General features: G+C 44.2%; 1 protein-coding gene across 1 annotated transcript; it reads left to right on the top strand.

Moving 5' to 3' along the window:
- The first annotated feature begins 15,466 nt into the window (after positions 1–15,466).
- Positions 15,467–86,047, top strand: arl5a (ADP-ribosylation factor-like 5A). The gene is made up of 6 exons (XM_070875300.1): positions 15,467–15,781; positions 37,224–37,284; positions 52,150–52,297; positions 54,899–54,982; positions 80,175–80,326; positions 82,258–86,047. The coding sequence occupies exons 1-6, from the start codon at positions 15,736–15,738 to the stop codon at positions 82,304–82,306; spliced, it is 540 nt and encodes a 179-aa protein (XP_070731401.1). The 5' UTR covers positions 15,467–15,735; the 3' UTR covers positions 82,307–86,047.
- Positions 86,048–128,283: the final 42,236 nt, after the last annotated feature.

A 128,283-nucleotide genomic window follows, 5' to 3' on the forward strand; every position in this document is an offset into this window, starting at 1 on the left:
AAAAACATAAAATCAAATTCAAATTTGGTTGCCGGGCGTGATGATGCACGCCAGTCCCTCCGGTGCCCACCTCTCGCGGAAGGCCGCGAGCATACCGGTGGACACCGCGTGCTCCATCTCCAAGGACACCCTGGACCGGATGTATGCGTGGAAGAGAGGCAGGCAGTCTGGCTGAACAACCCCCTCGACCGCCCGCTGCCTGGACCGGCTGATGGCACCCTTGGCCGTGCCCAGGAGCAGTCCTACGAGGAGGCCCTCGGACCTACCCGCTCCCCTCCGCAGAGGGTGCCCGAAGATCAGGAGCGTGGGACTGAAGTGCAGCCAGAATTTCAGGAGCAGCCCCTTTAAATAACAAAACAGGGGCTGCAACCTCGTGCACTCAATAAAAACATGGAACACGGACTCTTCCAGACCGCAGAAATTGCAGGCGGCCTGGGAGTCCGTGAACCGGCTTAAAAATTTATTGCACAGGACTGCTCCATGCACCGCCCTCCAGGCCAAGTCCCCGATAAATACTGGGAGGACTCCCGCGTAGAGTGCCCTCCATCGGGGACCCTCGCCTCCTCCGGACGGCAAGATGGTACGCCATGGCGTGTCCGGACGGCAGGCGAGGATGGCAAAGTTGAGAGTGTGCAGGAGCAGCCCGTACAGGAAACCACTCCGCGCAGAACTGAAAGGCACGGAGGGGATTTCCTCGAGGCGGCTCAAGTTGTGAGGCGCCGGCCCCCGAGGGAGGTTCCGGGGTTTGACGCCGATGAGGAATTCCGTCCGGACGGGGGTCAGTTCGGACGGGATCTCCCCACATGCCTGAGCCTCCTTGATGCACCTAACGGAGTCGGGGCCCAGAGCTCTTTTTAGCGACTCGATGGCATCGGCCGCGTGGCGGACGTTGGCAGAATTTAGGCGCCGCGCCAGCGTGTCTGGTGCCATCCAGCCCGCTCCTCCGCCATCGAGCAGGTCCCCGACCCTGTTCACCTCACCAGCCACAGCCCTCTCGTCCGACTGCCACCTAAAACCTTGGTCGTGGAGGTACGGATTCCCGAGCAGCGGCTCCTGCAGGACAGCCGCCACTCCAGCCGGTGGAGAGCTGCGCTTGGTGGAGACTTTGTTCCAGACCCTGATGAGTTCCTTGTAAAAGACAGGCAGCTCCCGGAGGGCGGTCCTGGCTCCCCCCACACTCACAAACAGGAGCTGCGTGTCGTAGTTGAGGCCGTGCTGCTGGCGGAAGAAATACGTCGCCAGAGCACGCCACCAAGGAGGGGGCTCAACGTAAAGGTATCTCTGCAGGGTTTGAAGACGGAAAGTCGCGAGCTGGGCGCTGACGCACACCAACGACTGACCGCCCTCCCCAAGCGGGAGCCTCAAGACCGCCGCAGAGACCCAGTGCTTCCTGTTGTTCCAGAAGAAGTCCACCAGCTTCTTCTGTATCTTGGCGACAAACGCAGGGGGAGGGGTCAAAGTGACCAGCCGGTACCACAACATGGCGGCCACCAGCTGGTTTATGACTAGCGCTCGACCCCTGTAGGACAGCACTCGGAGCAGTCCTGTCCAGCGCCCTAGGCGAGCAGCGACCTTGGCCTCCAGCTCCTGCCAGTTCGCCGGCCAGGCTTCCTCGTCGGGGCTAAGGTAGACTCCCAGATAGAGGAGATGGGTCGTGCTCCAGGCAAAAGGCCTGAGCTCCTCCGGCAGGGAGTCCAGCCGCCACTGACCCACCAGGAGTCCGGAACATTTTTCCCAGTTGATTCTGGCGGAGGATGCGGCCGAGTAAATCTCCTGGCACTCACGCATCCTCCGCAGGTCAGCAGGATCCTCTACCGCGAGGAGCACGTCATCGGCGTAAGCCAAGAGGACGACCTCCACGCCCGGCCCTTGCAGAGCCAGTCCCGTTAACCTCGTCCGCAGGAGGCGCAGGAAAGGCTCCACGCAGACGGCGTATAACTGGCCGGACATGGGGCATCCCTGGCGCACCCCTCTCCCAAAGCGAAGGGGCGCCGTCAAGGACCTGTTAACCTTAATCAGACACTCCGTAGCGGCGTACAAAAGTCGGATCCGGGCGACGAAATGCGTCCCGAACCCGAAAGCGCGCAGAGTTCCGAGCAGATAGTCGTGATCCACCCTGTCGAACGCCTTCTCTTGGTCGAGGGATAGGAAGGCGACCGACAGACCAGCCTCCTGGAAATAATGGATGAGGTCCCGGACCAGATGGATGTTATCGTGGATTGTCCGGCCCGGGACCGTGTAGGACTGATCGGGGTGGATCATGTGGTCCAGCACGGCACCAAGGCGAGCAGACATCGCCCTGGCGAAGATTTTGTAATCCGTGCTGAGGAGGGAGACCTGGCGCTAGTTCTTAAGGAGGCGGAGATCGCCCTTCTTAGGCAGCAGGACGATGACTGCCCTGCGCCAAGAGAGGGGCATCTCCTCGGTCGCCAGACTTTCCCCCAGGACCCGCGAGTAGTCGCCCCCCAGGACGTCCCAGAACGCCCTGTGAAACTCCACGGTCAGCCCGTCCAGCCCCAGGGATTTTCCCCTCGAGAGCCGGTCGAGGGCACCGGTCAGCTCTGCCAGGCTTAGCGGAGCTTCTAGATTTTCGGCGCCCTCCGGGCTGACCTTCGGCAGGTCCTCCCACAAAACTCTACGTGCTTCCTCGCTGGACGGCTCCGGAGAGAACAGGGCCCCGTAATATTCACGGGCCCTGTTGTTGACGCCCTCCAGATCCGAGACGAGAGAGCCGTCGTCGGCCAGCAGCGTCAAGAGCTGCTTACGGACACTCTGCCTTTTTTCCAGCGAGTAGAAGAAGGGGGAGCCGCGGTCCAGATCCCGCAGGAACCGGATCCGCGACCTCACGAACGCGCCTCGGGACCCGACGAGCTGCAGGTCCTTCAGCGCGGCCTTCTTCGCTTCGTACACCGTCCGCAGGGCCGGGTCCCCAACGACTTGACCGAGACGGGACTCTAGGTCGAGCACCTCTTTTTCTAGGCGCCCGACCCTGGCCGCCCGCCTCTTGGTCGACCCCCTCGCGTACTCTTGACAGAAGACGCGGACGTGAGCCTTGTCCACGTCCCACCATAGCCTCAAGGAGGGGAAGCCCCCCTGCTTCCTTCTCCAGTCGGACCAGAATCGACGGAACGAGTCCTGGAACCGCACGTCCTCCATCAGCCGGTTGTTAAAGTGCCAGTACGCGGACCCCGTCCTCGCGCGGAGCGAAGCGAGCGCCGCCCACACCAGGTGGTGGTCCGAACATGGCACCGGCCGCATGGAGGCCGCCGGGACGCAGGAAACGTACGCCCGAGACACGTAAAGGCGGTCGACTCTGGACCATCCTACTCCAGGCCTCACCCAAGTAAAGGCGCTGGAGTCGGGATGGAGATTTCGCCAGACGTCCACCAAGTCGAAGGACCCGACCAGGTCCCTCAACTTCTCCATCGCCGTCATGCACTGCGGGGCACCGGAGCGGTCCCTCGCCTCGAGGGTGCAGTTAAAATCCCCCCGGAGGACAATGCAGTCGCCGACGTCGACGGAGCCAAGTAGAGCGGACACCTCTTCAAAGAAGCGCGTTTGCTGCGGGCCGGGCTGAGGGGCGAACACGTTCACGAGATGGAGTGGCACGTCCCCCAGGCGAACCGTTACGTGCAGCAAGCGGCCTGGCATGGGCTCCTCGACCCCCAAGATCTCCGGCTGAAAATGCGGGGCCAGCAAGATGGCCACCCCACTACAAGTGGCGGTGAGGTGGCTCATGCGGACCTCTCCTTGCCATTCCAGGAGCCACGTGGCTTCGTCTCCCGAAACGGTGTGGGTTTCTTGCAGGAAGCACACCGCATATTTCCCCTCCCGCAGGAGCGAAAAATTGTTAAATCTACGGCGTGCCTCTCTGCTGCCGTTGATGTTGAGGCTGGCTCTGGTTATCTTCATGACTAGAGCATAGTGCAACCTCTACCTAACCTATTGTGGAGGGGGGAGTGGAGTCGTTTGTTGACCTCCACTCCTTCAGCAGCCCAGCGAGGAACTTTTTGAGCCGGCGCAGCTCAAGGCCCTGCGTCCTTGATAAGGGCCCGCCCGCGGCCATAGTTTTAGCGGCGGCGCGGACGGAAGCGACGAGCAACACCGGACCATCTTTCCAGGGCCAGACGGGCTTGGTCGCGGCGACCCCGGCACTGGACCAAAAAGTCCCGGAGTTCCTTTGCAGGAATGAGGAGGGTCTCAGCGGCGGACGTGAGCAGATCCACCGCCTCACTGGCGATGGACTCGAGATCTTCACCCGCGTCCTCCACTGAGTCCCCGTCCCCCTCCGGGAGGTCGCCGCTAGCAGCCGGCCCGTCGACCGCACGAGGTACGGCAAACGGCCCGGCCGCTCCATCTGGCCCTGGCTCTGCCCCGATCCCACCCCCAGGATCGTCGGCAGAGGAGTCCCCACTGGGCTCTTTTAAAATTGGTGCTGGGTCGGGAAGCAACAGCGGAAGGGGTTCCTCCTCCGCCCCAGGAGCCGGGGAACACGGAGAGACCTGGTTTAGGAAGTTCTCCAGGTCCACCAAGTCCCTCAGCTCCAAAGTAGGGGCCGAGGGTTGTTGTTCTTCCCCCTCCCCGCCGCCACCCCCCGGCCCAGCGTGTGGATGTATGTTAAAATTGTTTGCAGTGTCAGTTTCTGCCGAGTCGAGCAAATCTCGGGGGAAGTTGGGTATTGGCTGGGCGGGCTCAGGTTCGGCCTTTTCGGTCCCGCCCGCCTCAGTCCCCGGGACGCTCGACCCGGCGGCTACGCATTCTTCCGCTGGCCCCACGCCCCCCACGACAGGCAGATCTTTCACGCCATCCTCGGGAGGCAGCGGCTGGGCAGCCTCGACTGTCTCACCCTCCCCGGGGATAGATTCCTCCTGCCTACGGCGCAGTTTGGGGGCGCCGGTGGGGGACGCGGGACACGCGGCGGGCACCGACTCCTTCGCGGAGGGATGTTGTTCCCACTCAACCTCATTGGAGCGGCGCCTCCTTTTTTTCCTGGGGGTGCGCGCAGGCAGGGAGACCCCCATGTCTGCCGAGGCCTCCCGCTCCACCCCCCCCCTTTTCCTTTTCTTGCCCGCGCCCGAGCCCCTCTGTGGTGTTGTTCAAGGGCTCGGGCACGGGCTCGGGGCACCCCGCGCTCGCCGATGACTGGGTTGGGCCGAGCGCGGTAAACAAGTTGTTTCGCCTTGTTCCGCGCCTTCTTTCCGGTCGGACGCTCTCCCTCCCCCCTGCCGGAGGCCGTGAAAACAAAGGCCTCCGACGATGCCCGCACACCTACGGCTCCCGGCACGTGGACGCAACTAGGGGGAGGGGTGGCGGCGGCGCCGGCCTTGGCCGCCCTCGGTGGTTTGGCGGCCTTGGAGGCGGGGCAGTTCTTACGAACATGCCCCACCTCCCTACAGGCATGGCACCGCACGCCGTCCGACGTCCAGAAGACGCGGTAGGCAGTCCCCTCGTGCACCACATTAAAATGACCTTCCGTCGTCTCCTCCCGCGCCAGCCGGACAAAGAGCTGGCGGCGGAAGGAGAACACGTGGCGCAGGCTGTCCTCTCTGAGGCCGAGCGGTATGGGGTTAATCCCCGACCTTACCTCCCCCAGTTGGTGTAGGTGAGGGAGGAGGAGCTCAGCGGGAACAAAGGGCGGGACGTTCGATATGATGACCCTCTGCGCGGTGGCCTCGAGAGGGTCCACCGGCAGGAACGTCCTGCCCACCGTGAGCCCCCTTTCAAGGGCCAGGGACATCGCCCGCTCCGACCCCATGAAGAACACAGCCTTCCCAGACATCTTAGAGGCTGCGACAATGGCCGAGGGGCCGACTACCCCAGCCATCGCCCGCACGCACTCCTCGATGCTCATTGTGGGGTGAGTGTAGCTCTTGACCCCGTGTTTTTTTGTAATCAATCTGAAAGGTGGCAGGGCAGCAGGAGGCGCAGGACGTGCCGTGGATGTCGACGCCGCCTGCGCATATGTCTTTGCTGACCCCGCCACCGGCGTGGATGGAGTCGCCATCACGGGGTCCCTTTAAGGGCTACACCCACCCCAAAGTCATAGGCCTTAATGGTCTTTAAATGGCCTCGTTCAAAAGACTGAGCAGAGGAGCTCTTAACGAGGCACACCTCTCCGCTAGTTGACAATTGGGGAGGGGCCTTGCTCCCTCTGCTCAGTTGTCTTGATTGTTTTTGTAAATTAAGAAAAAAGGGGCTCTCAGAGAGAGAGGGGAGAAACAGAGAGTAACAGAGAAAGAGAGAGGGGGGTGGGAAGGCGGGGAAACTGCGAGGGCAGGTCTCCCCTCGCAGCTGTGGGTGGGTGCAATCCCCAGATGGCAAAACAAAAATAGTCTTTGGGGTGGTCTTTGGGTGAGGGGAGAAGATGTCTTTACCTGGGGCAGCTGGAGCCACACAGGCACACACTCCCAACGATGTTAATTAGGGTGATTAATGAATGTTCAGCCAGGTCGCTCCAGCTATCCCAGGCTAGGCAATGGGGGAGGGGTGCTTCAATTGTGTGTGGGGCCTAGTTGTAAGCAAGGCCCCCATACACACACACCCCCCGCGATGTTCCGGCCCTCGAGTGGTCTTCTTTCCTCCCCCCGCCAATACAACAAAGTCTTTTAGGGGAAATGCACCAACACCCACCTGTCGAATGTTGTAGAATCTCCCTCCTTCCACACAGGTTGTTGTTTTTTCCCCCTCTCTCCAACTCTCTGTAGTTGTAGTAAAGTTGGTAAATTTTTTCTGCGCTCCTCCTCTCCCTCCGGATGTTGAATGGGTAGCAAGCTAGCCCTTTCCTCCTATTCCTGGGCTGGTCTCAGGGCTCTCCAGGCCTTCCTAGGCAGTAGCAAAGTTGGTAGTTCCTTCCCTCACAGCAGCATGGCTCCAATTGAATAGGCCGCGCCTCCACTGCTCCACAATTGGCCCTTGTGCATGAAACTCTTTTGGAGTTTACCTGAAAAAACATAAACATTAATCCGTGCCACCCGCCCTGGATGACACACCAGACATTTACAAGGCGCCCTTGTGCATGAAACTCTTTTAGGGAGTTAACGGAAAAAACATTAAACCGTGCCCCCCGATCTGGGGGAAACACCAACATTTACAATGCTATTTTTTTTTGGCACAGAATTGAATTTTTCTCCAAGTGCCCCCTATAAAAGGGGAGGGGGACACTAAAAGCACCGGCAATTAAAACAAATTAAACTTTAAAACGTAAAATCAAATAAAAATTTGGTTGCCGGGCGTGACGATGCACTCCAGTCCCTCCGGTGCCCACCTCTCGCGGAAGGCCGCGAGCGTACCGGTGGACACCGCGTGCTCCATCTCCAAGGACACCCTGGACCGGATGTAAGAGCGGAAGAGAGGCAGGCAGTCAGGTTGAACGACCTCCTCGACCGCCCGCTGCCTGGACCGGCTGATGGCACCCTTGGCCGTGCCCAGGAGCAGTCCTACGAGGAGGCCCTCGGACCTACCCGCTCCCCTCCGCACAGGGTGCCCAAAGATCAGGAGAGTGGGACTGAAGTGCAGCCAGAATTTCAGGAGCAGCCCCTTTAGATAATGAAACAGGGGTGCAACCTCGTGCACTCAATAAAAACATGGAACACGGACTCCTCCAGACCGCAGAAATTGCAGGCGGCCTGGGAGTCCGTGAACCGGCTTAAAAATTTGTTGCACGGCACTGCTCCGTGCATCACCCTCCAGGCCAAGTCCCCCATAAATACTGGGAGGACTCCCGCGTAGAGTGCCCTCCATCGGGGACCCTCGCCTCCTCCGTACGGCAAGATGGTACGCCATGGCGTGTCCGGACGGCAGGCGAGGATGGCAAAGTTGAGAGTGTGCAGGAGCAGCCCGTACAGGAAACCCCTCCGCGCAGAACTGAAAGGCACGGAGGGGATTTCCTCGAGGCGGCTCAAGTTGTGAGGCGCCGGCCCCCGAGGGAGGTTCCGGGGTTTGGCGCCGATGAGGAATTCCGTCCGGACGGGGGTCAGTTCGGACGGGATCTCCCCACGTGCTTGAGCCTCCTCGATGCACCTAACGGAGTCGGGGACCAGAGCTCTTTTTAGCGACTCGATGGCATCGGCCGCGTGGCCGACGTTGGCAGAATTTAGGCGCCGCGCCAGCGTGTCTGGCGCCATCCAGCCCGCTCCTCCGCCATCGAGCAAGTCCCTGACCCTGGTCACCTCACCAGCCACAGCCCTCTCGTCCGACCGCCACAAAAAACCTCGGTCGTGGAGGTACGGATTCCCGAGCAGCGGCTCCTGCAGGACAGCCGCCACTCCAGCCGGTGGAGAGCTGCGCTTGGTGGAGACTTTGTTCCAGACCCTGATGAGTTCCTTGTAAAAGACAGGCAGCTCCCGGAGGGCGGTCCTGACTTCCCCCACACTCACAAACAGGAGCTGCGTGTCGTAGTTGAGGCCGTGCTGCTGGCGGAAGAAATACGTCGCCAGAGCACGCCACCAAGGAGGGGGCTCAACGTAAAGGTATCTCTGCAGGGTTTGAAGACGGAAAGTCGCGAGCTGGGCGCTGACGCACAATAACGACTGACCGCCCTCCCCAAGCGGGAGCCTCAAGACCGCCGCAGAGACCCAGTGCTTCCTGTTGTTCCAGAAGAAGTCCACCAGCTTCTTCTGTATCTTGGCGACAAACGCAGGGGGAGGGGTCAAAGTGACCAGCCGGTACCACAACATGGCGGCCACCAGCTGATTTATGACTAGCGCTCGACCCCTGTAGGACAGCACTCGGAGCAGTCCTGTCCAGCGCCCTAGGCGAGCGGCGACCTTGGCCTCCAGCTCCTGCCAGTTCGCCGGCCAGGCTTCCTCGTCGGGGCTAAGGTAGACTCCCAGATAGAGAAGATGGGTCGTGCTCCAGGCAAAAGGCCTGAGCTCCTCCGGCAGGGAGTCCACCCGCCACTGACCCACCAGGAGTCCGGAACATTTTTCCCAGTTGATTCTGGCGGAGGATGCGGCCGAGTAAATCTCCTGGCACTCACGCATTCTCCGCAGGTCAGCGGGATCCTCTACCGCGAGGAGCACGTCATCGGCGTAAGCCGAGAGGACGACCTCCACGCCCGGCCATTGCAGAGCCAGTCCCGTCAACCTCGTCCGCAGGAGGCGCAGGAAAGGCTCCACGCAGACGGCGTATAACTGGCCGGACATGGGGCATCCCTGGCGCACCCCTCTCCCAAAGCGAAGGGGCGCCGTCAAGGACCCGTTAACCTTAATCAGACGCTCCGCGGCGGCGTACAAAAGTCGGATCCGGGCGACGAAATGCGTCCCGAACCCGAAAGCGCGCAGAGTTCCGAGCAGATAGTCGTGATCCACCCTGTCGAACGTCTTCTCTTGGTCGAGGGATAGGAAGGCGACCGACAGACCAGCCTCCTGGGAACAATGGATGAAGTCCCGGACCAGATGGATGTTATCGTGGATTGTCCGGCCCGGGACCGTGTAGGACTGGTCGGGGTGGATCATGTGGTCCAGCACGGCACCAAGGCGAGCAGACATCGCCCTGGCGAAGTTTTTGTAGTCCGTGCTGAGGAGGGAGACCGGGCGCCAGTTCTTAAGGAGGCGGAGATCGCCCTTCTTAGGCAGCAGGATGATGACTGCCCTGCGCCAAGAGAGGGGCATCTCTCCGGTCGCCAGACTTTCCCCCAGGACCCGCGAGTAGTCGCCCCCCAGGACGTCCCAGAACGCCCTGTGGAACTCCACGGTCAGCCCGTCCAGCCCCGGGGATTTTCCCCTCGAGAGCCGGTCGAGGGCACCGGTCAGCTCCGCCAGGCTTAGCGGAGCTTCTAGATTTTCGGCGCCCTCCGGGCTGACCTTCGGCAGGTCCTCCCACAAAACTCTACGCGCTTCCTCGCTGGACGGCTCCGGAGAGAACAGGGCCCCGTAATATTCACGGGCCCTGTTGTTGACGCCCTCCGGATCCGAGACGAGAGAGCCGTCGTCGGCCAGCAGCGTCAAGAGCTGCTTACGGACACTCTGCCTTTTTTCCAGCGAGTAGAAGAAGGGGGAGCCGCGGTCCAGATCCCGCAGGAACCGGATCCGCGACCTCACGAACGCGCCTCGGGACCCGACGAGCTGCAGGTCCTTCAGCGCGGCCTTCTTCGCTTCGTACACCGTCCGCAGGGCCGGGTTCCCAACGACTTGACCGAGACGGGACTCTAGGTCGAGCACCTCTTTTTCTAGGCGCCCGACCCTGGCCGCCCACCTCTTGGTCGACCCACTCGCGTACTCTTGACAGAAGACGCGGACGTGAGCCTTGCCCACGTCCTACCATAGCCTCAAGGAGGGGAAGCCCCCCTGCTTCCTTCTCCAGTCGGACCAGAATCGACGGAACGAGTCCTGGAACCGCACGTCCTCCAGCAGCCGGTTGTTAAAATGTCGGTACGCGGACCCCGTCCTCGTGCGAAGCGAAGCGAGCTCCGCCCACACCAGGTGGTGGTCCGAACACGGCACCGGCCGCATGGAGGCCGCCGGGACGCAGGAAACGTACGCCCGAGACACGTAAAGGCGGTCGACTCTGGACCATCCTAATCCAGGCCTCACCCAAGTAAAGGCGCTGGAGTCGGGATGGAGATTTTGCCAGACGTCCATCAAGTCGAAGGACCCGACCAAGTCCCTCAACTTCTCCATCGCCGTCATGCACTGCGGGGCACCGGAGCGGTCCCTCGCCTCGAGGGTGCAGTTAAAATCCCCCCCGAGGACAATGCAGTAGCCGACGTCGACGGAGCCAAGAAGAGCGGACACCTCTTCAAAGAAGCGCGTTTGCTGCGGGCCGGGCTGAGGGGCGAACACGTTCACGAGATGGAGCGGCACGTCCCCCAGGCGAACCGTTACGTGCAGCAAGCGGCCTGGCACGGGCTCCTCGACCCCCAAGATCTCCGGCTGAAAATGCGGGGCCAGCAAGATGGCCACCCCACTACAAGTGGCGGTGAGGTGGCTTATGCGGACCTCTCCTTGCCATTCCAGGAGCCACGTGGCTTCATCTCCCGGAATGGTGTGGGTTTCTTGCAGGAAGCACACCGCATATTTCCCCTCCCGCAGGAGCGAAAAATTGTTAAATCTACGGCGTGCCTCTCTGCTGCCGTTGATGTTGAGGCTGGCTATGGTTATCTTCATGACTAGAGCATAGTGCAACCTCTACCTAACCTATTGTGGAGGGGGGAGTGGAGTCGTTAGTTGACCTCCACTCCTTCAGCAGCCCAGCGAGGAACTTTTTGAGCCGGCGCAGCTCAAGGCCCTGCGTCCTTGATAAGGGCCCGCCCGCGGCCATAGTTTTAGCGGCGGCGCGGACGGAAGCGACGAGCAACACCGGCTCAGACCATCTTTCCAGGGCCAGACGGGCTTGGTCGCGGCGACCCCGGCACTGGACCAAAAAAATAGCATTGTAAATGTTGGTGTTTCCCCCAGATCGGCCGAGTAAATCTCCTGGCACTCACGCATCCTCCGCAGGTCAGCGGGATCCTCTACCGCGAGGAGCACGTCATCGGCGTAAGCCGAGAGGACGACCTCCACGCCCGGCCCTTGCAGAGCCAGTCCCGTCAACCTCGTCCGCAGGAAAGGCTCCACGCAGATGGCGTATAACTGGCCGGACATGGGGCATCCCTGGCGCACCCCTCTCCCAAAGCGAAGGGGCGCCGTCAAGGACCCGTTAACCTTAATCAGACACACCGCGGCGGCGTACAAAAGTCGGATCCGGGCGACGAAATGCGTCCCGAACCCGAAAGCGCGCAGAGTTCCGAGCAGATAGTCGTGATCCACCCTGTCGAAAGCCTTCTCTTGGTCGAGGGATAGGAAGGCGACCGACAGACCAGCCTCCTGGGAATAATGGATGAGGTCCCGGACCAGATGAATGTTATCGTGGATTGTCCGGCCCGGGACCATGTAGGACTGGTCGGGGTGGATCATGTGGTCCAGCACGGCACCAAGGCGAGCAGACATCGCCCTGGCGAAGATTTTGTAGTCCGTGCTGAGGAGGGAGACCGGGCGCCAGTTCTTAAGGAGGCGGAGATCGCCCTTCTTAGGCAGCAGGACGATGACTGCCCTGCGCCAAGAGAGGGGCATCTCCCCGGTCGCCAGACTTTCCCCCAGGACCCGCGCGTAGTCACTCCCCAGGACGTCCCAGAACGCCCTGTGGAACTCCACGGTCAGCCCGTCCAGCCCCGGGGATTTTCCCCTCGAGAGCCGGTCGAGGGCACCGGTCAGCTCCGCCAGGCTTAGCGGAGCTTCCAGATTTTCGGCGCCCTCCGGGCTGACCTTCGGCAGGTCCTCCCACAAAACTCCACGTGCTTCCTCGCTGGACGGCTCCGGAGAGAACAGGGCCCCGTAATATTCATGGGCCCTGTTGTTTCCACTGGTCGAGGAGACTAGAACTAGGGGGCACAGCCTCAAAATACGGGGGAGCGAATTTAAAACTGAGTTGAGAAGGAATTTCTTCTCCCATAGGGTTGTGAATCTGTGGAATTCTCTGCCCAATGAAGCAGTTGAGGCTAGCTCATTGAATGTATTCAAGTCACGGATTGATAGATTTTTAACCAATAAGGGAATTAAGGGTTACGGGGAGCAGGCGGTTAAGTGGAGCTGAGTCCATGGCTAGATCAGCCATGATCTTGTTGAATGGCGGAGCAGGCTCGAGGGGCTAGATGGCCTACTCCTGTTCCTAATTCTTATGTTCTTATTATGTTCTTAGAACATAAGAACATAAGAAGTAGGAGTTGGCCATTTGGCCCCTCGAGCCTGCTCCGCCATTTAATATGATTATGGCTGATCCGATCATGGACTCAGGTCCACTTCCCTGCCCGCTCCCCATAATCCTATTCCCTCATTAGTTAAGAAATTGTCTATCTGTGTCTTAAATTTATTCAATGACCTAGCTTCCAGAGCTCTCTGAGGCAGCAAATACCACAGATTTACAACCCTCTGAAAGAAGAAATTCCTCCTCATCTCAGTTTTGGTATTTCTTCTCTTAAGAGAAACAATGCTAATTATGAAATTGATGAAAATTCAGCACAGTAATAAACTGAACAAAATAAGTTCAGATGCCATCGTCCTTACTAGCTTTAAGATAGTCTTTACATTAGTAGTTCTTTTAAAAGTCATGTTATTAAATAAATGTAAATACTTTAAATTCCTTTTTTTTTCTTTTGATTCCCCAACAAATATTGCCGATGACTTCATTGAGGAACTGGCAGGGAGCAATTACTGAGCATGACAGTCTGATTGTTCTCCTGACAGATGTATGAGCTAGCCTGAAATTCAATGTCCCTACTCATTAAAACCACTGATAATTAAATCGCTGGTTTGAATGTTTGGAATTTCAGGTATGATTATTTTCTTTTCGTCATTTATGGGATGTGGGCATCATTGGCGAGGCCAGCATTATTGCCAATCTCTTTAATTACCCTTGAAACTCTTTTGAGTCACGCGGCGCGATAGCTGATCGCTGCAGGACTCGAACCTGCAATCTTCTGATAAGATCACAGTTACAATTGAAGTCAGACACCTTATCCTTTAGGCCACGCGGCCGCTTGCTCGGCCATCTAAGAGCACAGTAATAAACTAAACAAAATAAGTTCAAATGCCATCGTCCTTACTAGCTTTAAGATAGTCTTTACATTCGTAGTTCTTTTAAAAGTCATGTTATTAAATAAATGTAAATACTTTAAATTCCTGTGTTTGGAGTCACATGTAGACCAGGTAAGAACAGCAAATTTCTTTCCCTAAAGGATATTAGTGGACCAGATGGGTTTTTACAACAATCCAGTAGTTTCATGGTCACCATTGCTGATACTAGCCTTTTATTCCAGGTTCATTTAATTAACTGAATTTAAAATCCCCAGCTGCCATGGTGGGATTTAAACTCGTGTCTCTAGATCATCGGTCTAGACCTTAGGATTACTAGTCCAGTAACATTACCACTATGCTGCAGTTCACTTGATGGTGAAGTTGTTTGGAGATATAGCTACTCATGTGCTAATCACTTCCCTCAGTGAGAATTGCTCACTGGTGATAAGTTAAGCCAACGATTCAGTTGGATATATGGAGGCAACTTGTTGGATTGCAAGTTGTCAGCTGTGGCTCAGTGTGTAGCACACTTGCCTCTGTGTCAGAAAGTTGTGGGGTCAAGTCCCACTCTCGAGTACCAGAACACAAAAATCTAATCTGATGCTACAGTGCAGTACTGAGGGCTGCCACGTTGGGGGTGCAGTGTTTTGGATGAGATATTAAACCGATGCCCCGTCTGCTCTTTCAGGTGGCTGTAAAAAGTCCCATGACACTATTTCAAAGAAGAGCTGGGGAGCTCTCTGTGGTGTCCAGGCCAACATTTATCCCTCAACCAGCATCCCTAAAAAAAAAATGATCTGGTCATTATCACATTGTTGTCTGTGTGACCTTGCTGTGTGCAAATTGGCTGCCATGGTTCTTACATTACAAGTGACAACACTTCAAAAATCCTTCATTGGCAGTAAACATAAGAAATAGGGGCAGGAATAGGCTATTTGGCCCCTCGAGCCTGCTCGGCCATTCAATAAGATCATGGCTGATCTGATCTTGGCCTCAACTCCACTTCTCTGCCTGTTCCCCATAACCCTTGACTCCCTTATCATTCAAAAATCTGTCCATCTCCATCTTAGTTATATTCAATGACCCAGCCTCCACCGCTCTCTGTGGTAGAGAATTCCATAGATTTACCACCCTCTGTAAAGTGTTTTGGAATGTCCAGAGGTTGTGAGAGGCATTATATAAATGCAAGTATTTCTTTTACATTGCCGTCTCTCTTGCTCTCTTCAATGTTGGCTGTGTCCTGCACCAACAGCCATGGTTCATCTGGGCTAGTCAATAAAGTTAAATAGCATTGGGTGATAAATTTCACTATGTCTTGTCTCGGTTGAATCGGCAGTCTTGCTGTATTCCGCCAACTTTGTAAGTGGGGGGCGCGGTCACTGGGCCAGCACAACAGTGGCAGTACTCATTCAAATTATCCAGGTTATGCCTCAAGGTGTTTGGTGAGTTTGCTGTTCCAAGTCAGTTATCTAACTGCTTCCAGTCGACAATTGTCCGTGGGGGGAAAGAAACCGACCTTGTGCACGTCTTTCCTGACCAGACGTCTCGTTAGTTTCTGGCTATTCCCTCACAAATATGTACAATGAACAGACTTCACCTCAGCAAGAACATCTCTTGCACACACTCTATCATTCCCGCTTCATCCCAACTGGCCTCAAAAGCACCAACACAACATACTAGTGCGTTTCTGAGTGCGAGTGCGCATGTGTGTAAAGGCGGCTCAGTGCGCAGGCGTGGTTTGAGTGTGTGTGTCTGTGTGTGCGCGCGCGCCAGGCTGCGCTTTCATGCGCATGCGCAGTGCCAGTTTAGGGCGCAGTATAGGCTAGCCGCGATCGTTAGTGCGCCGCAGCGCAGGCGCGGTGTGTGTGTCTGTCGTTTAACGCCGGGTTTAATGCGCAGGCGCAGTTCCCCCCCGCCCCGCGCTCGGCGCTGCTGGAGGAGACGGAGCGACAGGGATTGTCGGTCCTCGCCGTACCTGCGATGGCTCTCCCCGCCGGCCGTACGTCGTCGAGCAGCGGCTGCTGTTAGGACAGGAAGCGTCGCTGCCACTACACCGGAGAGGGGCTGGACCTGACGCCGCTGTTGCTGCTCCCCCCCGCCCCCAGGTCGCTGACGGCAGGCCCCGGGCTTCACCGGACTGGTCCGGCTGGCGCGACGGTTGCTACAGGCCCCGCCTGCCTGGAGAATGGGCATCATCTTCACCAAACTCTGGAGACTCTTCAACCACCAAGGTGGGCTCAGACCAGCGGGTAAACCAGGGCGGGGAGGAGAGGTGGGGGGGAGGAGCGAGTCGTCTGTCTCACTGTTCATTATCACTCAACCCATTCACATCCCACCCGCCCAGTCTCTCATAAAATCACAAAGTGCTGGAAATATTCAGCAGTGTCAGGCAGTTACTCTCTGCACAGATGCTGACCTGAACTGCTGAATGTTTCTAGTATTTTCTTTCCTCATTTCAGATTCCAGCATCCGCAGTATTTTGCTTATTGTATCAGTTTCTCTTTCACACTTGGTTTTAGACAATCTCACTCTATTCATTTACTTGTAATCAATGCCTCAATAACTTAGTCTCAAACAGAGTATCTCCCCCACACACAGCCCCACTCACTCAGTCATTATGACATCCGATTCATTCAGTGTCACAGTTTCAGACCTATTCTCTCTCTCTAATCTCATTCCTATCAGATTAATTCAGTTTTACACTTTTTTATTTCTAAAATCAGCCTCAGTCTTGTTTATAGTATTAGGCATGTCCAGACTATTCAATCAATCTCATTTATATCAAGATCCATCTAATTTAATTCATTCACTTTTAAAATTTCAGAACCACTTATATCTGACAAAACCAATCTTACTCAATATTTATTTGAAAAATGTATTTGCTGCACTCTGTCTTGGTTACGTAATGGGGTAGAACTTGTACAAAAACAAGATACTCTGGATGCTGGAAATCTGAAATAAAAGCAGAAAATGTGGTAAATACTCATCAGGCCAGGCAGCATCAGTGGAGCGAGAGAAAGAGGTAACGTTTCAGGTTGGTGACCTTTTGTCAGAACTAGGGAAGCTTGGAGATATACCTGTTGTAAGTACAGAGGCAGGGAAAAGGTGGAGGGGAGGAAAGAACACAAGGAAAGGTCTTTGATATGGTGGAAGGTGTAATGCCCTTACACACTACTATAAATTCACACGAGGCACATTCTGCAGACAAGGTCACTCTGTGACCTGAACCTTTATTCACAGGACCAAGAAGTGATGACCCTGCGTGGGACCTCCCTTTATATACCTGGATGACCAGGTGAGGAGTGTCTCCCACAAGTTCACCCCCTGTGGTCAAGGTGTGCATTTCTTCGGTGTATACAGTATGCAGTGTTGTCATGAAGGTTACATACATGACAGAAGGCAAGAGAGATTAAATCACCAAAGGGATGATGGTGCAAGGTGAAAGGAGATGGTAATGCAACAGGTTAAGAAACAAAGGATGATTCTAGAGGAGGTGTAAATTCCCTTTTGTTCTTTCTGCCTCTACTTGCTTAAATCCTGTTCATCTCTAACCATTTCCAGTTCTGACAAAAGGTAATCGATCTGATATGTCAACTGTTTCTCTGTCCACAGATGCTGCCTGACCTGGCCCCTCGAGCCTGCTCCGCCATTTAATAAGATCATGGCTGATCTGAACTTGGACTCAGCTCCACCTCCCTGCCTGCTCCCCATAACCCTTTATTCCCTTATCGCTCAAAAATCTGTCAGTCTCTGCCTTAAATATATTCAATGACCCAGCCTCCACAGCTCTCTGCGGCAGAGAATTCCACAGATTTACAACCCTCAGAGAATACATTTCTCCTCATCTCAGTTTTAAATGGGCGTCTCCTTGTTCTGGGACTATTTCCCCTAGTTTTAGTTTCACCTACGAGTGGAAATATACTCTGCATCCACCTTGTCCAGCCCCCTCATTATCTTGTATGTTTCAATAAGATCACCTCTCATTCTTCTGAACTCCAGTGAGTTTTGGCTCAACCTACTCAACCTATCCTCATAAGTCAACCCCTTCATCTCCGGAATTAACCTAGTGAACCTTCTCTGAACAGCCTCCAATGCAAGTATGTCCTTCCTGAAATGCGGAGACCAAAACTGTACGCAGTACTCTAGGTATGGCCGCACCAATACCATGTACAGTTGTAGCAGGACTTATCTGCTTTTATACTCTATCCCCCTTGCAATAAAGGCCAACATTCCATTTGCCTTCCTGATTACTTGCTTTATTTGCATACTAACTATTGTGTTCCTAACAGATGCGGTTGCACACAGGGAGGTTAAAGTAACAGTGACCTCAGTCTTTAATAAGACACTCCAGAGTGAGGAACAGGCCTTGGGGGCCGGCTTATATACAGTGCTCCCAAGGGATGCTCGGATCCTTTGGGACTTCAGGGGATGAGCTCCCTGGTGACGGAACATGGGAGTGCATGCTTTACAGATACACAACACTAACTTTTTGAGTTTCATGTACAAGGACCACGAGGTTTCTCTCTACAGCAGTACACTGCAATTTTTCTCCATTTAAATTATAATTTGCTTTTCTATTTTTTCTGCCAATGTGGATAACGTTCCCACATTATACTCCATCTGCCAAATGTTTGTCCACTCACTTAGCCTGTCTATATCCCTTTGCAGATTTTTTGTGACCTCACAATTTGCTTTCCCATGCATCTTTGTATCATCAGGAAACTTGGCTACATTACACTCAGTCCCTTCATCGAAGTCTAATATAAGATTGTAAATAGTTGAGGCCCTAGCACAGATCCCTGCGGCATCCCACTAGTTACTGTTTGCCAACCGGAAAATTACCCATTTATCCCGACTCCCTATTTTCTGTTAGTTAGCCAATCCTCTGTCCATGCTAATATATTAACCTCAACCCCGTGAATTTTTATCTTGTGCAGTAACATTTTACGTGGCACCTTATCGATTTCCTTCTGGAAATCTAAATACAGCACATCCACTGGTTCCCCCTTATCCATCCTGCTCGTTACGTCCTCAAAAAACTCCAGCAAATTTGTCAAACATGATTTCCCTTTCATAAAACCATGCTAACTTTGCTTGATTAAATTACGCTTTTCCAAATGTCCCGCATTTTCCCAACGACAGAAGTTAGGCTAACTGGTCTATAGTTTCCTGCTTTTTGGTGTTACATTTGCGGTTTTCCAATCCGCTGGGACTGCCCCAGAATCCAAGGAATTTTGGTAGATTACAACCAAAGCATCCACTATCTCTGCAGCCACTTCTTTTAAGACCCTAGGATGTCGGCTATCAGGTCCAGGGGACTTGTCTGCCTTTAGTCCCATTTATTTTATCGAGTACTACTTCATTAGTGATTGTGATTGTATTAAGTACCTCCCTCCCTATAGCCCTGTGATTATCCACTATTGCAATGTTTTTAATGTCTTCTACCATGAATACCGATACAAAATATTTGTTCAATGTCTCTGTCATTTCCCTGTCATCCATTATTAATTCTCCAGTCTCATTCTCTATGGGACCAACATTTACTTTAGCCATTCTCTTCCTTTTTATGTACCTGTAGAAACTCTTACTATCTGTTTTTACATTTCGTGCTAGTTTACTTTCATAATCTATCTTCCCTTTATCATTTTTTTTTAGTTCTTTGCTGGCTTTTAAAATTTCCCAATCCTCTGGCCTCCCACTAGTCTTGGCCACAATGTATGCCCTTGTTTTCAATTTGATACCATCCCTTATTTCCTTAGTAAACCACTGATGGTTATCTCTTCTCACAGTCTTTCCTTCTCATTGGGATATATTTTGTTGGGAGTTATGAAATATCTCCTTAAATGTCTGCCACTGTTCATCAACCATTCCATACTTTATTTTCCCCGTCCACTTTAGCCAACTCTGCCCTCATACCTTTGTAGTCTCCTTTAAGCTTAGGACACTGGTCTCACCCTCCAACTGAACTTGCTCTGTCTTGCTGCTTTTCATACTTTCCATTCTATCTACTTTAGCTATTCATACACTTAGTTTTGTATTTATCTTTTACTTCTCTCATTATGCCTCCTTTTGTGTCTTACCATCTCATTTACAATATCTGATCCATCCACTCATTTGTAACAGTGCACATGGTCAGTTTAAAAATGTGTCCTGTTTTGATGGATCTCCTTTTGGAAAATTTTTTTGTATTTTATAATTTTTTAAAAACTTTTATTTTTGGATCAAGAATCTTGCTCCAAACATTTTCCTGATTTCTGTTTTAAATGTGTATCATCGTAGTATTGTGGGTTGAAGTGCAATTCAGCATCTAAATGACAAGTAGTCCATACTGCACCTAATTTGAGTGTGTGCTTTGCCTGGTACGTTCCATGAGTCAATAATTATAATGGGACATATATTCTACTTGTGCAATGGTGAGTTAATGTTAAATCTTAGTGAAAGTTGGCAAAAGGGAAAACAGAAGAATGTGTCTTCTATCTGTGCGGGCATCATATGGGATTATTATAGGTGTGTGTAGTAATTTGTTGTGTGTATATAATGCCGGCTGTGGTTCTGGTTCTTGTGTCTGTGGAGCATTGTATACTTATTTCTATATATTTGTTTCATGAAGTGTTTGCGTATTAGTTTCTATTTTGCAGATGTAATAAACAATCTGTGGGAACAGTATGTGAGAGCAATGGTCTGCAACATGGTTTCATTGGTCAAAAAGTAGTTTGTGAAAAAAGCGCTGTTTGCTCAAGATGACAGCTAATGTATAAATATATGTGAAGTATATTTTAGTTAAACAATCAGTCATTATATTTTTTCCTGATGTGATGACTTGGCTGTGCAATAAATCCTCTGTGTATTCAATGGCTACATTTGGTCCTGTGCAGCATTAAAGGTAATTTTGTTGTATGTACTCTGGCATTCCCTAAAGTAGGTATTTTTTCTTCCAAAAACAACTTGTATTTATATAGCACCTTTTTAACTTAGTAAAATGTTCAAGGTGCTTAATAAAGGTAGGTTTTAAGGAACGTCTTAAAGGAGGCTAGTGAGACCGACGGGTTTAGGGAGGAAATTCCAGAGCTTGGAGCATTAACAGTGCAGAACTTAACTGCAACAACAACAACGTGTATTTATATATGTAATCAATTGTCCCAAGGCACTTCACAGGAGTATTATGCGATAAAAATTTGACACTGAGCCACATAAGTAGAAATTAGCGCTGGTGACCAAAAACTTAGTTGAAGATTTATGTTTTAAGGCGTGACTTGAAGGAGGAAAGAGAGGCGGAGAGGTTTAGGTAGGGAGTTCCAGAGCTTGGGGCCTAGGCAACAGAAGGCACGGCCACCAATGGTTGAGCGATTACAATCAGGGTTGCTCAGGGGGCAGAATTAGAGGAACACAGACATCTCGTGGGGTTGGGTTGTGGGGCTGGAGGGGATTACAGAGATATGGAGGGATTTGAAAATAAGGATGAGAATTTTGAAATTGAGGCGTTGCTTAACCGGGCAGCCGAGTTTTGGATCACCTTTAGGGTAGAATATAGGAGGCCAGCCAGGTGTGTGTTGAAGTAGTCAAGTTATATGTGGCCGAAAGCTCATTTCAGGGTCAAATATGACACCAAGGAGAACAATCTGCTTTAGCCTCAGACAGGAGTTGGGGAGAAGGATGGAGCAGTGTCCATCCAGGGAAGGAACGGAGTTTGTGGCGGGGACCGAAAACAATGGCTTCAGTCTTCCCAATATTTAATTAGAGAAAATTTTTGCTCGTCCAGAACTGGCTGTCGGATAAGCAGTCTGACAATTTAGAGATTGTGGAGGAGTTGAGAGAAGTGGTATTGAGGTAGAGCTGGGTGTTATCAACGTTCATGTGGAAACTGACAGTGTTTCTGGATGATTTCGCCAAGGGGCAACATGTAGATGAGAGTACTACTGAAGCAGAAAATAAAAGTCTGCAGTACTGTGCTGTTTTCTATATTAGTAATGTTCATAAGTACTACAGAAAACCAAAAGGACTGCGCTAGGTTTTTGCCTATGTGGCAAAATAGATAAGATGTTTTGCAATACAGTGCCAGTAATTGCATTTTTAAAGTTCTGTGCTGCTGGATTTTTATGGGCAGTTATATTATACTTTTTTGAAGGGGTGGATGGGGGAAGATTGGAGAATGCAATTTTTAACTGTTTATATTATAATTTTTGGTAACTAATCTTGTGTAGCTTTTAGTTTTCAAGAAATGGAGTAAACCTGCTGGTTTATTACACACAGCTGGTCACAATCTGATAGCTGTAGACTACAAAGTACAGCTGGTAATACCTGAGTTATATTGCAGGCTGCAAATTGCTTTTAGCCCAAATGAGAGAGCTCTGTTTCCCCCGACAACTGTCTTCGGCGGGCAGGTCTGTTGAATTACTTGAGCACTTCTCAAACCCATCTTCATTCATCACCTCTCACAATGGAGTTCTACTCCACATGTCAGACTCAAGTGACGTGAAAACTCCTGCCGGAGGTCGCTTTACATTTTTGGCTTTAGGTCAGCCATGCTCTTTTTGAGAGTTAGAGGACCGTATAAAAGGCCAGGGTACGATTCCTTCAACCTCTCGAAACCTATACTGCTGTAAGTGAACTTTCAATTGTAATAAAGGAGCTGTACTTGTTGATGGAATTAATCATGTTGTGATTCTGCAAAATAAAACTTAGAAGATGACAGTACATGCTGGAAGTAAACCGGTCGGTTAGTATTTGTAAAAAGGCCCGTTATTATTTTGGTATTGTTCTTTCAGAACTGATAGATAAGAAACCTTTAATAATGTTGCACACACACAAAGGGGGGGGGGGGGGAAACAAGTTGTAATTACAACATGGGTTGTATGTTGTGAAAATTGCTTATCAGAAAAGCAAAACACTGGTGGATATAAAACATCATAGTGAGAGAAAATAAAGGCATTAAAAGAACCAAAAGTCTGTGCACTGTTACTTATAGTAACTTATTGATTATCACATTTTAATCATTTAATTTTGACTGGCATACATCAACTATGTTAAGTGCTATTAATGTTCGACCAAAGGGAGCATGACTTGTGTATAGAATAATGAGTGAACCATCGTGGCATATTTTGCATAGACCACTGGTTGAGATGGGGGTAACATATTAAATATTTTTGCTCAAGTCAAGAATTTTTTAAAAATGAGATTATTACTTTTAGCATCCAATATCAACATCCGCATTCTTGGCTCGCTTGATCTGCAACCTCCTACTGAGCTCCCTATTGATTGTGATATCAGTTTCTAACACCAGCCATTTGTGTTGTGAGATTGTTAAGCTGTAGACAGTTTTTATGTTGTGGACTGAGGCGATGTTTACACCTGTCGGATGTTATGCCATCATTTTGGATTAAATTTAAACCCGAGATAAAAAGACAGCTTACACACCTTGTTTTTTCCAAGTGATGCAGCGATGGGAGTGATAATTAAGTCTGTTAGTTCACCTAATCTGGGGAAAAGGAGAAAGGAATGTTTGGTTTAATTATTATTTTTAATGTTTTATAGGAGATGTGAGCAATGTTTCCTCTAATTTTATTTTGCCCCGCGCCGCCCCTTTTAACGGGCTGTGCGGGCAATTCAAAACTCTGAACGTACACGGCTTTTCTATTTAAAAGCAGGCTCGTTGGCTGTGCGGTACTTGTGGAGCGCTGCATGACCGCACAACTTAAAGAGAACATTGGATGGGAGTATGTTTAATCACCTTTTAGAACTGAATTTATTTTTTCAGGTACTAAGTCTGTTACCCCTAGAAAGAAAGGAGGATACAATTAGAAAAATAAACTTATTTTTATTGGCAAAAATGGATTAATAATACTTCGGGCTAAACTTTAAAATTCAAATTAAAAGGACTTACAAGTGATTAACGGTAGTCTGCCAGAATGTCCACTTGTTTAATTTATCTCTTGTAGCATTATTAAGGTGTGCTTGAAATGAAACACGGCATGAAGTCTGCATCACCTAAATTACAACCCTAAAAATAGCTATTGGGTGATATGCTAGTGTCTTGTAGTCACTGTTGATGTCTACTATGGGAGAACAATTTGGACCAGGCAGTCTTGATGGTAGCATCTCCTGTGGACTTCAGAAAAATAGGAACTCTGCAACTTGCAAAATTTCGCATTACCATTCAAGCCTGTTGTTTTTGAACTTTAGAATATTCCACTAACTCACATATAGAAACATAGAAAATAGGTGCAGGAGTAGGCCATTCGGCCCTTCGAACCTGCACCACCATTCAATAAGATCATGGCTGATCATTCACTTCAGTACCCCTTTCCTCCTTTCTCTCCATACCCCTTGATCTCTTTAGCCGTAAGGGCCATATTTTTTGAGGATGTAACTAGTAGAGTGGACAAGGGAGAACCAGTGGATGTGGTGTATTTGGACTTTAAAAAGGCTTTTGACAAGGTCCCACACGAGATTGTTGTGCAAAATTAAAGCACATGGTATTGGGGGTAATGTATTGATGTGGATAGAGAACTGGTTGGCAGACAGGAAGCAGAGAGTCGGGATAAACGGGTCCTTTTCAGAATGGCAGGCAGTGACTAGTGGGGTGCTGCAGGGCTCAGTGCTGGGACCCCAGCTATTTACAATATACATCAATGATTTAGATGAAGGAATTGAGTGTAATATATCCAAGTTTGCAGATGACACTAAGCTGGGTGGCGGTGTGATCTGTGAGAAGGAGACTGCAGGGTGACTTGGACAGGTTAGGTGAGTGGGCAAATGCATGGCAGATGCAGTATAATGTGGATAAATGTGAGGTTATCCACTTTGGTGGCAAAAACGTGAAGGCAGAATATTATCTGAATGGCGGCAGATTAGGAAAAGGGGAGGTACAATGAGACCTAGGTGTCATGGTACATCAGTCATTGAAAGTTGGCATGCAGGTACAACAGGTGGTGAAGAAGGCAAATGGCATGTTGGCCTTCATAGTTAGGGGAGTTTGAGTATAGGAATTCTTACTGCAGTTGTACAAGGCCTTGGTGAGGCCTCACCTGGAATACTGTGTTCAGTTTTGGTCTCCTAATCTGAGGAAGGATGTTCTTGCTATTGAGGGAGTGCAGCGAAGGTTCGCCAGACTGATTCCCGGGATGGTAGACTGACATATGAGGAGAAACTGGATCGACTGGGCCTGTATTCACTGGAGTTTAGAAGAATGAGAGGGGATCTCATAGAAACATATAAAATTCTGACGGGACTGGACAGATTAGATGCAGGAAGAATGTTCCTGATGTTGGGGAAGTCCAGAACCAGGGGTCACAGTCTAAGGATAAGAGGTAAGCCATTAGGACCGAGATGAGGAGAAACTTCTTCATTCTGAGAGAGTTGTTAACCTGTGGAATTCTCTACCGCAAAGAGTTGTTTATGACAGTTCGTTGAATATATTCAAGAGGGGGTTAGATATGGCCCTAACTGCTAAAGGGATCAAGGGGTATGGAGAGAAAACAGGGAAGGGTTACTGAGGTGAATGATCAGCCATGATCTTATTGAATGGTGGTGCAGGCTCGAAGGCCTACTCCTGCACCTATTTTCTATGTTTCTATGTAACAGCAGCAAAGAAAGGCTGCACCCATCTCTCCTCCCCCTTATTCTAAGACCGCCCGCTGTGCTTGGTCTTGTTGGCTCCAGCCCTGCCCGCAGGCGGTGGCGCAGCATTTCTCGGGTTGGTACCAAGCTTATTCTTTCGCACATCTCAGGTAATGCGCACTTCTTGATTTGGAGGGGGGGGCGTGCGGGTGCGGGGGCAGGCGGTAATGTGGAGGGCCCAGCTTGGGCCTCTTCAGCGGCTGGATTGGGGTGGGAGTGGCAGTTGATTTTGTCAATGAGCGCGAGGATCAGGCGTGTTCCCTTATTGCAGCAGCTAACTCCGACATTCCCTCCCTCATATTCCCGGACAGTGATCCAATTTCTCGTGAGAGTGTTGTTACTTCTCCCGACAGTCCCGATACCGCATCACCCACCGCACTGATGGTGTCCAGGAATGATCTAGTAAGGTCAGTGCTCTCCGCAATCATTGCCATCATCTGAACCACATCTGTTAGACCCTGCACCTCAGGAGAGCACGGTCGAGCTCTCCTTCCCCACCTCACCCTGGGTGTGGCTTGCTGCATCCCACTGGGACCCGCAGCCTCTGACGGTGGGGCTTTGGGTGTGCCTCACTGCACCCCACTGAGACCCACAGCCTCAGACAGTGGGAAACCATGGAATGTCCCAGCAATACTCATACCACTCAGGGAAGGGGCTGGCTCCTCAATGGACGGCACCTGCATCTCCTTTAGAAAGAGTACAACAGTGTGGGATTCATCCACCCTTCCCCCTCACCTCCTCGCTCTTGGTCTGGAAGATGGGATTGGAAGATGTTCTTCTTGTGTCAGGCTTCGCGTCTGAATCTTCTGCATCGCCAGGGTTGGCCTCAAGTTCTGCAAAATATAACAACAGACAAATGCTTAGCAGCAGAGGAGGGGGCAGGGTGGGTGGCATGAGTGAGCTCGCACAGCACAGGCAGCAGGCTTATTTGAAGGACCACGATGAATGATAAGACATTGCATCAACCGAAGCGTAGCTGACGGAGACATCCCCATGAACTGAAGCATGGCTAGCCCGCGCAGTACTTAACATTTAGCAAAGCCAGACTGTGGAATTTGCAGGACTTACCCTCTCCCTCGAGTGTGGGCCCAGCTTGTGCAGTGGTGATTGCTTTTCTCCAGGCAGGACCCATCAAAGCAGCGATCCTCTCTTCCAAGTGGCTGCAGATTTGCCAGGCCTCCTCTTGTTCAAGTTCTTTCTCGTTTGTTGTGTGCCACTTTCCTCTGCAAAGACGAAAATATAACTTTTTAGAGAGGGCGTCTTTCTGATGGGTGGGACATATACAGCTGGTCACATTTACAATTGCAATTCCATTGAATAAATGAAAATATTACTTACACGAACTGCTTGACCAAGGCACTGCCATTTCTTTATGCACTGGCCTCCAGACCTCGGAGTGGTCACCAATGCATAGTAATCTTCTGCAAGTTGGTTCCAGCGTTTCTTCATTTCTTTTGGTGAAACTTTTGTGTGACCTCTGCTGGTGTCCAGTCCAGCTCGTGCCCTCTAGCCTCAATTTCAGTAACTAATGCCTCCACTTCATCCTGTAAGAGATTCTTGGTCCTGTCGTCGCATTGCATCTTGTATTGCAGCTCCGATTTTTTCCAATGAGAATTACAGTTCTCACACACAATTGGCTCTTTAAAAATGGCCGAATGTAGACCGGGAGCTGTACTGGGCATGTGCGCCCATAGGAATCACATCAAAAACGTCCCTTTTTTTTCACGCATGCACGGAAAGGGCGGTATTGTTTTTTCATCGCAGGCATTCGGCTCCACCCCCCCCCCCCCCGGAGGCTACAGGACAGGTTGCATGGCACCAATTTCAAAAAATAGAACAAGGAAACTGTCTACTTTTTTTTGGAGTAGTTGGGGCCAAGAAAAACTGGCATAACTCTGGCCGTGTGCCAAAAAATGGCATTGGCGAAAATTGAGCCCCATATCTTATGTAGGAAAATGTTACTTAATAAGGAGATGCTATCTAGTTTGTACACAGTACTATGGTTTCCTTAAACACTTCCTGGAGCTCTGTAGTCTACTTGCTCTGCTGGCTGTAAAAGTTTGAATTAAAATTGAGTCGGCATTGTAGATCCAGTTACTGGGCACATAGCACAGATCTGCCCCTAATTTGACATTTAATGTGCCTTTGTTACCTCTATACTCCACTATTCCAAAGCTTTATCAAAGGGACATTGTGTTTGACAAATCTAATTTGGGGGTTCGGATTTTGTACCAGTGATTATGAAGGAACAGTGGTATATTTCCCAGCCCGGATGGTGTGTGACTTGGAGGTAGTGGGGTATTCCCATGCACCTGCTGCCTTTGTCCTTTTAGGTGGTACAGATTGTGGGTTTGGGAGATGCTGTGTACAGTTTTGGTCTCCTTACCTAAAGAAGGCTATACTTTCCTTAGTGGGGTGCAACAGAAGTTAACTAGATTGATTCCTGGAATGAGAAGGTTGTCCTAATGAGGAGAGATTGAGTAGAATGGGCCTATATTCTCTGGAGTTTAGAAGAATAATAGGTGATCTCATTGAAACGTATAAAATTCTTAGCGGGCTTGACGGGGTAGATGCTGAGAGGCTGTTTCCCCTGGCTGGAGATTCTAGAATTAGAGGCCACAGTCTCAGGATAAGGGGTTGGCCATTTGAGATTGAGATGAGAAATTTCTTAACTCGTGAGTGGTGAATCTTCGGAATGCTCTACCCCAGAATGCTGTGGATGCTCAGTCGTTGAGTGCTTGCTGACGTACATTGGCTCCCAGTCCTGCAATGCCTCGATTTCAACATTCACATAATTTGTTTTCAAATCCACGCCCCTCCCTATCTTTGTAACCTCTTGCAGCCCTGCAACCCTCCGAGATCTTATAAGGGGCAGGGAAGTGGACCTGAGTCCATGATGGGATCAGCCATGATATTAAATGGTGGAGCAGGCTCAAGGGGGCTTATGGCCTACTCCTGCTCCTATTTCTTGCGTTCTTTTAAGATTTTGGCGCTCCTCCAACTCTGGCCTCTTGTGCACCCTGCTTTTAATCGCACCACCATTGGTGGCTGTGCCTTCAGCTGCCTAGGCCCTAAGCTCTGGAATTCCCTGCCTATACCTCTCCACCTCTCTACCCTTCTCTCCTCCTTTAAGGTGCTCCTTAAAACCTACCTCTTTGATCAAGCTTTTTCTCACCTGTCCCAATATCTCCTTGTGGCTTGGGTGTTAAATTTTCTTTGATAACTTTCCTGTGAAGTATGTTAAAGGCACTATATAAATGCAAGTTGTTGTTGCCGCCGCAAGGGTGAACGCTGTGGGAGTTGGAACTGATACAATTGGGTGGAATTTGTTCTCGAGTCGGGCCAGAGTAGAGAGAGCATTGCTCTGTTGCTGACTTTAAAAAAAAAAATATTCCGCTACCTTAATATGCACAGAAGATTCACCACAATAGGGGGCTTAGTTGCATGCTGTTGGACAGTAGTGGTTAGGGTTACATGTTGCTTTTTGGGGTTAATTGGGCAAGACTCATGCATTTTCTTTCCAACGAGCTACTGACTCTGGCCTTTACTACCCATGTTGTAAACCCAATACTTTAAAACAAATATTTTAGGCTATCGATGTTGCTCCTAAACATATTTGAATTGTAATTTTCAGGAGTCTTTGTTTTTTCACTTTCTTTAGATCAATACTTGTTGAATTCAGCCACATTACAAAAAACTGTGCTTGCTGTTTGGACTTTTGAGGCATTTATTCTGTCAGTCTGTTTGTAAAAAGTTATGTGGATAGCTGACTGCAATAAGATGCTTCAATCAGCTCTGTTCAAATGCTTTATAAGGCATAATGTACTAAACCGTTTTCACATTGAAGTAGCAGGTAGATTTTAACGGTGTTACAGGTATATGTGTGTTCACCTTTGAATTTCAGTAATGCCAGACGAAAGAATGAGGAGCCAAAAAATTGCAGTCGGTGGCTTCTGACCGAATTTATTTTTGCGAAAGTACCTGGTGGTCTCGGAGGAACGGACACTTGTGCTCCGAGGCCTAGATGCGCTGCCCAGCGCAGAGGCCCACGCATCCCAGGGACCGTGAGCACTTCCTGGGATCAGGTGGGCCTTGACCATCAATCACAATGTAGTATTCTCATTCATAGAAAAGTCTTCAACGTGTATGTCCTTGACTCCATACCTGCCACCACCTCGGCACAACTCCAGCCCGCATGAAGTTGAAAAAGCCTCTGACAAGTGAAGAACAACAAGGCCTCAGGAGCAGATGGAATCCCCGCCGAAGTACTAAAGCATGGCAGGGAAGTACTCTTGGCGCAAATTCATGACCTCATCTGGAAGGAGGAAAGCATGCCAGGTGATCTCAGAGTTGCCGTAATCGTGACCATCTTCAGGAAAGGTGACCAGTCCGATTGTGGTAATACAGAGGAGTTTCTCTGCTGTCTGCCACAGCGAAAGTCATCGCAAGAATCCTCCTCAGTCGCCTTCTCCCAGTGGCTGAAGAGGTCCTCCCAGAGTCGAAATGCGGATTCCGCCCACTAAGGGGCACAATGGACATGATCTTCACCGCGTGCCAAATCTAAGAAAAATGTAGGAAACAGCATCAACCTCTGTACATGGCTGCCTTTGACCTCACAAAGGCCTTCGACTCTTGTCAACTGTGAAGGATTATGGAGTGTCTTTCCCAAATTCGGCTGCCCACAAAAATTTGTCACCATCCTTCGCCTGCTTCACAATGACATGCAAGCTGCGATCCTTACCAACTGATCCACCACCGACCCAATACATATGCAGACTGGTGTCAAGCAAGGCTGTGTCATCGTACCAACGCTCTTCCCAATCGCTGCAATGCTCCATCTCGCCTTCAACAAGCTCCCTGCTGGAGTGGAGCTAATCTACAAGATAAATGGGAAATTGTTCAACCTCCTATCGCCTCCAGTCCAGATCCAAGATCGTTCCAACTTCTGTCATTGCATTACAGTACACGGATGACGCTTGCGTTTGTACACGCTTGGAGGTCGAACTCCAAACCATCGTCGCCACCTTCACCGAAGCGTATGAGTGTCTGGGCCTAACATTAAACATCCGTAAGAGAAAGGTTCCCTACCAACCTGCCCCCTCCACACACTATTGCCTCCCCCCGATTATCAAGATCCATGACAAGACCTTGGACGACGCGGACCACTTTTCATACTTTGGGAGCCTACTGTCAACAAGGACAGACATCAGTGACGAAGTCCAACACCACCTTCAGTGTGCCAGTGCACCCTTTGGTCACCTGAGGAAGTGTGTGTTCGAAGACCAAGATCTGAAACCCGGCACCAAGCTCATGGTCTACAGAGCAGTAGTGATACTCACCCTTCTAAATGCTTTGGAGACATGGACTATGTACAGTGGGCACCTTAAAGCACTGGCGAACTACCACCAACACTGCCTCCGCAAAATCCTGCAAATCCATTGGCAGGATAGGTGCACCAACATCTGTGTTCTCGCTCAGACCAATATCCCCAGCATTGACTACACTCGACCAGCGCCGATGGATGGGCTACATTGGCCACATGCCTGATACGGGACTCCTGAAACAAGCTCTCGACTCTGAGCTCCGACATGGCAAGCGAGTTGCAGGAGAGCAGAGAAAACGCTTCAATGACACCCTCAAATCCTTCTTGAAAAAGTGCAACAGCTCCACCGACACTTGCGAATCCCTGGTCCACGACCACTCAAAGTGGAGGAGAAACATCAGGGAAGGGGCGCGAAACACTAAGTCTCTTTGTCGCGAGTATAATATCAGTGATTTACACCATAGCAAGTTTGGACAATTTCAATGAACAAAAATGGCATTGGGGTCATTTGAGTAAACATTTCTAAAATTGATTGTCCCAAACTTAATAAGAAAGACTTGAATTTATATAGTAGGACGTTCTAAAGCACTTTACAGCCAATGAAGTACTTTTGAAGTGAATTACTGTTGTAATGTAGGAATTATTTTTTATTATTTGTTCCTAGGATGTGGGCATCGCTGTCAAGGCCAGCATTTATTGCCCATTCCTAATTCCCCTTGAGAAGGGGCTGGTGAGTCATCTTAATGAACCGTTGCAGTCCTTGTGGGACTCCCACAGTACTGTTGGGTATTATACGATTATTAGAACTACAGTACGTATTGCTAATAATTAGGACTATTGCTAATCTTCCCCAATTACTGGTAGAGGGACTGGTGTAAGTGCTATGCTTTCCTTCCTCATGGAGCTTTAAATTTACGGAGTGATTATGTGCACAAACATTTTTGTGCAACGGGGACTCTGTCCCTTTTTGCGCATGCACACTTGATACGGTCGCGCATGCATAGTACGATATATGAGGAAGCCGGAAATTAAGCCGAACCACATTGCCGAATTTGGAGCTCGAGTCTGAGCCTACTACTGAGGTTTTTGGGCTATCTATTGAAAATCATTGACTATACTAAAGGAGCCTCCAGGACATTTGCCCAGAATATCGCTGTGATTACTAACTGACTAGTGGGGTGCCGCAGGGATCAGTGCTGGGTTCTCAACTATTTACAATCTATATTAATTACTTGGATGAAGGGACTGAGTGTAATGTAGCCAAGTTTGCTGATGATACAAAGATGGGTGGGAAAGCAAATTGTGAGGAGGACACACAAAATTTGAAAAGGGATATAGACAGGCTAAGTGAATAGGCAAAAATTTGGCAGATGGAGTATGTTGTGGGAAAATGTGAGGTTATCCACTTTGGCAGAAATAATAGAAAAGCAAATTATAATTTAAATTGAGAAAAATTGCAAAGTGCTGCAGTACAGAGAGACCTGGGGGTCCTTGTGCATGAAACACAAAAAGTTAGTATGCAGGTACAGCAAATGATCAGGAAGGCAAATGGAATGTTGGCCTTTATTGCAAGGGGGATAGAGTATAAAAGCAGAGAAGTCCTGCTACAACTGTACAGGGTATTGGTGAGGCCATATCTAGAGTACTGCGTACTGTTTTGGTCTCCGCATTTCAGGAGGGATATACTTGCATTGGAGGCTGTTTAAGAGAAGATTCACTAGGTTGATTCTGGCGATAAGACTTATGAGGATGGGTTGAGTAGGTTGGGCCTATACACATTGGAGTTCAGAAGAATGAAAGGTGATCTTATTGAAACTTACAAGATAATGAGGGGGCTCGACAAGGCGGATGCAGAAAGGATATTTCCACTCATAGGGGAACCTAAAACTAAAGGGACATAGTTTCAGAATAAGGGGCTGCCCATTTAAAACTGAGGTGAGGAGGAATTTCTTAGGGTTGTAAATCTATGGAATTCTCTGCCCCAGAGAGCTGTGGAGGCTGGGGCATTGAATATATTTAAGGCGGAGATAGACAGATTTTTGAGAGATAAGGGAATAAAGGGTTATGGGGAGCAGGCAGGGAAGTGGAGCTGAGTCCATGAGCAGATCAGCCACGATCTTCTTGAATGGCGGAGCAGGCTCTTGCTGCTATTTCTTATGTTCTTATGTTATGTTCTTATTATCTACACAAACATTTTCACAGCCTTTTGAGAGAGAGAGAGAGAGAGAGAAAGTGAGAGAGAGAGGAAATCGGAGGTGAGAGAGTGAAGGTCAAGAACTCAGGATGGAGGGTAGTAAAGAGCACAGTGGGGATGGGGGAAGAACGTCTTCCAGACCTAAGGGGGGGTGGGGGGTGCGGCGGTTGAGAGGGAGAATATGATCCAGGTGGTAAGACAGATCTCGCTCTTCCAACTCCACCCTCTTTATACCCACACCACGTTCCCTCTCGCCTCCCCCTACACCTGGTTGATTTCTCGGAAAGCTGTGTGGCAAGTGACATCATTGGACTGGACGAAATCCAGAAGTCACGACACTGCATTATTTACTGCATGCCCAATCTGTTAACAATCTGTGACCCACACACAATTCCCCATCCACGGCGGCGGCAGGAGGAGGGAAAGTAAGGTCAGGAACTTGTTGGGGGGAGAAGGTCATGAATCCGGGGGCGGGGAGGACAGGAACTTGGGCGGGGGCGTGGGGGAGAGAATGTCAGGAACTTGGAGGGGTGTGGGCAGAGAAAGCCTGAAAATTGGGCTGGGGGGACAGGGGTGCAAGGTCAGGCACTTGGACGGTGAGGGATGGGGGCAGGAACTTGTCCGGGGGGGTGTGAGAGAAGGTCTTAACTCGCGAGAGTGAGTCCTGTCTGTTCCAAGTGAGCTCTGTTCTGTCAGCAGTCAAAATGGCTCAAATTACACTTTGCAAAGTCACTGATTACGTAGGCAGGTCGGCTCTTATTACATGTTCCAGAGAAACTGCTGGGTGTGTCTTATCCTCTAAGAGGACCAATCAGCAATCAGCTCTTGTGATCAAGGGGACCCAATCGGATCTTTAGGAGTTGCAAACTAGCGTGTCCTTAAATTTACCATTTGCTTACAAGGCAACTAATGGTGCTTTGTACCTGATTTTCAGGACTGTTGTGAAAGGGGGATTCACACACATAAAGAACCTACTCATGGAACTACCTCAGGTAGAAATAAATCTGCGCACAAAACAACAAATGCATTTATCTGCCGGGGAGGGGGGTGGGTGGTGTTGGAGGGTACAGATTGTGATGGGCAGATGAAGGAGCAATGCTAGTAGAAGCAAAAGTTTGCTAGTTACTGAAAAATGCTCATTTGCCTCCAACAGTGCAGGAATTTTTTTTGTCAGTTTTTGATAAAAAGGCTTTGTTAAAGCTGTACACAGTACTTTTTGTTGTACAGTTATAGTGGGGTGAAGTTTCGTCGGCGCAGCTCCGACCTGGTCGCCCGTTTTTCGTGTCTAAAAGTGCGCCAGAAAAATACCTCCAGATTCTCCGGCTCCCTGCAGGTCCCTGGGAGCTTGGCGCGGCGCGCACACAGCAGCGGGGGACGGAGCCACAGAGTCGCGCCGATTCTACAAGTGGTGGGGGGCGGGGCTAATTTAAATGAGACAACGTCGTGCCGGCAGTCTTGCACTTGTGGGTTGGAGCGCGCGCACGCGCAGTAGCCCATAAACATTGGCACTCGGCCATTTTTAAAGGGACTTAAAGAAAAGTGTTCATTTGTCTGTTGAACCCATGGAAAGGCTTGGGATTGAATTTTGGTTTTTTTTGGTGTCTGAAGGAGTGCTTTTAGCAGCACTGTTGAAGAAATCACCTGCTGAAATCAGTGAGTGCAGCTTTTTGCCCCTATCCTGTGGCCGAATGGCCTCAGCATCCCTCGCAGCTCAAAGGCTGCTTGCTTGCTGTGTCTTCGACTGCCGTCGAGCCACTGACGCGTCCGTATCCCGTTGTCGAATGGCCTCAGCTTCCCTCGCAACTCGAAGGCTGCTTGCTTGCTGTGTCTTCAGCTGCCGTCGAGCCACTGACGCCGCCCCCTATCCCATGGCCAAAACTGCACGTAGTACTCCAGGTGCGGCCTCACCAATACCTTATACAGTTGCAGCAAGACCTCCCTGCTTTTGTACTCCATCCCTTTCGCAATGAAGGCCAACATTCCATTTGCCTTCCTGATTACCTGCTGCACCTGCAAACTAACCTTTTGGGATTCATGCACAAGGACCCCCAGGTCTCTCTGCACCACAGCATGTTGTAATTTCTCCCCATTTAAATAATATTCCCTTTTACTGTTTTTTTTTCCAAGGTGGATGACCTCACACTTTCCGACATTGTATTCCATCTGGCAAACCTTAGCCCATTCGCTTAACCTATCTAAATCTCCATGCAGCCTCTCTGAGTCCTCTACACAACCCGCTTTCCCACTAATCTTAGTGTCATCTGCAAATTTTGTTGCACTACACTCTGTCCCCTCTTCCAGGTCATCTATGTATATTGTAAACAGTTGTGGTCCCAGCACTGATCCCTGTGGCACACCACTAACCACTGATTTCCCACCGGAAAAGGACCCATTTATCCAGACTCTGCTTTCTGTTCGCCAGCCAATTCTCTATCCATGCTAATACATTTCCTCTGACTCCGCGTACCTTTATCTTCTGCAGTAACCTTTTGTGTGGCACCTTATCGAATGCCTTTTGGAAATCTAAATACACCACATCCATCGGTACACCTCTATCCACCATGCTCGTTATATCCTCAAAGAATTCCAGTAAGTTAGTTAAACATGATTTCCCTTTCATGAATCCATGCTGCATCTGCTTGACTGCACTATTCCTATCCAGATGTCCCGCTATTTCTTCCTTAATAGTTTCAAGCATTTTCCCCACTACAGATGTTGAACTAACCGGCCTATAGTTACCTGCCTTTTGTCTGCCCCCTTTTTTAAACAGAGGCGTTACATTAACTGCTTTCCAATCCGATGTACCTCCCCAGAGTCCAGAGAATTTTGGTAGATTATAACGAATGCATCTGCTATAACTTCCGCCATCTCTTTTAATATCCTGGGATGCATTTCATCAGGACCAGGGAACTTGTCTACCTTCAGTCCCATTAGCCTGTCCAGCACTACCCCCCTAGTGATAATGATTGTCTCAACGTCCTCCCTTCCCACATTCCTGTGGCCTGCAATTTTGGCATGGTTTTTGTGTCTTCCACTGTGAAGACGGAAGCAAAATAATTGTTTACGGTCTCAGCCATTTCCACATTTCCCATTATTAAATCCCCCTTTTCATCTTCTAAGGGACCAACATTTACTTTAGTCACTCTTTTCCGTTTTACATATCTGTAAAAGCTTTTACTATCTGTTTTTATGTTTTGCGCAAGTTTACCTTCGTAATCTATCTTCCCTTTCTTTACTGCTTTTTTAGTCATTCTTTGCTGTTGCTTAAAATTTTCCCAATCCTCTAGTTTCCCACTAACCTTGGCCACCTTATACGCATTGGTCTTTGATTTGATACTTTCCTTTATTTCCTTGGTTATCCACGGCTGGTTATCCCTTCTCTTGCCGCCCTTCTTTTTCACTGGAATATATTTTTGTTGCGCACTATGAAAGAGCTCCTTAAAAGTCCTCCGCTGTTCCTCAATTGTGCCACCGTTTAGTCCTTGTTTCCAGTCTACTTTAGCCAACTCTGCCCTCATCCCACTGTAGTCCCCTTTGTTTAAGCATAGTACGCTCGTTTCTGACACAACTTCCGCATCCTCAATCTGTATTACAAATTCAACCATATTGTGATCACTCATTCCGAGAGGATCTTTTACGAGGAGATCGTTTATTTTTCCTGTCTCGTTACACAGGACCAGATCCAAGATGGCTTGCTCCCTTGTAGGCTCTGTTACATACTGTTCTAAGAAACAATCCCGTATGCATTCTATGAATTCCTCCTCTAGGCTACCCCCTGCGATTTGATTTGACCAATCGATATGTAGGTTAAAATCCCCCATGATTACTGCCGTTCCTTTTTCACATGCCTCCATTATTCCCTTGATTATTGCCCGCCCCACCGTGAAGTTATTATTTGGGAGCCTATAAACTACGCCGACCAGTGACTTTTTCCCCTTACTATCTTTAATCTCCACCCACAATGATTCAACATTTTGTTAATTGGAGCCAATATCATCCCTCACAACTGCCCTGATATCATCCTTTATTAACAGAGCTACCCCACCTCCTTACCCTTCTTGCCTATCTTTCTGAATCGTCAGATACCCCTGTATGTTTAATTCCCAGTCTTGGCCACCTTGCAACCATGTTTCTGTAATGGCCACCAAATCATACCCATTTGTAATGATTTGTGCCGTCAACTCATTTATTTTATTTCGAATGCTGCGTGCATTTAGGTAGAGTGTTTTCATCCTAGTTTTTAAACCATGATTTTTAGTTTTTACCCCTCCTGCAGCCCTTTTATATTCAGTGGCCATAAGTACGTGAGCATTTTATTTGCAGGTCGGAAGTATTTCTCCACGGGAAGCCTCCAACCGCAAATTCAAGGCCAATGTCTTTCTCCAAAGCATTTCAGATGATTATTCCCAAAATATGATATAATTTCCAGCAGCCAATTATATAATCTTTGATCTTTTATTCTGGTTTATAAAATAAAACCATAATCTTTATATTTTTGATGAGATTCATTAATCTCGCTGCTGATTTGTTTCTCTTTCAGAACATAAAGTGATTATCGTTGGGTTGGACAATGCTGGGAAGACGACGATTCTTTACCAGTTGTAAGTATCATGTGTGCCAGAAAGCTTTCTTCCCTTGAAATTGACGAGTTGTCTTTTCGAGTAAAGCAACTCTTATTTAATTTTCAAAATGGATGTATGATATTGGTTATATCAATTTTTTTTTATACATTGGTATGGTGGATAATGATGTTCAGTACCAAATTTCCTTTCCTGTTTTAATGTTCTGAAATCATAATTTTCATAATTAGTTTTTATATCAAAGGGTTCAGTACACAAGTTTGGAATAAAATATTTTTCATACCTATTTGGGGTTATAAGTTTAGGTTAAATAAACTGCAAATCTGACTCCTACACTACGACTTGTTCAAGGAAAAGTAATTCTCCTCTGGGCTGGCCAGTTTTGTAAGCTTTCAGAAAATTAAATATTTTTAAATGTTGCAGTCTTGTCCACCTTTTGTCTCATTACCACGAACCTGTTTTCCCCATTCTGATTTATTTTTTTTACTTTTTTAATTGTGCTTTCCCTTAATTGAATGCATCTTTTCTAAACCTTACTTTAATGACCCAGAATTTCCTGGAGACATGCACCATTGTAGTGATGCATCTACGTTTTGGGGCTCGTTTAATGGGGCAAAAGTCTCGGAATTATGGCATATGTGCCACATCATAAGTTCCTGGGACTTTAGAGCCGCTCCACTGTTTCCTTCACCGAAAGCAGTGGAACAGTTAATTATGGCTCCACCATCCCACCCCATCCTATAAAGTCAATGGTGATCGTGAATTTACTAAATTAACACTACTGTGATTGCTGCCGCCATTTGCACCATTGCAGAATAGCGCTGATGGCTCAGCATGTTTGGTGTAGTCACAGGAATCTTGTATTTGTGAAAAATGTGCAGCTATTTAAAGAGCAAAACTCCTCCCTCCTCCCAGTAAAAATTGCGGTTGGTGGCATAGCTATGGAGTACGCCGCCAACCTGTGAAAAGAATGTAAACTTACCTGATGGGAGACCTCCTTTGCGAACTTGCTCTCTGATGCTGCATACACGAGGGCAGCGTAATGGCCCAGTGTGCCTGGTGCCTGATGCTCCAATCAGTACATCAAAGTGTAAATGTCTACCTCCAATACTAGTAACTTTCTTTATTTTGCATTTCACCCGAAGTATTTTCAGAATAATTATAAGGACTTTGACCATAAATAGTCCCAAAATCACAAACACCATGCGTACACGTAAATTACGTCATTAACATTTGCAAATACTATTCTGGATGATTTCTGAATGTTTGTACAATCTTGGATACCAAAGGTTCTTTGGCCATTACCATTTAAAAATTAAACCTCCATGCTGGAGTACATTAATTTTGAACCAATGCATGTGACCGTTTTTGTTCCAGTGCTAAAAATGCTGAGCGGTTATGAGCAGCTAGGGGCCAAATTAAAAGCAGAACCGCAAAAGTAATAATCTCTGGATTACTACATGAGCCACAAGCAAATTTGCATAGGGTAAATAAGATCAGAGAGTTACACATGTGGTGGGACACTGGCACCAGTACTGGAGTAAGAGGGAGCTGTTCCGTTGGGACGGGCTCCACTTAGACCATGCTGGGACGAGGGTCCTGATGAATCAAATAACTAGGGCTGTAGAGAGGGCTTTAAGCTAATTAGTGTGGGGGAGGGGGGGCGGGGGGGAGGATTCAGCTGAGCGAAAGTTTAAAAAGTCAAAGAATAAGGAGAAGGCAATAGAACAGGATAGCACTGGGGGAAATGAGAACCAGAGCATGCCAGGAAGGGACAGAATGTATAAACATAAAGATAAATCAGAAAGTGGGGTTAAAGCAGGAAAAAATAGTTAAATAAAATAAATTTAAAAGCTCTTTATCTGAATGCGGGTAGCATTCGTAACAAAATAGATGAGTTGATGGCACAAATAGATACAAATGGGTATGATCTAATAGCCATTACAGAGACGTGATTGCAAGGTGACCAGGACTGGGAACAAAATATTCAGGGGTATTTCGGAAGGACAGACAGAAAGGAAAAGGAGGTGGGGTAGCACTGTTAATAAAGGATGAGAGTGCGTTAGTGAGAAACTATATTGGCTCAGAAGATCAAGATGTTGAATCAGTTTGGGTAGAAATAAGGAATAATAAAGGGGGAAAGTCGCTGGTGGGTGTAGTTTATAGGCCCCCTAACAGTAGCTACACAGTTGGATTGAGTATAAATCAAGAAATAATGGAGGCTTGTAAAAAAAAGGAATGGCAATAATCATGGGCGATTTTAACCTTCATATTGATTGGACAAAGCAAATTGGCCAGGGTAGCCTTGAGGAAGTATTCATAGAGTGTATCCAGGATAGTTTACTTGAACAGTATGTTGTGGAACCAATCAAGGAGCAGTCTATCTTAGACCTGGTACTGTGTAATGAGACAGGATTAATAAATGATGATCTAGTAAAGGATCCTCTAGGAATGAGTGACCATAACATGGTTGAATTTCACATTCAGTTGGAGGGTGAGAAAGTTGGATCTCAAACCAGTGTCCTAAGCTTAAATAAAGGAGACTACGAAGGTATGAAGGCAGAGTTGGCTAAAGTGCACTGGGAAAATAGATTAAAGTGTGGGACGGTAGATGAGCAGTGGCAGACATTTATGGAGATATTTCATAACTCGCAACAAAAATATATCCCAATGAGAAGAAACGACTAAGAGAAAGGATAACCATCCGTGGCTAACTAAGGAAATAAGGGATGGTATCAAATTGAAAACGGGCACACAATGTGGCCAAGACAAGTAGGAGACCAGAGGATTGGGAAACTTTTAAAAGCCAGCAAAGAACGACTAAAAAAATGATAGAGGGAAGATAGATTATGAAAGTAAACTAGCAGGAAATATAAAAACAGATAGTAAGAGTTTCTACAGGTACATGAAAAGGAAAAGAGTGGCTAAAGTAAATGTTGGTCCTGTGAGGATGGGACTGGGGAATTAATAATGGAGGAACAGGGAAATGGCAAAGACGTTGAACAAATATTTTTTATCGGTCTTCATGATAGAAGACACTAAAAACATCCCAATAGTGGATAATCAAGGGGCTTTCGGGAGGGATTAATACAATCACTATCACTAAAGAAGTAGTACTCGGTAAAATAATGGGACTAAAGGCGGACAAGTCCCCAGGACCTGATGGCTTACATCCTAGGGTCTTAAAAGATGTGGCTGCAGAGATAGTGGATGCATTGGTTGTAATCTACCAAAATTCCCTGGAGGCCCCAGCAGATTGGAAAACCACAAATGTAATGCACCTATTTTTTTTTTTAAAAAGGAGCAGACAAAAAGCAGGAAACTATAGTCCAGTTAGCCTAACATCTGTCGTTGGGAAAATGCTGGAGTCCATTATTAAAGAATCAGTAGCGGGACATTTGGAAAAGAAATGGCAGACCAATTGAACAAGTACTTTGGTTCGGTATTCACTAAGGAGCTCACAAACAACCTTCCGGATATAAAAGGGGTCAGAGGGTCTAGTAAGAAGGAGGAACTGAAGGAAATCTTTTAGTTGGGAAATTGTGTTGGGGAAATTGATGGGATTGAAGGCTGATAAATCCCCAGGGCTTGATGGACTGCATCCCAGAGTACTTAAGGAGGTGGCCTTGGAAATAGCGGCTGCATTGACAGTCATTTTCCAACATTCCATAGACTCTGGATCAGATCCTATGGAGTGGAGGGTAGCCAATGTAACCCCACTTGTTTAAAAAAAGGAGGGAGAGAAAACAGGGAATTATAGACCGGTCAGCCTGACATCAGTAGTGGGTAAAATGATGGAAATAATTATTAAGGAATATCATAGCAGCGCATTTGGAAAGAGGTGACATGATAGGTCCAAGTCGACATGGATTTGTGAAGGGGAAATCATGCTTGACAAATCTTCTGGAATTTTTGGAGGATGATTCCAGTAGAGTGGACAAGGGAGAACCAGTTGATGTGGTGTATTTGAACTTTCAGAAGGCTTTCGACAAGGTCTCACACAAGAGATTAATATGCAAAGTTAAAGCACATGGGATTGGGGGTAGTGTGCTGATGTGGATTGAGAACTGGTTGGCAGACAGGAAGCAGAGTAGGAGTAAATGGGTACTTTTCAGAATGGCAGGCAGTGACTAGTGGGGTACCGCAAGGTTCTGTGCTGGGGCCCCAGCTGTTTACATTGTACCTTAATGATTTAGACGAGGGGATTAAATGTAGTATTTCCAAATTTACGGATGACACTAAGTTGGGTGGCAGTGTGAGCTGCGAGGAGGATGCTATGATGCTGCAGAGTGACTTGGATAGGTTAGGTGAGTGGGCAAATGCATGGCAGATGAAGTATAATGTGGATAAATGTGAGGTTGTCCACTTTGGTTGTAAAAACAGAGAGACAGACTATTATCTGAATGGTAACAGATTAGGAAAAGGGGATGTGCAACGAGACCTAGGTGTCATGGTACATCAGTCATTGAAGATTGGCATGCAGGTTCAGCAGGCGGTTAAAAAGGCAAATGGCATGTTGGCCTTCATAGCGAGGGGATTTGAGTACAGGGACAGGGATGTGTTACGACAACTGTACAGGGCCTTGGTGAGGCTACACCTGGAGCATTGTGTTCAGTTTTGGTCTCCTAACTTTAGGAAGGATATTCTTGCTATTGAGGGAGTGCAGCGAAGGTTCACCAGACTGATTCCTGGGATGGCGGGACTGACATATCAAGAAAGACTGGATCAACTGGGCTTGTATTCACTGGAGTTCAGAAGAATGAGAGGGGATCTCATAGAAACGTTTTAAGTTCTGACGGGTTTAGACAGGTTAGATGCCGGAAGAATGTTCCCAGTGTTGGGGAAATCCAGAACCAGAGGTCACAGTCTAAGGATAAGGGGTAAGCCATTTAGGACCGAGATGAGGAGAAACTTCTTCACCCAGAGAGTGGTGAACCTGTGGAATTCTCTACCACAGAAAGTTGTTGAGGCCAATTCACTAAATATATTCAAAAAGGAATTAGATGTAGTCGTTACTACTAGGGGGATCAAGGGGTATGGTGAGAAAGCAGGAATGGGGTACTGAAGTTGCATGTTCAGCCATGAACTCATTGAATGGCGGTGCAGGCTCGAAGAGTCGAATGGCCTACTCCTGCACCTATTTTCTATGTTTCTATAATTCAATCAAACCGAGTTAGCTTGGTTTTATGAAAGGGAAATCATGTTCATTCTCTGGTTGGCAACCTGTAACTAGAGGGGTGCCGCAGGGATCAGTGTTGGGACGCCAACTATTTGCAATCTATATTAACGACTTGGAAGAAGGGACTGAGTGCAACGTAGCCAAGTTTGCTGACGATACAAAGATGGGAGGAAAAGTAATGTGTGAGGAGGACACACAAATTCTGCAAAAGGACATAGACAGGCTAAGTGAGTGGGCAAATATTTGGCAGATGGAGTATAACGTTGGAAAGTGTGAGGTCATGCATTTTGGAAAAAAAAAATCAAAGAGCAAGTTATTATTTAAATGGAGAAAGATTGCAAAGTGCTGCAGTACAGTGGGAACTGGGGGTACTTGTGCATGAAACACAAAAGGATAGTATGCAGGTACAGCAAGTGATCAGGAAGGCCAATGGAATCTTGGCCTTTATTGCAAAGGGGATGGAATATAAAAGCAGGGAAGTCTTGCTACAGCTATACAGGGTATTGGTGAGGCCACACCTGGAATACTGTGTGCAGTTTTGGTTTCCATATTTACGAAAGGATATATTTGCTTTGGAGGCAGTTCAGAGAAGGTTCACTAGGTTAATTCTGGAGATGAGGAGGTTGACTTATGAGGAAAGGTGGAATAGGTTGGGCCTCTATTCATTGGAATTCAGAAGAATGAGAGGTGATCTTATCGAAACGTATAAGATTATGAGGGGGCTTGACATGGTGGATGCAGAGAGGATGTTTCCAATGATGGGGGAGACTAGAACTAGAGGGCATGATCTTAGAATAAGGGGTCGCCCATTTAAAACTGAGATGAGGAGTTATTTCTTCTCTGAGGGATGTAAATCTGTGGAATTTGCTGCCTTAGAGCTGTGGAAGCTGGGGCATTGAATAAATTTAAGACAGAAATACATAGTTTCTTAAACGATAAGAGGTTATGGGAAGCAGGTGGGAAGTGGAGCTGAGTCCATAATGAGATCAGCCATGATCTAATTGAATGGTGGAACAGGCTCACGGGGCCGTATGGCCTACTCCTGTTCCTATTTCTTATGTTCTTATGTTCTTATGTTTGACACATTTGCTGGAGTTCTTTGAGGATGTAACGAGCAGGGTGCCTAAGGGGGAACCAGTGGATGTGGTGTATTTAGATTTCTAGAAGGCATTTGATAAAGTGCCACATATCCCGACTTCCTGTTTTCTGTTACTTAGCCTATCCTCTATCCATTCTAATATATTAACCCCAACCCCGTGAACTTTTATCTTGTCCTCTACTCATTGGAATTCAGAAGAATGAGAGGTGATCTTATCGAAACCTATAAGATTATGAGGGGGCTTGACAAGGTGGATGCAGAGAGGATGTTTCCAATGATGGGGGAGACTAGAATTAGAGGGCATGATAAATGGGTCATTTTCTGATTGGCAAACAGTAACTAATGGAGTGCCGCACGAATCGGTGTTGTGGCCTCTACTATTTACAATCTATATTAATGACTTGGATAAAGGGACCGAGTGTAATGTAGCCAAGTTTGCTGATGATACAAAGATGGGTGGGAAAACAAATTGTGAGGAGGACACAAAAAATCTGCAAAGGGATATAGACAGGCTAAGTGAGTGGGCAAAAATTTGGCAGATGGTGTATTATGCGGGAAAATGTGAGGTTATCCACTTTGGCAGAAAAAATAGAAAAGCAAATTATAATTTAAATGGAGAAAAATTGCAAAGTGCTGCAGTACAGAGGGACCTGGGGGTCCTTGTGCATGAAACACAAAAAGTGAGTATGCCGGTACAGCAAGTGATCAGGAAGGCAAATGGAATGTTGGCCTTTATTGCAAGGGGGATAGAGTATAAAAGCAGGGAAGTCCTGCTACAACTGTACAGGGTATTGGTGAGGCCACAACTAGAGTACTGCGTACAGTTTTGGTCTCCGTATTTAAGGAAAGATATACTTGCATTGGAGGCTATTGAGAGAAGATTCACTAGGTTGATTCTGGAGCTGAAGGGGTTGACTTACGAAGATAGGCTGAGTAGGTTCCGCTTATACTCATTGGAGTCCAGAAGAATGAGAGATGATCATATCGAACCATATAAGATAATGAGGGGGCTCAACATGGTGGATGCAGAGAGGATATTTCCACTGATAGGGGAAGCTAAAACTAGGGGACATAGTCTCAGAATAAGGGGCCACCCATTTAAAACTGAGATGAGGAATTTCTTCTCAGAGGGTTGTAAATCTATGTAATTCTCTGCCCCAGAGAGCTGTGGAGGCTGGATCATTGAATATATTTAAGGCGGAGATAGACAGATTTTTGAGCGATAAGGGAGTAAAGGGTTATGCGGAGCGGGTAGGGAAGTGGAGCTGAGTCCATGATCAGATCAGCCATGATCTTATTAAATGGCGGAGCAGGCTCGAGGGGCCAAATGGCCTACTCCTGCTCCTATTCCTTATGTTCTTATTGTCTTGTATTCCAATACGTCCATTCATGGGGAAAACACCATGCGAGCATTAACAGTTGCTTATGTTTACTTTACCATTTATTCCTATCTTCCTGGACCAGTTCAATTAACGGAAATTCATGTTCCCCATTCACAGATTTATTATTTCCTTTAGGCCACAACTGATGACAATGCATTGAGTAATGTGGGCGCATTGTAGCAATCTGTTGTGTGTGTTTCCTATGTCGGAAAGCACAGATTACAGCTCCAGACATTTTTCATAAATATTTTGTGAAATGCACTGCATCACATGAAGTATAAAACTTGGCTTGAAGTCGTAGTGCAAACAAAAAAATGAGCTATCCGGAACCTGCATATATATATATAAATATGTATTTGTCTGCTATTGTTTATGCTTATATGGACTATAAGTGGAATAAGTTCAATGCAATGTCTCTTTAATCGCATTTGTATTGTAAAAGCTGAAAACCAAATGTGCATTACACATTTAGCTTGCACAATGCTCAGGCTGCTGTGTAGTACCCTGCAGATGCACTGTAGATTTTGGTTCTCCATTTTGAATAAAGACACGTTGAATGCAAACTAATCAAGCAGTTGTATTTTTTTAGCTCCCATGGTGCCAGCTTCATTTATTAATAACAAGGAGACCCTCTTTTCTCTAAAATAGACACGAATCCCTGACACCAAAGTGCAGCTGTTGGGGAATGCTGGTCTCCCTATCACTGCACATACAAACCAATAGCTGTGCCACTATGCCTGCTGCAGCATATTCTAATCCATTCTCCAGCAAATTTGGGTGCAAATTCTCCACGAGAGGATCCGGGTGCACAATCGTCCAACTAATGCACTTTGTTGCCGATATCACCATTACATGAAATTCTGGGCCATTATCTTCTAAACTCGTGTCTTATTTCCTCTTCTCCCTTGCTTGTCTTGAATCAACATAAAGACCTAGGGTTTGCGTTGATTTTATCAGCAAAATCCGTCTGAAATCGTCCAAACCATTATAAAAGATTGCGGAATTTTAAACACAAGTTACATCAAGTGTAAATTGAATTTCCACGATCCTTAACGCTGGTTGAATAAACATTGAGCTGGACTCTGGCCCCGCCCACAAAACTGACTACATCCCCAGATGGAAATAATGAGCATGGCAAGTTTCCGCCGATTGCGGCCGTTCGAGGAGGCTCTTCAAATTGAGCTTGTTTTTTTAGGCACGCAGGCACTAGTGGGCACATTTATAAAGTTTTTACATATTTTAAAAATGTTTTAATTTACCAAGGAACTGACTAGTATACACCAATAGAACTAGTAAATGGCTCAGTTTAGTTTAAAATCGGGTTGCTCACCGGTGGACTTGACTCATTAAAAATGCTTATTTTTTCTGATAAACCCATTTTCAGCTGTATTAATAAAACTGTAGCAAAAAGGAAAATAATGCCTGATTGCATTGGTTTATGAAAGAGTCCTGGTTTGTGATTATGCAAATTAGTTTGAGCGGAAACTTGACCACGATTTCACTTTGTAAAAGCAGCGCAATTTGCGCCCAAAGCAGAAAATCTACCCCAAAGGGTTTCAAATGACTAAAAACTGATTACAAAGTGAAGATACGAATGTTTGTCATAAATGTTCCCAGATCAATCTGGAATGTGTGAATATCAAAAACAAATGAACATACTCAATATAGAAGAAAGGCTAATGATGTAATTATAGCAGCAATACACAGCTTCCCTGGTGGTGGATTACAAGTTTAATTTCTCTTATTTTGCTGGGTTCCTGCTAAACATTTTGGGAGGTGCTTCTGATTTCCTTTTGGAATAGGGTAGGGGGAGAGGAAGGAAGGCAAGAAAGCAAGAAAATTAGGTGGTGTTTTTACCTCGACTACTCACTTAATTCTTTACCCAGAGGGCTGTGGAAGCTCAGTGATTGAGCCTATTCAAGACAGAGATCGATATATTTTTGGATATTAAGGGAATCAAGGGATAGGGGGACAGTGCAGGCAAGTGGAGTTTAAGTAGAAGATCAGCCATGATCTCAATGGGGGAGCAGGCTCGAGGGGCCAAATGGCCTACTCCTGCTCCTATTTCTTATGTTCTTCGAGAGCAGACTGGCCAGTCTGCCCTCCAAGCAGCAAGCGATGTATGCCCCAGGAGGAAAAGATTGTTAAAAAGAGGTTGCAGGAGTGGGGTGGGGGAGGCGGCGAGAAAGAGAAACAGGGTCACGGATCCTTTATTTATTTAAAACAAAAATCCTATTGCATTTATAGAATCAATGTGTTGCACCAATATTGTTTACTTAGCTGAATAGAATCCACTGTGCTTGCAGTGTAGGTGGAGTAGTTAGATTGTATTACATGATCTTTGGCAGCCTCTCCATCGTTCCATGACGTTTGAATACTATTGCCAGCATTCTCAGTGACATGGATATCGTATTCTTTGCTCGAATGGGATACTTAACCTGGTACTCGCCTTGCCTGATATTATTTCACAAGCTTGAGAGTGCTTTGTAGTAGTAGTAGTAGTCGTCTTTCTGTAGAGTTGGTGCTTAAAGAATTTTGTATGATTTAGGATTGTGGGAAATATTTTTCTATCCGTAAGAAAAACAGAAAATGCTGGAAGCTCTCAGCGGGTCAGACAGCATCTGTGGAGAGAGAAACAGAGATAATGTCTCCGGTCGATGAGCTTTTGTCAGAACTGCTTGGTTTACTTCCATTCGCCAGTTTCTTTCGTCCTTACTTTCCCATCACACTTTAGGTTCCACCCCACTCATAATGCACAACACCAAACCAATTGGAAATGTAAACGGACTGTTGCTTAGGCTGTTCCTTACCTGTGTATGAACAGTCATTGTTTTAACTGCATTCACTGCAATGCTTCTCCACATGCTATGTTGGCCCTGTTCCCGCCCCCTCCCCCAACCCCAGCAGACTGAGATTCACAGTTATGATGTAATGTCGTACCTGACCATCTGCATGATGGTGTGTTGGTGCAACAAGTGACTAAAATAGTTCCTTTGAACTCTTGGAGTTGTGTTAAACCATTTTAGTTCTGAAGCTATGCCCATTTTTCATCTCTGAAACAGTGTCATATAATGGAATTTGAAAACTCCGCCTGCACAATATTTTCATGCCTTTACCTTCACTATATAGGTTAGTATAAAATAAAGCAAACCGTACAGTAGGGTAAACAATGATAGTTCTCCCTGAAATACTTTGCATAACCAATAAACCCAAAAGTTCATATTCAGATTGCTCGTTGAGAGGGTATGGGCGATGTGGACTGGTTGGGACGAATAGCCTACTTCTGCATCCCAGCTTCTAAATTTATTCAGATTTTCTTGATTTATGCACAAAATGTGCTGTGAGTTGATGCTTCTCTTTGAGTTGGAAGCTTTCTGAAACTTAGCAGTACAATAAAATTGGGAGTGTAATCTACTGACATGATGGGCTGGAATTTGCGGTGGGTAATAACTGCAAACTAACAACGTTTGCCACTATTACCCCTTTTTAAACAGTCCACAAATGTTGCGCATGCGCATCTGAATAATGTGATTGGTAGCTTAGATGGTTTGTTGACGTCACAGCAGATCGCGTTAGGGATTCCCCACTACACTGCACTGAAATCACTTGCGGGCGAAAACGGCAAACTTCTCGCCACGGATCGCGTGCTATAAAGGGAGATTTGTGTACATCTAACTCTCTATTTTCTTTGTTTTTATGCCTTAAAACCACTGGAAGCAATCTTGGAGTTGGCATTTTTATGTAAATATCAAGTGCCACCCACAGCCCATCATTTCCATTTCTAATATTAGTTGAGTGGGGCTTAAGATGTTGCATCAGGAGTCAGTTCTGCGCATCGTCCCTTTTCCTTGGCTGTCTTTAGTAATTTTGAAGTATATAAAAGTCACAAGGAATGACACACCAGTAAGTGTACGGGCATCTCTTGACAGCATTTCGTCTTATGATTCAGTTGAACATTCTTCTCCTTTAAGTTTTGTTGTTCTTAGAATATTCCATCAAGTTTTATTTTCATTCTGTTGGGGGAATGTAACATGAGGACATAAGAAATAGGAGCAGCCCACACAAATACTCTTGGGGAAACTCTCAAAAGATAATTGAGTCTTTTCCTGAGATTAAAAATGCAGTTTTAAGTTATCAGTATTTTTTTTTCTTAAAGCACAATTGTACATCAGTATGATTTTATCCTCCGAAGTTGCTGAAAGTAAAAAGTTATTGAAGTGCTTAATTTCTAAACCAATATGTTTTCCCTGTAGATGTAACTTGTACTGAGTTGAAGAATTTCAGTTGCATTACTGCTAAATATCAAAAGTTTTTTTTTCTTGTATTCTGCACTAGCATTCTAGAAAGATAAAAGGTACCAACTGCATTAATTATAAAACCAGTCTGGTTGCACACAGCAAATTGGTAACAAATGTGTGGGATTCAAAAAAAAAAATCTGAATTCTGATAGATGCTAAATTGAGTGAGGGTTGGCATACACTTTTTTCTGGATGTCACTCCTGCTATTGAAATCCGTATCAGTGACGCTGAAATGCAATTTTCCTTTTCACAGTCCCAGTCCAGACTGACTGAAAGTTATAGCTCTCTGGTCTAAGTGTTGTAAATTAATTAATGTGGATGCAAAAACTCCAAACAAAATGGATCATTATTTGGCCACTAGGTGCAGCAGCCATAATAACTAACATTTATATTGTGCATCATCATCATCATGGGCAGTCGCTCGAATCGAGGATGACTTGCTTCAACGTCAAGAAGTTCACGGGTGTTTCAATGAAGGACCTAAAAATCCAGGTCCCGAACTAAATCTTGAAGGGTGGAAGATGCCTGTGCGTGGAATTTTTTAACTGTGATGGCCGTTGCACACCAGCCACCACACTGGCTTGACTGGCTTGGTCCAGTAGCAAGGATTAACCAAGACGACTGGAGACTAGCTCTGCTGCACAGACCTAGTGCACACACACACATGTTGTTCATTAACATGATGAAATGTTCCTAGATGCTTCACGGTGAATGGAGTGAGCAGTAGTTAGAATAATTGGAAGAGGTGACTGAATTCATGACTAAAAGCAGCTTTGAGGAAATGTTTAAAGGTGGGAAGGGAAGTTGATGTGAAGGGAGAGGTTTAGGGAGAGAGTTCCAGAGGGTATAACCTGGCTTGCTGAAAGCTCTGCAATGAAGATAGAAACAGACTGTGATTGAGTAGTCTAGAACAAGGAGGCATAGATATAAGATTAAATGTATGTGATTTAGGACGGAGAACACGGAAAACTTAAAAAAAATATATAGTAGATTATGCGACTGTGGAATACACTACTGGAGTTAGTGATTGAAACAGAGACCATGTGAACATTGAAGAATAAGTTCAAAAGGTGGTTGAAGGAAGAAGGATCAAGGAATACGGGGACACTGTAGGCAATGCGATTAAGGACTATTACTCGTGTTGAGGATGAACAGCAACACTGACTGGTTGGATGAGCGGCCTACTGCCGGGTTGTAATTTCTGTGTAATTCTACGTAACTCAACTGGTCACTTTTTCCAGACACGTTTTTCTATTTCATCCCATCTGTTTCTTATGGCCAAGCCAGTTGTCCGTCCAGGTTGCTCATTTGGAATGAATTCCAAGAAGTTTAATCTTTACAGGTTGGCATATTGAACCTTATCAGATGCCTTCTTAAAATCCAACTAAATTATATCCACTGAATAGCCCTCAATTGCTAGTTAAGTTACATCAAGTTCATCAGACTGTGAACCATAACTTATTGTTCAACATGGATGAAAATTTAGTATAAAAGTGAGGTGCTGGTATGAGTCGTCATCATCATAGGCAGTCCCTTGAAATCGAGGAAGACTTGCTTCCACTCTAAAAGTGAGTTCTCGGGTGACTCGACAGTCCAAACGGGAATTACAGTCTCTGTCACAAGTGGGACAGACAGTCGTTGAAAGAAAGGGTGGATGGGGAGTCTGGTTTGCCGCACGCTCCTTCCGCTGTCTGCGCTTGGTTTCTGCATGCTCTCGGCGACGAGACTCGAAGTGCTCAGCGCCCTCCTGGATGCTCTTCCTCCACTTTAGGGTAGCCTTGGGCCAGGGATTCCCAGGTGCCGGTGGGGGTGTTGCACTTTATCAAGGAAGCTTTGAGGGTGTCCTTGAAACATTTCCTCTGCCCACCTGGAGCTCGCTTGCCATGTTGGAGTTCTAAGTAGAGCGCTTGCTTTGGGAGTCTCATGTCGGGCAATGTGGTCCGCCCAACGGAGCTGGTCGAGTGTGGTCAGTGCTTCGATGCTGAGAATGTTGGCCTGATCGAGAACACTGATGTTGGTGCGTCTATCCTCCCAGTGAATTTGCAGGATCTTGTGGAGGCATCGCTGGTGGTATTTCTCCAGCACTTTGAGGTGTCTACTGTATATGGTCCATGTCTCTGAGCCATATAGGTATGACTATGGTATGCGTAACCAATAACTAGCTGCAAGCTATTTTACCAATATAACAAATAGTTGATTTCTTAACCTTGCAAATCATTTTAAACAGAAAAACTCAATGTAGACTATCTTTGCCCACACACTCTCTGGCTTCAGTATTCTGGCTGCTTTCCCCAAATCCTCCAAAGATCTAGAGCCTTGCATCATAGATGGTTAGAGACAAAAACTGTTTATTTACAGAAGTATTCTGAGAAAGTGGGGATCACTGATATGCTTGGGTTCAAACCCAAACTACGGTAGCAGTTACTTCTTGTTTTGTAACAGCTTAAAAATGTGAAGAATGGAATTGTCCCAATAGACAGTTGCAAATTGACCTATAAAAATGTCATGTGAAAGTGGAAGCCTTGGAAACTGAATACAGTAATAATGTTGAACAGTAAACTCTGCAGAAGAACATAGCTAATATAAATGAGAACTTGCCCAGAATCAACAAACTCATTCTCATTAATAAGGCTGTGGTATAATCTGCTTAAATATGTACCAGCTCTATTGGTAGTGGCAAGCACAGCCGATCCACAAGAAGGTATTGCTGCTAGAGACCGTACTCTTGGTCCTCAGAGTAAATGCTGAGCTGTGTTCTTAAAAGGTTGTTGGTGTCATGAGAACATTTATACAGTTGTCAACTTTATGCAGTGTTACAGGTTAAAAGTGGTGATCTCACTTAATTCTTTTCAACATTCTCTTATTAGATAGTCTGGGACTCTGAGAAATATTTTCAAATGTTTGTGGTTGTATTTCTACCATTCCAGCTCCATGAATGAAGTTGTACACACATCACCTACAATTGGCAGTAATGTCGAAGAGATCGTGGTGAATAACACACATTTCCTAATGTGGGATATTGGAGGTCAGGAGTCATTGCGTTCATCATGGAACACCTACTATACCAACACGGAGGTAAAAATTTAACTTGAAGCTCTACATAAAATATCAATGGGGAACAGGCATGATGGTCTGGATGTCCTCCTTCTGTTATAAGTTCTATGAGCTAGAATTTCCATTGGCTTACCGCCTGGTTTCTGGGCGATATTGGCCATTGTGGGCGATAACCAGGTGAGCGAAAAATTTCCCACCTGAGTTACGCCGGCGGTTTCGAGGTACTGCCGGGGAGAGGTCCGCCGGCGTGCACTGTCCTCAGATCGCCCTGCTGCGATATTTGGCTCAGCGGTGACCCATAGGTAAGTATGAAAAAAAAAACACTCCCGAGAATCAGCGGAGCTGAGCGGTAGGTGAGTAGCTCTGCAAGAAAAAGGTTAGTAATTGTTTTTTTACTCTTTATTTTAAAATTCTGTTGTGGTGATTTAGGTTAAGAGTCTGGAGAATATTTTAATTTTTTTTATGTTCTGTTTTTTGAAAAAATATTTTGTTTTTCTATTCCTAGACCCAACCCACAACTTTGGGGTACATTTTTAGTGATTTTTAAAATTTATCGCCCATTTTCTTTAGGAACCGCCCAATTGACCCTAAATTCCACTTTTCCGCTGAGAATCTGGGTGCAACAACCATTGTGTTACTCATAACGGGCTGAATTTTGAGGCCTTACAGCACCAGGGACTGATGTTCAGTGGGCAGCTGAATAGAAAACAGCAGGTGTATTGTCTCTGTTAATGTCAAGAGATGGAAAAGCACAGGCAAAGCACGCGTAATTTTCCCATATTCTGCCCGTTGTGTGGGAGGCTCAGTGTTTCTAAAGATAATCCAATTTTCTTTCGTACTTTTCAATTCTAACAATGTACTCCAGGCCAGTTTCCTTAACTTATCCCCCTCAAAATGTGCCTTTCTAAAATTAAATATTTTATATTGTAATCATCTCTTTTTCTGTAATGACTCTAACCTTAAACTCCACTGTATTGTTACTATTGCCAAAGTGTTTCAATTTTGACCTGCTCTACCATTTTCTGTCATCATTGAATATTGCTTACCTGTTTGTGGATTCGTCGATTATTATTCAGTGCAATAATCCAAAATTGGGTTTGGAATCCTGTTTCTATTTTGTTATAGATTTCCAAATCTATTCCTGGTTAATTTATTTAACCCATAACAACTGAGTCTGATCCGATACATGCTTCCTGTGTTTGGCTATAAAGTTCTCTGTCTGTCTAATTCCTCCTCCTGGGCTGGTGGTCTATGATTGATGCACATAACCACATTCCTTCTCCCTTAAACCTATCCACAAGGTTTCAACTTTATCTGCACCCGGATCCCATACAGATCTATATCCATTATAATCAACTTCTCTTTCACACAAAAGACGGCACCTGCTCCTGCACACCTTTTTCTGTATCCCTGTAAGTTTATCCAATCTGTCATTATTGAACCAGATCTCTGCATTGCCATAGATTCCCTCTCCAGCACAGACCTCAAGATTTTCTGCTTTATTCCCAAGACTCCTATAATTCTTACATGGAGCTCAAGACAGCCATTTCCTGGTCTAATGTTCATTTTATCATTTCTACATGTGGTCATATCAGTATACTCCAAACATTTACCTGCTATATCAGTGCTGTCACCTACCATCTCTGCTCTAAACCATTAACATCAACTTTCTGTATCTACCTCCATCAGCCTATTTTCCCTTTCTATTTCTGTTCACTTTAACCCTTCCCTTCCTTATTAGCTTAAATTCTCCCCCATAGCTTTTGTTCAGCCCTCCTAATGTTTCCTTCTTTGCTTCAGCATTTCTTTTTCCCCGTGCACTTCTGTGATGAAGGCCTTGGGATGGCTTATTTACCCTTTCTGGAAAGCCATCAGTACCAGTCTAATTCAGATGAAGACCATCCTATCTCGCGAGCTTCCTTCTGCCCCAGAATTTGTCCCAATGCCCCAGAAATCGTAAACCTTCGATATTACAGTATCTTTCTAGCCATGTATTGACATGTCTAATCTACTTCTTACCCAAGCATGTGATACAGGGACTCGGAAAGTCTTGCATTTCAGTTTGTTTTAATCCTAACTCCATAATGTCCAAGACCTTTGTCCTACTTTATCCTAAATCATTGGTGGGTATTTTAACTCCCAGGCGGGAAAGCAGCCTAACATGCAACTGGTGGGAGGTCCAGACGATTTTAACAACCCACTGACTTCCTGGTTAAGATGGCGCCACAGAGAAGCAATAGGATATCACACCCTGACAATAGTGCACTGCCAATTACATCTGCTAGTAGTGTTGATTGTTCACTCTTCCTATGGTAATATGAGACACACAAACCTCAATGTTCATGCCTCACCTTATCGGTTTTGGGCGGGTTAGTCCACAAACTTCACATCTGATTTGGGTGACTTCGCATCCGATTTGGGCGTCAATGAAAAATCTTGCCCACTGTGTCTTAGTCAGCTTCTTGTAACACAAGAAGTCTCTGGTTAGCACAGCCTTGTATACCTACAAGAATCTGCCATAAGCTGGGTTCTACTATTGGTTGTACAGGTATAACTAGCTGTAATTATATTGCATAGCAAATTCAGTACTTCTGTTTTTAGCTCTTAATGAATGTGTTTCAGTTTGTGATCGTGGTTGTGGACAGTATGGACAGGGAGAGGATAGCTATAACCAGAGATGAACTCTACAAAATGTTGGCACATGAGGTAAGCATTGCTTTTGACTGTCTGTTTAGATTATCCTCATATTTTCTGTTGCTTGACCTGAATTGTAGTTTGCTTGGAAATTACAAATAATTAAATTGGTATGGTGAATTAGACATTACTGCCTTATCATATAGAAATGATTTGCTCTTGTACAAAGATTGTATGCATAATGGATTTTTTTTTTAGGGTTGCTTTTTTTATGTATCTATGGTGTAAACTTCATGCTGAAAATTGTCAATACATATTTGAAAATGTTTTAATGCTAGCAATGTAAATGGACATTTTTTTTAATTAAAGGAATGCAAATTCTTAGTAATTAAATGTATTTTACATCATTTGGTTTTCAAGTAATTACTTAGTGTTGGATTGGTTTTATTCCACTTCCCTACCCGCTCCCCATAACCCTTTACTCCCTTATCGCTCAAAAATCTGTCTATCTCCGCCTTAAATATATTCAATGACCCAGCCTCCACAGCTCTCTCGGGCAGAGAATTACATAGATTTACAACCCTCTGAGAAGAAATTCCTCATCTCAATTTTAAATGTGTGGCCCCTTATTCTGAGACTATGTCCCCTAGTTTTAGTTTCACCCATGAGTGGAAATATCCTCTCTGCATCCATCTTGACGAGCCCCCTCATTACCTTATAAGTTTCAATCAGACCACCTCTCATTCATCTGAACTTCAATGAGTATAGGCCCAACCAACTCAACTTATCTTCATAAGTCAACCCCTTCAACTCCGAAATCAACCTAGTGAACCTTCTCTGAACTGCCTCCAATGCAAGTAAATCCTTCCTTGAATAAGGAGACCAAAACTGTACGCCATACTCCAGGTGTGGCCTCACCAATACCCTGTACAGTTGTAGCTTTTATACTCCATCTCCCTTGCAAAATACTCCTTTGCCTTTCATAGAAACATAGAAATTTACAGAACAGAAGGAGGCCATTTCGGCCCATCGTGTCTGCGCCGGCTGATAAAGAGTAGCATGGCCCTTGGTCAGCAGCCCGAAAGTTTACATATAAACCTATGAACAATGACGGAAAGGCAAAGAGCACCCAGCCCAACCAGACAGTCGTTCACAATTGCGACACCTCTTATATTGAAACATTCTACACTCCATCCCATGTGATCTCCTGGGAGAGGCAAAAAACAGATAAAAACCCAGGCCAATTTAGGGAGAAAGAATCTGGGAAAATTCCTCTCCGACCTATCCAGGTGATTGAAACTAGTCCAGGAGATCACCCTGGCCGTATTCTATTCCCTGCAGTACTTAGCATTATATCTGCGCCGTCCAACAAAAAATCATCCAGTCAAATCCCAATTACCAGCTCGAGGTCCGTAATCCTGCAGGTGACTGTAATTTAAGTGCCCATCCACCATCTCTTAAAAGTAGAGAGAGTTTCTGCATCCACCACTCTTCCAGGCAGCGAGTTCCAGATCCCCATAACCCTCTGTGTAAAGAAGCCCTTCCTCAAATCCCCTCTAAACTTTCCACCAGCCACCTTAAAACTATGCCCCCTCGTAATAGACCTCACCACCAATGGAAATAGGCCCTTACTATCCACTATGTCCGGGCCCCTCAATATTTTGTACACCTCGATGAGGTCTCCTTTCAACCTCCTCTGTTCCAATGAGAACAAACCCAGCCGATCCAATCTATCTTCATTACTAAGATTCTCCATTCCAGGCAGCATCCTAGTAAATCTCTTCTGCACCCTCTCTAGTGCAATCATGTCCTTCCTATGATACGGCAACCAGAACGGCACTCAGTACTCCAGCTGTGGCCGAACCAAAGTATTATACAATTTAAGCATAACCTCCCTGCTCTTATATTCTATGCCTCGGCCAATAAAGGCAAGCATTCCGTATGCCGCCTTAACCACCTTATCCACCTGACCTGATTTCTAACTACTTGCTGTACCTGCATACTAACTTTTTGTGTATCATGCACAAGGACCCTCAGGTCCCTCTGGACTGTCGCATTTTGCAATTTTTCTCCATTTAAATAATTTGTTCTATTTTTTTCTGCCAAAGTGAATAACCTCACACTTTCCCACATTATACTCCATCTACCAAAGTTTTGGCCACTCACTTACCCTATGTCTCTTTGCAGATTTTTTGTGTCCACCGTTTTGAGTACTGTTGAGGGGCATGACTCATCAGGGGAGGGCAGCAGCAGCCAAGTTCATGGCACCGTGGCTGGCTCTGCTGCACAGGAGGGCAGAAAAAAGAGTGGGAGAGCGATAGTGATAGGGGATTCAATTGTGAAGGATAGGCGTTTCTGCGACCGCAACGGAGACTCCAGGATGGTATGTTGCCTCACTGGTGCAAGGGTCAAGGATGTCTCGAAGCGGGTGCAGGACATTCTGAAAAGTAAGGGTGAACAGCCAGTTGTCGTGGTGCACATTGGTACCAACGATATAGGTTTTAAAAAAAAGGGTTGAGGTCCTACGAGACGAATTAAGGAGCTAGGAGCTAAATTAAAACGTAGGACCTCAAAAGTAGTAATCTCGGGATTGCTACGAGTGCCATGTGCTAGTCAGAGTAGGAATCGTAGGATAGCTCAGATGAATACGTGGCTTGAGCAGTGGTGCAGCAGGGAGGGATTCAAATTCCTGGGGCATTGGAACCGGTTCTGGGGGAGGTGGGACCAGTACAAACCGGACGGTCTGCACCTGGGCAGGACCGGAACCAATGTCCTAGGGGGAGTGTTTGCTAGTGCTGTTGGGGAGGAGTTAAACTAATATGGCAGGGGGATGGGAACTAATGCAGGGAGACAGAGGGAAACAAAAAGGAGACAAAAGCAAAAGACAGAAAGGAGATGAGTAAAAGTGGAGGGCAGAGAAATCCAAGGCAAAAAACAAAAAGGGCCACTTTACAGCAAAATTCTAAAGGGTCAAAGTGTGTTAAAAAGGCAAACATGAAAGCTCGGTGCCTCAATGCAAGGAGTATTCGGAACACAGGAGAGGGCTCTGATCTAGTTAGAATGGGTGAGAGCTCAGATGAACAGGATCCCAAGAAAGAATGCAAAAGGCAGGAGGCAACAGAGCAGAGTAGTACTGGGGTAAGTGTAAACCACAAGGTGATAGGAAGGGACAATATGTATGAATATAAAGGGGCTGCAGGAGGGGTCAAAACTAAAAATCATGGTTTAAAAACTAGTATTAAAACACTCTACCTAAATGCACGTAGCATTCGAAATAAAGTAAATGAATTGACGGCACAAATCATTACAAATGGGTGTGATTTGGTGCCATTACAGAAACGTGGTTGCAGGGTGGCCAGGACTGGGAATTAAACATACAGGGGTATCTGACAATTCGGAAAGATAGACAAGAAGGGAAAGGAGGTGGGGTAGCTCTGTTAATAAAGGAAGATATCAGGGCAGTTGTGAGACGATATTGGCTCTAATGAACAAAATATTGAATCATTGTCGGTGGAGATTAGAGATAGTAAGGGGAAAAAGTCACTGTTGGGCGTAGTTTATAGGCCCCCAAATAATAACTTCACGGTGGGACGGGCAATAATCAAGGGAATAATGGAGACATGTGAAAATGGAGGCATGTGAAAAAGGAACGGCAGGAATCATGGGGGATTTTAACCTACATATCGATTGGACAAATCAAATCGCACTGGGTAGCCTGGAGGAGGAATTCATAGAATGCATACGGGATTGTTTCTTAGAACAGTATGTTACAGAATCTACAAGGGAGCAAGCAATCTTAGATCTGGTCCTGTGTAATGCGACAGGAAAAATAAACGATCTCCTAGTAAAAGATCCTCTCGGAATGAGTGATCACAGTATGGTTGAATTTGTAATACAGATTGAGGGTGAGGAAGTAGTGTCTCAAACGAGCGTACTATGCTTAAACAAAGGGGACTACAGTGGGATGAGGGCAGAGATGGCTAAAGTAGACTGGAAACACAGACTAAACAGTGGCACAATTGAGGAACAGTGGAGGACTTTTAAGGAGCTCTTTCATAGTGCTCAACAAAAATATATTCCAGTGAAAAAGAAGGGCGGTAAGAGAAGGGATAACCAGCCGTGGATAACCAAGGAAATAAAGGAGAGTATCAAATTAAAAAACAATGCGTATAAGGTGGCCAAGGTTAGTGGGAAAGTAGAAGATTGGGAAAATTTTAAAAGACAGCAAAGAATGACTAAGAAAGCAATAAAGAAAGGAACGATAGATTACGAAAGTAAACTTGTGCAAAACATAAAAACAGATAGTAAAAGCTTTTACAGATATATAAAACGGAAAGTAAATGTTGGTCCCTTAGAAGATGAGAAGGGGGATTTAATAATGGGAAATGTGGAAATGGCTGAGACCTGAAACAATGATTTTGCTTCGGTCTTCACAGTGGAAGACACAAAAACCATGCCGAAAATTGCTGGTCACAGGAATGTGGGAAGGGAGTACCTTGAGACAATCACTATCACTAGGGAGGTAGTGCTGGACAGGCTAATGGGACTCGAGGTAGACAAGTCCCCTGGTCCTGATGAAATGCATCCCAGGGTATTAAAAGAGATGGCGGAAGTTATAGCAGATGCATTCGTTATAATCTACCAAAATTCTCTGGACTCTGGGGAGGTACCAGCGGATTGGAAAGCAGCTAATGTAATGCCTTTGTTCAAAAAAGGGGGCAGACAAAAGGCAGGTAACTATAGGCCGGTTAGTTTAACATCTGTAGTGGGGAAAATGCTTGAAGCTATCATTAAGGAAGAAATAGCGGGACATCTAGATAGGAATAGTGCAATCAAGCAGACGCAACATGGATTCATGAAGGGGAAATCATGTTTTGCTAATTTACTGGAATTCTTTGAGAATATAACGAGCATGGTGGATAGAGGTGTACCGATGGATGTGGTGTATTTAGATTTCCAAAAGGCATTCGATAAGGTGCCACACAAAAGGTTACTGCAGAAGATAAAGGTACGCGGAGTCAGAGGAAATGTATTAGCATGGATCGAGAATTGGCTGGCTAACAGAAAGCAGAGAGTCGGGATAAATGGGTCCTTTTCGGGTTGGAAATCGGTGGTTAGTGGTGTGCCACAGGGATCAGTGCTGGGACCACAACTGTTTACAATATACATAGATGACCTGGAAGAGGGGACAGAGTGTAGTGTAACAAAATTTGCACAAGATTAGTGGGAAAGCGGGTTGTGTAGAAACACAGAGGCTGCAAAGAGATTTAGATAGGGTAAGCGAATGGGCTAAGGTTTGGCAGATGGAATACAATGTCGGAAAATGTAAGGTCATCCATCCACCTTGGGAAAAAAAACAGTAAAAGGGAATATTATTTGAATGGGGAGAAATTACAACATGCTGCGGTGCAGAGGGACCTGGGGGTCCTTGTGCATGAATCCCAAAAAGTTAGTTTGCAGGTGCAGCAGGTAATCAGGAAGGCGAATGGAATGTTGGCCTTCATTGCGAGAGGGATGGAGTACAAAAGCAGGGAGGTCCTTCTGCAACTGTATAGGGTATTGATGAGGCCGCACCTTGAGTACTGCGTGCAGTTTTGGTCACCTTAAGGAAGGATGTACTGGCTTTGGAGGGGGTACAGAGACGATTCACTCGGCTGATTCCAGAGATGAGAGGGTTACCTTATGATGATAGATTGAGTAGACTGGGTCTTTACTCGTTGGAGTTCAGAAGGATGAGGGATGATCTTATAGAAACATTTAAAATAATGAAAGGGATAGACAAGATAGAGGCAGAGAGGTTGTTTCCACTGGTAGGGGAGACTTGAACTAGGGGGCACAGCCTCAAAATACGAGGGAGCCAATTTAAAACCGAGTTGAGAAGGAATTTCTTCTCCCAGAGGGTTGTGAATCTGTGGAATTCTCTGCCCAAGGAAGCAGTTGAGGCTAGCTCATTGAATGTATTCAAATCACAGATAGATAGATTTTTAACCAATAAGGGAATTAAGGGTTACGAGGAGCGGGCGGGTCAGTGGAGCTGAGTCCACGGCCAGATCAGCCATGATCTTGTTGAATGGCGGAGCAGGCTCGAGGGGCTAGATGGCCTACTCCTGTTCCTAATTCTTATGTTCTTATGTTCTTATGTTCTCTGCACAACTTGCTTTCCCACCCTTCTTTGTATGATCAGCAAACTTGGCTACATTACACTCGGTCCCTTCATCCAAGTCATTAATATAGATTGTAAATAGTTGAGGCCCCAGCACCGATCCCTGTAGCACCCCACTACTTACTGTTTGCCAACCAGAAAATGACCCATTTATCCCAATACCATGTGCTTTAATTTTGTACACCAATCTCTTGTGTGGGACCTTGTCAAAAGCCTTTTGAAAGTCCAAGTACATCACATGGTTCTCCCTTGTCCACTCTACTAGTTACATCCTCAAAAAATTCTAGAAGATTTGGCAAGCACGAATTCCCTTTCATAAATCCATGCTGACTTGGACCGATCCTGTTACTGCATTCCAAACGCGCTGCTATTTCATCTTTCATAATTAATTCCAACATTTTCCCCACTACTGATGTCAGGTGAGCCGGTCTATAATTACCCACTTTCTCTCTCCCTCCTTTTTTTTTAAGTGGGGTTACATTAGCTACCCTCCAGTCCATAGGAACTGATCCTGAGTCCATGGAATGTTGGAAAATGATCATCAATGCATCCACTATTTCTAGGGCCACTTCCTTAAGTGCTCTGGGATGCAGACTATCAGGCCCTGGGGATTTATCGGCCTTCAATCCCATCAATTTCCCTAACACAATTTCACACCTAATAAGGATTTCCTTCAGTTCCTCCTTCTCAATAGACCCTCAGTCCCCTAGTATTTCCTGAAGGTTATTTGTGACTTCCTTCGTGAATATAGAACCAAAGTATTTGTTCAACTGGTCTGCCATTTCTTTGTTCCCTATTATAAATTCACCTGAATCTGACTGCAAGGGACCTACATTTGTCTTCACTAATCTTTTTCTCTTCACATATCTATAGAAGCTTTTGCAGTCAGTTTTTATGTTCCCAACAAGCTTCCTCTCATACTCTATTTTCCGCCTCCGAATTAGACCCTTTGTCCTCCTCTGCTGAATTCTAAATTTCTCCCAATCCTCAGGTTTGCTGCTTTTTCTGGACAATTTATATGCCTCTTCCTTGGATTTAACACTCTCCATAATTTCCCTTGTTAGCCATGGTTGAGCCACCTTCCCCATTTTATTTTTACTCCAGACAGGGATGTACAATTGTTGAAGTTCATCCATGTCTGCCATTGCCTGTCCACTGTCAACCCTTTAAGTATCAATTGCCAGTCTATCCTAGCCATTTCACGTCTCATACCATCGAAGTTACCTTTCCTTAAGTTCAGGACCCTCGTCTCTGAATTAACACTGTCGCTCTCCATCTTAATAAATAATTCTACCATATTATGGTCACTCTTCCCTAAGGGGTCTCGCACAACAAGATTGCTAATTAGTCCTTTCTCATTACACATCACCCAGTCTAGGATGGCCAGCCCTCTAGTTGGTTCCTCGACATAGTGGTCCAGAAAACCATCCCTAATACACTCCAGGAAATCCTCCCCACCGTATTGCTACCAGTTTGGTTAGCCCAATCTCTATGTAGATTAAAGTCGCCCATGATAACTGCTGTACCTTTATTGCACGCATCCCTAATTTCTTGTTTGATGCTGTCCCCAACCTCATTATTAATGTTTGGTGGTCTGTACACAACTCCCACTAGCGTTTTCTGCCCTTTGGTATTCCACAGCTCGACCCATACAGATTCCACATTATCCAAACTCATGTCCTTCCTTACTAATGTGTTAGTTTCCTCTTTAACCAGCCATGCTACCCCACCCCCTTTTCCTTTCTGTCTATCCTGAATGTTGAGTTCCGAGCCTTGGTCACCCTGGAACCATGTCTCCGTGATGCCAATTATATCATATTCATTAATTGCTGCCTGTGCAGTTAATTCGTCCACCTTACTATGAATACTCCTTGCATTGAGGCACAGAGCCTTCAGGCTTGTCTTTTTAACACACTTTGCCCCTTTAGAATTTTGCTGTAATGTGGCCCCTTTTGATTTTTGCCTTGGGTTTCTCTGCCCTTGACTTTTAATTTTCTTCTTTCTATCTTCTGCTTCCCTCTGTCTCCCTGCATAAGTTCCCATCCTCCGCCATATTAGTTTAACCCCTCCCCAACAGCACTAGCAAACATTCACTCCCCTAGAACATTGGTTCCAGTCCTGCCCAGGTGCAGACCATCCGGTTTGTACTGGTCTCACCTCCCCCAGAACCGGTTCCAATGTCTCAGGAATTTGAATTCCTCCCTTCTGCACCACTCCTCAAGCCACGTATTCAACTGAGCTATCCTGCGATTCCTGCTCTGACTAGCACGTGGCACTCGTAGCAATCCTGAGATTACTACCTTTGAGGTCCTACTTTTTAATTTAACTCCTAGCTCCCTAAATTCAGCTTGTAGGACCTCATTCCGTTTTTTTACCTATATCGTTGGTACCTATATGCACCACGACAACTGGCTGTTCACCCTCCCCCTCCAAAATGTCCTGCAGCTGCTCCGAGACATCCTTGACCCTTGCACCAGGGAGACAACATACCATCCTGGAGTCTCGATTGCGGCCGCAGAAACGTCTATCTATTCCCCTTACAATCAATTCCCCTACCACTATAGCTCTACCACTCTTTTTCCTGCCCTCCTGCAGCAGAGCCACCCACGGTGCCATGAACTTGGCTGCTGCTGCCCTCACCTGCTGAGTCATTCCCCCCCCCCCCCCCCCCACTCCCCAACAGCACCCAAAACGGTGTATCTGTTTTGGAGGGGGATGACCGCAGGGGACCCCTGTACTACCTTCCTTCCACTGCTCTTCCTGTTGGTCACCCATTTACTATCTGGCTGTCTACCCTTTACCTGCAGTGAGACCAACTCGCTAAACGTGCTCTTCACGTCATTCTCAGCATCGTGCATGCTCCAGAGTGAATCCACCTGCTGCTCCAGTGCCGCACTGCAGTCTGTCAGGAGTTGCAGCATGATACACTTCCTGCACATGTAGTCGTCAGTTTCCACATAGCACAGGAGGAGCATGACACGTGTCCGAGCTCTCCTGCCATGTCTTAACCCCTAGATTAACTTAATTTGGCACCAACAATGATAAAGATTACCTACTGATAAAGAAAAGAAAAACTACTCACCAATCATTTACCCCTTGGCTGTCACGTCACGCTTCGATTCCTTTCTACTTTTTTGCCTTCTGCCGCTGTACCAGCTGGCCTTCTCGACATCCTGCTCCGCACCCTCGAACTCCCCACTGGCTGCTCGACGACGCTGGGCCTTTTGTAGGCCTCCTCGACGACCTGCTCTGCCTCCTTGACCACCCCGCTGGCGGCTCGATGATGCTGGGCTTTTTGTAAGCCGCCTTGACGTCCCGCTCCACCTCCTCGAACTCCCCGCTATCTGCTCGACGACTGTTGGGCCTTTTGTGGGCCTCTTCGATGTCCCGCTCCGCCGCCTTGAACTCCCTGCTGGCTGCTCGGTGACGCTGGGCCTTTTGTAGGTTTCCTCGACGTCCCGCTCCGCCTCCTCAAACTCATTACTGCACAACCCTAAAATTTCACGGGGTTGGGGGTAATATATTAGTATGGATAGATGATTGGCGAACAGAGAACAGAGTGTTGGGATAAATGGTTCATTCTCTGGTTGGCAACCAGTAGCTAGTGGGGTGCTGCAGGGATCAGTTCTGCGACCCCAACTATTTGCAAGCTATATTAACGACTTGGAAGAAAGGACTGAGTGTAACGTAGCCAAGTTTGCTGATGATACAAAGATGAGAGGAAAAGCAATGTGTGGGGAGGACATATAAATCTGCAAAAGGACATAAACAGGCTAAGTGAGTGGGTAAAAATTTGGCAGCTGAAGTATAATGTTGGAAAGTGTGAGGTCATGCACTTTGGCAGAAAAAATCAAAGAGCATGTTATTATTTAAATGGAGAAAGATTGCAAAGTGCTGCACTACTGCGGGACCTGGGGGTATTTGTGCATGAAGCACAAAAGGTTAATATGCAGGTACAGCAAGTGATCAGGAAGGCCAATGGAATTTTGGCCTTTATTGCAAAGGGAGTGGAGTATAAAAGCAGGAAAGTCTTGTTACAGCTATATAAGGTATTGGTGAGGCCACACCTGGAATACTGCATGCAGTTTTGATTTCCATATTTACGAAAAGATATACTTGCTTTGGAGGCAGTTCAGAGAAGGTTCACTAGGTTGATTCTGGGGATGAGGGGGTTGACTTATGAGGAAACAGGTGCAGGAGCAGGCCATTCGGCCCTTTGAGCCTGCACCGCCATTCAATAAGATCATGACTGATCATTCAACCTCAGTACCCCTTTCCTGCTTTCTCTCCATACCCCTTGATCCCTTTGGCTGTAAGGGCCATATCTAACTCCCTTTTGAATATATCTAACGAACTGGCATCAACAACTTTCTGCGGTGGAGAATTCCACAGGTTAACCAAAGGTTGAGTAGGTTGGGCCTTTACTCATTGGAATTCAGAAGAATGAGAGGTGATCTTATCGAAACGTATAAGATTATGAGGGAGCTTGACAAGGTGGATGCAGAGAGGATGTTTCCACTGATGGAGGAGACTAGACCTAGAGGGCACGATCTTCGAATAAGGGGCCGCCCATTTAAAACAGAGATGAGAAGAAATTTCTTCTGAGGTTTGTAAGTCTGTGGAATTCGCTGCCTCAGAGCTGTGGAAGCTGGGACATTGAATAAATTTAAGACAGAAATAGACAGTTTCTTAAACGATAAGGGGTTATGGGGAGCGGGCAGGGAAGTGGAGCTGAGTCCATGATCAGATCAGCCATGATCTTATTGAATGGCGGAGCAGGCTCGAGGGACCGTATGGCCTACTACTGTTCCTATTTCTTATGTTCTTATGTTCTTATTACACAGTACCAGATCTAAGATAGCCTGCTCCCTAGTTGGTTCCGTACTAGTGGGGTGCCGCAGTGAGTAGTAGGGTGCCGCAGTGAGTAGTAGGGTACCGCAGGGCTCAGTGCTGGGACCCCAGCTATTTACAACATACATCAATGATTTGGATGAAGGAATTGAGTGTAATATCTCCAAGTTTGCAGATGACACTAAGCTGGGTGGCGGTGTGAGCTGTGAGGAGGATGATAAGAGGCTGCAAGGTGACTTGGGATAGGTTAGGTGAGTGGGCAAATGCATGGCAGATGCAGTATAATGTGGATAAATGTGAGGTTATCCACTTTGGTGGCAAAAATATGAAGGCAGAATATTATCTGAATGGCGACAGATTAGGAAAAGGGGAGGGTGCAACGAGACCTGGGTGTCATGGTACATCAGTCATTGAAATTTGGCATGCAGGTACAGTAGGCGGTAAAGAAGGCAAATGGCATGTTGGCCTTCATAGCTAGGGGATTTGAGTATAGGAACAGGGTGGTCTTAACACAGTTGTACAGGGCCTTGGTGAGGCCTCACCTGGAATATTGTGTTCAGTTTTTGTCTCCTAATCTGAGGAAGGACGTTCTTGCTATTGAGGGAGTGCAGCGAAGGTTCACCAGACTGATTCCCAGGATGGCGGGACTGACGTATGAGGAGAGACTGGATCGACTGGGCCTGTGTTCACTGGAGTTTAGAAGAATGAGAGGGGATCTCATAGAAACATATAAAATTCTGACGGGACTGGACAGGTCAGATGCAGGAAGAATATTCCCGATGTTGGGGAAGTCCAGAACCAGTCTTAAGGATAAGGGGTAACCCATTTAGGACCGAGATGAGGAGAAACTTCTTTACTCAGAGTTGTTAACCTGTGGAATTCTCTGCCGCAGAGAGTTGTTGATGCCAGTTGATTAGATATATTCAAGAAGGAGTTAGATATGGCTCTGACAGCTAAAGGGATCAAGGGGTATGGAGAGAAAGCAGGAAAGGGATACTGAAGTGAATGATCAGCCATGATCTTATTGAATGGTGGTGCAGACTCGAAGGGCCGAATGGCCTACTCCTGCGCCTATTTTTTATATTTCTAAATTACGTAGTGTTCAAGGAACCTGTCACGCTGCACTCTTATGAACTCTTTTTCAAGGCTACCTTGGTCAATTTGATTTGTCCAATCAACATGAAGATTGAAATCACCCATGATTATTGCTATTCCTTTTTTACAAGCCTCCATTATTTATTGATTTAAACTCCGTCCAACAGTGTAGCTACTGTTAGGGGGCCGATATACTGTGCCCACCAGTGACGTCTTCCCCTTATTATTCCTTATCTCCACCCAAACTGATTCTACATTTTGATCTTCTGAGCCAGTATCATTTCTCACTACTGCACTGATCTCATCTTTTATTTACAGAGCTACCCCATCTCCTTTTCCTTTCTGTCTGTCGTTCCGAATTGTCAAGCATCCCGGAATATTTCGTTCCCAGCCTTGGTCACCTTGCAACCACGTCTCTGTAATGGCTATCAGATCGTACCCATTTGTATCTATTTGTGCCGTCAACTCATCTATTTTGTTACGAATGCTGCGTGCCTTCAGATACAGAACTTTTAATTCTTTTTTAACCATTTTTTTCCTGCTTTGACCCCACTTTCTGATGCACTCTTATTTTTATACATTCTGTCCCTTCCTGTCATGCTTAGGTTATCATTTCCCCTAGTGCTATCCTGCTCTATTACTTTCTCCTTGCTCTTTGACTTTTTAAATTTCCGCTCACCGGAGGCCTCGCACCACCCCCCCCCCCCCCCCCCCGACTAATTATTTTAAAGCCCGAGCTAGTAATTCGATTCGCCAGGGCACTAGTCCCAGCATGGTTCAAGTGAAGCCCATCCCAATGGAACAGCTCCCTCTTACCCCAGTACTGATGCCAGTGCTCCATGAACCGAAACCCATTTCTCCCACACCAGTCATTGAGCCACGCATTCATTTATCTGATCTTATGTATCCTTGCAAATTTGCCCGTGGCTCAGATAGTAATCCAGAGATTATTACCTTTATGGTTTTTGCTGTTTAATTTAGCCCCGACCTGCTCATACTCCCTCAGCAGAACCTCTTTCTTTCTTCTACCTATGTCATTGGTACCTACATGAACCACAGCAACTGGATCTTCCCCCTCCCATTCCAAGTACTTCTGCAGCCAAGAGGACATGTCCTTAACCCTGGCATCGGGCAAGCTCTTGGTCTTGGCTGCAGAGAATAGTATCTATCCCCCGAGTGATACTATCCCCAACAACTACAACATTTCTTTTTACTCCCCCCACTTGAATGGCCCCCTGTACCACGGTGCTGTCGTCAGTTTGCTCGGACTCCAGCTCATCAACACGGAGCCAAGGTTCCTCGAGCTGCAGACACTTACTGCAGATGTGATCGCGGTGGACCTCAATGGGGTCAACCAGTTCCCACATGCATCAGTAGTGACGCATTGGCTGCCCTGCCTTCTCTAATGTATTTAATTCATTCATTAAGTTTTGAACATTTAGTATTTAATCCCGGCTCTTAAATTAAATCAATACCCAAGAACAAGAGAGAAAAACTCACCAACCAATCACTTCCTTGCTTTCCTGTGACATCACGTGTTGATTCTTTATACTACTTATCCCTTGCTGCTGCAGGGATAGCTGTTTACTGCTGGGTTGCTGCTCTCGTGCCCTTTTTATCTCTGCACCTGATCTCCAATCTCACGCTGTTTACTTCAAAAAAAATCAATACTTCATTGGCTGTGACGAGCTGAGAGACTGTCGAAGGTCCTGAAAGAAGTTCTTTATTATAATTAAAGAGAAAATAGTGCAGCAAATTCAAAAATGCAATTTAATTTCCTTTGGACTATCCTTCCAGTGGTTATGAACATTATAAATGCAAGTTCTTAAGATTTTATTTAATCTTGTACTTCCACAGGATGTCCTAAAGCGCTTTGCTTCCAATTAATTACCTTGGATGTTTAGCTACAGTTATATAGGTAAACATGGCTGCCAATTTGTGCACACCAAGAGCTCACAAGCAACAACTAGCATGAATGACCAATTGAGAGAGAATTTATTGGCCATGGCTCTAGGAAGGCTCCAAGTTCCTCTTGGAATTGTGCTATTAGATATTTTACATTCATCTGAACCACAGGGTGACTCAATTTAATGTCTCATTCAATAGATTTCATCTCTGACAATGCAGCGTTCCTTCAGTACTGCATTTGTATCAGCCAAGGTTCACAGTACTCAAATCCTGGAGTAGGACTTTAATCTACAAACTCCTGACTCTTGTGAATATTCTGAGCCGACACTATTTTATTAAGTTTATTCTTAATTCGAAGTTGCTTAATTCAAATTATTATTCACTTTTTTAGCACTAAATCCCAACATTGCCTAATTCGATTTCCTTGTGGAAAAAAATTATTGCAAATCATCAGGTGCAGTAGACCTGCCAACAAAATTTCAAGACTAATATATGGAGAGAAATGTTCAATGTTGAAATTACTAATTGTGATTGAATTGTGCATACATTTACTGCTAAGTAGTGATCTAGATTATCTGGATCCTAAAATACACAGTGAGTTCACTACAGTCCTAAATAAGTGTTGGCATCAATTAAGTCTAATTTTAACATATATAAATAGTGTTAGGTTTTAATATGTTCCCTGAAGGTTCAAAGTTACAAATAAGGTTTGTTCTACCGTTTTGCTTTTTGAGGGGGGGGGCGAAGACGAGAGAACTCGGAAAGGGAGCAGCATGATGCTGGTTTTGGCCCATCAAGCCCCATGTGAGATGCTCATAAATACCGAGTGTCGAGTTAGTTAATTTTTTTTGGTCTCTGAACATTTGAACTTTAGTTGTCTTTTTAACTTGTTATATGCGCATATTTTGGAATGAAACTGCATCTTGGCACAGCAATAGTGTTTTTTTAAATTAACTTGAATGTTTCATATCTTAGATCTTGTGCAGGTTTAATGATATATTGCATCTAGTTGAATAAATCCTGCAAATACATGAGTCTCTGAGATATTTTAAGGATTGGTACGCTGCGACATAGGCCAAGAGGTTCCTCATCGGTTCCTCGCTCAGCCACCGTAATTTCACCAGAAATACGGCAGAAATTGGTTTACGTACATCAACAGGGTTTCCGCTACACTTCTGGAAGTGATCTCCCTATCTCTCTAATCTCCTACAGCCTCACAATCCCCCTGAGATGTCTGCGCTCCTCAAATTCTGCCTTCTTGAGCATCCCTGATTATAACTGCTCAACCATTGGTGGCCATGCCTTCAGCTGCTTAGGCCCTAAGCTCTGGAACATACTCCCTAAATCTCTCTGCCTCTCTTTCCTCCTTTAAGACGCTCCTTAAAACCTACCTGTTTGAGCAAGCTTTTGGTCATTTGCCATAATTTCCTCTTGTGTGGCTTGGTGTCTGTTAGCGTTAGTGTTTTCTCAGAAGAATCACTCAACACTCAGAGTCGGTTCCAATGCTGATGCGGCCTTTATTACGCTTAGCGGGGAGGAAATCACAAGACTGAGTCCAGGCTTCTCTCCACAGAACAAAGGGTTACATTCACTTTTATATGTTTCACAACAGTTACAAACAGTTTACTACAGTTACACAGCCCATCACGGCTGGACACAAGCCAATCACAACGATTATAGATTACATATAGGTTCTTTTAACCCAATAGAATTCCCCTTATGTCTCAGGAACCATGTGTTCGTCTCTTGTCAGCTTGGGCTGATTGATATAGGTTCTCTCAGTAGTTCTTCTTGGAGAAATAATTAGTTTATAACCTTGTTTACAGGAGATGGGTTCTCTTATCTCTTTCTTCCTGGGGAATTAATTGGTTTATGGCCTTGAATACGGGAGATGGGTTCTCTCCTCATTATTCTTATCCTGCATCCAAGGCATTCCTATAGTGGGCCTCACAGGGTTATTGCTCGGTCATTGAACATTCAACAGTTCACAGCTTGACTACCTGATTTCCCATCATGCCTGGGCAGCCATTTTATGTGTGGCCACTTTAAACTTATATGCGTTTAGATATATCTAGCAGGTGCCTACTGCCTAGTATTCTGGTATATTCTAAAGGTGCCTACCTCCTACAACAGTGTCAAATTTATTTGTTTTGTCTTGTAACACTCCTGAGAAGCGCCTTGGGACGTTGTACTATGTTAAAGGTGCTATACAGGTAGAGCGAACGAGGCCGTTCCGGAATTCGGGTATTTCCAGATTTCGGAGCGTCATTCCGACGTCCCGAGTCTGGAAGCGCCCGGGCCGAGGTTCGGGTATTTCCGGATTTTGCAACATCTTTCGACATCCCGAATCTGGAAACGCCTGGGCCAAGGTACCCGCGAGGCTGAGAGCTACATGGATAGCACGGTTCAGGAGGTGATTACCCTGCAGCTTAAAGCGTGCAGGCAGAAGGGGAGTGGATGAACACCAGACCGAGGAAGAACGCTAGGCAGGTAGTGCAGGAGTTCCTACCCTCCCCACTCCCCCCGAGTCCATATCACTTTCCAATCGAAGTTCTCTTTTGAGCACCGGTGAGGGTGATGGTGCCTCTGGGGAGTGTAGCCAGAGCCAAGTCCAAGGCATCACGGATGGCTCAGCTGCACAAGGGGGAGGGACAAAGAATAAAAAATGTACAGTGGTATGGGATTCAATAGTTAGGGGAATAGAGGGGTGTTTCTGCAACCATAGATGTGACTCCAGGATGGTATGGTGCCTCCCTGATGCCAGGGTCAAGGATGTCACAGAGCGGACTCAGGCTATTCTGGGGGGAGAGGGTGAACAGCCAGAGGTCGTGATCCATATCGAAAGAGGGATGAGGTCCAGCAGGCAGAATTTCAGGAGCTAGTAGAAATATTAAAGAGTAGGACCTCAAAGGTAGTAATCTCCAGGTTACCACCGGTGCCACGTACTAATGAGTACAACAATAGAAGGATAGAGAGGATGAACGCGTGGCTGGAGAGTTGGTGCAGGAGGCAGGGCTTTAAATTCTTGAGGCATTGGGACTGCCTCTGGGGGAAATGGGACCTGTACAAACCGGACGGGTTGCACCTCAATAGCGCCGGGACCAGTATCCTCGTGGGAAGTTTTGCTAGTGCTTTTAGGGAGAGTTTAAACTAGCTTGGCAGAGGGATGGGAACCTGAGAATAAATTCAATAGGGAAGGAAGTAAAGCTAACATTGTAGAAAGTGAATTTTTAAGACAGGAAACAAGGGTTAGTAAGTAGTAATCAAGGAGGTCCTGTACTAAATGGTATATACTTCAATGCAAGGAGTATAGCGAATAAGGCGGATGAGCTGAGAGCACAGTTGGACACTTGGGAGTATGACATTATAGCCATTACAGAGACATGGCTGAAAGAGGTGCAGGTTTGGCAGCTCAATATTCCTGGCTACAGGATTTTTATACCGGAAAGAGAGGGGTTAAAAATTGAGGGGTGGAGGGGGGGGCGTGGTATTGATTAAAGAAACTATTACAGCTGTGAGAAGGGATGATATGCTAGAGGGATCATCACATGAGGCCATATGGGTCAAACTGCAAAATAAAAAAGGGGCGATCACACTGCTGGGCATGTATTATAGACCCCCAAACAGAGGGAGGGTGATACAAGAGCAAATATGTAGGGAAATTTCTGTGAAGTCCAAAAACCATAGGGTAGTAATAGTAGGGGATTTCAACTATCCTAATATTAATTGGGACAAATATAGTGTGAAGGGTATAGAGAGTGCGGAATTCCTAAAATGCATTCAAGAGAACTTTTTTAGTCAGTATGTAACAAGCCCAACTCGGGAGGGGGTGGTTCTGGATTTAGTTTTGGGGAATGAAGTTGGGCAGGTGGAAGGGGTATCAGAGGGAGAGCACTTGGGTGCCAGTGACAATAATTCAGTCAGATTCAAGGTAGTTATGGGTAAGGACACGTTAGACCAAGAATAAAAGTCCCAAATTGGGGAAAAGCTAACTTTGTTAAGTTGAGAAGTGATTTGGCCACAGTGGACCGGAAACGGCTACTTGAAGGTAAATCAGTGTCTGAACAGTGGGAGGCATTCAAGGAGGAGATTCGGAAGGCTCAGGCCAAACATGTGCCCTTAAAGAAAAAGGGTGCGAATAACAATTTTAGAGCCCCCTGGATGTCTAGGGACCTACAGGGGAGGAGAAAGGGTTGCTTATGTCATATACCGATGGCTAAATACTGTAGAATCTATGGAGAAATATAGGAAGTTCAAAGGTGAAATTAAGAATATTCGGAATACTAAGAGAGCATGAAAAATTCTTGGCAAGTAAAATCAAGGAAAACCCAAAGATGTTCCATTGATATATTACGAACAAGAGGATAACTAAAGAAAGGGTAGTGCCTATTAAAGACCATGAGGGGGGAGGTGGAAGATGTGAATATGCTTCTTAATTAATACTTTGCGTCTGTTTTCACAAAGGAAAGGGGCAATATAGATACTGCTATCAAGGATGAGTGTGAAACTCTGGATGAAATAAACATAGTGAGAGGAAGTATTAAGGCTTTTGGCAGCTGTGACAGTGGTAAGTTCCCAGATCCGGATGAGATGCATCCCAGGTTGTTGAGCAAAGCGAAAGAGGAAATAGCAGAGGCTTTGACCATCATTTTCCTGTCCTCTTTGGATTCAGGCCTGGGGCTGGAGGACTGCTAATGTTTAAGAAGGGAGAAAGGGATAGGCTGAGTAATTACAGGCCTGTCAGCCTAACCTCAGTGGTGGGAAAATTATTGGAAAAATCCTGAAGGACAGGATAAATCTACATTTAAAAAATCAAGGATTAATCGGGGATAGTCGGCAAGGATTTGTGAAACATAGAAACATAGAAACATAGAAAATAGTTGCAGGAGTAGGCCATTCGGCCCTTCTAGCCTGCACCGCCATTCAATGAGTTCATGGCTGAACATTCAACTTCAGTACCCCATTCCTGCTTTCTCGCCATACCCCTTGATCCCCCTAGCAGTAAGGACCTCATCTAACTCCTTTTTGAATATATTTAGTGAATTGGCCTCAACAACTTTCTGTGGTCGAGAATTCCACAGGTTCACCACTCTCTGGGTGAAGAAGTTCCTCCGCATCTCGGTCCTAAATGGCTTACCCCTTATCCTTAGACTGTGACCCCTGGTTCTGGACTTCCCCAACATTGGGAACATTCTTCCTGCATCTAACCTGTCTAACCCCGTCAGAATTTTATATGTTTCTATGAGGTCCCCTCTCATTCTTCTGAACTCCAGTGAATACAAGCCCAGTTGATCCAGTCTTTCTTGATAGGTCAGTCCCGCCATCCCGGGAATCAGTCTGGTGAACCTTCGCTGCACTCCCTCAATAGCAAGAATGTCCTTCCTCAGGTTAGGAGACCAAAACTGTACACAATACTCCAGGTGTGGCCTCACCAATGCCCTGTACAACTGTAGCAACACCTCCCTGCCCCTGTACTCGAATCCCCTTGCTATGAAGGGAAGATCGTGTTTGACTAACCTGATTGAATTTTTCAAGGAGGTAACCAGGAGGGTTGATGAGGGTAGTGCATATGATGTAGTGTATATGGACTTTAGCAAAGCTTTTGATGAGTTCCCACATGGCAGACTAGTCACAAAGGTAAAAACCCATGGGATCCAAAATTAGCTTGGAGATTGGAAGCAAAGGGTAATGGTTTATGGATGTTTTTGTGACTGGAAGGATGTTTCCAGTGGGGTTCCGCAGGGCTCAGTACTGGGTTCCTTGCTTTTTGTGGTATATATCAATGATCTAGATTTGAATATTGGGGGTATGAATATGAAGTTTGCAGATAACACTATAATTGGCTGTATAGTTAATAATGAAGAGGAAAGTCATGGACTGCAGGAAGATATCAATCTACTGGTCAGGTGGGCAGAACATAGAAACATAGAAAATAGGTGCAGGAGTAAGCCATTCGGCCCTTCGAGCCTGCACCACCATTCAATAAGATCATGGCTGATCATTCATCTCAGTATACCTTTCCTGCTTTCTTTCCATACCCCTTGATCCCTTTAGCTGTAAGGGCCATATCTAATTCCCTCTTGCATATATCCAATGAGCAGGCATCAACAACTCTCTGTGGTAGAGAATTCCACAGGTTAACAACTCTGTGAAGAAGTTTCTCCTCATCTCAGTCCTAAATGGCTTACCTCTTATCCTTAGACTGTGTCCCCTGGCTCTGGACTTCCCCAACATCGGGAACATTCTTCCTGCATCTAACCTGTCCAGTCCCGTCAGAATTTTATATGTTTCTATGAAATCCTCTCTCATCCTTCTAAACTCCAGTGAATACAGGCCCAGTCGATCCAGTCTTTCCTCATATGTCAGTCCTGCCATCCCGGGAATCAGTCTGGTGAAACTTCGCTGCACTCCCTCAATAGCAAGAAAGTCCTTCCTCAGATTAGGAGACAAAAACTGAACACAATATTCCAGGTTAGGCCTCACCCAGGCCCTGTACAACTGCAGTAAGACCACCCTGCTCCTATACTCAAACCCCCTAGCTATGAAAGCCAACATACCATTTGCTTTCTTCACCACCTGCTGTACCTGCATGCCAACTTTCAATGACTGATGTACCATGACACCCAGGTCTCGTTGCACCTCCCCTTTTCCTAATCTGTCGCCATTCAGATAATATTCTGCCTTCGTGTTTTTGGAACCAAAGTGGATAACCTCACATTTATCCACATTATACTGCATCTGCCATGCTTTTGCCCACACACCTAACCTGTCTTAAGTCACCCTGCAGCCTCTTAGCATCCTCCTCACAGCTTACACCGCCACTCAGCTTAGTGTCATCTGCAAACTTGGAGATATTACACTCAATTCCTTCATCTAAATCATTGATGTATATTGTAAATAGCTGGGGTCCCAGCACTGAGCCCTGCGGCACTCCACTAGTCACTGCCTACCGTTCCGAAAAGGACCCGTTTATCCCAACTCTGCTTCCTGTCTGCCAACCAGTTCTCTCCACGTCAGTACATTAACCCCAATGCCATATGCTTTAATTTTGCACACCAATCTCTTGTGTGGGACCTTGTCAAAAACCTTTTGAAAGTCCAAATACACCACATCCACTGGTTCTCCCTTGTCCACTCTACTAGTTACATCCTCAAAAAATTCTTGAAGATTTGTCAAGCATGATTTCCCTTTCATGCTGACTTGGACCGATCCTGTCACTGTTTTCAAAATGCGCTGCTATTTCATCATTAATAATTGATTCCAACATTTTCCCTACTACTGATGTCAGGCTAAGCGGTCAATAATTACCCATTTTCTCTCTCCCTTTTTTAAAAAGTGGTGTTACATTAGCTACCCTCCAGTCGATCGGAACTGATCCAGAGTCGATAGACTATTGGAAAATGATCACCATTTCTAGAGCCACTTCCTTAAGTACTCTGGGATGCAGACTATCAGGCCCTGGGGATTTATCGGCCATCAATTTCCCTAACACAATTTCCCGTATAATAAGGATTTCCTTCAGTTCCTCCCCCTCGGTCTCCTAGTATTTCCGGAAGGTTAATTGTATCTTCCTTCGTGAAGACAGAACCAAAGTATTTGTTGAACTGGTCTGCCATTTCTTTGTTCCCCATTATAAATTCACCTGAATCTGACTGCAAGGGACCTACATTTGTTTTCACTAATCTTTTTCTCTTCACATATCTATAGATGCTTTTGTAGTCAGTTTTTATGTTCCCAACAAGCTTCCTCTCATACTGTATTTTCCCCCTCCTAATTAAACATTGGCAAATGGAATTTAGCTTGGAGAAGGGGAGGGAGGGCTAATAAGGAAAGGGTATACACATTAAATGGTAGGCCACTTAGAAGTGTAGATGAACAAAGGGACTTTGGAGTGCTTATCCACAGATCCCTAAAAGCAGCAGACCAGGTGGTTAAGAAGGCATATGGAATGCTTGCCTTTATTGTCCGAGGCATAGAATACAAGAGCAGGGAGGTTATACTTAAATTGTATAATACACTGGTTAGGCCACAGCTGGAATACTGCGTGCAGTTCTGGTCGCCATATTATAGGAAGGCCGTGATTCCACTGGAGACGGTGCAGAGGAGATTTAGGAGGATGCTGCCTGGAATGGAGAATCTTAGCTATGAGGACAGATTGGATAGGTTGGGTTTGTTCTCCTTGGAACAGAGGAGGCTGAGGGAAGACCTCATTGAGGTGTATAAAATTTTGAGGAGCCTGGATATAGTGGATAGCAAGGGCCTATTTCCCTTGATGGGGCCAATTACGAGGGAGCATAGGTTTAGGGTGGTTGGTAGAAGCCTTAGAGGGGATTTGAGGGGAAGCTTCTTCCCGCTGAGGTTTGTGGGGCTCTGGAACTCGCTGCCTGGAAGGGTGGTGGAGGCAGAAACTCTCATCGTATTTAAAAGGTGCTTGGATGTGCACTTTTAAGTGCCATAACCTGCAGAGTTAAGGACCTAGAGCTGGTAATTGGGATTAGATTGGATGAGGTAAGTACTTCAGGGAATCTAATATGGCCAGAGTGATCTGGACTAGTTTCGATTGCCTGGATGGGTCAGAGAGGAATTTTCCCAGATTTTTTTCCCCAATTGGCTTGGGGTTTTTCATCTGTTTTTTTGCCTTTTACAAGAGATCGATTGGCTCCGGGTGGGTGGAGTGTAAAATGTTGCGATACATGGGGTATTGCTGGTTGTATGCGGTGGACTGGTTGGGCCGGATGCTCTTTACCTGTCCGCCATTGTTCATTGGTTTATATGTAACCTTCAGGATTGCTGACCGAGGGTTGTGTGGCTCTGTCGGCCGGCGCGGACACGATTGGCTGAAAATTTCTATGTTTCTATATTTCAACCTGTATAAATACAAGTTGTTGTTGTTGTAAAGTTATGGGATGGCGCAGGAGTAATTTTGAGGGATCCCCCACCCATAATTTTGATTTTGCACGCATGGAAAATTCTTAAAATAATTGTGAAGAATTGAACACCAAAGAATCAAAAATGGTCAGTTTTGGTTTTGGGTCGTTGTGCACCAGGTGGCAAATTAAGTGCTAGTCTTCTGAAAACAGCTTTTCTGGGTTAAAAACCTGAAATAAAAATAAAAATAATTCTGCAATGGTCTCGGCTGTTCAAAAATGGGTGAAGGGTTTAGTTGAAGTAAGTAATGCTAATTGTTCCTCAAAAAACTATTTGAAAGAAGAAAATTTGATTTGCTTCAAGAAGGGAAATAAAGCTGATTTTATCTGAATTTCAAATGAATGCCATTTGTTCACTACTGGCTGAGCTGATTGTTATTGGCATAGCTGATCTTTGTTGAATCAGTCAAGCCTGACTTTATTCAGTAGAATTATTTCAAAGTCAAAAATCCTAACAACTGCCTGCAGCTGTTTTCTTAACTTTTATTAAAGCAATACTCAGTCGTTGATGGATTTTACTTCTGTGTGAATTGAGTGCAGTGCTCAAAGGCTATTTGGTGTCAGCTTGGCTGAGTTGACAGCACTCTTACCTCTGAGTCATATGATTGCAGTTTTGAGCACATAAATTAGTCCAGCGCTTGAGTGCAACACTGAGGGAATGCCGCATTTTCAGAAGTTCAATCGTTCGGATCAGACATGAAGCAAAGTTGTACATGACTGAATGTTAAACAATCCATGACAATGTTTGAAAATCTACACCGTATCCTCCTGCTGTCCCGCCTTCATTCCTCCTCTAACCAACACCGCCGAAACACTCTTTTATTCAGCTCATTTCTGTTTTGGAGGGCTTTGCTCTGTGGAAAATGGTTGCTGCCTTAATCTACATAGAATTTAGCACACTGAAGCAGGCCGTTTGGCCCGAATCGTCTGTGTTGATATTGATCCTCCGCATGAGCAGTAGTCCTAATCCCCTGTGTCTACCCTTTATTCCCCATTACCTTCAACCACCTATCTAACCTATTCTTAAATGTTGATATGGTCTCTGCTTCAAGCACTAACTCAGGTCATGCATGCCACAGCCTAACAACACTATGTATAAAAAAAATGTTTCATCTCTCTGTTGTAAATCTCTTACATTAATTTTGTGGCTGTGTCTAGACCCCTCAGTCACTGGAAATGGTCTGTTTCTCTCTACTCTGCCCATGCTTTCATAATTTTAAATACCTCTATCATGTTACCCAATAATCTCTCTCCTTAGAAAATAGGCCCAATTTGTCTTTGTATTTGTATTTCCTCATACGCAGGAGTATCCGAGTGAATTTGTGCTGTGCCCTCACTTATTGCTTCAACATCCTTCCTATAGTACAGAGTGCAAGACTACACACAGTACTTCAACTGTCCTCTTAGGTTTTTTGTACATTCATATTATATGCCTTTACTTAAGTCACTGAATTTCAAAGTGCTATCCAAATGCAAGGCCTTTTGTTCATTGTGCACTATAGGCTATTTAAGATGGTGACTTCTGTGGGGTTTTTCATTTCTGTCCACAATAATTTTTACATGGTGAAGTGGAATTCTGTATGTATACTTGGATGAACATACAATGATCCATTTCCCAGCAACTAGTTTTTAATGTTACGAGAGCAGACAGGATAATGGGTTCTCTCCAAACATTAATAACATTCCATACTAAGTTCAAAAAAAGTATCCTCAAGATCTTATGCGTGCTGTGCAGAAACTGAGCTGTGGACTATTTCAGCGTTGGCCAGCAGCTGGAGTCTGTTAAAGCAGCAAACAGAGTAATAAAATTTGATCTCCTTTCAGGCTTTTAAGAAGATTTTTTGATGGATCAGACACAACATTTTGACTCTTTGTTATTTGATAAGAATTAGAGCTGATTCTAGGACAGAGGTGTTTGTATTGAGAGTATAACCCTACTCAGCATGAACACTTCCCTTGCATCTACTTTTAACCATAATTTTGATGCAACGGTGAACTTTTACACATTTGAACAGTTGTCGAATGATCAATATTAAAATATGGCTGCATGTAGAATGACATTATACTGTTTCCTCCCTTTCACCATGCTGACTTCTTGGAGTTGCGTATCAATGAACCAGTGCTATTTCTGCAAAATTATGCTTTTTTCCCACAATAACCATTCCTTGTCGGGAAATGATTTCACAATGCTACTTCCTCAGGGTTTTTGCAGAGCCTGTCCTTAAAAAAAATTAAAGTTTAAAAATCCAGTCTATATGAAGTAATAATATAGGTACAATTTTCTTAAAGAAATAATAATGACTTGTATTTTACAATTCAGGATCTGAAGAGAGCAGGACTGCTGATCTTTGCCAACAAACAAGATGTTAAAGAATGCATGACAGTAGCTGAAATCTCTCAGTACCTTAAATTGACCTCTATCAAAGATCATCAGTGGCATATCCAAGCTTGCTGTGCTCTGACAGGAGAAGGGTGAGTGGTTAGAATTTTAGACTTTAAGGATGTTTTATTACCTTTGGTCAAGTATAATAGGAAAACAAATCTGGCAGTCTGGGATTGACAATCAGTTGACTTTTTAGTGATGCTCAGGTGCTCTAAAGTAATTATATTTTTCTCTTTTTTTTTTTGCTGAGCTTGCAAAGTTGATGTGGAGAGAAGCACATACTTAGCATTAAACATCAAGCACTTCCATGTTGGGTGAAACATAAAGCTCCCCTGCCTCTGTCCTAACAGCACACTTTAACCCCAGCTTCAGAAGAGCAGTGAATTCCATCAGTGAATTTCACACCATGCATATTGTGGCCTCCAAGTAGGATTGCTAATTTAGTGCTGATTAGTATCGTGCTGGTTTTGTTCTATGGGTTCACTGCTAAAATATTGTGCTATACTTAAATTGGTCTTGAGCTTGTATCTGCAGAATTGGTTCCAGCCGGGGAGTGCTTATACTGCCAAACTTGAACTCCAATTCTCCTGCCCAGGTCAGAACTCTGCATGCATACCCATGCACAAAGCTCTTTTCACAGGTGCACAGGAAATCCAAAAGAGATTCCTGAGCACTTTCAAACCCTGTACAGAGTAGAGCTGCACAGTAGCGTCAAAGAAGTTTTGAAAGTGCTCAGGAATCCCTTTTGGATTTCCTGTAAAACTTTAATAATCTGCCTACATTGTATTTAAATATCTGGAGTATATAGACCCAGCTACATACTCTCTCTAACCATTTAATTTCTTACTGCTGGGGAAGAGCTTTGATACTACTTTGCAGTTCTGCTCTGTGCAGTGTCAAACCTTCGCAACGTTAGGCTGTCTCTTGTATGGAGTTTCGAGCAACTTCCCTCGAGTCAGTAGGGCTCTGACTCTTGATTTGTACTGCAACTTCAGCATTGCTGTGTATAAATGCACCTTGAGTAGGTTATTTCACACGGGACCCTTAAGTGGTTTGGGCACCTTGGTTCCTCAATTTACTCTGGATGGAACATGTAAAAATTGCACAGGAAAGATAATATCAACAGAGATGTTCCCATATTTTCCAAAAGCAGTATTTTTAATAAAGTGGGGAGGGTCATAATTCTGCCGCATTCCCTGTTGCCAATTTTTGTGAGCCTTTTTTAGTTTTATTTCCATTAGATATTGAAAAGTGGATGTTTGTGAATTTGTTTTAAAATTTCAAGATTGATTTACTTACAGTAACTGGCAATGAAAATTTTAAAATAGCTAAAATCACAAACTTTTGTTTATATAAGGCAGATGTTATAAGCCTTTATTAATCGATAAACTTTTAAAAATAAAATATCTTTGCCATACCTTTTCCAGCATGCAGAAACTACCTATAAAAAAACGGAGTGACTCCTGCCAACAAACCGGAAGCTGTACAGAATCGTTCTGCGCGTTAATCTAGACATTTCGATGATGTTTCTGCTTGCCCCGCTCCCGGTTCCCGACATTTCAGCCCCACTCCCGGTTCCCGACATTTCAGCCCCACTCCCGGTTCCCCACATTTCAGCCCCGCTCCCTGTTCCCGTTGCCCACCACTTGGGATCATTTAATTTTAATTCTTTTTTCAAACTGAACCTCAACAGTCACTGCAAACGGCTTCACAGCATAGTTTCACCCAACAGTTTTTTTAAAAATCGGAACACCAAAAAAACATTGCAACTGCGCATGCGCAATTACTTCCGGTTCGTTGGCAGCAGTCGCATCCTATAAAACTGAAAGACACCAATGCAGAGGTTTTAAATATTTGCAGATGTTTTGTTGACTTCAGTACCCTTGTTTTGAAGTACACCCTAGTTTGTCTTTTTTTTCCAAAATTGTATGTGTGCGGGACTAACCTTTTAGAATTTGTTTTTGTAATTAAACATGATATTGAACAATATGTGCAGTAAGTGCTCCATTTTTCTTCACAGATTATGTCAAGGATTAGAATGGATGACATCAAGACTTAAGGTCAGATGACCTCCACGGATCAGGATGCACGGACCATTAATATCTAAACTGTATATCTCTACCAGCGGTAACAGCTCCATACTTGCTGGATTTATTGGTATTTATTTTTCAGACTGAATAAAGTTTACTACTTTCACACTTGCTTCAAGTACAAGTTTGGAAAGACCTTCCTTAAGGATCAAGATTGAGTTCAAGACTCTGAATTCAATTGATCATTGTAGCTTTTCTTTTAAAGATGGCTGTGATTAATTGACTTTTTTTTGGAACCAGCACATTCTGCTCAGGGTAGAGTTTTATAGTATTTGGTAAGTATTCGGAGGGGGAGAAAAATAATTTGTATTCCAGCATTATCATATTAATTGCTCGCCACTACCTTCGTTAAATAAAATCAACTATGATCTCAATGGGACAGTGTTGTACTATTTACAACTGAAAACATCCAAGTTCTGGTTGAGCTACCTGTTGCTATTATGATCTGTTTATGGTTGACATCGCTGTGCTCTGAAGAAACACAAATATTATAGCCATATTTCTTTGTTTTTAGAGTGAACAGTATGTTTTATATAATTTTGTCTAATCTATAAAGGAATGCTTTTGAGAATGAGTTGCATGACACAAGGCAGATTGATAGTAAACCCACTAAAAATATTATCAACATTGAACTGGGAAGTTGGTGTACAAGGATTTGTATTTTAAATCGTATTCTGGTTTCTCTCCCAAAACACTATTTCTCCATGTGAAATTCTACCAGGTGTTAAATCATTATGGCCAAGTTGGAAAGTTTTTAATATAATTGCAGAGCTTCTTTCCAGTGAATATTAACAGCTTGGCACAATGAGACTTTGTTTGATCCAGCAATAGCTGAAAGACTGCCGACGTCCTGATTTCATTCTGCTGTATTTTCACCAAAAAAGAAGCCTTGCTTTTAGATTTCGAATTAAAGCTTTTTCTTTAGTTGGATGGGATTTGAAACTATCTTGTTGGTTTGGGCTATACCAAGAATGTCAACCATGGGGCAAAGTTACTTTGTGAAATGTTTTAATATGTCTTAATACAGCATTATTTGAATTTCCAACAAAAAAACGTTTATACTGTGATTTTAAAAACTACATTGCAATATTAAAATACTAGGTTAATTGGGATTGGTTTGGAGATGATATCAGTCGGATCCTAATTATACTCAAATAGAGTGTGGTATTAAGATTTTGCCATATCAGACTGATTATCAACCGATTGCGTATGAAATCAGGACCAAAGTTCACTGCCTTTAGAGTCTGGAATTTGCAGACAATGTGATTCTGCATAAAAGCTTCCTTCAGGGTTGAGTTGCAAAAATACTTGTAATACTGATGGATGTATTTTTTGAAGGGCGGGGCCGGAGGATAGGAAGAGAAATCCCAATCAACTCAACCCCAAATTTTGGCCTTCTTTGGAATACTGTGATGCATAGTTATTGAGTAGATGATCTTGTATTAAACTCCGTATGGGAAATGTAATTTCTGATGTGTTTTATATATATATATATATATATATATATATATTTGTACGTGGCGGCTGTTCTCACTGATACAGACAGATCTATGTTTCTTTCTCTGGAGAACACCCAAGGAAGCTGATCTGTAACTGGCATTCAAGCTGCATTGTTGCATATTTACTACATTATTAAAAAAAACTTACGTGTGCAAATATTCAAGTTTCAGCACTAGAAGAAATTGAAAATGGAAGGAACACCAAGCACATTTTGAAGCAGATGGCTGTATTAAAGGTTTATTTATTCTTCCCCAAAAGTGTTCAATGCACATTTCATTTAATAAAAAATGTTCCAGTTCGCTAAGAAGACACTAAATGTAAAATGATCAGCATTTCTTTGGTACCAGTACATTACTGATTAATGGTTTATGGAATAACAATTGCATTTCAAGTTTGCACAGGGTGAAACTGACTTTTTAATTTTTGCTACAATAGTTTATGAAACCGATTATGTATATTGTGAATGTTGACTTCGTGAAAGCAATCTATGTGATGAGTAAAATTGGATTTCACTCACTCCAAAGTGCTATAATTTGTTTTATGTATCAGAAGAAAAGTAGCATACAGGTGAAATTTATTTTGTTTGCACGTAGAATATCTTAATGAAAAAGCAAACACATATTACACATTTTGATGGCTGCATTCTGGCATCTATTTAAAGTAATTAGTTTACAACAATTTCAGTACTGCATTGTAGTTTGATTTTTCTTTTTGTTCTTGGGATGTGGGCAACATGGACAAGGTAGTATTCAGTGCCCAACCCTATTTCCCCTCGGCTTTGAGTCAACCTGAGCAATGTGTAGCCCAGACTGGGTAGGAGTGGCAGGTTCTCTTTCCTGAGGGACATTATTAAACCAGTTGCAACAATCCAGCAGCTTTTATGATCATGAGGCTTGCAGGGAGCTACAATCAAATCTCGTTAGCCTTTGCACAAGTTTGCAAACCAGAATGTTTCTTTGCAATGGGGTGCCAGAATTCTTTATCCTATTTAGATTTCATAAGAGTGGTCACTGTTTTCTGGCTCATTTTAAAATTGCAAATAGGCCAAATTTCATACTGCCCTTTGACCAACTGATCCTACAGACTGGCCAACTGATCTTTCCTGCAGGCTGTGGAGGCTGGAAACTTTTTAATATAGTACTGTTTTATTTTGGAATAAGATCAAAATATCAAGTTTATTCAAATCTCTGAATTCTTCTGCAATCATGCCAGCCTGATCTGGTATGTTGATCATGCTTGTCAACACATAGATTCTTTTTATTGCAAGATTTGTAGCTTGAAAGTTGACATTCCGAGGGAGATTGATGCCTTCACAGTAGAAGTACAAATGTTTTAAAATAAATCAAATTATTTCGCATGATGAGAATCTCCCACAGAAACCGAAAAGTCTTTGAGGTATTTACTTTTGCAATATTTCATTTTGGGCTAGTTTTATTTGTTAGTGCTTCAAAGTAAAATGCATAGTCAAACAAAACTTTATTGAATGTTTACTTTAAATAAACCAGTATTCTTGGTTGCATGTTTGTACTTAACAAAGCTGACAGGAAAGTAATTTCTCAAGTGTTGTAAAAGTGGTCAAAGTTTAATCACTCATAACCTCAGCCTACTCCTAATTCCAGTTTTTAGCGTGAAGTATAACAAACATGGAATAGTTCTTTCTGTATGTGCTTGTTGGGAGGGAGAAGAAAAATCCATTTGTTACTGGCCAATTGCAACTATAATCAAATTTATTACAAACCATTGGTAATGATCATTACAGTACATCACTTTTGGGTTCCAGATATTGTCTTGATGGCTAATTAGCCCCTGGTGGGTTAGTGTTAATTTTCATCATACGGCGTGTTGCAATTTAAAACTAAATTGCCTGTTCATCTTTCAGTTGTGCATTTCTTTTGTTTAGTAATGTTTTGCTATAAAGTTTCAACATGTTGTAGGCTTCATCTCTAGAACTGCAGGAAAATAGGCCATATTATCAGACTGTAAAAACAGGTGTAGGAGTATCCTTTTGAAGAGGCTATTATTCCAGTATGGAGAAAAGAGGCAATGATGTTTTTGCATTGGCATGCTGTCGATGCAATTTGTCTAATAAATATTTTAGTGAAAACATTGTCTCTCAAGTTTTCTATAAGCGGTTTCTGATCAAGTATCCTGTAATGCACAGAGTACTGTCACAGCTAAAGGAGAAATTTCACCCGTGTGAACTTGCTGACAATCTTTTGAGGAGCTTGGTTCAATTTAATGCAGTGGTTTTAGTATTTTCTGCAGCATGTCCCTGATCTTCCTCTTCTGCACATGCACAAGGTAGGAAGATGACAGATAACTGAAGGCTGTACAAGGGCTGTAACCTGCAGTTACAAGTGGCTTGCATCTTAGGGTCTTGAGAAGTAGCGGCAGGGAGAGTGGATGCATTGGTTGTAATTTACCAAAATTCCCTGGATTCTGGGAATGTCCCAGCAGATTGGAAAACTGCAAATGTAACGCCCCTATTTTTTTTAAAAAAAGGAGGCAGACAAAAAAGGGGAAACTATAGACCAGTTAGCCTAACATCTGTGGTTGGGAAAATGTTGGAGTCCATGATTAAAGAAGCAGTAGCAGGACATTTGGAAAAGCAAAATTCAGTCAAGCAGAGTCAGCATGGATTTATGAAGGGGAAGTCATGTTTGACAAATTTGCTGGAGTTCTTCGAGGATATAACGAGCAGAGTGGATGAAGGGGAACCAGTGGATGTGGTGTATTTGGACTTCCAGAAGGCATTTGACAAGGTGCCACATAAAAGATTACTGCATAAGATAAATGTTCACGGGGTTGGGGTAATATATTAGCATGGATAGAGGATTGGCTAACTAACAGAAAACAGAGAGTCGGGATAAATGGTTCATTCTCTGGTTGGTAACCAGTAACTAGCGGGGTTAATAATCTATATTAACAACTTGGAAGAAGGGACTGAGTGTAACGTAGCCAAGTTTGCTGATGAAACAAAGATGGGAGGAAAAGCAATGTGTGAGGAGGACACACAAAATCTGCAAAAGGACATAGACAAGCTTAGTGAGTGGGCAAAAATTTGGCAGATGGAGTATAATGTTGGAAAGTGTGAGGTCATGCACTTTGGCAGAAAAAAATCAAAAAGCAAGTTATTATTTAAATGGAGAAAGATTGCAAAGTGCCGCAGTAAAGCGGGACCTGGGGGTACTTGTGCATGAAACGCAAAAGGATAGTACGCAGGTACAGCAAGTGATCAGGAAGGCCGATGGTATCTTGGCCTTTATTGCAAAGGAGATGGAGTACAAAAGCAGGAAAGGCTTGCCAAAGCCATATAAGATATTGGTGAGGCCACACCTGGAATACTGCATGCAGTTTTGGTTTCCATATTTACTAAAGGATATACTTGCTTTGGAGGCAGTTCAGAGAAGGTTCACGAGGTTGATTCTGGGGATGAGGGGGTTGACTTATGAGGAAAGGTTAAGTAGGTTGAGCCTCTACTCATTGGACTTCAGAAGAATGAGAGGTGATCTTATCGAAATGTATAAGATTGAGGGGGCTTGACAAGGTGGATGCAGAGAGGATGTTTCCACTGATGGGGGAGTCGAGAACTAGAGGGCATGATCTCAGAATAAGGGGCCGCCCATTTAAAATTGAGATGAGAAATTTCTTCTCTGAGGGTTGTAAATCTGTGGAATTCACTGCCTCAGAGAGCTGTGGAAGCTGGGACATTGAATAAATTTCAGACAGAAATAGACAGTTTCTTAAACGATAAGGTCTTATGGGGAGCGGGTGGGGAAGTGACGCTGAGTCCATGATCAGATCAGCCATTATCTTACTGAATAGCGGAGGAGGCTCCATGGGCCGTATGGCCTACTCCTGTTCCTATTTCTTATGATATGTTTTAAAATAACTCAGATTTATTCCGCATGACAAGATCTTTCTCAGAAACCGAGTAAGTATTTGAGGTATTTACTTTTGCAATATTTTATTTTCGGCTAGTTTTATTTTAAGTTAATGCTTCATAGTAAAATGCATAGTTAAACAAACCCTAAATACTTTATTGAATATTTACTTTTTAAAAAAACTAATATTCTTGGTTGCATATTTGTACTTAACAAAGCTGATGGGAAAGTAATTCCTCAAGTGGCTTGCCCCAGATGTGTCTGAAAAGTGGTCAGAGTTTAATTACTCAGCCATCACAATGTTTTTAAACATTAAAAAAAAAATCTATATCCTAATCTTGGATTGAGATGACTTACAGAAAGTATGAATTTCAAATAGTTTGAACTTCATCTGAACCTTGTTAATCGGTGTGCTTCTAACTAAGATATGTGTAGAAAATTATAGAAGCTTGTTTCCTTATATCTATAATATGTGGTGTCTTTTGGGGAAAAAAAAATACAACTTCTAATTCCAAATACCCCATAAGGATCATGAATGTTGCTGTATTCAAAGCCATTCACAGAAATGTGGTTGTACTCTATTCTAACATTACTGCAGATTTCGCAGAGAATAATTTAGATGGTTAGAAATAAATCTCATGCAAGATTATAGGAAAACCCATTTGTAATCTGTAAATTAGTTGATATCTAATCGAGACCTGGGTGTCATGGTACATCAGTCATTGAAGGTTGGCATGCAGGTACAGTAGGCGGTTAAGAAAGCAAATGGCATGTTGGCCTTCATAGCAAGGGGATTTGAGTACAGGGGCAGGGAGGTGTTACTACAGTTGTGCAGGGCCTTGGTGAGGCCACACCTGGAGTATTGTGTACAGTTTTGGTCTCCTAACTTGAGGAAGGACATTCTTGCTATTGAGGGAGTACAGCGAAGGTTCACCAGACTAATTCCCGGGATGGCGGGACTGACATATCAAGAAAGACTGGGTCAACTGGGCTTGTATTCACTGGAGTTCAGAAGAATGAGAGGGGATCTCATAGAAACGTTTAAAATTCTGACGGGTTTAGACAGGTTAGATGCAGGAAGAATGTTCCCAATGTTGGGGAAGTCCAGAACCAGAGGTCACAGTCTAAGGATAAGGGGTAAGCCATTTAGGACCGAGATGAGGAGAAACTACTTGACTCAGAGAGTGGTGAACCTGTGGAATTCTCTACCACAGAAAGCTGTTGAGGCCAATTCACTAAATATATTCAAAAAGGAGTTAGATGTAGTCCTTACTACTAGGGGGATCAAGGGGTATGGCGAGAAAGCAGGAATGGGCTACTGAAGTTGCATGTTTAGCCATGAACTCATTGAATGGCGGTGCAGGCTCGAAGGGCCGAATGGCCTACTGCGCCTATTTTCTATGTAATCACTTCAATTTATCATGCTGTGATTGTATATCCAGTCAGCAAAGCAGTGATTAAAATCACATCTGCATTAAATGTAGACTTCAGCTAGATTTAATCCAGCAAAACAGCATTATTCTGGATTTGAATTGTTGATAACATATTGCTTAAAGTCTTGCTAGCTTTACTTTTTATAGGTCATCAGCTCAGGTACTTGTATATTGCCTTGCAGAACTCAGAACTTGAAGCCATAAAAAAATGGCCATAATCATCATCTAACATGCAACATTTTGCTGTGTGAACAAAAATAAATATTTTAATCAAGCTCTGCATTTCCTTTTTTTTAATGCTAACTAAAGACATAGATTTGGATTACATTATGTTTTATCATATTCTCTGGCAGCCCCAGCGTGCTTCACTTTCAAAATAGTCACTTGCGAAGAGCAGATATGTATACAGCAAATAAGATGAGTGATCTGTTTTGGGTGGTGGGTATTGGTTGAGGGTCGTGATACCTGAGTTTTGCCACTGGTTCTCGATCACAAGTAGCCCAGGTGTTTTGTAAATAGATATGGCCTCAATTTAGTGACTCATCTGAAAGATGCCACTTCTGAGAATGTACCACTTTACTACACTGAAATATCCTCAAGTCCTGCAGAGACTATTCAACCTTCTGACTCTGAGGCAAGAGTGCTACAAACTGAGCTAAATTGGTATTTACTATGAAAATATTTATAGAAAGGTAGCATAGACTAATCTTGGACATTTTGCTTCTGCTCAGTTTTTGATACTGACAGAGACATTTTTCAGATTGCATCACACAACTGGCATTCCAAGAACATAGGCCATTGTATTGTGGGCTTACCTGAATGGACACGTAACTTTAGGTACTTTAACAGCTCATTCAGAAGATGTGTACAAGTATTTATATCTCAAATAACTTTTTAGAATTGGCCAGATGAGCGATTTGTTTCAATTTGGAATCCGTTCACTTTTTCATTTCCATCACGTGTTGAACACCTTCAATCTTGACTGCAAGGATGAAGCTTCAATTGCATTTGAAGCTTGCTATTTTCAGCTGCATTTTTAGCCCCAAGTTGACCTTTGATATATAGGGCATGAATTGAGGTTTGTGAAGATTTTCTTATTAATTTTCACTATTCTAAGGAATGGCGTGGCTACATCAAGCACACTACAAATGAAATAAGGAGCCAACTTTGTGTGTGCTTTAAAAATTCTCTCGTCATGAGTGCAGTTTATCACAAGTTGGGCCAAGGCAATGGGATTCTTAAAGGTGTTTTAACTTCCTTTCTTTAGCCGCCCCCGCCCATCACACGTGTACACGCTCTGACACTAGTTTCACATTTTAAGGCTAGCTTAGGGAAAACAAAATATAAATCAAATTTGCAGCGAGGTTACACTATTCCATTAATAGCCATAACTGCACAAACTATTTAAGACTTGCCCTACTGTAGACCTTTGTTGCAACATAGAATGGTGGTTACCTGGGAATGAGGTAGAAAGAACAATTTGGTGTCTAATGTTTTTACAAAGCACCTGCTTGTGGTTCTGAGGTCATCTGAATCTAGAGATCAGATACCGTCTTTACCTGGTAGTATCTTGTTTTCTAAACTCCTACCCAACACTTTGCTCAGTGAGGTCCACAGAAAAGTGTTGTTCTCGTTTGTGATGCCATTATTGGATGTTTAAACAATTTTCTGTAGATTTATAATAAATATCCTTCTCTGATGGATATGTATATCTAAGGGCCCCACATGGCTAATCATGTGTTCCAGATTTCAGTGTTGCAAAGTTTGTTTTTTGGATTGTTTTTTCCATTTTTCTGCCTTGCTATGAATAATGTTGCTTATTTTGGGTGTATAAATTCTCATGGAGCATTTTAATAAAACTGAAAATATAATTGTAATGTAGACCATCCTTTCCCTAGTTTTCAGTTTTATCTGGTTTTGTTGTGTCCTTTTTAAATAAAGAATACTGAATCCTCCCAGGCCTTGTTCCACCTGTGGCCAATGGCGGAGTGGGTCGTCAGTACCACAGTTAGCTACGAATTATATGCAAGTGCTGCAGTAAAAACCTCCCCATGGGAATTCACAAAATGGGGAGTTAAGACTGCTTCAGCATAGCGTTGAGTATTCGTACGCCAGTGTTCTCTGTTACATTTCTTGGTTTGATCGCTTAGATGATCTATGATGCCTCTTTTCAGATTACCAGCTGCATCCCATTTGTTTTGTCTGCTCTGCTTTTCGCACTATGTGTTAAAGCTGTAATCTGCAAAATGAAACTTAACTTTTGGCGCACACTGTTGAATTTCGATTTATGGAAGTATGTACTAACAATCAAAAATTGTTAACTACATATTCAAAAATAAAGCAGTAAAGAATCTAAATGTAGCAAATTAGTCTAATTTGAACATGAATAACATATCAGAGATGTTGCTCATTTGAATGAAGCAGAACACTATAGAAATTTATGAAGGGAGGAACAGTGAGTTTTTTTTTATTATAAGTAAACTGTTAGAGCTCTTGATCTAATTGCAGTCACTTCCTATCCAGTAGTAGTTTTTGTGTTTTATGAGGAACCTTTTCTAGCCCTCGAGTTTCTCCCTCTGCACCAACTGAGCCTGGGGTATGTAGTGGCCTTTTTGTGACAGTGCCAGCAAGCAAAGTGCCTGTAGGGGGCATTATAGGTAAACCCAATTCAGCCGTCAGATGCCTAACAGATGCTATTGGCTAGCAATCAAGAAAGGGGAGCTGTGATGTGACAAAAATAGTTAAGGTCAAAATGGAGGTGGTTCTCTGTTAAGTTTTCATGAAAAGCAGAAGGCGTGCAGTCTGTGAGCCAGTCGGATTGAACAGCAAAGAAGCTAGAATTAAGCAGTTCTGTTCTAGCTGCAATTTGAATTGTACACTGTCAAAACCCTACCAGATGTCAGACACCCAGATGATTTGTGATGAATTGCCCATTAGCATTCCATATAATTATCCAGTATTGTGCCTTTGATTACAGTGATTGACAACACTGCCTGCAAATACTATTGAATTGCGTAACTCTTGTAGTTTTTAATTCTAGTGTAAGGGCAGTGAATTCCGTGAGTGCTTGGTGTTTGTCATCTAAGTGCATTATTTCATCTTAAAAGACTGAGAGAAAACCAAACTCTTTAATTCCAAAGAACTGTTGCTTGCCAGAAGACGGTATTAGGTGGCGTTCTGAACCATTAAATCTGTTGTGTAAGTATTGTATTGTTAGTGTGTTGCTGTGCCTTTTCGCTTCTGTATATTATTTGCTGTGAATAAATCTGACCTGGTATTTTAGTCTACACAGTGCTTATTTTCCATCTTCTTGCTTGGTGATTGTGATGAGCATCCCACATGCATACCCTTCTGGGTGTAAGTTGTTAATTATCGTTTCTGATGCAGAGCTAACTAAACTCTATGTATAAACCACTATCATTTAAGATGTTACTGGATTGGAGTTTTTTTTTAAATGCAACTTATTTTTGAGAAATAATTTGAATTACAATATTGTTGGATCTTGAACTGAAGTGCTTTTAATGAGCAATGCATATATCTGTGTTTATAGCGTTGCCTTTTTTAATCCAATTTCAGCAAAAGATTTTGTAAATTTCCAATGTGGAATATAGGAAACAGTAACATTGTAAATTGCAATAATGCTGAGGAATGTCCCTAAAACCTTTTGAATGAATATCTACAGTTAAACAGTAACTTGAAGTGGCAGTACTGTAATTAATAAAAAAATACAGTATAGAATGAATTTAAACTGAGCCAACTCACAATTCTGTTCAATAGATTAAAAATTCATAGTTTCCTAGTGTGTTAATTTTTGACAGATCGTTATTGAACGCAATCCAGTTTACATCTGCAGAGCTTTGGAGGGTAGTCAGAGCCATAGCCTACATGACAGCCTTTTATTGTCTCCAGTAGTATCCATTCCTTCCTGTTAACTGACCTTCAGTGTTCTGTTCCAATTCATTTGTTTTTAAGTATTTAAACCTATAGTGTTTGCGCCTCCAGGGAATTCAGCACATCCTGGCTTTTTGGCTGAAGATGAGATGGGACAACATGTTGGTGGCTCAGGTAAGAGGGCTTGCCAAAACAAGTTAGCTCGGTGCTTGGGGTGGGGTTAACAACAGGAGCTGTGAATTTCTGTTAAGATAAAAGATGACTGCTGCAGAAAGAACTTTTTCCACTTTTTAAAATAAAACACCCAGTGTTATTGAGTCTTGTCAGGCCAGCTTTAACACAGCTTTCACATGGATATTCAACTACTGCATCAGAGTGGGAACCCTGCAAACCAATGAAATCTTTTTCTTCCCCATAGCAAGCAAGGGGTACGTTAGCATAGTGGTAATGTTACTGGAGTTGTAATCCAGCGGCCTGGACTAATGATCCGGAGACAAGATTTCAAATCCCACCAGGAAGCTGTGGAATTTAAATTCAGTTAATTAAATAAATCTGGAATTAAAAAAAAAATAGTATCAGTAATGGTGACTATGTAAACTACCAGATTGTCTTAAAAACCTATCCGGTTCTCTAATATCCTTTACGGAAGGATACCTACCGTCTGGCCTGTGACTCCAGGCCCACAGCAATGTGGTTGACTTACATGCCCCTGAAACTCGCAAGCCACCAACGCAATTGGGGATTCGGTACCCGCGATACCCACATCCCGTGAATGATTTTTTTTTTAAGTTACTGGGCTAGTAATCCAGAGGCCTGAACTAATCTGGAGACACTGATGAATTTAAATTTATTTTAAATTAAATGTTTCCATGCTGTAAATTCCATGTAATACATAGTTTAGCGTACAGGCATTGTTATGGCTAGCTTCCCAAGTGTGCCGTTTTTCCATGAGTCACTGAGCGATAGTTGCGATAGTCCCATGAAAGTTTTGTAATTTAAGTCAGTTTGTTTGGATGTGCTTCACTACAAGTTGGTATGAGATCATAACTAGAGGTAAAAACACCTGATGCCTTCAAAGAATAATCTGTAGATACCTTGATCGTATTGTTAAACATTTATCATGATTTGAAGAAGAGAACAGTAATGACCTTCAGCGGCACTGGTTTAACTGCAGCCAGGTTTCCATGCTGTGACCGCTTGCTTCCTTCATTCAGCTGTCGTTTATTGTCTAGAAATGTGTGCGGACGTCTACACATTCCAATCCTGCTCTTGCTTTTTCTATTTTAAATGACCATGATAAGTAACAAATACTGACATCATGGCCCAGTGAATAAAATAGTTTTCATGTCGTGTTTATCCAATTTCCTATGGAATGAATCACAATGAATATTGGGAGAATGATGAATCATAGCACATTAAGATACTTACCTCCAGTGAATTTAGACATCTCCGTTTTATCGGGTTTTCTCTTCAAAATTGTTAAAAGTATATGTAATAAATTCTTGCATTCAATCCTAATTGTTTTAAAGCCTATTTTCCATTAAGGTGTCCATGTTCCTCACATGTAGCTTTTTGCTGTTGTAAGCCTCTGTGTCATCTTAATTACTGTTATCTTCTGTCATTATGTTTGTGGCTGTAGCTGCCAAGACAGTGGTAGGGTATATTCTTTATTTACAGTCCAGAATTGGATATTAGGGGTAGGTTTTCCAGTGCTCTGGCTGGAATAATGTACTTTTTACTTTATGGTTTGTGTTTACGTAAGTTAGGAACAAGAGACCCTGCTCAACCTGCTGGGGTTTGCCTGCCTATAAATGTACTTATTGTAAGTTCAATCCAGGGCAGAAACTTGCTCTAAGGGAGGGGGCAGGGAAATCCTGCACAGTGGCAACACTTGAGGATTATCGCTGTCATTTGAATGAAAAATGGCTATTGTGGAAGGTGCAACATTTTTTCTGAACAAAATAATGCTGATGTGAAAAATAAGAACATCTGGCTGATTGGAGGATAGTTATTCTGGGAGACCCTGCCCAGAGGAGAGAAAAAAAGCAGAGGAAGTGGCGGCCAAAGTCAACGCGAAGTATATGTAGGACCTGGGGGCAGATACAAAGAAAGCAACCAAGGTACCATCAGTACCATATGCCTGCTGGATAGAAACATAGAAAATAGGTGCAGGAGTAGGCCATTTGGCCCTTCAAGCTTGCACTACCATTCAATAAGACCATGGCTGATCATTCACCTCAGTACCCCTTTCCTGCTTTCCTTCCATACCCCTTGATCCCTTTCGCCATAAGGGCCATATCGAACTCCCTCTTGAATATATTCAATGAACTAGCATCAACAATATTCTGTGGTAGGGAATTTCACAGATTAACAACTCTTGAGTGAAGAAGTTTCTCCTCATCTCAGTCTTAAATGGTTTACCCCTTATCCTTAGACTGTGTCCCCTGGCTCTGGACTTCCCCAACATCGGGAACATTCTTCCTGCATCTAACCTGTCCAGTCCCGTCAGAATTTTATATATTTCTATGAGATCCCCGCTCATCCTTCTAAACTCCAGTGAATAAAGGCCCAGTCGATCCAGTCTCTCCTCATATGTCAGTCCAGCCATCCCAGGAATCACTCTGGTGAACCTTTGCTGCACTCCCTCAAAAGCAAGAATGTCCTTCCTTAGATTAGGTGATCAAAACTGAACACAATATTCCAGGTGAGGCCTCACCAAGGCCCTGTACAACTGCAGTAAGACCTCCCTGCTCCTATACTCAAATCGCCTAGCTATGAAGGCCAGCATACCATTTGCCGCCTTCACCGCCTGCTGTACCCGCATGCCAACTTTCAATGACTGATGTACCATGACACCCAGGTCTTGTTGCATCTCCGCTTTTCCTAATCTGCCGCCATTCAGATATTCTGCCTTTGTGTTTTTTTTCCCCAAAGTGGATAACCTCACATTTATCTATATTATATTGCATCTGCCATGCACCTAACCTGTCCAAGTCACTCGGCAGCCTCTTAGCATCCTCCTCACAGCTCACACTGCCACCCAAGTGATGGCCCAAGTGAGCATGACTCACAATACTGCCCATCAACCTGGGCAGGTCATGATTGCCCATACTCCAGCATGACATAAACTGCATCTTGCAACTGAAACCCTTGGTACACTGATTCTACAAAAGGGCTTCACACAGCCTATCATAGTGCCCAGCTGCATGAGAACATAGGCACATATCTATCACTGTGAGTCACAGTAAGGAGGTACAAGTCGCCTTAATCCCAATCACAATGATGCCCAACAGCCAGCCACCTCACTTGCTACTCCAACAGGGAAATATTTAGAAGTAGCAATAGGATAGGTTCTAAAAGTCACATGCATTACATTATCACCACTGAAAGCACCAGGGTAAAATTCAGTAATTGCACATTCAGTGGTCATTTAAACAGTATTCAATTTTGTTGGTATGTATGGAGAGTGTCTTATAGCTCATGTACGGTAGCAGCAGATGAAGGATGAGCAGCTATGCTGGTTTTGATGTCAAAGACAACTCCTACTTCATTTGCATCTCCTGTTACCTCCACCAAATTCATGTTCATGATTACTTATTGTTGTCATGTCTGCAGTTTTACCATGGGACTGCACTAAGTATCTGGAAAAGTAGAAGTTTACAAAATGTATGCTAAACCAGAGTTATGAGGGAAAGTTTTTTGCTACAAATAAGATTTGTGGAGATAATGCTCAATACAAGTTTGACTTTTAAACAATTATTGTTCAAATTCTTTACATATTTTATTTCAACATAAGCTAATGCCTATCCTGTTTATAATGTACATTATCCATAAGTTTCAAATGAAAGCTTAAGTATAATGTATTGCTATCAACACTGATCTATTAATTAAGAGCTCCGTATAGCTAACAATCATCTTGACTGGCGATTAAAGGGTTAAACTATAACCTATCTGAATAGAAAGAATATTAATGAAATGCTATTAATTTGGTCTTGTGCTCCTTTCCTCCAGCTCTTGATAGCTGAAGATTCAAGTTTAGTAGTTTCAATTGTACAGGGACAATAAACAATGGAAAAGCAAATTTTAACAGGCGAGCCGAGTTGCAATGGAACTGTTTTTTATCGTGCATCAAGTAGGAAAAACACTTGTATTTTATATTTTATTTTGAAATAACTAGAGCTGGCATAGGTTAGCTTCCCTGCTCAACCTCAAAATGGGGACCCGAAGACAAATTAGCTATGGGAGCTAGCCAAATATTTGAACATAACATAAGAACATAAGAACATAAGAATTAGGAACAGGAGGAGGCCATCTAGCCCCTCGAGCCTGCTCCGCCATTCAACAAGATCATATCTGATCTGGCCGTGGACTCAGCTCCACTTACCCGCCCGCTCCCCATAACCCTTAATTCCCTTATTGGTTAAAAATCTATCTATCTGTGATTTGAATACATTCAATGAGCTCACCTCAACTGCTTCCTTGGGCAGAGAATTCCACAGATTCACAACCCTCTGGGAGAAGAAATTCCTTCTCAATGCGGTTTTAAATTGGCTCCCCCATATTTTGAGGCTGTGCCCCCTAGTTCTAGTCTCTCCGACCAGTGGAAACAACCTCTCTGCCTCTATCTTGTCTATCCCTTTCATTATTTTAAATGTTTCTATAAGATCACCCCTCATCCTTCTGAACTCCCAACGAGTAAAGACCCAGTCTACTCAATCTATCATCATAAGGTAATCCCCTCATCTCCAGAATCAGCCTAGTGAATCGTCTCTGTACTCACTCCAAAGCTAGTATATCCTTCCTTAAGTAAGGTGACCAAAACTGCACGCAGTACTCCAGATGCGGCCTCACTAATACCCTACACAGTTGCAGCAGGACCTCCCTGCTTTTGTAGTCCATCCCTCTCGCAATGAAGGCCAACATTCCATTTGCCTTCCTGATTACCTGCTGCACCTGCAAACTAACTTTTTGGGATTCATGCACAAGGACTCCAAAAGAGTTTCATGCACAAAGACCCCCAAGGTCCCTCTTCACCGCAGCATGTTGTAATTTCTCCCCATTCAAATAATATTCCCTTTTACTGTTTTTTTTCCCCAAGGTGGATGACCTCACATTTTCCGACATTGTATTCCATCTGCCAAACCTTAGCCCATTCGCTTAACCTAAATCACTTTGCAGCCTCTCTGTCCTCTACACAACCCGCTTTCCCACTAATCTTTGTGTCATCTGCAAATTTTGTTACACTACACTCTGTCCCCTCTTCCAGGTCATCTATGTATATTGTAAACAGTTATGGTCCCAGCACCAATCCCTGTGGCACATCACTAACCACCGATTTCCAACCCGAAAAGGACCCATTTATCCCGACTCTCTGCTTTCTGTTCGCCAGCCAATTCTCGATCCATGCTAATATATTTCCTCTGACTCCGCGTACCTCTATCTTCTGCAGTAACCTTTTGTGTGACGCCTTATCGAATGCCTTTTGGAAATCTAAATACACCACATCCATCGGTACACCTCTATCCACCATGCTCGTTATATCCTCAAAGAATTCCAGTAAATTAGCAAAACATGATTTCCCCTTCATGATTCCATGTTGCGTCTGCTTGATTGCACTATTCCTATCTCGATGCCCCGCTATTTCTTCCTTAATGATAGCTTCAAGCATTTTCCCCACTACAGATGTTAAACTAACTGGCCTATAGTTACCTGCCTTTTGTAAACAGAGGCATTACATTAGCTGCTTTCCAATCCGCTGGTACCTCCCCAGAGTCCAGAGAATTTTGGTAGATTATAACGAATGTATTTGCTATAACTTCCGCCATTTCTTTTAATACCCTGGGATGCACTTCATCCAGACCAGGGGAGTTGTCTACCTTGAGTCCCATTAGCCTGTCCAGCACTACCCCCCTAGTGATAGTGATTATCTCAAGGTCCTCCCTTCCCACATTCCCGTGACAAGCAATTTTTGGCATGGTTTTTGTGTCTTCCACTGTGAAGACCGAAGCAAAATAATTGTTTAAGGTCTCGGCCATTTCCACATTTCCCATTATTAATTCCCCCTTCTCATCTTCCAAGGGACCAACATTTACTTTAGTCACTCTTTTCTGTTTTACATATCGGTAAAAGCTTTTATTATCTGTTTTTATGTTTTGCGCAAGTTTACTTTCATAATCTATCTTTCCTTTCTTTATTGCTTTCTTAGTCATTCTTTGCTGTCGTTTAAAATTTTCCCACTAACCTTGGCCACCTTATACGCTTTGGTTTTTAATTTGATACTCCTTTATTTCCTTGGTTATCCACAGCTGGTTATCCCTTCTCTTACCGCCCTTCTTTTTCACTGGAATATATTTTTGTTGAGCACTATGAAAGAGCTCCTTAAAAGTTCTCCACTGTGCTTCAATTGTGCCACTGTTTAGTCTGTGTTTCCAGTCTACTTTAGCCAACTCTGCCCTCAGCCCACTCCCACTGTAGTCCCCTTTGTTTAAGCATAGTATGCTCGTTTGAGACACTACTTCCTCACCCTCAATCTGTATTACAAATTCAATCATACTGTGATCACTCATTCCTGGAGGATCTTTTACTAGGAGATCGTTTATTATTCCTGTCTCATTACGTAGGACCAGATCAAAGATAGCTTGCTCCCTTGTAGGTTCTGTAACATATTGTTCTAAGAAACAATCCCGTATGCATTCTATGAATTCCTCCTCAAGGCTACCCCGTGCGATTTGGTTTGACCGATCGATATGTAGGTTAAAATCTCTCATGATTATTGCCGTTCCTTTTTCACATGTCTCCATTATTCCCTTGATTATTGTCCGCCCCACCATGAAGTTATTTATTTCGGGGCCTATAAACTACGCCCACCAGTGACTTTTTCCCCTTACTATCTCTAACCTCCACCCACAATGATTCAATATTTTGTTCATTGGAGCCAATATCGTCTCTCTCAACTGCCCTGATATCATCCTTTATTAACAGAGCTACCCCACCTCCTTTCCCTTCTTGTCTATCTTTCCGAATTGTCAGCTACCCCTGTATGTTTAATTCCCAGTCTTGGCTACCCTGCAACCACGTTTCTGTAATGGCCACCAAATCATACCCATTTGTAATAATTTGTGCCGTCAACTCATTTACTTTATTTTGAATGCTGCGTGCGTTTAGGTAGAGTGTTTTAATACTAGTTTTTAAACCATGATTTTTAGTTTTGACCCCTCCTGCAGCCCCTTTATATTCATACATATTGTCCCTTCATATCACCTTGTGGTTTACACTTACCCCAGTGCTACTCTGCTCTGTTGCCTCCTGCCTTTTGCATTCTTTCTTGGATCCTGTTCATCTAAGCTCTCACCCACTCTAACTAGCTCAGAGCCCTCTCCTGTGTTCCGAACACTCCTTGCATTGAGGCACCGAGCTTTCATGCTTGCCTTTTTATTATACTTTGTCCCTTTAGAATTTTGCTGTACAGTGCCCTGTAGTTTAGTCAAGATGCAGAAGCTTGGTTCTAAGTGAAGTTACTGTGTAGTTACTTTCAAAGTTTACACAGAATTTACAGCATAGAAACAGGCCATTTGGCCCAACTGGTCTGCACCAACATTTATGCTCCATATGAGCTTGCTTCCACCCCTCTTCATCTGACCCTGTAGCTTAAAATCCAATTGTATTTTTTGAAAAAGTTACAAAGTTGGTGGATGAGGGAAGCCCAGTAGACATTGTCTACTTAGATTTCCAAAAGCTTTGGACAAGGTACTGCATAAGAGGCTTCTTAAGATTGGAGCCTCTGGTATTAGTGGAAATATATTGAGTTGGATTCAGAACTGGCTAGCAGGACATGGCAAAAAGTAGTTATAGATAGATTTAGATCTGTTTGGAGACTGGTCACCAGTGGTGTCCCACAGGGATCAATGTTGGGATTGCTGCTTTTTTATATTTTTATTTATGATCTGGATGATACCAAGATCTGTGCAAGTGTTAGAACTGTAGAAGATGCTTGTCTGCTTCAGGCAAATCTTATTGTGTTGGGAGAATGGGCTCAAGACTGGAAAATGATGTATAACTTAGTGCAGTGTTATGCATGTGGGCAGGGCAAATGCTCAACATTCATACACCCTCCAGGGAAAGGCATTGAAGATGGTGGAGATCGAAAGATTTGGGTATTCTAATGCATACATCCTTAAAGTTACATGAGCAATGCCGTGCAGCGATAGCTAGAGCAAATAGGGTGTTGTGGTGTATCCATAGGCCAATTGAGTATAAGACAAGGCGTACTGTTTTGTCCTTGTACAAAACCTTAGTCAGGCCACACTTGGTATACTGTGTCCAGTTTTGGTCTCACAAGATGGGTGATATTGAGGCGCTGGAAAGGGTGCAGAAGAGCGACACTAGACTAATTCCAAGTCTAAAGCATCTTAATTATCAAGATAGGCTAAAAGAGTCGGGACTCTATACCTTAGAGCAGCGTAGACTATGGGGTGATCTGATTGAGGTTTATCAGATAATGAAGGGAATAGATTGTGTTCCAGCTGACAATTTATTTCAGTTAAATAGGTTAGGCATGACTAGGGGTCATAAATTTATGTTTTTTAAGGAATAGATCTAAGTCCGACTTCAGGAGGTGGTTCTTTTCCCAGAGAATAGTAGACCTCTGGAACAAGCTGCTGTTTCATGTGATGGATACAGACTCGCTGAATTCCTTCAAGTGAAAGCTTAATTTGTTTCTGATTGTGGTGGAGATCACCTCTTACAGAAGGTAGGTACTGCAGGGAATTCAATGCCAGAATGATCTGGGCTAGTTTCGATCACCTTGATAGGTCAGAGAGGAATTTCCCAGATTTTCTTTTCCAAAATTGGCCTGGGTTTTTTATCTTGTTTTTCTGCCTCTCCCTGGTGATCACATGGTTTTGGGTGGGGTGGAGTGTATATGTTGTGATACACAAGGTATCGCAATTGTGTGGGACAGGCTCGATGGACCAGGTGGTCTTTATCTGTCCATCATTGTTCGTATGTTTGTATATCCTTCTATTCCTGTCTCCCTCATGTGCTTACCTAGTTTTCCCTTAACTGCATGTATGCTATTTTCCTCCAATTACTTGTGGTAGCAAGTTCCACATTCTTGCTACTCTTTGGGTAAAAAAGTTTCTCCTGAATTTTTGATTGGTGACTATCTTATATTTATGACCTAGTTTTGATGATGGGTATTTCATTCGCAGACTACAGCTCAAACAACTGTCTAAATACACAAGCTTGCAGATTAATGCATTGCCTCTTGGCTAGACCATATGTTTCAGAGAACTTGAGAGCATCAAGTCCTGAGTGAACAGTTAATATATGCACACTTGCTTAATAGCATGGAGTGAAAAGATTGCCTTCCTACCTTTGCCTTGAAACTTCTTTGCCAACTCTTTATTCATTGAAGCCTTTTGTCTGGAATACATACAGCAGACTATGCTCAATATTTTAGTTCAATTTTTAGAATTGACATTGGTAGCTGTGGGCTGATGTTGGAGTTATGCCAGCCATGTACATCTCTGCATTATTGAAGGTCTGTAGAAGACTTGCAAAGTATATTTAGCAAAGAGCATTTTGACCCAATCCATTTTTTTAGGTATTTGTACCATTGACATCTTGCTGTGATTATCTTTCTTGTAAATAAAAGCTCTAACCTTGATGTAATTGACCCATTGCGTGATATTTTAAGTGGAGAGGAGAATATTGTGGGTGTTCCATGTGGTAATTGTTAGTCCTTTGGCACGTTGTCTCTGTTGTGACACACCTCAGGATGCAGGTTTCCATTCCTACAAGTTTACTTATGGAAACCACATTTTATTCCTCTGAGCGCAAGTTAAGTATTGGGGAAAATCCCAAATTTGCCAAGAGTTGCAGCATCGACTTCACACTTAAGATACCACCTTCCTTAAGAAAGAGACAATTGAGTTAATTTGATTTGAATGACAAACCGTTTAAAAATGTAGGGAGAAAGAAAACAGGGAATTATAGACCGGTCAGCCTGACATCAGTAGTGGGTAAAATGATGGAATCAATTATTAAGGATGTCATAGCAGCGCATTTGGAAAGAAGTGACATGATCGGTCCAAGTCAGCATGGATTTGTGAAAGGGAAATCAGGCTTGACAAATCTTCTGGAATTTTTTGAGGATGTTTCCAGTAGAGTGGACAAGGGAGAACCAGTTGATGTGGTATATTTGGACTTTCAGAAGGCTTTCGACAAGGTCCCACACAAGAGATTAATGTGCAAAGTTAAAGCACATGGGATTCAGAGTAGTGTGCTGACATGGATTGAGAACTGGTTGTCAGACAGGAAGCAAAGAGTAGGAGTAAATGGGAACTTTTCAGAATGGCAGGCAGTGACTAGTGGGTACCGCAAGGTTCTGTGCTGGGGCCCCAGCTGTTTACATTGTACATTAATGATTTAGACGAGGGGATTAAATATAGTATCTCCAAATTTGCGGATGACACTAAGTTGGGTGGCAGTGTGAGCTGTGAGGAGGATGCTATGAGGCAGCAGAGTGACTTGGATAGGTTAGGTGAGTGGGCAAATGCATGGCAGATGAAGTATAATGTGGATAAATGTGAGGTTATCCACTTTGGTGGTAAAAACAGAGAGACGGACTATTATCTGAATGGTGACAGACTAGGAAAAGGGGAGGTGCAACGAGACCTGGGTGTCATGGTACATCAGTCATTGAAGGTTGGCATGCAGGTACAGCAGGCGGTTAAGAAAGCAAATAGCATGTTGGCCTTCATTGCAAGGGGATTTGAGTACAGGGGCAGGAAGGTGTTGTTACAGTTGTACAGGGCCTTGGTGAGGCCACACCTAGAGTATTGTGTACAATTTTGGTCTCCTAACTTGAGGAAGGACATTCTTGCTATTGAGAGAGTGCAGCGAAGGTTCACCAGACTGATTCCCGGGATGGCGGGACTGACCTATCAAGAAAGACTGGGTCAACTGGGCTTGTATTCACTGGAGTTCAGAAGAATGAGAGGGGATTTCATAGAAACGTTTAAAATTCTGATGGGTTTAGACAGGTTAGATGCAGGAAGAATGTTCCCACTGTTGGGGAAGTCCAGAACCAGGGGTCACAGTCTAAGGATAAGGGGTAAGCCATTTAGGACCGAGATGAGGAGAAACTTCTTCACCCAGAGAGTGGTGAACCTGTGGAATTCTCTACCACAGAAAGTTGTTGAGGCCAATTCACTAAATATATTCAAAAAGGAGTTAGATGTAGTCCTTACTACTAGGGCGGTCACGAGGTATGGCGAGAAAGCAGGAATGGGGTACTGAAGTTGCATGTTCAGCCATGAAGTCATTGAATGGCGGTGCAGGCTCGAAGGGCTGAATGGCCTACTCCTGCACCTATTTTCTATGTTTCTAACTAGGGTTGACAAACCCACCAGGACTGTCCTGGAGTCTCAGGGATTAAAGATGAATCTGCTATGAGCACCCAGGTGAAAAATCATTGGGGCATTTAAAGTGCTTTTTAATATTCTTTGAACATTTGCTTATTAGTTATAAAAAATTGGAGAATGGGGAAAAATGGTTGTTTAACTGGACGTGGCAGTTGGAGGCAGGAGGTCATGTGATGAAACCTCCAGGAAGTCATCCAACCAGAGTTGGCAACCTTAAATGTAATATTCAAAGGCCCATTTTAAATTACTAGATCTGATGGCCCATCTTAACCCTCTTTTTTTTTAAAAAAATGAACAAGCCTTGACTGCCATCACTTTTTTGCAAGATTGGGAATTATGCTTTCACAATTTGTGACATCAGGCACCACTTGTGTTTCGGGTGGAGAACTGGCTTTGATGAAGGCACAGAAATGATTACTTTGGTATGTACTGTGCAAGAACAAAGTTCAGTATCACCCCGGACTGTAACACTGAAGTACTGGGTATTTAGTGTGCAGGAACATGTTGTGTCTTGTGTTAAGGGTGATGGGCAGTGTAAACGTGCTGCATGGCTTTAAAAGAGGCGCTTTTATTTAGATGGAACTGTAGCACACACCTCAAACTGCTCCAGGCAATTTACTTTCAAGTGCAGTGACCATTCTGTAGGAAATGAATGCCATTTGAAGGTTATTGGGTACCAGACAATGCACAAAGCTCTCGGCCTTCCCCTTGATGCTTACCTGCTTAATATTGTGCGCATTCCTTTTATCTTTCAGCTGCTTGTTTTTGTCCAAGAACTGAATGAGTGAGGAATCGTTAAAATCAGTTTTTGCCAGTCTCCTGATGCATTCACAGATATTATTCGGTGTTGAATCAATAAACAAACAGATTTACTCTAGAGAGTGTGCAACAAAAAAAAATTCAATTTTTCCCAGTGTTTTCTTATCAGCAATTCAGTCCGACCATGCCTGTGCATAATATTCACGGCACTAGCACACGTATATCTCAGGACTCGAATATTGGCAGGGGACGAGGGGGAAAAGGCAGCTTTGTTCTGATTTTTTTTTTAATGACCTGGATCATCTTTGGGTGAGTCTGTGAGCACTATATTGCTTATACTGCAGCAAATGCCAGTCAGTCATTCCCAGTTGGGTAAGGAGCAAAGACAGCAGTTTATTATTTAGGCGTTGAGAGTCGGATGGTGAGCCCCTTCAATGTTGTCCGTGAACTGTTTCAATAATTATGGATGTCATTTAGCTTTTCCTTTTCATTCTTGGAACATTGGCGTTGCTTGTAAGGCCAGCATTTGTTGCCCTTGAGAAGGTGGAGGTGGGGCTGCCTGCTTGACCTGCTGCAGTCTGTATGGTGAAGGTATCCCCATCATGCTATTAAGTTGAGAATTCCAGGATTTTGACCCTGCAATGATGAAGGAACGATGCTGTTAAAGCATTGAAGCTAACCAATTAAGAAAAACTACAGTGTATCTTCACTTCACATTTATAATTTTACTCCTTAATTTTTTTCTTGAATAGTCAGCATGAATTTTGAAAGTCTTGCTTGATCAACCTCATTGAATTTTTGAAGAGGTAACAGAATAGACAAGGGTAATGCAGTAGATATAATTTATCTAAATTTTCAAAAGGCCTTCGATAAGGTACCATATAATAGACTAGTGAATGCGGAGTCAGGGGGCAAGTAGCAGAATGGGTAGCAAGCTGTCTTCAAGACAGAAAGCAGAGAGGGATAAAGGGAAGCAATTCAGAGTGACAGAAGTGTGAAGTGGTATTCCACAAATTTCAGTGCTAGGACCACTGTTCTTCACAATGTATATTAAAGATTTAAACTTTGGAATGAAAAACAATTTCTAAATTAGCGGATGACACCAAAATGTTTTTTTGGAGGGGTGCATTGTCAATACTGAAGAGGACTGCAACAAATGACAAGAAGGCATGAATGAACTTGCAGAATGGGCATATAATTGGCAAATGAACTTCAACAAATGTGAGATATTACATTTTGGTAAGAAAAATAGGGAGGTCGCAAATTACTCGGAAAAGATGAATCTAAATCAGGTAGAAGAACAAAGGGATCTCTGAGTACAAATACGCAAGTCACTAAAAGTAGTGACACAGGTTAACAAGGCCCAAAAAAAAAGCAAACCAAGCACTAGGGGTTAATTACCGGAGGGATAGAATTGAAGAGTAATGAAGGTATGCTAAACTTATATCGAACCTTAGTTAGATCACACCTTGGCCTGAAATTCATCCACTTAGCGGCCAAAAATACAAGTTTTGTCAAAAAACAGGTACATACCGCCGACATACTGCTCGGCGGAAGATTCGTCATTGACCTACTGCCGAGCAGTATGCACACAGTCCGCCATGTAGAACCGCCCGCACACTGCCCAAAAAGTGAAAGTTACATGACATACTGCTGACATACCACGGGAGCTGCATACCCTCCTGGAGAAGGTGGTTTTACTCGATCTTAAGTGGGCGGTAGTGTCCGGTGCCGCCATTTTGAAATCTGGAAAAGTCACCTCAATATTTCAGAGGTGAACAGTGACTTTAGTGGGAAAGGTATTTTTATTGGTACTCTGTGCATTATTTTAGAAGGCTTTTAAGTTAATATTTTTTTCATTGAAAAATCATTTGAGTTTATCTCAGGATACTTGAGGAGATTCTAGAGATTTAAAAAGAATGTGGCTGGTACTATATCGGCCTTCATTGCAGACTGAGGAGGAGGAGGCAACCTTATCCTCAAAGGATTTTCGGGAAGAAGCCGTTCATACTTGGACCTGACCGATCGACAGTGCATTTGAAGACTGCACTTCCAAAATGAGGTGATCAATGAGATTTGCCAGCTCATTAAGGCAGACCTGCAGCCCAGAACCACCAACATTACTGCACTCTGTCGAGATGAAGGTGACTACGGCACTTTCCTTTTATGCATGTGGCTCTTTTCAGGCATCAGCTGGGGACATATGCTGTATTTCTTAGCATGTTGCATGCTGCATTCGACAGGTAACCGAAGCACTGTATGCATGCTGAATGGAATTTATAAACTTCCCAATGACCAGGGAGGCAGAGAATGAGAGATTTTGCATTGCATTGCCAGCTTCCCCAAGGTGCAGGGTGCTGTTGACTGTACCCATATTGCCCTGCGAGCACCATTACAGGAGGCGGAGGTGTACCGAAACCGTAAGGGATTCCACTCCCTCAAGGTACAGCTCGACTGCAACCATCCGCAGTGCATAATGGTAGTGAATGCCTATTTTCCAGGGAGCATCCATGATATGCACATCTTGTGTGAGAGCACTGTGTCTGACCTGTTGAAGTCTGAGCCACAAGGTAACTGCTGGATGCTGGGGGACAAAGGGTACGGCCTCGTCACCTGGCTCTTGACCCCACTGCGGAACCCTCAGACAGAACCCGAGCAATGATATAATAAGAGCTATACAGCCATGTAATATTATCAAAAAGACAATTGGAGTGCTGAAGCAGAACTTTCGGTGGTTGGACCATTTGGGAGACAGGCTGCAGTTGCTCAGTTCACAGTGGTGTGTTGCATGTTGCATAATTTAGCCATCACGCGTGGACAGGAATTGCCACAGGGGACTGCGGGATCACCTGAGGAGAGAGTGCAGGAGACGGAGGAGGAAAATGAGGGGGAGGAGAAACTTCCAGATGAACCCACGGCACCACCACCACCGCCCACAACACCACAGCGGAGGGCACGTGGAGCGTATGCCGCTGCAAAATTATTACATCAGCTCATAAATGAATGCTTTGCTTAAATGTGGGGAGCTGCATTTCATCTTTTCCTACACGCAGTGTGTAGGACCCTGATGGCTGTTACCCAAAAATTTGACACTTTACAAGAGTGCTTAAATTCAATTGAAACATTTCTGTAAAAATGTAAAAAATATAGAACAATTGTAAAGCTTAAAACTATAACTTTGAACAACTTTAACAACTTGAAATAAACATTTAAAAATCAAACTTCAACTATTTTAAATTAATAATGAACAATTGACTACAACAAAGCACTCTTTACTGACCTCGACCGTCTACTCCCCCACCCTTCGGACTCACCCCCCTCCCCTCCTTTCTTACTCACGCCCTTCCTTTTCCCACTGCCCCTGGGCCCGGACCTCCCTGTGGTGGTACCAAACCGATGTGCAGCAGTGCACCCCAAGTGCTGTTGTTGTCGTTGGGGGTCAGACATTGCAGACTCAATGAATGGGGCCTCAGGAGAAGCTCGTGATCTGGAAGTCAGAGCTGGAAGGTGCTGGCAGCTCCCCACCCTCGGGTGCTGTGGACCCGAGACTATGGTACAGGGCGATTCCACACCATATCCCGATCCCGTCGACTGCCGCATAATGTCGGCGGTTTGCTCCATCGTGGTGATCAGACGTGACATATCCTCCGACTGTCATTCTGATAGCGCCGCAATGTTTCCGGCTATCGTAGCCATGGCCTTGAGCAGTTCTCAGCCTGTGACAGACGCACCATGTCCTGGTACGCGCCTATCTGTCTTGCTGCAATGGATCTTTTCTGCACCAACCTCTGACACTGCGGCAAAGGCGCTGCAACACTGGGGGTGCGTTGCTGCACATCGCTTGGTCCCACAGAATCCGAGGAGGCATGGGGGAATCCCATGAATATAGAGTCGGTGGTGGAGGATAGTCCAGGTGGCCCAGATGGAACTGGTATATCCTTCTCCATCTCTACCGCCACTGGCTCCAGGATGAGCTGCTCTTCCTCTTTCTCTCCATCATCTCTGGAAGGGGTGAAGTCGGGAGAGGGCTGGGTGACACCAGAGGTGGAGGCAGTGGGTCTGTCGTCTGGTCTGTCTGCAGAGGTCTGGTCTGAATCTTCCAAGTCTGGAAGTGCAAAACAGCATTTAGAAGTGCTTGGCACCAGGGGAGGAGTCAGGGTTACATGAGTACAGTAACATAGCGCAGTCTTACTTAAATGTCCACCACTGCTGCATTACTGCATTACATATCGCAGACAGACAATACATATATACATATGCATTGCGTTACATGCCCCAACATTGCAGTACATCACATGAGCCCAACATTACAGTGCAATAAATTTACATTACATTACATGAGGCCAACATTGCAGTTATAGTTATATTACATACCATTACAGGTTCGCAACACAGACCGGGCATTGTATTGAACTGACCATCCTGTTGTGTGGGTGGGCCAGCTCCAATGCTAGTGATGGCACGGTTGCTATCCCCGACCAGCGACAGGGCACGGATCTCAATCTCCGTGCGCCATTGATCCACTGCTGTTGCAGATGTCTTCTTCGGCAGAAAGTAAAGTAAATGAAAGTAAAAATCTTCAATCCATTTAACATCACGCACACGCACACACATACACGCACACTTAAACACTGGGTTGATCCTCTTGTCATTGCCTGAAAGCACAAAAACCATAATCTTGGGATAAATAACATCATCCGTGTGACACTGAACCTACAATAACATGGTACATGGGGGGTGCATAAATAAAATCATTACTTTTGCTACCTTCAGGTTGTTCCACCTCTTACGACACCTTTCTCCAGTGCCTACTATTGTACTTGTGGAGGAGACTGCCTCCCCGATCTCATCCCATATTCTGTTGTACTCCTTTAGGGGAGGGGCTTTCATAACCACCCTTCGTTAAGTAGGAGTATCTCTCCGTGATGTTCTCCGGTAGGGCAGGTAGCTCTGCTTCGTCTAAGGCGGGCGCCCTCAACCTCCCGTCCTTCTCGATGGTCCTGCATTTTCAGCATTTCCATTATATTTATATTTATATTTATTATTTTTTTATTTATAAAATATGTATTATTGTTATTGATATTACAGTCTACCATGTGGGACCTTATCAAAAGCTTTGCTTAAGTCCATATACACTACATCGTACGCACTACTCTCATCGATCCTCCTGGTTACCTCCTCTCAAAATTCAAACAAGTTAGTCAAACACGATTTTCCCTTAACCATCATCATCATGATCATAGGCAGTCCCTCGGAATCGAGGAAGACTTGCTTCCACTCATGAAGTGAGTTCTTTGGCTCAACAGTCCAATACGAGAGCCACAGACTCTGTCACAAGGGAAGGGGTGGGTGGGACTGGTTTGCCGCACGCTCTTTCTGCTGCCTGCGCTTGATTTCTGCATGCTCTCGGCATTGAGACTCGAGGTGCTCAGCGCCCTCCCAGATGCACTTTCTCCATTTAGGGCGGTATTTGACCAGGGACTCCCAGGTGTCAGTGGGGATGTTGCACTTTATCAGGGAGGCTTTGAGGGTGTCCTTGTAACGTTTCTGCTGCGCACCTTTGGCTCGTTTGCCGTGAAGAAGTTCCGAGTAGAGCGCTTGCTTCGGGAGTCTCATGTCTGGCATGCAAACTATGTGGTCTGCCCAGCTGAGCTGATCAAGTGTGGTCAGTGCTTCAATGCTGTCGATGTTGGCCTGGATGAGGACACTGATGTTGGTGCGCCTGTCCTCCCAGGGGATTTGTAGGATCTTGCGGAGACATCGTTAGTGGTATTTCTCCAGTGATTTGAGGTGTCTACTGTACGTGGTCCTTGTCTCTGAGCCATACAGGAGGGTGGGTATTACTGCAGCCCTGTAGACCATGATCTTGGTGGCTGTTTTGAGAGCCTGGTCTTCAAACACTCTTTTCCTCAGGTGGCCGAAGGCTGCACTGGAGGCGGTGTTGGATCTCATCGTCGATGCCTGCTCTTGTTGATAGGAGGCTCCCGAGATATGGGAAATAGTCCACGGTGTCCAGGGCCGCACCGTGGATCTTGATGACTGGGGAGCAGGGCTGTGCGGTGAGGACAGGCTGGTGGAGGACCTTTGTCTTACGGATGTTTAGCATAAGGCCCATGCTTTCGTATGCCTCAGTAAATATGTCGACTATGTCCTGGAGTGCAGTCTCTGTATGTGCGCAGACGCAGGCGTCGTCTGCGTACTGTAGCTCGACGACAGAGGTTGGGGTGGTCTTGGACCTGGCCTGGAGACGGCGTAGGGTGAACAGGTTCCCACTCCGGTGGGGAGCTTGTTGACTGAGGTGGAGCATGGCAGCGAGAAAGATTGAGAAGAGGGTTGGGGCAAAGATGCAGCCCTGTTTGACCCCGGTCCGGACGTGGATTGGGTCTGTGATGGATCCGTTGGTAAGGATCACGGCCTGCATGTCGTCATGGAGCAGACAGAGGATGGTGACGAACTTTTGGGGACATCCGAAACTGAGGAGGACACTCCATAGAGCTTTGCGGTTGACAGTGTCAATGTCCTTTGTAAGGTCGAAGAAGGCCATGTATAAGGGCTGGCCCTGCATTTTTCCTGTAGCTGTCGCGCTGCAAAAATCATGTCCATTGTGCCCCGTAGGGGACAAAATCCGCACTGTGACTCCGGGAGGAGTTCCTTGTCCATGGGAAGAAGACGGTTGAGGAGGACTCTAGCGACGACTTTCCCAGTGGCTGATAGCAGGGAGATTCCTCTGTAGTTGCCGCAGTCGGAATTGTCCCCTTTTTTAAAGATGGTCACGATTACTGAGATCCCCCGGCATGCTCTCCTCCCTCCAGATGAGAGAGATGAGGTCATGTATTCACGCCAGCAGTGCCTCTCCGCCATACTTCAATGCCTCAGCAGGGATTCCATCAGCATCCGTAGCCTTGTTGTTTATAAGCTGCCTTATGGCTTTTTCTACCTCATGCAGTGTTGGCTTACTGAGGTGGCTTACTTTCAAAGCTGCTAAACCACTTAATACCTCCTCTCTCACTGTTTATTTAATCCAGAATTTCAAACTCCTCAGTAGCAGTATCTGCATTGCTCCTTTCCTTTGTGAAAACCGACACAAAGTATTCATTAAGAACCATACCAACATTTCTGCCTCCATGCAGAGATAACCCTTATGGTCTCTAATAGGCCGTACCCTTTCTTTAGTTATCCTAGAACATAAGAATTTAAGAAATAGGAACAGGAGTAGGCCATACGGCCCCTCGAACCTGCTCCGCCATTCAATAAGATCATGGCTGATCTGATCATGGACTCAGCTCCACTTCCCCGCCCACTCCCCATAACCCCTTATCCCCTTATTGTTCAAGAAACTGTCTATTTCTGTCTTAAATTTATTCAATGTCCCAGCTTCCACAGCTCACTGAGGCAGCGAATTCCACAGATTTACAACCCTCAGAGAAGAAATTTCTCCTCATCTCTGTTTTAAATGGGCGGCCCCTTATTCTAAGATCATGCTCTCTAATTCTAATCTCCCCCATCATTGGAAACATCCTCTCTGCATCCACTTTGTCAAGCCCCTCATAATCTTATATGTTTAGATAAGATCCCCTCTCATTCTTCTGAACTCCACTGAGTCGAGGTCCAACCTACTCGGCCTTTCCTCATAAGTCAACCCCTTATCCCCGGAATCAACCTTGTGAACCTTCTCTGAACTGTCTCCAAAGTAAGTATATCCTTTCGTAAATATGGAAACAAAAACTGCACGCTGAATTCCAGGTGTGGCCTCACCAATACCCTGTATAACTGTAGCAAGACTTCCCTGCTTTTATACTCCATTCCTTTTGCATTAAAGGCCAAGATTCCATTGGCCTTCCTGATCACTTGCTGTACCTGCACACTATCCTTTTGTGTCTCATGCACAAGTACCCTCTTGCTCTTAATATATTTATAGAATATCTTTGGGTTTTCCTTAATTTAACTTGCCAAGAATTTTTTATGCTCTCTCTTAGCGTTCCTAATATCCTTTTTAATTTAACCTCTGTACTTTCTATAATTCCTCCAGATTCTACAGTATTTAGCCATCGGTATATGACACAAGCTTCCCTTTTTTTCTTTATCCTCCCCTAGACATCTAGGGGGATCTACAATTGTTGTTCCCACCCATTTTCTTTAAGGGCACATGTTTGGCTTGAGCCCTCCGGGTCTCCTCCTTGAAAGCCTCCCACTGTTCCGACACTAAGTTACCTACAAGTAGCTGTTTCCAGTCCACTATGGTCAAATCACTTCTCAACTTAGCAAAGTTAGCTTTTCCTCAATGTGGGACTTTTATTCCTGGTCTATCCTTGTTCTTATTCATAACTACCTTGAATCTGACTGATTTATGGTCACTGGCACCCAAGTGCTTGCCCACTGATACCCCTTCCACCTGCCCAACTTCATTTCCCCAAAACTAAATCCCAAACCACCCCCATCAAGCGGTTCGCCAACAAAGGAAAGGGGCATACTTCATGCTTGTCTTCCACCACTTGTGAAGAACAGATTAGTCTGATGGGTGGCAAAGTACTCGTGACGATTATCCAGAAATTGAAATCAGCAGTGTTATATTCAATATCTGTTGATTCAATGCCAGATGTGTCACACTCAGATCAGCTGAAATTTGTCATCCACCAATTTCTACTGACTGGTCCTGTTGAAAGATTACTAAAGTTCTTGCCGATAATCGGTCATGTTGGAAAGAAATAGCCGAAATAATATTGGCCTTTCTGGATGAGAACGGAATCGACATACAAAATTGTTGCGGACAATCTTATGATAATGCTTCAAATATGAGTGGGAACTGCATTGGTGTCCAAACATTCATCAAAGAGCAATGCCCATATGCTACGTTTATACCATGCACAGCACACTCACTCAACCTTGTGGGGAAAAACAGTGCCGAATGCAATCTAGTGATCGTCAGATTTTTTGACATTGTACAAAAGTTGTACACTTTTCCCTCTGCATCGACTTATCGCTGGTGACTGCTTTATTAAAAACTTACGCCTTTAGGGCTGTCTGTCATTGAACAGCTTTCTACTACTCGATGGTCAGCAAGATATGAAGCGGTGTCAGCCCTGCTCAAAGATTATGCTCCCATATGTGAAGTGTTGGAGTCCCTGGCAACTGACGTGGAACAAAATGTTGCATGCCGCAATAAAAACTCAGTTGTTCCTTGACGAACTGGATTCAGCGATTCTCATTGTTATTTGGAACACAATCTTGAATCGTTTTCACTTGACCAATCTCTCGCTTCAAGAGACCGGCTTGAATCTGAATGTCATGATATCCTTACTCGAGTCCCTTGTTGATTTTGTCAAGACCCAGTGGACAGAGTTTGAGGACTTCAAAGACCTAGGGATTAAACTGTGTGGCCACAACGAGTACAATTCAGCTCGGAGGCGCGTCCGGGTACGCAACCGCCGCTATGACGATGGAAATGCTGAAAATACTGCTGTCGTCCAAGGAGAAATTCAAAACTGGAGTGTTCCTTGTCATCATTGATCAACTAATCAGTACCTTGAAACACCACCTTGAAGCATATGAGGAAATCAACTGTAAGTTTGGATTCCTGTCCAAGCTAGCCGCTCTCTCGACTCATGAGATCAAGCAAGCAGCAGCAAATTTTACCCGCTCCTATCCCAAAAATCTTACCCGCTCCTATCCCTATGATTGAAAGTGAAACCATCCAGTATTCTAGCTTGGTAGCATCCTCAACAGAGCTTCAAACCTCAATTTGTGTCAAACAAACTAAGTCAGCAGAGCTGAGAATGTACCAATTCCTCCATACACACACCCTTTTCTAATACCAAACCTTTTCTAATATTGAAATAGCTCATCGGATATATCTGTCGATGATGGTATCAAATTGCAGTGGTGAGCAGTCTTTCTCAAAACTAAAACTCATTAAGGATGAGGTCAGGAACCGAATGGGACAAGATCGACTTAATAGTCATTCAATCTTGAGCATCGAGGGCAAAGTACTGAGAGGACTTGACTTCTCGAAAATCATTGACGAGTTTAGCTGACAAAAATCTAGGAAAAGACCAATGTAATGTTATACTTGTCGCTGCCTCTGTGGAGAAAATAGAATGCAAATAACAAATGATGGTCTTCCAAAAAAATTGCGCTGTCCTGTTCTAAATTTTTGTCATTGTCGATTTAGTTTCAAAATGTACGGATTTTTAAAAATTAAAGTGTTTGCTGTATATATAGGATTTCATCAAGGTATCGGTTTGATTGTTTGGAAACATAGTAAAATATTAAATGAGTGTTGTTATAGTATCAATAATGTCCTGAGATGTACACCTGACCTGACCTTGACCTGATGCATACTTAGGGAATTAAGGGTTATGGGGAGCGGGCAGGTAAGTGGAGCTGAGTCCACGGCCAGATCAGCCATGATCTTTTTAAATGGCGGAGCAGGCTCGAGGGGCTAGATGGCCTACTCCTGTTCCTAATTCTTATGTTCTTATGTAAAGTCCTGTTCCCTCAGTACAGATTCACATGAGGCATGTAGTGAAGTCAAGGTCACTCTGGACCTGACCTTTATTTCACAGCTCTGGAATGCTGCACTTGCCTGAGACCTGTGCTTATATACCTGTCTCTTACAAGTGCACCCCTGGTGGTAAGGTATGCTGGTGGTTACAGGTCATATCTTATTAGTCATGTATAGCATGTTAGGATACAGTTATATATAATAATGTAAGATACATGACACATACTTAGTATAGTGTCCTGTGATGTGGCTCACTAATGGCATTTACTGCAGTATGTGACTGAGAGTAGGGGGCCCATGGTCGGGGTACTGCCTGGGGTCCGAGGCACCCTTAATCTGTTCCTGGACACAATGTTCACTATTAAGGCTAACCTGCTCCAGTTTGAGAAAACATCTTTCCCCCCACCCCCGTAAGAGGCAGGCCGTACTTGCAATCTAAATAACTTGAAAATATTTCATTCTACCACGAGTCTTCCATCGTGATCACGGCCACCGGTCTTAGTCACTGAATAAGCCAAATTGTGCTTTTTGTGTAGGATTCCAAAATGTTTACCTATATTCTGGTGATCACATTCTGTGATTCTGTTTGTTTAGAATTGGGTGCCCCACTAGCTGTGGGTATTTTTAGTTTAACATAATGGGGCTGAAATTCCGATGTCCCGGGTCCATACGAAGTTTCTACAGACCCGGGAAGGCATCGGAAAAGCTGGTTTTCAACACGCAATGCGCATTCGCTGAAAACTGGCTTTTCCGAGCTGTCACGTTTCTGGCTTGACTGATCATCCGCAGATCGGGAGCGAGGACACTTGCAGGGCAAGATTTCCGATATTTACGGCTATCTTGCCCAGCAAATGTCCTCAAAAATCTTGCGCCTGAAAAAACAGGCATATAGCCTACTTTTACAGGCGCAAGTGTTTAAAAATACATTTTAAAATAAACACTTTATTGTTTAAAAACCCTCCCCACTACGGTAAGTTTATTTTAAGACTTAATTAAAAAAACTTTTTAAAAAAAGTCAGGAAAATATGTTTATTTAAGAACTTTAATTTAAATTAATCTTATATGTTGTGTATTTTCTATTTTTTATTGTGTTTTGGGTGGGGGGTGGGGCGGTTCTCAATCATAGTAATGAGAGTTCTGGACTTACGGAACTCCTTTTACTATGAATGAGAATATACTACACCTGATTGGCAGTTCAGAGCCATGTGTCTCCAACTCCCGGCCTGCGCACGTCCCCATGTGGTACACACTGCGATGTGCAGTCACAAGAGGCCTCAGGCTCGGAAGTTCGAACGGGCGCAGCAGCAATAGGTAAGTGCGCATCTTTTTTCCCTTTTTCACTCGTTTGCCCGATCGGCATTTCAGGCCCATTGTTTATCCCATTTATGTTTGATGTGACTCCAAAATCAGAAGTTGGTGGCATTTGCAGTGATCAAAGAAATATAGTGATGTGCCCAACAAACTGAGGGGCAGCTCATTTTGTATATGGATAGAACCACTTATGTAGAAAGAACCGCAGAATGAAAACCCAGTGTCTGAACAGGTACTTGGTGAGCTAAGGAAATGAAAAAAAAAACACTTTGGTTTGTTCTAATTTATCTCTTTAATCGCTTTCCACTGTAAACTTGACAAACTAATCTAAGTTGCTGTCTGATACTAATAATTATATATATTTAAATTAAAATAGTAATGTTGCAAATAAGGACAAGTCATGATGCCTTGGGACAAGAAGCCAGTTTGATCAGAGGAGATATAAATACATTGCACAACATATCAGGATCAGCTTTAAACTTTAAAAAGAAAGTTTTAACGTGCTTAGATTCAGTGTTCATGCACTTATATTAGGGATGGTCTGCTTTGTTTCCCTCCAATTTTTGTTCCCTGTAATTCAAGAATCTTGGTACACACAAGGGTACAGCTTTACAGGTGTCAGCTGATATCTGGTACTTCATCCAAATGACCATTCCTTTGTTCAATCCTCAACAGTGAAAGTTGGCAGGTTATTTGACTGTGGGAGCCATCACAGCCACACTTGATGCTGCCTCATTCAATGACCATGCACTTCCAGCAGAAGTCAAGTCATTGGAAGATGATTGAGAACTGGAACTCTCATGGTTTCTTTTAGTGTTGGGGTGCTGAAGCCAGTTTTAGCAGCCCTACTGCTATTCTGTATGAGATAGAAATTCTAGCATAGCAGGATGCCATTCAGTCCTTCTTCCCATCTGATCCTTGGCACCTGCAGCCGCTTAAGAGCCATTTTCTTATTAATGCATAGGATGTCCTTTTATTACCTTGTCTAACAACCTTTTTTAGTGGGACACTGGCAACAGTACTGGGACAGGAAGGGGCTGTTCAGCTAAAATGGTCTCCACCTGAACAGGAGTGGGACCATTGTCCTAGCAGAAAGGATAAACAGGGCTGTCAATAGGTCTTTAAACTAGTAAGACAGAGGGAGGAATCTGGTGAAAATGACCCAAGTCTGAAGTTAAAAGACATAGGAGATGAGAGTGAAGGTCAAGGTTCACAAATGGTCAGGAAACAAATACAGTTATGAAACAGAAATATGAAATGACTGTTAAAAAAAATAAAGTAAAAGGAACAAGTATTAAAGATGAATTAAGCTGCATGTACAGCAATGTATACAGCATCCAAAATACACCAGGGGAACGGGAGGCAATCATCAGTTGCGTGGAACCAAATATAGTAGGAATAACTGAAAATGGCTGCATAAAAAACAGGACTAGCAACTAAATATTGCAGGTTAAAACATAATCAGAAAAATAAGGAAGGAAGTAGGGGATGGGGTAGCTGCACTAATTAGATATCATGGCAGTAGAAAGAAAGGACATAACTGAAGGATAGAAACAGAATCTATATGAATTAAATAAAAGATCAATCATGCTAATAGGGGCACACTATAGACCTATTAGTGGAAAGGAGGTGGAGAAAGAAATACGTAAGCAAATGTATGAAATGAGTAAAGGAGATAGAATAATAGTCATGGGAGATTTTAAGTACCCTCCATCTCCCCCAAATAAACTGGTAAGCAGAGGTAGCAAAAGGGATACAGAGAATGGAGTTTTTACAATGTGTGCAGGTCTCCTTTCTTACCCAGTATGTAAAAAGCCCAACAAGAGGGAGCACTGCTGCATCTAATAATGGCAAATGAACCAGAACGGATAAGAGATGTAAGTGTTGGGGAACATCCAGGCAGTAGCGATCATAATATAATAAAGTTTAAGGTAAAGATTAAGAAGGACATAAGTAAGACGGAGATCAAAGTCTCAAGGGGAGGAGAATAAAACTAGGGAAAATAAACTGGAAAAATTTGCTGACAAAGAAATAGAGCAGCTGCGGGAAATTTTTAAAACAGTGCTCGATCAAGTCCATGAGAAATATAAACCCACTGAAAAGCAAGAGCAAACTTGACACTAATGACACAGCTTGGATGAATAAAGAAATAAGGCAAGATTAGAACTAAAGAAAAAGGCGTACATAGGCAACAAAGGAGCGGATGACAAGAGGAGACAAAAAGACTAGGAAAAATGTTTTTTAAAAAAGAAAGCAATGAAAAACTATGGGCCGTAAATTCCTGCCTCTATGGGTATGTACAATGTACGCACGCACCCAAAGAGGTTCCGCAAACGCATGTGCCTAAACCCGGCCCTAGTGATGAACGCGCGCCTTCCCGGGAGAAGGGACTTCGCGGGCGGAGATTTGGGCTACTTGCCTAACTCCTGCCCAGCGAATGTCCTTAAAACTCTTATGCCTGATAAAAGCAAGTGTAAGGCCTGCTTTTACCAGCGTAAGAGTTTTAAAAGATAGAAAAATGACATTTTATCACTAAATTTTATATTAAAAACCCTATCCATTAAGGTAAGTTTATTTTTAACACTATTAAAACTTTTTTTTTATCAAATTTTTTTCTAAAACGCTAAATTTAATTCAATTTTAATTAATTTTAAAGACGTGAGATTTTTTAAAATTTGTGTTTTATGTTTCTGTTTTGGGGGTATTCTCATTGATAGTAACGGGAGGTCCATATAAATGGAAATCACCATTACTGTCAATGAGAATACTCCATGTTCATTAGTGGTCCAGGCCCATATGATCCCAGGATGCCCATACACTTCTGTGATGCATGGTCTTGGAGCCGAAGTGCTCCTTCCTCCGGGACCACCAGGTACCTTCGTAAAACAAATTTGGGTCGGGAAGCGTCTGACCGCAATTTCTGGCCCTATGAAATTCAAGTATCAAGGAATATTTTTTAAATGGTTAAGTATTGTACAGGCACATAAATAACAAAAGTTAAATCAGGATTTGGATAGAGCCACTAAGGAATATGCACAATAAACTCAAAGGTTAAAGACAGAAAAACGACAGAAATATTAATAATTACTTTACCTCATTATTTACCAGGAAGATTATGGGCATGACATTAGAAGAGATCAAAAAAGATATGAATACATTTAAGATAGAACGAGGAGAGATCGTTGATAAACTAATCAAACTTAGAGAGGATAAGACCCCTGAACCGGATGGATTGCATCCACGCATTTAAAAGAAGTTAGGAAAGAGATAGCAGAGGCATTATTACATATAAATTTATTAGAAAAGAGGTTAGTGCCAGAGGACTGGTGGACAGCTGATGTGATTGCTATATATAACAGGGTATTTTCTAAATGGGGAAAAGCTTAAAAACAGTGGAAGTCCAAAGAGACTTGCTGGTCCAGGTACATAGATCATTAAAATGTCATGAACAGGTACAGAAAATAATCAAAAAGGCTAATGGAATGCTGGCCTTTATATCTAGAGGACTAGAATACAAGGGGTTAGAAGTTATGCTGCAGCCTGGTTAGACCACACCTGGAGTACTGTGAGCAGTTCTGGACACCACATCTTCGGAACGATATATTGGCCTTGGAGGGAGTGCAGTGTAGGTTTACCAAAATGATACCCGGACTTCAAGGGTTAAGTTACAAGGAGAGATTACACAAATTCGAGTTTTATTTCCTAGAAGGTTACGGGGTGATCTGATCAAAGTTTTTAAGATATTAAGGGGAACAGATAGGGTTGATAGAAACTATTTCCATTGGTTGAGGATTCTAGGATAGTCTAAAAATTAGAGCCAGTCCTTTCAGGAGTGAAATTAGGAAACACTTCTACACACCGAGGGTGTTAGAAGTTTGGAATTCTTCAGCAAATGGCAATTGATGCAAAATCAATTGTTGACTTTAAATGTGAGCTTGATAGCTTTTTGTTAACTAAAGGTATTAAGGGATATGGGCCAAAGGCATGTGTACGGAGTCAGGTCGCAGATCAGCTATTGAATGGCAGAACAGGCTCAAGGAATTGAATGGTCTACTCTTCCTATGTTCCATGAGGATCAGTGCTGGGACCACTATTCACCATTTATATTAATGATTTGGACTTTGGAATTGGAAGTACAATTTTGAAATTTGCGGATAGCACTAAATTGGGGGATGGGGGTTGACAAAATATATGAAGACTTTCAGAATAGGTATGTAATTGTCAAATTAACTAAAATATAGATAAGTGTGAGGTGGTACATTTTGGTATGAAAAATAAGGAAGCCACATACTCCTTGGAAAATCAGTGATTAAATAGATCTAGGGTGGGGGTGGCATTGTTACAGATACACAAATCACTAAATGTAGCATTGCAGGTTAATAAGACCATAACAACAGTGAACAAAGCACTGGGGTTGAGTTCTAGAGGGATAAAATTGAAAAGCGGAGAAGACATGTTAACCTTGTACAGAACCTTGATTAGATGACAATTGAAGTAACATGAACAGCTCTGGTCTCAATATTATGAAAAGGATATCAAGGCACTGGAGAAGGTGCAAAAAAAGATTTACTGCAAAGGTACAGTCTCTCAGTTCTGGTATCAATCAGGAAAGATTAAACTAATTATCTAGAAAAGAGAAAAATGATGGTTGACCTGATAGAGATCTTCAAGATTATGAAAGGGTTTGACGTAGAGAAGATGTTTCCACTAGCGTGCAAGCCCAGAACTAAGGGCTATAAATATAAAATAGTCACCAATAAATCCAATAGGGAATTTAGGAGAAACTTTTTTTACCTAGAGAGTGGTTAGAATACGGAGTAGTTGAGACGACGAGCATAAATGTAAAGGGAAGCTAGATGCACATGAGTGAGAAAGGAATTCAATTTTTATATGTTGATTGGGTTAGATGATGAAGAGTGGGAGGAGGCTCAGTGGAGCATAAACACTGGCATGGACTTGTTGGGCTGAATGGCCTGTTTGTGCTTGTAATACTATATGAAACTTCCTTCACACATCTGTAAATACTAAACCAAAACGTTCATTAAGCAACCCTGCCATTTCCTTACCTACCATAATCTCATTGTGTTGATTTTTGAGTGCCCCCATTTCATTAAAAATATTATCTTCCCATGTATTTATATTAAAAATGGCCTTTTTCTGCTCCCTTTTATTTGGGTTGCAAGATTTTTTTCATACTCCCTTTCAGCTCAGTTTACCTCCTTTTTATTTCAATTTGTAAATTGCAGTATTTCTCACCACTATTTTGTGTTGTTAGTTTTAAAGTTTTACATTTTTTTCTGTCTTTAATTACAGCCTAATCTGACTATTCATTCGCAAGAGCACGACCTTAAACGTAACTACTTCTATCCTCACTGGAATGCTCCCAGACTGTGCTGCACCAATCTCGTAAATATTTCCCACAATTGCTCTGCTGTTTTACCAGTTAATCTTTGCCTCCAATTTATCCTGGCTAAATCTTCTTCCATTCCTCTGTAGTGTGCTCTACTCCAATCATTCAACCTTGTTTTTGACTCTCTTTCCATTTTCATTTTAAAACTAAAACTAATTATATTCTGATCATTAAGTTTCTTCTAACTTTCATGTTGCTGATTTGCTCTGATTCATTACCCAAAACCTCATCCAATATCCCAAACATAAAATGCTGGAAATGCACAGTAGGTCAACCCAGCATCATGTAAAGAGAAGATACTTTAACATTTGAGGTGTAACTCTTTCTTCTGATGCAGGGTTATGCCCAAAACAATGTCAGCCTGTGGCTCAGTGGATAGCACCCTCGTTTTTGAGTCCAAAGGTTGTTGGGTCAAATTCCACCCCAGAGACTTGAGCACAAAAATCTAGACTGACACTCCAGTGCAGTACTGAGGGAGTGTTGCACTGTCGGAGGTGCCGTCTTTCGGATGAGACGTCTGCCCCCTCAAGTGGACATAAAATATCCCATGGCACTATTTTGAAGAAGAGCAGGGGGTTATCCCCGGTATCCTGGCCAATATTTATCCCTCAATCAACATCACTAAAGCATGTTTTCTGGTCATTATCACATTGCTGTTTGCAGGAGATTGCTGAGCGCAAATTGGTTGCCGCGTTTTCCACATTACAACAGTGACTACACTTCAAAAAAGAACTTAATTGGCTGTAAAGCACTTTGGGATGTCAGGTGGTCATGAAAGGCACGATATAAATGAAAGCCTTTCTTCTCTCTAAATGTTAACTTGCCTTTTTATTCTAATGAAGAGTTGCACCCAAAACTTTAACTTGTCCTTTCTCTTTACAGATGCTGATGGATTGGCTGTCCACTTCCTACATTTTATGTATGTTTTAGATTTACAGCATTTGCAATTGTTTGCTTTTTATTTTGAGTGTTGCATCCTTTCTAACAGAACTTTTTCAGTACTGACTCAAAACAATCTTGAAAGCATTCTATAAATGCCTCCACATTTAAACTTCCCTCGTGTGTTGAATGCATTCCATAAATGCCTCCCTGTTCAAATAATCCTTGTGTATTCTCAAAGTCCCACCTCATTACTGGCTTATTTATTTCTACAGTATTTTTTAACAATTTGATCTCTGACCCCTGGGATACATCACTTCCAACCCTTCATCCAAGCAGAGCAATACCTATTTTTTGGAGAACAATTCCTGGTTACAGAGTTTTCAGACGGGATAGAGAGGGAGATAAAAAAGGAGGGGAGGGTTGTAGTATTAATTAAAGAAATAATTACAGTGGTGAGGAGGGATGATATGTTAGAAGGATCATCAAAGGAGGTCATATCGGTTGAATTGAAGAACATAAAAGGAGTGATCACACTGCTGGGAGTGTACTATAGACCCCCAACAGTCAGAGGGAGATAGAAGAGCAAATTTCTGAGAAGTGCAAAGCTATAGGGCCATAATAGTAGGGGAAAGAATTAGTGAGAAAGGTATAGAGGGTGCAGAATTCCTAAAATACATTCAGGAAATCTTTTTTTAGCTAGTATGTAGCAAGCCCAACAAGGGAGAGGGGTGGTTCTGGACTTAGTTTTAGGGAATGAAGCTGGGCAGGTGGAAGGGGTATCAGTGGGAGAGCATTTTGGTGGTAGTGATCATAATTCAGTTAGATTTAGGGTAGTTAAGGAAAAGGACAGAGATAGAACAGGAATAAAAGTTTGCAATTGGGGGAAAGCCAATTTTACTAAGCTGAGATGTGATTTAGCCAAAGTGGACTGGAAACAGCTACTGGAAGGTAAATCAGTGTCAGAGCAGTGGGAGGCATTCAAGGAGGAAATCCTAAGGGCTCAGAGCAGGTATGTTCCCTTAAAGAAAATGGGTGGGTCGAACAAATCTAGAGCCCCCTGGATGACAAGGGTAGGATAAAGGCAAAAGGGAGGCTTATGACCGATACCGAGGGCTAAATACTACAGAAACCCTATTAGGCGGGTTAGCTCTTTGTTGGCCTGTGCAGAAACAATGGGCTGAAATGGCCTCCTACCGTCCTGTAAATTTCTATGATTCTACAACAGACCACCAGTCCCCAACCAAACAGATCTCACTGGCTCCTCCTCTTTCCATAGCCTTGCTATAGAGTCCTATTTGCAACATATGCTTCCCTCTCCTCCTTTAAGACACTCCTTAAAACTGACCTCTTTGACCATCTGCCCTAATATCTCCTTATGTGGTTTGGTGTCAACATTTGTTTGATGACGCTTGTGTGAAGTGCCTTGACTACGAGGATAAAGAGGAGGAAGAGGAGGGCAATCAGCTGGGGCTGGTACCACCACCCTACTCCCGAAGACCAGTACTCAGTCATAGTTATGCAGCTGCTAAGCTGCTGCGTCAGCAGCTCATTTATGAACGCTTTGCATGAACTTACATTGTGGATGTTCACATTTGCATTTACAGTTATGGTTAATCAAAAGTTTCATTTGCGTGTGGTTTCATTTTTGCCTTGCCTGCACTGGCCTGGCATCGGCATTAATGATTAGCTTAAATAAAGTGCGGCTATAACAAAAGACTGAACAAATAATGCTGAACAACTGTAAATATGTTATGCTTAATATAACTAAGAGAGAAGGCACAACAATTGTTGAACTTAATACATTTTTTTAATTAACAATGAATAATTAAAAAGAAATGTTAACACCCTCCCCTCCTCCCCGCTCTCCCAACCCACCTTCCCCCCCCCCCCCCCAACCTCCCCAACCTCAAACAACCATGAACAAAATATCAAACTTGTTAAAATATTAACAATTAAATTGAAAAACACACCTCCCTTCCTACCTGCAGCCACGTTTCCCTCCAGGTCCTGTCCCACCCTGTGTTCTTACCCCATCCACCCATATGCAGACTGACATGAGTGTGCAGTGTGGGACGGCAAGACTTCCTGCCATTGTGGAGGTGACGGAGTGGATGCAGAAGCCTGAGGCTCCACTTCCGAGTCAGTAGGAAGTGTGTCCTCCGTACTCGCTCGAGTGTTAGGGGTCTCACTCCAAGCCGACACGTCACCTTGGGGTGCAGCGCCCTGTCCAGCCAGCAACATATGCCGAAGGGCATTAGTTGCGGCGGTCTGTTCTCAAATCGCCTCCCAGGTCTCCCGTGCTATCTCCGTTTGCACGGAAGACCAGTTGGAGAAGTTCGTGTTGAACTGGCTCCAGATTGTTGAGAACTGGCTCCAGTTCGTGGAGAAACCATCGAACCCCTGGATAAGGTCGCGACCTATCGCGACCGTCTCCCTGCACAGGGATATCAAGCACTCCGTCTGCCTGTCCGAGGTAGGCGATTGCTCACCTCCCGGACCCGATCTCCGTGGGGTTGGCGTGTACAAAATGTTGCGCCTTGGCGTCGGCAGCTGCACAGCACTTGGTCCCGGTGCCTCATCCCTCTCAATAGAGATGACCACAGGTTCTTCCTCCCCAGTAACAATGGTCGATTCCTCATCCTCCTCCTGCTCTTCGTTTTCCTCCTGGAGGTGAGGAAAGCTTTCTTCCTCTTCCTCCTCGCTAAACTGTTCATTCTCTTCCTCCTCCGAGGTGATTGCTGCTGGTGCAGGTAAAGTGGACGGCCGAAGAGACAATACCTTCTCAGGTTGACCTTAAAAACACGAATGCCATTTTTAAATAAATGATTAGAACATTAATGGTGATCATTAATAGGAAACATTACATATCAATACTTTTCACTACCCCATATGCACAAGGGCTGCACCAGGGCTGCCATGACATCATTAGTACATCACAAGTATTTTGCATTATAATTGCAGGACATTGCATGCGTAACTAAGATAGATTTTTAAAATGTCTTTAATACTGTGTGACACGTTGCACAGTTCACATTACTCACGAGACTCGAGGCTGGGTTCGGCCAGACCATGGGTCGTGACCAAACGGCTGTCATGTCCCACCAGCTCCTCAATTTCGGTTAGTGGTTGGAGCTGAGGAGAGCTGCCCCCCCATCCCCCTCTGCTCAGACCGGTTGTTAGATATCTTCTGCAAATGAGAAGAGAGCATGGCATGGCATAGGCTAATAGACTTGTAATAAACAGTTAAGACTGACAGACTTAAATTCAATGCAGGAGGTGCAATGTTCGATTAAAAATTTGCATTGCATCTGAACAATATTTTATAAATGGAAAATGCAACTTACTGTTAGGATGCATAAATTAATTAATTAATACAATAAAGAAAGAAAAACTTAAATGTAATGCTGGAAATTCAAGCTTCCAATTAAAATATGCATGCAACATTAAAATATTACATATAACATTTTAAATATAATATGCAACTTATTCTTGCTGCTGCCAACAAGCTATTCCATCGTTTCCGGCATTGGTCAGGTGTCCTCATCGCGTGGGATGCAAACGTCACTACGTTGGCAATCTCCTGCCAGATTTTTCTGTAGACACGGGGTGGAGGTTTCCCATGCCCATCCCATGTCAAGTTGTCCCACCTGCCATGCACAACATTGACCAGGGCCTCGTTGCCTCATCGCTGAAGGGTTTTGCCCTTTTCCTTTCATATTCTCCCTCCATTACGATATATAAATTTAATATTCAAGTTTAATCTAAATTTTTTCAATGCCCGGCCTCTTCAACGCTAATAACACTAACAATATACATTTTTATAACTAACAATATACATTTTTATAACTAAAAATAACTTTTTTTGATGCAATCAAATACAAACAACTCCAAAATCACAATTCTCTATCCTCTGCTTCTCTGCTTTCCTTCTCTCACTCTATCTCCACTCTCTCTCCCTCTCTGACCCCCCCTGTGCATACTGAGCATATGTGATGAACCTTGACCTCTCAAAACGCGGCAAAGAAAGTCAGCCTAAAAAAAAACCAACACATGCGCAGAATAGCGCTGCTAGGGAAGCTTTTTTTTGCTTCTGTTTTTGGGGGGGCGATCGTGAGATCGCCGAAAAATCACATTGCCCATTTGACATCACCGGGGTAAGGTCGAGTAGGAAATCGCAAAAAAAAATGGTCCTTGTACCGGCGATCAGCAAGGCCGAGACGTCCCACATCGTTGGAACAAGGCCCATTTTTTTCGGCCTTAGCCACCTAGTGGACAGTCTAGTACTATAATTACAATGACAACTATTTGTGGTACCCATTCAATGGCACTACATCAATAAGGAACTCAATAAATTATTATTCTGACCTCTGCTCTGAATAGTTTTATTTAAAAAGAAATTACATATCTTCCAGTTTCATTCCCAGAATCCGTGTTTAAGGCAACCTGTTCACCACAAATGAGTGAAAGGTGACTGACTGGTGCCTCATTATCCTCATAGCTGCATTTGGACTGTGTCTGAAGGACTGCTTCATTAACCAAAGGGTGAATAAGATAACTCCTGCTACCATTCAAATTGCTTCAGCAGAGGTTTTGTCATCACTCTCATCTGTAAGACCTGAAAAGGTCTGGTGAGAGCCAGCAAGCAGGAAGTCAAAGATGTGTGCTATTTTGTTGCTAATCTGTACCACAATTCCTGTTTATTATTAAATGCAATTTTGTATATATCGGTAGCTCGAGTTTGTTTGGAAAAAGCTAAAATCCCCATTATTTGGTGCTGTATACGGATCATCATAATTTGTGCCAAATTACCACCCAAACAAAAATACCTTTAGTTGCTGAAGCAATAGAGAGCTCTACAAAGAGCAGCCTGGTGTGCAACTCAACTGAAGGATGAGCACAACTTAATACAGGAGACCAGAGGTTACAAATACATTTGGTTGCATTTAACGCATGATATAA

The sequence above is a fragment of the Pristiophorus japonicus genome, chromosome 3 (assembly GCF_044704955.1).
Source record: "Pristiophorus japonicus isolate sPriJap1 chromosome 3, sPriJap1.hap1, whole genome shotgun sequence".
In the NCBI taxonomy this organism is placed as follows: domain Eukaryota; kingdom Metazoa; phylum Chordata; class Chondrichthyes; family Pristiophoridae; genus Pristiophorus; species Pristiophorus japonicus.

Bases quoted from the DNA above. Each gene is read 5' to 3' on its own strand.
- arl5a (XM_070875300.1), top strand. From the start codon at position 15,736: ATGGGCATCATCTTCACCAAACTCTGGAGACTCTTCAACCACCAAG. The intron at 54,983-80,174 runs GTAAGCATTGCT...TTTACAATTCAG, and splicing joins ACAAAATGTTGGCACATGAG to GATCTGAAGAGAGCAGGACT. The intron at 80,327-82,257 runs GTGAGTGGTTAG...TTTTCTTCACAG, and splicing joins TGTGCTCTGACAGGAGAAGG to ATTATGTCAAGGATTAGAAT.